A 144,179-nucleotide genomic window follows, 5' to 3' on the forward strand; every position below is an offset into this window, starting at 1 on the left:
TCTGTCTGGGTGTTATCAAACTCCAGTGAACAGGACCATATTTCTTGTCCATGTGAACATTTACCCTCTGGTCTTCTCTGAATGGGGAGGTACTGTATATCCTGAATCTCACATCTGGACAAATGTTCCCTCTGCACCCAGCACGTCTTGCCTCTAATAAATCCTTTAAATGACTCCATGCTTGCTCACAGGGAGAAACAAAACATTTCTCCTCACAGTCCTCACAATGTGTTGCAATCATGCCTCCAAAAAATGCAATGTGGATCCAAAAATCCATTCAATTTCCAAAGAAAAAAAAAATTCACACTCATGAGAATTGGAAATTCAGATCTTTTGTGCACTCAATTAAAAAAAATGTCGAGTTTAGAGTCATTGAAAGGACACAGGATTTAACATTCAGCAGCACACATTAGGCATAGGGGTTAAAACTCATGTGGTTAAAAGCTTAAAAAGGTACCTCAGGGAAAAGAAGAGCATGTTAGACACAGTGAAAAGCCAATGAATTAGAATAGGGTTTAGGAACACTTTAAGCATCGGCTGATCTGATGCTTTGGGGGCGTCTTTTCTATTACACAGTCTCAGGGCTGCTGCAGTTAAAGCTTCATCACCCATCAGGCTGAAACAGTCCGTTAACAGAGCGCAGAGGTTTGCACTTTCAACCCTAATTAACGTACACCGAGGCAGGCCAGATGTGAGCACAGAGGAGAGTCATTCCAGAGAAGGCACGTCTTAACGTTGTGTATTTCATGCTCAACACGCCTGTGTTATATAGAGGAATGGCTGTGGAAAGGAGGAGGAGGTGTTGAGGAAGATGAGCTTCAGGTCTGCCGATGAAGGCACCCAAGGGGAGACTTGAATCTGAATTTTTTCTGATGCCTGCAATAAACACTGACCCTCTTGTTTTTCTGACATCTGATGCAATGTGCGAAACTAAATCCCAGCCCAGCAGAGCAGAACAATTGTGGAAACCCGCTCTGCATGTCAGTTATTGGTAAATCAGGTGGAGAATCAGAGACAGCTGCCTCCACTATTCTTTCTGTGCATGAAAATGCACAGCACCGCTCGCAGATGATCTGTGCCTCCGTCTTTCAGAAAACACTGTCATGCCGACATTTAGACAGATTTATTCAGGAGATGTGAAATTTCTATGGCAGTTGCACCCTGATTTTCCCATTGAACTATGTAAACAGAGTAAAAAAAAGGGAATAATAAAATGTGGACTATTAGTTGATTCATTATCCTTCGTCTTATTATTATTATTATTATTACTAGTGCTTTACCATCGTTTACCAATATTTTATCTGAAAAAGAAAAATACATGAAATGACTGGGATGAAATGAAGAAAGACTAATGATGTGTCCACACAGAGGGCACAATGCATGACAGACGGGTGACCGAAAAACACATTTGATGGAAGAGATAATCCAGTTTTCTCAAAATAGCTGTCTATGCTAGCAATGCAACCAAATGCCTCATTTTTAACTTGTGCTCCACATGTGTTAAACATGCATGCTTCAAGTCTATTTTTTTCCATCTTACACGTAGCAACAGTTATTGCATATTGGGTTCTTGAATGTACCTAAAAAGCAGGTAACAGTAGCATGCAATTTTCGCAGTCCATATAAAAACTGGGTCTATTAGATGGATCGCATGGTGGCGCCACCTCCAGGGCTGAAAAGTGATGCAGAAGTTCCAAAAACTGCAGTTCCTCAAATGGCCACTCGAGGCTGGCTCCAAAAGCAAGTCAATCCCCATAGACCCCCATTTTAAAATGCCCAACGTCACAGCAGAAATAAACATGTTCACATCCTGGTACAAAAAATGGTTTTGGTCTCTCCAGCTAACTTCCCCGTTCATGACAACTGTACGTGGAGTGAATCTTTATGTAACTCACTCATTTGAATTATATTAAGGCTTAAAGTTACGCACAATTATAGGCATGGCTGCTTTGATTGACATCATGCTGCTAGTTTTCAGCAACCAGGCTTTATTCGGCCAGCCTCGGCTCCACCCACGTTGCCCATTTTCGGATTAGCGGGGACACTGCATGAAAAGCCACATTTCCGTCAATTTCCGTCACTGTAAATTGCCATGGAAGTTCTCTCTCAGCCACTGTGACCATGAGGTGTTAAAATGCAAATGTGAATGCTGCAAAGCTATACAAATGCAAATTGGGATTTTGTGTGTGTGTGTGTGTGTGTGTGTGTGTGTGTGTGTTCTGTGCCTACAGAATACAAAGATTTTTTTTTTCATGAGGATTTAAAAGTGTGTTTAGATAATTTTATAGGTTACATACAGGATAAGTGTCCTGACTCTCAAAGGTCTTTAATTTTCCACTTAAATTGCTAAATCAAAATTGTGAAAATTAAAGCATCTACAGTTCTTGGACACTGGTCACAATTTTTCGTATTTTGCCACCACAACACCAGATGAACAATGCTTGTGTGATTAGCTTGCAAAATTCCAGCAGGGTAAAAGTTATTTTTCTTTTTTTATATTTTCGATGATGTCACTTTAAAGAAGTTTACATGTTTTATAAAATATTCAGGTACAAAAATAGAAAATCAAAGTACCTAACAAAATCACAGCATGTTTTTCATTCTACGCAACAAAAATGGTCTCGCGAGAAATTCGGAGAGCGCACCATGGACGAGCGGCATGGCCCAACCGAAAGACTCTTATCAGTGAACCCCTCTGCACATTTCCTTGCTTTTTTTTCCCCAGTAGTCACTGATTTTACTTGGTTGATCCTTGTTAATATGTGTGTCACGATTTCATTAAAGACTTTTTTTCAAAATGTTTCTGTCAACTGTGTTCTTTGTGTTCTACTGTGTGGTAGTGTAGAAGATGGATCGCCAAATAAATCAATGAATCATCAATCAAATAAAATATATATATCATTTATATTTTCTATATACATAAATATACCTATATAATAATTATTTATAATATATTAATTTATTATATAGTATTTAAATTAATATGTATTTATTATTACTATTATTATTTTTATTTGTGGCGCACAGATGACCAATAGCAGCAGAGTTGTCATCCAATCACATGATCACTCACTCATGTGATTGGAGTTGCTATCCAATCACATGATGGTTTTTCTTTTAAAATGCCTGTGGAATCATCCAATGGTTGTTTGTGAAGTCAGCAGGCCAGCCTGAGTAGGTCAACGTTGGTAGCATTCATATGCTAATTAGAGCTATTTGCACCTCCGCGAAGGCGCGATTAACCACGCCCCCCGCCGACAGATGGTTCGTTTCAGACGATTTTCAGAGCCAGCGAAGTTCCCCGTAGATTTGCCGTAAATCGCCGAAAATCAACGAACTTCGCGGGGATTTACGGGTCGAAAATGTGGTTTGTCATGCAGTGGGAGGATTCAGGATGACTCTTCAGAAACCTCTGGGTGACGCCTTTGAGACTATGTTCCATGCTTTACCATCAGACTGACATTGTCATTCTCAAAGTCACACCACTACTGCAGCACAAAATATCTTTAGAGAGTTTTTAGCTTGCCAGCAGAAATGTTACACTATTTAAAACCCCACTCACATGTATTGAATGCGTTTCCTAACCAGCTGGGTGCTACACCATGGCAACAGGAGGGTGCCAGGTAGTTAAGAAAATGATTATCCTAAGGTTAAAAGTCCTCATACCAAAACCATTTTGGGAAATGTGTTTATAAAGTTATACAGTATGCTATTATGGAGGCATCTGATTGGAAGCAGCTGATTCCACCAGTCACACTGCACCTGTTCCCAGCAGAAAGCATATAACCATTGTACTTTACAAGCTGGCTGTGTGCTGAATACTGGGCTACAGGGTAGATTATATGGAGAGAGCAGAATGCACAGTGTTCATCTCTGGGAGCAACTGTATAACTGGGCAGAGGTTTTACCCCTCATTTAATTCATTTTTAATTATTGTGGACACAGTAATGTAAACCAAGCTGAGTGGATGTTTTATAAGAATGTCATTATAGGCAATGGTTTAAGCTTCTGTGAAACTATGGCTTCCCTGCTCCTCATTTAGCTGGCAGCGGTGATACCAGCCACAGCCAAACTGATCTCACTGTGTAAAGAAATTTGACTGAACAGCATCTTTCAAAAAATCTTATTTGCACATTAATAATTGCTGGGGTTATTGGCCAAGATGCCTGGCTCTACCTACAAATCATCACTATGTGAATGGGGAAAAAAAGACATTTACATATGCATGGCCAGCAGAATGCAGATGCATTTCTCTGCCAGCAGTATTAGGGGTGTTCTCCATTCACTGCACATGGCTCGTGAACACTATGGCATTCTAATTTGGTCACTTCAGAGGTATGGTGCGTACTCGATGCAGCTCAAGCTCCAGGGTCAGAGTCTACATGTCTCATCTGCTGCACCAGTTGTGGACACAAGAGCGATTTGTTTGTGTAACCATAAAAGCGACTGGAAGTAATGGGGAGGCGAAATTGGTATCTCTTGGTGGGCCGATTTATCTTTCAACTCAAAGGACTGATAGAAAGATTCGGTGTCAGTCCCCATTGCTGGAATGTCAAACTGAAAATGAAGCAAAGGTCACTTTAGTAAAGAATCACACGCAGTCACCCTGCAGCCCAAACGTCTGTGTGGCCTGTTGTAAGTGTACAGATGGTGTGCATCAACAAATAGCCGGCTAACAGGTGTAACAGTGACACAGCCATGCTGTGGTGAGGTGTGAATTTGTCCACCAGATCCATCTATTTACCTTTTAAAAATCACTCTTATTTATTAATTCAACAGAAATGCTGTTTTAATCGCAAAATTATATATCAGGTACAATCCTGCAGCATTTCTGTACATTGTTTTATTTTTCTCAGTGTGAAGCCAAGAGTGTTTAAATTTCATGTCTACCTACCGAACAATGTGGACAGATTCCACATGGCGCTCACCCATGCACCCACACAGGCACAGAAAAATAAAACACACATACACACATGCACAAAATCACACACAACCACACATAGTACCTTTTCCCAACACTGCTGCCAAATCTGATTCAATGGCTTTGTATCATATAGAGCATATCCTTGTAATTACGTATATCTTAGTCACAAAATATGCAAATGCTTCATACTGGAACATTCCTTAATACTGGAGGAAAACGTTCTGATTTGAAGCCAGTAGGGGAAAAAAAACAGTGCTCTCTTGTTCCCTTTTATAAAGTCTCTAGTCATTTTTACGGATCATTCAGATATTTTAAAAGTACAAGCTGAAAATGTTACGTTTTATAAGTATTCATGCTGTGCCAAGTTTCTGATGTGCTCTGCTGCGTATTTGTTTATGTCTTGGAGACAGAATATGTGATTTATAGTTAGACTGGTGGGGGTGGCAGCAAGGGAAGCTGTTATGTTCTTCCTTTGCTGCTTGTCGTGCGCCGCTGCTGTTCTCTCCAGCTTGCTGTACGTTCACCCCGATATGCACCCTCAGGCGGTATGCCTTTCATTATTTCTTTTGAAACTTTCATCTGAAGTCTCTGAGGGATTAGCCCTCTTGATTCCTGACACAGTCAATGAAAAACAAGCCTCATATACAGGGAGGCTTACAGCCAGAAAAGCCCTGCTCAGCCCTCCCCTCGCCTCTCAGTGTGAAACTGTATAATGGTTTAAACAACAAGTGGGAGCTCCTCTCATTTTTGGTCATTTTTGACATTTTCAAAGATCAGTTTTTGCAGAACACAATGATAATGAGAATTTTATATTTGTGATGACATCTAGCTTGGTCCCGTGGAGGTTGAATGCACTCACTGGGCACCTCTTTGGAGAAATGTGTCTGCTAAATTAATGTAATGTAATTTTAACCTTTAAACAATATAAACACAACTCTGCAGGATTGTGCAGGTTTTAGCTGCTTTCATGTTTTGGTTTCCCCGGCTGCACATAGGCAGCATAGTTGAGTCTCCAAGCTCTCATTATCCCCCAAATATAAAGCCATGGGCAGCTATTTCCAGAAAACTTATTGGCCCAGTATGATACCACAGAGATGTGAATTAAATAAACAGCCTGTGAAGAAACATGAACTTAAATATCCAGATATTTTCCTTAGCACATGAGAGAAACCAAATCAAAGCTAATGCATTCATTTGTTGGGAAGAAATATGACTCCAGTAAGATGCTCATATTGCTCTGTGTTTGCTGAATGTTGGCAATAATAACACGCCACACACCTCAGAGATGGCTTGATGCAGCTTTAAACATTATGTAATTCAATAGCTGTCATGAGAATAACACCCATTGAATGTAGGAGGAAAATTAAATGTCTTTAATTTATTAAAGTAGGCATTATCAATATTTATATAATAACAATGGATCAGATGACATGTGAAAACAATGTATGATGATGTGAAAAAGGTTGCCAGTGATAATGAAGCCTCATAGAATTATCACTCTAATCTGCAGCTTCCCTTCAGCATTATTGAGCTTTATGGTGAGCATATTTCAGCTGACTGCTGACCGGCTGCACTCTTTTGGTTCACTCTCACTGCTCCCATACCTTTGTTTTCAGCTGCAGAAGGCAGCAAAAACAAAAACAACACCGTATTGTATAAGACCTTCTGAGCACCAAATAGCAGACAAAGTTAGCAACAGCTGCATTTAGCAGCTACAGATCAAGGAGACCAAAAACAGCAAAGCTAAGAGAATGAATACTGGAATTAGATTCATCAGATGGACACAAAATGTTTTACAATGAATGATAACGTTGCTCTGTGTCTGCTTGATGTGTGAATAAGCAATTATTTGCTATCTGTCGCGACCATGGTGCTTGATCCTATGGCCCACCGATGAAAGTATTGCAATATTTATTTATTTGCAGTATTGTGAACTGGCTGTCTGTGCCAACATTCCCAGAAAAAAATGCTATTTGAAGCTACTGCTACTGCAAACCAAACATTTCCACCTGCTGCAGCTTCACATTAAAAGCATCTAACTGGCAAAACACAAGTTGACTTTTGTTTTTGTCAGTGAGCTTTGCACTTACTGCTGTTGTTAATCAAAAATGCATCGACGAAACAGGACAGTGGTCCAGTTTGAAATGTTGCAGGGAGTTATAGAACAAGTGGGAGCCCCCACAGTGAGCCATTAGATGAAGAGCTGCAGGTGACAGGCTGCACACCTCCAACTTTGCAGCAAGGTATCTAACTTCTTTCAGTTTCACTCTGCCGTGCTGCCCACAGTCACATCGTGTGCAGCTTAAAAGCAGGTCGTGGTTGCTTACAGAATGATTGAAAAGGCCAATTACTGCCTGATTTCTTTACTGAAATAACAATAGTTTGTTTTTCTTCTCCCGAGAATTATGTAACTTGCTGTTACCACCAGTAACAGAGATTGTCACTTTAAAATAATGAGTTATTAAGAAAAAGTCCAGAGGCCAAATCCTCAGTGCCTGGCTTGGTATAGTGACTTATATACAAATGGCCATTCTTTGCTGAAACTGTGTTAGTGTTTCTATTAGCATTTGGAATTGAAATTCAGATACTAAAGCAGTCCAAATGAGCTGTCGGTTAATAAACTGTAAAGAATGTTTTTGCTTTGCAATCATCAGATTAGAGTAGTATTAATGCTCTGCTATGACCACTGGAGGGTATGGAGGATGACACTCATTTCAATCTCAATGTGTCTTTTTAAAGTTGCAGCAAGTGGTTGTCAGCAGGATCAGTGTTAGCCAAACTGTGACTGAGTGGTGAAATGTTGCAATCTCGACTCCTTGCGCTGTAAAAACTGAGTCATTAAACAGTGCATCTGAGTCTCTTTGGGATTTACATGCTGTGTAATGACGCACTCCCTCCTCGTTCTCCTTTGAGCTTACTTTTGTCAGCAGTTTCATTACTTTGCACTTTGCTACTAAGCAGGTGGAGCTAATCTATCTAGTTTGCCCTTCAGTTATGGTTTACTGTCCAGGGGACTGGACACAAGTGTCTCCAATAATCCCTTAATTAGGCAATGATGGACTATTCATTTAGTATGCAAAGCTGCAAATCTCCCCATCCACTGAGCGGAGCCCTCTGCAGTCACACGGAGGCCAACGCTAATGATCTCAGCAAGTGGCAGCAATCCATTGGAGCGATGCAGCAAGTGCACATTAATCTTGCAGGTGATCCAGTTGATGAATGACCCTGGCCCAGAAGCACTGGCAGATCCCACCTTAATTATGCTGAGGGAGCCACACCTGGGAGGCACCGAGGGACATCTTGCTAACTCAGGAACAACGACTCAGGAGAAGGCCTGCGGTCCACAGGCAGCTCGCTCCATGCAGCTCCAGTCCTCGCGTCACTGTAACGCCTTGGGAAAAGTGAGCCTTCACAGCAACTCCGTGGAGGACATTATAGCTGGGACTGACTTCCACAGCACAATTTGTGGAAAGGGCAAATGGATGTCATCAATTCAAGACATTTTCCACTGATAGGTCATTAGAGGAAAGTGATTTTTAGGCCAGCTCCAAAAGAAACTCATTCAAGACGTTGCTTTTTCTGTGATGATGCTTCCAACAGAACATTTTCACCACTGCTCTAATTGCACTCCATTATTTGGCTGCGCTCTGACACATTTAAAGAAAAAAGGCACAGCAGGCCAAGTGTTGCATCAGTCTAACATCAACACCCTAAAGATATTACACTGGCACAATGGGAAGATGAGTAAAAAAGACAATGTGATTAAAACGCATCAGTAAACAATGAGGAAAAGGGAGAAAAACACTAAATCCTCTGCAAACTGTTTGATTAGACATTACAAAGAAAGACATGGATGTCATCTTCCAGAACAGGCATCCACATCTACAAAATCCCTTATCTTTCAGGGACCATTCAAGGTCACGCCAAAACACTCTGTATCTTCAGACTTAAGGAGAAAAACAACAGAGCTCATTACACATTAGAAATTAATTTTGCAAAACACTGCACAGTAATGACAGAATTGTTTTGGGATTCCATTTTTAGCTTGAGAGGAAGGTGTTTTTTCGTTGTTGTCGCCGAGCAGTTGAGAGTGTGCGGCGAGTAGTAGATGAGAAGAGGAGATTGGGGGAGACTTGAAATTAGTTTTTGCTTCTAAACAGAGTATTGGTCATTTTGTGCTGCTGGAAAAAGAAATCTAGCTTTTTGCCCGTGTGAGATATAAACTATTTTGCTTGAAGAAATCCATTTTTAACTATACTAAACATGCATTAAACATTCAAAATTTACTGCTCCTTGATGGTGAAATAGGCAACATTAAAATATTCTTCACTTACTTTAAAAGGGCATTATCGTGGCCCCTCACTGATCCTGTTGGGAATATCCCATCCATGTGAACTCAGAGCTGCCTTGATTTACACTTTCTTCATTTTCCCTCCAGTAATGGTCAGCTGGTCCTATCAGGATGCTATTGAACATATGACCCATTCATAGAGGTTATTGGATTCTCCAGCACAACAAACTCCAGTAGGAATAATTTGTCGCTTTTCTCCTTTCTCAAAGCCACTGTGACTTATCTTAGAGAAAATTTGTGAAATCTCATTATCTTGTGGGTTGAAATGAGGATCAATATTTTGTAGACTTCTTTATCTGTCTATCTAGGTACCTATTTTGTAGGTACCTATTTTGTATGTGTGTGTGTAATATATATATATATATATATATATATATATATATATATATATATAAAATACTGTTTCTGTGTGTGAATCAATGCAACACAAGTCAATTGCAGCATCACATACATTGAGCAAATTGATATAACTGCATCCAAGTTAGGATCCAAAAGGTCAGCTGGAAATGGGACAAAGCCCAAAGGAGTTCTCTTAAGGGCCAGCAGAATTTAATACACATCCATCACTTTTTATCATCTAATTAGTCCACAGTGTGGCAGGCTGGACAACATTGGAGGGAAGCAGAATTATTGATCATGTAAAGGATAGTATCTATCATTTCACCTCAGCACTGACACTGCAGCCAGCTGAAAACAGGGAAGACAATAAAACCACAGCAAAGTGCAATGAGAATCATGAATGCCATTCAACACAGAGGCCATTTGTTTGTTCTCCTCAGTTAGGCCATTGACTAAGAGACCTGCTGTACTATCACCATCAGTCTATGAATGCCTTCATGGGCCAACTCATAAATCACATGGATCATAGTTAAACATTGAAAGTCTTTCTCATATGTATAACTATATCTTTATGCAGAGAGGAAATATGTAACACATTTAAAATTGTCACTACATTTTCGATTTTTCCCTTATTCGTCACATTCATTCATACAGTAAACAGGATCTAGTAGTAGGTGTGCATGTTTCCATAACCTATGGGGAATGCTCAGAAAATGAAAACCAAGATGAAACAGGAAATGGATGATGCATGTTATCATGAATGTTTTCCTTAAGGACGTGACACACAAGCTACATCCCTATTCATAGGCCAACAATGGTGTGTCCTTTAGAGGACTGAAGGGTGGTAGCTGAACCTGCGCAAATAAGATGGTTCACCATCACAGACACCAAAACCAGTGGAACATTTTGGTGGTTCTCACATTGACACAAATACCTGGTAAATAGGACATGTCCACGTGCTTTTTCCTGACTTTAAAAGGACTGCCTTATTGCAACAGCAAACGTTTGGCTGAGGTGCAATGGACTGCTGCACTCTGAGGGCCTCAAATGACACGTCCTCGAAATTCAGCCAAACAAGGCTGCCTTCCTCTGCAACATCAGAGTAGCCTTTGAAATCGGACAGGCCTTGTCGTCACGCCATGACGTATTTGGTTTTGGAAGTGAGAATTTTTGACGCTTGCAGCTCCTGAACTGGCTCACAAATGCAAACATCCCCACTGAGATCTGTAATGTTCAAACAAACAAATCAATACTGTCAATCCCAGCATCAATTAGTCATTCTGACAGTTGACCCTGCTGACGAGTGCTAGCAAGTTCAGCAATTTAAAAACAGCTTTCTCGCAACAATAACAGGCTAAAAGCGACAGATAACTTATCTGGTTTCAAACAGCCCACTCAGGAATTTAGAGTTTTGCAGCTTTGCAAGAATTACAGCAAAAGGACAGTGTACTCTCCAGTGTGAGTGCTGAATATGAGCATGTTCTGCAAAACTGCGCAGCAAAACAGTTTTTATTTAATGCAGGACCCGAGGATTTGATGAGGACCAATGAGGACCAGTTCACACATCAGCTGGGCAAACGTGAACACACACTTTTTCTTAATTTAGAAAATTATCTCATCAGTACGAATGATTGTCGTTATTAATCACAATCATGTGAAATTGTACATTGCACAGGAAAAAGCTTAATAGCGAAGTAAATCAATAGCTGTCAGCTCCGACAATTAGCCACAATATTACTTGAAATGCCGCAGTTTGTCTCTGTTCTGCATTCAGCTTCTCTGTCACCTCATTGCTTCCTGTCAACAAAATCTGCATAATGCAGAAAAGAAATCCGAAACAGTCAAACCTTGTGGGTGAGATTTGGGTCCTCACAACAGTGCCTCAAATTTGTCAAAGCAAAGATCAAGACCAATACACATCAGTATTTTGTCTAAATCCATTTTCTTGCCAAACTCTTCCATTGTTTAAGAGAACCAATCATTACCATTACCATTATCATTATCCACAAGGCCAGTGACGTTGTGGGGATGGAGTGTGACTCTCTGATGGTGGCATCAGAGAGGAGGATGCTGACTAAGCTACGGACTTTCATGGACAACGTCTCACACCCACTTCATGATGTGCTGGCCAGGTACAGGAGTACATTCAGTGAGAGACTCATCCCACCTAAACTCAGGACTGAACGCTACAGGAAATCATTCCTGCCTGTGGCCATTAACCTACAACTCCTCCCTCGGACTTTTCACTTATGCTGTTACATATTTGACTAAACTTTGCACATCCGTTACTTTGCACATCCGTTACTTTGCACATCCGTATGTATTACTTTGCACATACTTTGCACACCCGTTTGTATATACTGTTATTTTTTCTCAGTATATATATATTGTTTTATATTCTGTTCTATATTTTGTTTTATATATATATATATTCTCAGTATAAATATTTTGTTTTTATATTTGCTTTTTATATATATAGTTCTCTCTCTTTTCTTTCTTTTCTAATTTTATTCTAATTCCATTCTTGTAAGGAGCACTGCAACTAAAACAATTTCCCCTCGGGGATTAATGAAGGATTTCTGATTCTGATTCTGATTCTGTGATAAAGCCATTATGTCACCATTTATTGCAACTTGGTGAAATACATACAGGCATGCAATACACACAAACACACACACACACACACACACACACACACACACACACACACACACACACACACACACACACACACACACACACACACACACACACACACACACACAGTGACAGTCAGGATGTCTAACGAATCACATAAACGAGTTTATTCCATTTGCTTCTATAATGAATTCTCAGTTTGAATTTAAATACAACGTCGTTGAGTCAAAAGTTAGTCATCTCCCTTGACCTTTAACAATTAATTAAAAATCAATCAAGGGGATTTTTGACCTAATTCAGCTGCATCCAAATTCCTTAAGTCTGCAAAAACAAAGAGGACCTCTACACAACGAGACCTTTACAGCGAGCCGTCATTTTTTGTTCAAACGGGGCGATGACATGCTGCTGCTGGAGTTATGAGCTCCAAACACCGAGTGTAACCGTAGTCTGCCTCCATTTCATTCCCATTCCCTCAATGTCATTAGTCACTACTCCCTGCCCAGTTACAACAATTCAGACAGTGCTGCACATTTGTTAAATAATCAATAACTGACTTGACCATCATAACCAAACTTCAACCACAAACCTGTGAATGAAGTCTATTAAGAGAAAACGCGTATATCTGCAGTCCTCTTATTTAATTTCAGTTTGTGAGTGATGTCAAATACAAGCAGCCGAGACACTATATTGTCTACTGCATATGTTACATTTTACTACGTATTTTTAAAACACTATAAATATTAACATCAAAAACTCCATTTTAGCGTGTCAGCATGCCCACTTCAAGGCACACACACATTTTATCCTTTCTTTCATTGCTGTCATCCATCACGCTGAAATTCCCATCAGAAAGTACAGTGCACACTATACCCACCTTGTACAGCTGTGAAGTGGAACACATATTTGCACATTGTGTTTGTGTTTATATATCCCCGGTTTGGTTTATGTGCACGGCCCCAGGCCACAGGTCGCTTATTTTGTCTCTCAGCTTGCCTTCACATATGCATTAACCAGATTTCTGATTATATTTGGAATGCAGACGGAAATGCTTTCCACATGGGTTTGTGTGATACTGATCCAAATGCATTTTCCAGAAATAAAGCATGGGACTCTCACATCCCTCATTGAGCCACTGAATATAAAGGTGGTTTGTTGCGAAATATGTGCCAGTCCTGTTGGGTGTTTTTTATTTTATTTTTTTCACAACTTTGAAATGATGTGCACCACAATATTGTTAATGCATTAAACTGTTACAGGATGTAGAAAGAAATCATGTAGCGTCTTTGAACGATCCTTCTACTGGCTCAATACCATATAAGACATCCTTGTTTTTTCAATCTTCCTGCAGAGGAACTCTTCAAAGAAATTCATGAGGAAAAGGCCTTCAGTATCACTGGAAGGCCTTTTCCTCATGAATTTTGTTATCTTCATTAAATGCCGACAACAAAGGTGTAGACTCTACTGAACCTGAGCAGCACGATACAGTGCGGAGTGTTTCCCAGGTTCACGTATCCAAGCCTTTCATGAGGATGTAACATACCTAGGTTACATAACTGTGACTTTGTAATTCATTAATCATTCAGAGGTGGTGCGCTAAATTAGCAGGTCATGTAAATAATGGTGCAGGATTACTGAGTTTAAGAAATGTGTTCCTTTCATTGTGTTTTATAGCGTCTTTTGTTATTGTTTGGGATCCCTCAAGCGTCGATTTGAACTGATTGAGGGATGCTCCCTTGTATCTGCTCTGTGGTCCTCTGTCTAATTGCAGCCTGATAAAAACCACCTCTGCTGTCAGCCCCGCTGGAACAACAGGGTGTGGTACTGGCCAAAGCACTCGGACTGAAATTACACTGAGCGCTGTAAGAGTGCAGACCTGCCAAAATCTCCCCACAATGGCCATTCCAGCAGACAGGCTCAGACTGTGGCAGAGTTCAGAATCAGGTCAGGTGCTGAGCTGGAGCTGCTGAGAAAGTGCCAGGAGCCTGATGTATTTTAAATTGACAGCACGGGACCTTCATGTGTGGTGCATCTTGGAAATTTGGACGGGAATTATTTTACAGTCTTTTGGGTTTCATCATAAAACAAAGTATCTAGAAGCCTTCGTGTTGCGTCTCTTGATGACGAACCAGACACTGAAGGAGCTCTGCTGGTGCATTAACTGACGACAGATGAGATGGCAGGTGTTGCATAAGATGCAGTTCAGTCTTTAGCCTCGTCTGTGCTAACTGCCTCCAGGCTGTGTCCGCAGCACACCGACACAGAGAACAATGCACTGACCACCAGTGACTGGTGCTGAGCTGTCTGGTTTAAATTTTCAAAGCTGAAAGCCCTGAAAAGATCTTATTATCTGTACCTGAAGGTATACAGCACCAGTTTCAAAGGACAGCTCTTATATCATTAAAGATGAGCTGTAATATTTTCTATTCAGATGTAGTCCCATTAAATACTGTGGACTGCGTTTCTCTTTTCTTTGTGATATGGAAATATTCAAACAGGGGAAAAACAGCATGCATGAAGACATGACGGACCATATGTGTACATAAGACATGCTGCACTATAATAAAGCAGACTCAGTGCTAGCCTCCTCTGAAGCCTGTGAGCTAATATTTATAACGAGTCAGATGAATAATTTTGCATTAACTATAAGTGGATATTGTCAGAATTGAAAACCATAATTGCAGTGGAACTGCAGACACATTGGATAGCTGCGACACACTTTTAATTCCAGGTATAAATGTAATATGGATAATTCATATCTGACTACAATCTAGACATGAGGTGAATGTTAATGCGAGCTGCAAAGAGGGGCCACTGAGGCTCACAGTCTTGTCGTGATGAGCATGAGTGTGTGCTGGGAGACTGAGACCAGAGTGGTTAGCTTATGCTGTGTTGATATGAAACAAGGAGACGGGAGTCATTTTTAACCAGGACTGAGTAAATTCTGATGCTCGACTCTGAGAAGCAAACAGATGTTTAAAGCCTTGAGCTTCACTGCTCAGACCTGTTGCCTGCATGCAGGCTAAAAAATGTTCGTTTGACGTTGGCCTTGTGACACAACCGGCAAACTCTCTTCTTAACAAAGCAGCTGCCTGGAATTACACTAAACTTCAATAAACTCCATTTTTCCTGAGTGACTGCTTGTTTGTAAATGCAAATAGAGACAATCTGAGCACTCAGCTTCCGCGGGGACAGACAATGTCTGAGCGATTTATGAACGGCTCAGATAACAGACACAACAAAGGGAAGATAAAATGGGTCAATATATTTTCTCTTGTGCTCTGATAATAATTTATCATCAGCGTGGAGTGGCGGCAGCCATCTTAATACCACTTCACTTGCGCTGTGAACACTGAAACGTTCTGCTGCAACTGCTGCACAGCCACAGAGTGCGAGCATGCTCAGAAATCTCTGACAGGGTGACTCTTAGACAGGTAGGAAGTCTGATAACAGTGAGAATTTACAAACGGGGCAGTTCGTGTTCGAGAGCTCTCTGCTTCTCCAAGTGGCAATTTACGAATACAACAATTTCAACAAACCCATTGAGCTCTCCTACGCTCTCTTGACTGCCAAACACCCAGTAACCATTGTACTCCAAACACTTGTTCATGCTTACCTCCCCCTCATCCAGTCACCTACATTGCTTATGGACAGGTCTAGTTTGTAAATAACTTGATATTTCATATTGGCTGGGACATAAAATGGAACTAAAACCAGAAGAAGAATCATGGCAACTCGTGATACCGTTTCTTTGACATCTGCATCTCACACAGATATAAGGTATCTCATATTTAGCCATAAAAATACAAATTACTGGCATCCCTACATAAAATAACCGTAACACACTATAAGTCAGAGGAGCAACATGCAATATGTGATTTTTCTGCCACTAAGGTCAATGAAAAAGAGGTTGTGAAACTGACATATCGTTAGCCTCATAGCATAATTGCCTAAGTCCTTTTTTTGGCCAAATTGAGATATCTGCCTAACTCCACTCTCTTGACACTGCTGCTTCATCCTGCCTTATCGCCCGAAAAACCTTAAAATATGACTTAGGCAATTATGCTACGAGGCTAACGATATCATCACCTTTAAGTTGTTAACTTGTTAGCAAACAGCTGTTTATTTACAATCCAGCAGTTACAGAGCAACACCGTCATTTATTTGAAATTATCTTTCTGAATGTTTCCTCTGTTTTAGCTCTGGTTTTGGTCTCCACCAACTCCAGCTCCTCTGTGTTCACCAGCTAGTCGCTAATTGTGTGTGTTTGCCATCTGGTGCTGAGCAGGTATTTGTATCGTAGGTTTTTCCATGAAAACAGCTGCCTGCTATCTCCGAAAACGACGCCTTGAGAGCGGAGAGAGTGGACAAAACAGTAAAAGTATATGTATTCCACTGGGTTCAAAAATCTTGACTATGTGTTAGGAAAGTCAGAAATGTGAAGATGTTTGCTGTCTGTATTGGAAGCTCTCATTGGTTGGGATAGATTTTTCGGTATAAATGCGCTGGCTGAATGCAAAAGAGCTCCCTTGCAATATTGCTGCCCTTTAGCAACACTGCAACACTCAATACAACACTATAATAAAATGACCGTGTCACCTCTGCATGCTGAGCCGGCTGCAGACAGCTAGAGGAGACAAATTTGCTCAAGCAACACATGCACACAGATATTTCTCACATTTCAAACTTTGCATACAACAGCGGCTTGCTGTTATGAGAGCCAGGCGTTGCAAATGATTTGTGACCCAGTACTTAGTGTGACGCTGGCTCGCCTGGTGTGTTGGAGGTGTGTGATGAATGAGTTTCACTAATACAGGGAGACATTTCAGTGGCATGCAATTTTAAATCCTCATATTGCGGCAACAAAGTGTACAAGTTAAGGTCTAGTGAATATTCTCATCAGTAATTACAGTCTGCACCCATGTATAATAAATTCAGTGTATAATACGCCTAAGCAGCATTCTCGTCCTCAGCATAATGCAGAACACAGGATTTTTTTCTGTATGTGCTCTCTTGCATTTAGAAATATGTAGAGAACTACACCCCCGATGACTCATTTCAATTCAGAACACAGTGCTGCTAATTATCCACTTTGATTCATACTACCTGCTCACATATTTCTCGGGATGAACTTCTTTTTCTCTCTTTTTCTAAACGAACTTATGCAATTCTCCACAGAAAACCAGCAGGGTGCAGACATGAGCTTTCTGTAAAATGTAATCTCAATCAAAATAATCTTTGAGAGATGGAGTTTTATAGTGAACTTTATACAGTATGAAACAATTCACAATGCAATAAGATCCCACATATTCCGGCACTGCGATTCGTTTCCCTGCTAGTGGCCACATGAAGGAGGGGAAGCAGCTTTCCACCCGACCGTCTCAGATAAGGAAATCTGACGTTTAGAGCCCTACTTGCGCACGAATAGAGGAAAAAGTGGGTGTACACACTAGTTGTGCCGTGTGGCTCCACGGTGCTTCACTTCAGATGAGCTCACCAAGCCGATGCGCACATCGGAGGAGCCCACCAATCTGAGAAGGCGCAAGGACGGCGAGCAGCAGCCTGGCAGTCAGTGGGAGGACTGGATGCCTTTGTGCTAAGGCTGCCGACTTTCTACTAGAAAAGTAAATGAGAGGGGGAAGCGGAAAGGATTGTGCGCCCAGTCGTCTCTTGTTGGACAGATTCAGTGGATTTGTGGGCTGCCTGGATGGATGTGAATCCACTCTTCTATCGCAGACTGGACTGGACTTCGGGCTGATGAGAAGAAGGCTACTTTAAACACTCCGCTGCTCATTTTCTTTATCTGTTTGCCCTTTCCTTCCCTTCCTCTTCATAAAATGCCAGGATTTCGTTCATTATACTCTGTCCAGTTCAAGCCAGGCTGCTCATTTGGAAGGACGCCAGACCTCCAGCCTCTCAAATCTGCAAGTTCAGTCCAATAAATTGTGACATTGTCTGTCAGCCTTGAAATAAGAAATCGATACACAAGAAAAGGGACGCGATATTCTTCCGGAATTTTAACGATCTATTTCCCCGCTATCCTTATAAATATGCGATTTGGTTGGATTGGGTTGGTTTGGTCCAGCTTCACGCTTTTTAGCTGGAGCAGCGCTGATAGTGACTGATTATTGCTGTTGATTTTGTCCATGCAAGACTCGGGGTGGAAACATGTCTGGCCACTTCTCTGAGAGGATCACTGCTATCAGAGATGGCATTTTGGTCCAGCACTTCGGTTTTCACCTCTAAAGTGCCCCGGAAAATCTTATTCATGTTCACCCTCTCCCTCTCTGTCACCTACTTGTTCTATAGCTTGATGAGCTGCTACAACTCGCTGCAGTTCCCCCTGCAAGAGAACTACGTGTATCAAGGGAGGCTGGTGACGGAGGAGACAACTTTTGTGACATTGAGGGAGAAACTTTATTCCGCTTCCCAGGGTTTAGCCGAATTCACCGAGGCCGAGAGAACCACCGCGGTCCCCGCCGTGAAGGATCATGCCGAGGCCGAAGAGAGGACGATGGAGTGGATTAGGACCCAGGCGTCTCCAACTAAATCTGCGGCGGCGTATCGCACCACCGCGCTGGAGAGGGAGCACCAGGAATTCAGCACCACGGACAGCGAACTCAGGGTGAACTGCACCATGGATTACGGAGAGAAGAAACTTCCCCAAGCCATCATCATCGGGGTGAAGAAAGGGGGGACCAGAGCCCTGCTGGAGGCTCTCAGGGTGCACCCGGACGTCAGAGCTGTTGGAAATGAGCCACATTTCTTTGACAGGAACTACGAGAAGGGGCTGGACTGGTACCGGTGAGTTCCCGTTTCAGTCTGATCTAGCGCCAGTGGTTTGTTTTGGCCCACTTTATTCCTAATCGCGCACACTTCAGGCCTCCTGAAAATCTTCCTTCATTTGTGGGAGGTTAAGAAAAATCAATTTGCAAGAGACTTCAAACCTGCTCGAGATCCGACTGTAAACTTTCCACTCTGCCCTTTCAGCCACTTTCCATTATCATAAGCCAACTTTTGCTCCTGATAAAAATAAACTCGGCCTTTTTTGGTCACTGTGGATTGGATTATGTGTGATGGATTATCTCACTCCAGCAAGTTTCAAGTCTCTGCACGCTGAGTTTTTATTTAGGCTATAGTGACAGAAGGAAAAGCCTCTGGAATTGATAGAAGAGAAGCCACTGCAAAGCAGTTGCATGTATGATTTTGCAGAAATTGGCAGAATGGTCCTTTAACAGAATTTACCAGTAACTGGGAGTTGTATGATCTACTGACTGAACTCCATTTAATGATAAAAGGTGTTCTTGATCAGATGCTCTTTTCTGTAAAGGGACTGACACTGTACCACAGGTCTGCCTGTCATTCATCAGGTGATCCTCAGCTGAAGTTTAGACCTTCACCAGGGTGACACACGCAGAGCGATGTCACTTCATAATTTTAGGATTTCATTATTTCATTTTACGTTTTTTAATTTCACTTTTCTGGCAAAGTGTTTTGACAGAGCCGCTGTGCGCTTCAGGCTGCTTCCTGTATCCCCTGGTGAAGATGAAATACACAACACACAGTGAGATAATAATCATGTGATGCTCATAGTGAATACTTAAGGTAATGTTTGTCATGCCTCGATGCCATTTTTGACGTTAACAAAGTGAAATTGCTTATTATTCAGTTCATTATACCTCAGTTTCATGTCCTGATATACACAGGCACACATATAGTCATGATTTAAACAGGAAACAGTTCTGCAGGAGCACATTTTGTGGAAGTATTTAAAGGAAAACTAATAAAGTCTTTCCTGTTGTTTTGGTCTCAGAGTCAGTTAGTACTCTCTCCTCCTTATTAACAGAACATTTAAGTACCAGGCCTCTTCTACTTAAACTGCATACAATCCAACATGTGATGGTGCTGTTTTTCAAACAGCTTTTGTCTCTGTTTTGCAGCTGCTTCTCAAAACAGTGTGATTGTGTGATGTGTGTGATGGCTGACATTCACTCTGAGTCCAGGTTTATTAGCCTGTTTATCACTGCCATGTTTATGGGAGAAAAAAATCAATTTGAGGGTTCATTCATGGTCAGTCGGTCATGGCTCGGTTAGATGTTTTTCACTCATGATGATGTTTGACCAGGGGAATTCAAGACTTTTTATTGGAGTCAATGAGCTGACGAGAATGACGCTGACTCAAAGTCCCTTCTGTTTCTCTGAAGAAACCTGGGTGTGTCACGCCGGTGTTCGGGTTGCAGAGCATCTGCTTTCATCTTGCTGCATAGACATGGGAGCTCTCGGCTGTTCATTTAGACTGTGTTAATGCAAGCTGTTTCATTATGCTTCGGGTGAAAGGCTCATTAGACAGGAGGATGACATGCTTACATAAATAATAACAAGTGCGCTTGTGTGTTTTAGGACCCCTGAGCCAAAAAAAAAAAATCCCAAAAGTAGCTTTAATTTTAAAGCTGTCATTGTCCTGTGCATAATGTTTACCTTAGAACGGTGCATTCAGGAAGCAAATAAACACACAGGCCACATTTTGCACTGCTGGGTGCAAAGTTAATTGTTAAATGGGTAAAAACGCTCACAAATTGAGATACTATTTCAGACACTGATACAAAAATTCATTCAGACCACGTTTGTTTGTTTGTTTCTAAATGTTGCATTATACTGCCTCTCTCCTCTCTGTCTGTGATGGTCTGGCTAATGTGCACTTAATGGAAGTGAAATTATGATCAGTTACAGATGTTTGCAACCATTTGACATTGGTGTAGTTGAACGAGACCAGTAAACTCATAAAATGTGATTCATAAATTTGGGCCTGTCTCAGTAACACCTGCTCCACGTTTTGATGGATATGATAGACAAACTAAGAGGATGTAACCCAAAGGCAGCTTGTAAGCGCTTACATGTACTCAAATGCTCATTCAGTCTGTTCTCAGCACAGTGAATCCAATGATGACTCTGTGTTACTGCACTAGAAGCTTGTACTGAAGGGTAATATTTGCCCTAAACAGTTTCTCCTACACATATTCAGGTGTAGAGATCTTTAGGAAGAATTGTGGGTGGGTGTGTTTGGGTTGTTGCTGCTGTTTGTGCGTGTGTGTTCTGGGGATTATTTTTCTGCCACTTTGTTTCTTTGTGTGACGCTCTGGAGGAAAGACAACAGGATGAAGGAAAGTTCCATTGAGTTTTGTGCTGTGAATTAAAGAACCTGCCATGAAGTCAGAATATATGGTGTGGATTCATTCAGGCTCGCCTGGAGCTTTCACCACTGCAGCGCAGTCTGGTTCACTGGAGGCAAGTTTAGTCCACTTGAATAAGACTGTAAACAGACTTTAATGTTATATGAAGAATTATGAACATTTTTCATATATGTCACCTGAATATTTAGTCGCCATCTTTCTGTTTCATTTAGATAAATGCATCTCTCTGTCAAGGAGTTATACAATGAATGCTTTTTGCTGACACTTTACGATGACATAGGCAAAGCATGATAAAGAATCAGCTCCACCGAGGATGTTATCATTATCCTGGTCAATGTTTGATATGGTCAAATGTCAACGACAGTGGTGGAAAAAAAAGGAAATATGTGCTCTTTTATGTAGGCAGCAGCGAACGCCCCCTCCTATTCCACAGCCTATGTGCTCTCTCACTGAAGTAAATACAGGCAGCAAGTTGCCAGTTTATTATGTGTAAAGGTTATGCGTGTGTGTGTTATATAGAAGACTAATCCTAATGACTACGCTGTATCAAGCTGTAAGTTAATTGAAATAAACAGATAAATAAATGTATTTATGCATTTATTTTGACAAAACTGCAACAGAAACATTCTCTGTGAGGTTCGAATCTCTGTGTTGTTGTTGGGTGTGAAGATCCACAGTATTTTGTCGACTCGCTCACAATTTTTACAGTCTGCGATTAATAAACAGGATAAGATGTTGTCAGTAGTTCAAGAAGGCTTTCTGCTCCACAGCATATTACTTATATTACTAAAATTGAACATGTACTAAAGTCTGACTTTTATATGGCTTAATTTGCATACAATCATGCTCTTTACTGCGCTGCCATTCTGTTCTAATTTGTCTACTTGGTTGTTGGAGTTTCAATTCAATCTGTAAAGTATTTCTTGCAGTGATCACTCCTGGATGTGGTACAAAGATGGTTTTAGCCTCCTGCATAAACACAGAGTTGCATATTCATAAAAATATTCTGCACATATCTAATGCTCACATCAGGATTCCAAGTTTATTGTGGGTCTGGTATGAGCCTCCATAGATGGGCCCAGATTGGTGATTGGTGCTGCTTCCCTGTTTTTAGCGCTCTTGGACAGTTTCTCCAGTGTGTTTTGGGCTTACTTGAACAAGCAATTAGCAATGTAGTGCCATCATTACCGTACACAGAGGACTTTCGACAGCCAATTGGCGCTTCTAATGTTGCCTCTATTTCTGAGTAAAGAGGATGAGCCACCACCGCAAGGATTTAACTTATCTGTTCTCTTGAGCATGCCTCAACCTGGAATAGGAAACGTTTGATGCATGATGACCAATACAGCAAATGTTGCTCCAGCTCTGTGCCAGCGCTCGCATACTTTAGTGGGAAGATAATGTGCCTCATAAATTGTGCTGGAGAATGTCATTGATTATCGATCATATACGAAGATTTATGTCTGCTGTGGGTGAGCATTCTCAGCAGGAATTTGCACAATTTGGGGACTGGCCTAATTAAGGCTTATTAGAGAGGTTGACTGCTTGGTATTCTTGCAAAATGCCAAACAAATAGCGTTTACATTAGTGTTAATGAATAGGGTTTGAAAGGAGTGACTGCCAGAGCAAGAACCTAGAAAGAGCAGAGAATAATCCTCAAAATGTTGCCGTTGACGTCTGTGGTAGAAAAACATGGTATAATCGATTACAATGGGATCTTGTTGACAGAGCAGACATTTTCTGATTTAAACATGGTTAAACTCATACACTAAAAAATAGGAAAATATAAAAATTTGAAGCTCTTCACTCTCAGCGGCAGTTCCAGACTTCTCACGTTGTTAAAAATAACACCATTCTGAAAAGTGTCAGATTGTCCATTTCAGATTAATTCCAGTTGAAAAGCATGTGTGACCAGATCAAATAATACAGCAGAAGGCATGAGGTTTCTCATCTACTGAGGCTCAATGGAAATCTGCTCTGCATTGATGTGTGAACTGGACAGTCAGCAAAGTGGGAGCAGTTATATCAGTCTCTTCACAGGAAGAATCGCTTTCTTCACACTGAAAGAACTTGGTATGGAGCAACTGTGTTGAGAAATATTTTTTGTAATAATGGGATTATGTGACAAATATGTAATTATGTAATTTTAAATGCTGGAGCGTGAATGTGTCCTCAAACAGCTCACTGATGTATGAGCTAAAGCTTAGGTTCAAGTTATTGAAAAGTATGTGTTGTATTCTGACTTAAAGCTTTGGTACGATCAGTATCTGGATGCGCTAGAGGTGCAAAGTTGAACTAATTGTTTGCAAGGGTAAAAAAAAATAAATAAAGATTCTCTTAAGTATGATATATATGTATATTGACTATTTGATTCTTGATTTGAATATACATAAGTGCGTGTGTGTGTAGCACTTAGTGCCTTAGCTCTATGCTAACACATACTGGAAATTGCGCTAAAGGAAATTAGCATTGTGACCACGATAATATTCCTTTAACCCACAATCCATTTTCCTTCACATACAGCATAAAACTACTTGTGTGCTCATACTGACAGACAGACTTTGCTCTGTGGAAACAACTTCATCTCAATCAATCGTCTTGAACAGATGGTTGGTCTTTCTGGCTGTGTGTTAATCTGGTTTAAAACATTCATCCAAGGGAGAATGTTTGACATCAGTCTCGGTGATCATGTGTCTGAGAAACATGTGTTCACATCTGTTTTGGGCGGCACAAGGGAGCTGCCTTACTCCATTACTGTTCTCACTATACATGCTGCCATTTGGTGACACCATTAGAGGGTACAATGCATGTTTCCATAATTATGCAGATGATGATGATCATTTAATAATAACAATAATAATAACAATGATAAGAGTAACACTGTCTCTATGTCCTGTGCTTCTGGTGCGTGTCTTTCTGTGTCTGTATGTAACCTAACCCCTATTTTTCCAGGATCTTGTGTAGTACATGAAGACATCCACTCCCTGAAAGACCCACATGGAAAAAAGTCAGACTCCACACACCATGTGTGTCTTGCAAAATATGCAACAATAATATAAACTATATTAGTGGCACTATTGTTTTTGTGACTAACACAGTCCTGTGGAATCAGCTTTGAATCACCATGAAGTGACCGTGTAGCTAAATACAAACTGTATTAAATCATCTGAGAGGGCGACATACACACCCTTCACATGAAATGTGGGAAGAAATGCACACTTTGTGCTTTAACACGCCTTACTGCTCTTCAGATCCACTAAAATGAGTTGAAATACAGTCCTCTAAAATGAGTTACCCATACATTTAATCTGTGTGTATGAACAACTCTGTATATAGTTTTATGCTCATGTCAAGCCCCACAATAATTGGCCAGAAGCCATAAATTATACTTCTCTCATAAAGGTTCTGAGTACAAGACTTAATAGGATATAAAATAGATTTATGTACTGTACTTCATCAAATAACTGCCCCGAAGAGTATATAGGTATGATAGGAGCCAGAAGAACAGCCAGTATAGCCATGTCTGAGGAAACATTTGCCCCTCCTGTGTACAGGAGTGTAGATCCTGCATATGAAAGCGATTCTGAATAACTTATCACTTTGTCAGCTTCTGCTCGCAAACTGTAGCTACCACCTCCTGTAACACCACAGTTTCACCACAGACTCTGTGGATTTGACCCAGTGTTAAAAGGATTTATTGCCAAGCTCACCTGTTCATGAGGTGAATACATCATCTATCAAAATCATCGCCTCGCAGTCGGGACTTGGCAGCTCTAAATTAAAAGCATACTGTATTTTAAGAAAAAAAAAAAAGACAAAGCAACAGCGGGTCGGAATCTAAACAACTTTAGTTTGAAGGAGTTTCGTGACTTTCATCAATTTGAAAGCTGCAGTAATTCAAAAAGATTATGATAGTCACCTATCATTTATCTCTGGACAACATTTGAGAAAATTACCAGCTCAGCAAAGGCCTGCATGTGCACATCCTTTATCCCCTCCTGGAACATATTTATACATAAGATAAATCAGCTAACCAGAATCAAAGATCTACTGAGGTTTGCAAGCTCTAATATCTTTGTGTTATTAAAATGACACTTTAACCCCATGTGCAATAAAAGTTGAGGGGAAGTGCCTATAAATCTTTAGAGCAGTATTTTATTCTTTCTGGGCTGCGTCCCTGCTGAGAAACGAGTTGGCGATAGCTTCCAGCTCCGTGGTGATTAGTCCCAGTAGACACCGTTTTTATTCCAGCATACCCCGAAACTATTTTACTTTCGACTTTTTTCAATCATCTTTTCTTGACGCTTCATAAGATGTGGCCTTTTAAAAGGATGTCACAGAATGAGTCTTGCCATTTCCAAGGATTTTTCTCTTTGTGTGAGTTGTAATACGCTCTAATCAATAGATCCTACACACCTACAAAACTTTTAGCTCTACCAAGGTCGAACAATACAGTGCATTCACTCCTCATTTCATCAAAGAAACGGAACCTTTCTTTGCACTGTGTTGTGAAGAATTCACTTTTTTTTATTATGAAAGTCTATTCAGGGAGGCAGTGTCATTGTATCACGTCTGATTCAATGTATCATGTCTGAAGGAACAGTGTGTACTGCAGCACAGGCTTTAGTGTACCTGCAACCTCCGGTCGTAAGACAGGACCCGGCGACAGGAGGTGTGTAATGGAGACATGGATCCACTGCCGAGCCCAGCAGCAGAAAGTCTAAATCCAGCGTTTATCCCTTGTTTAGCCCTGCTTTCCCTCTCTCAGCTGCTCCATGGGCAGCTTAGCCCCTGACTCTTGCCACCTGACTGGGAGCCTGTGACTCCACTCAGTGGGGAGATGGGAAAGAGCAAGGTGGGCCAGATCCCCGAGCAGGCAGGATGCCATCCCTTCCAGCTGGGCCTGTGTGCTGCTGCAGTGCCTCCCTGTCCCGCGCCTTCCCCACCATGGCAGAATCTGCCGACGCCTGATAAGACGGTGCCAAGACTCACAAGGACGCACCTCTGAGTGCTCTGATGCCAGTGCTGCAGTTGTGGAATTAAACTTTTTAATTAGCAGCATACCCCTGCGCTGTCAAGAGAGTGGACCGCTTCAGTACAGTCTTTCTCAGTGCCCGCCCTCTTTCCACTTGATTAAACTCCCAAGCATCATGGAGCTCTGAGGTTCCAGTTACCACAGGAGCAATCATGTTTATTTCTTGTTTGAGCATCTCTTTAGATTCAGCATAGCAAAAGAAAATTACTCATTATATACTACTCGCCAGAAAGGGCAGCCTCATTCTCCTGCTCCACCTCACACACAGTACTTTATAAATCAATGTATTGACAAGTAGGCCTACTGTTGAATCAATTTTATGATGAAGTAATCTTCGTCATGAGAAAGAAGTGACTCCTTGTTGTAAAAAAGCTCCTCAGTGATGATCAAACTCGCAGCTGATTGTCAAGTGTAATGGTGGAGGACCAGTGAGTGCCTGTGTAATCTCAAAACTATCCACATATTTTGAAGTTGATATAATTCCAGTTGCATGGTGAATGGCCCCTTGTAGGGAAAATACATCATTGTATCAAGTTAGATGAATCATTAATGTGCTGTAAGTTTGATGCATATGTATTTATGTGTTTATTTATTCAGTAGAAGTATGTTGGATATATTTTTTATGTGCTGCGGTTGTTCCTGTTGCTGCCAAACATCCATTGCAAACCTTAAGAGGATTTATTTTTTCACTCTGATACTTAATAACAATTACAATAATTTCAACATGTTTTATTTTAGATGCAACTTTATTTATCTACCCTGAGCTTCTGGTCACTGTTGTATCTTTACATGCACATGAGTCCATATCTATGAAATGGAATGTAAAAAACCTGGTTATTAATATCCCTGTATGATTCTACCATAATCCTGGCTTTTGGACGTCTGTGCATGAGTGAATATTGGCCAAACAGTCTCTTTACCATTCCAATAAAAATAAGCCTAAAACGCCTGTCCAAGGCATACCCAAAGTGAACTATGGAGTACGTGCATGGTTTTGGTCTCTTTTGAAAGGTAATATTCTGAACTTTTATCCCCAGCAGTCAGATTCACTGTAAGTGCTACTGGCACTGAGTAAAAGAAGTTTGAACATACATAACATTTTTTTTTGCAAATAGAGGCTTGCACATATACTTTATCTGGGATGACTTATTAAAACACATTGGGACCACAGCATGAAGCCTACCCTATCATTTATCACTTAAAATTGTGTGTAATATCTCTACTATCACTGAAATCCTTGATTTGAGGTGCTGAGGCTGTAAATAAGTCACTGTAGTGGCATATTGGCATCTTTAGAATTTCACTGGCTGTTCAAAGCATCAGTCATCTTCAAAACTGGCTGTGATTGGCTCGATTTTAAAATTTAAAATTTTAAAAACGGTTATTTCCCCGTTGTTAGCATTTATTGTGCCTCCTGTTGTGATTGTTTCTTGAAATGGTTTGCATCAAACGATTCACGGGAATCTAAACTTTCTAATGGTTTATAGTATGAGTGTACATGACACAAACATTTGTGTCAATAGACCAGAGAAAAATAAATAAATAAACAACAGGAAATGTTCCTAGTCTCATGGACCATGTCCACCACATTTTATGATCCAGCATTAAAAATATATGAAATCCTCCTAGTAGCACCTCAAAAGCTCTACATACATTTACAACATTACATTTGCATGTGTTAATTCATACAAAAAACAGCGTATGCACAACAAATCGTCATTTCAAAGCACCTTATGTGCCAGTTCACGCCTTGGCTTCAGTTTCATATGAATTAAACAACTGAGATATACATTGTTAGTGAGCTTTACAGATGTTGGTTGGCAGATTTTAACAGAACAGGCTAACTGTTTCACCCCGTTTATAGTATTTCTGCTAAGGTTACTAAACTAGCATCTGGCTCCAGCTAGATATTTCGTGGACAGACATGAGAGTGGTGCTAAACATCTCATCTAACTCACAGAAACAATGCACATAAGCATTTTTCTGGAAATATCAAACTATTCCTTTAAGGCTAGGGAAATGGCTAAAGATGGTCACGTCAAGTCATTTAATTCAGTGTTTGCTTTTCCAGTTGCATAGCAACAAGTGGATAATGGAGGAAAATGATTGCATTGTTTTTGCAACTCATTAAAAACATTTCCTTATTATGGACCTAAATATGTTATTCAGGCAGTATAAACATGCTTGCTCTTACAAATGAGTTGTATGAATGTACAAATTTGTAAGGGGACAGAGTTGCACAAGAATCACTTTCCCAATTAAATGCCATTGTCTGCAGATGGACCATCATATATTTTACAGAATTTATTAGCATTATTGGGCTATGAATTATTGAAATCTCAGGTGAAGTTTTCCTTTTGTAATACACTGCAGATTTGAATTTCAACAAGTACAGCCACAAAGCTGCAACTATTTCAGCACAGCTAATTAGTACAACCACTACAGCACTATTCTCCAGGTTTCATATTTTCTGCAGCGGATATCCTAATACGGCAGATCAACACATACTGTACAGAGCACAGTGCTGAATTACCTTTCAGCAGGTTTTCCCTTTCACTGGTGTTTTGTTTTGGCTGAATAGAGCCTCTTTTTTCATTCCATTCCAGGATTACAGATTGGTTTGATCTTATTCGAGCGATCTCTATTGTAACATGGGAATTATGGAAGAAGTAATACTGCTCCATCCTTTTTGCATAAGGAGGAAAAAAAAAAAAAACTCTTGAGCAGTTAATGGGTATAGCCAATTTCATCCTGCCTTTGGTCCTGTTCAGGATTCATGCACATTCCTCCTCTCTCTCACACACTCACACACACATTCATCTCTTTCTCTTGCCCTGCTGTAGCTACACTCTGATGCTTTCAAGTGGAAGTCTATTTTACTTATGGTTAGAATTTAATTCGCTGTTTTTTTCCCCCCTCCCATTGCGATGAGGTGGCCGTGGGTTATGGTTCACCATCAGGGCTCATATCCACTTTATTTTTGTGTCCATCAAACGAGGCAGATAAAGTTCAGAGCAGCCATCTCCAGCGTTGTTGCTGGGATGGAAGGGAGGACTTAGGCTTGTGTTTTTTGTTCCACAACACGGACAGATTGTCTCAAAATGAAAGACATAGCTTCGTCTGTTAAATTATTTATTTCGGACCCAAAATAAAGTATAAGCTGAAGTCATTTTATACTCAAAGGGATTCGTTTCTCCAAAAAGATGATTTGCATGCAACAGAATTGCTGTGATGTGCTTCTAGTCTGGAGGAACAATGATTCTGTTCTGCAGAATGCTGGTTTACAGACGTCTTTAAATCTCTGCAAATAAGACTACCTTGGGACAAATACGCATGTCAATCATACTTGTCAAGATTCCAATTTTCCTTCCACATCTCCTGGAGCACTTGCGCTGCTCATGCTCCTTATTGGCTGCGAGGGATGTGGTCTCATGACACAAGCTGATGCATTTGTTCAGTCAAAGGGAAAACCCTGACAGGAATGGTCATGAAGCCAAGATACAGGGACTGCTGGGAGTATGTTTCAAATGTGTGTCCATGAGCTGATGTGCTTCCGTTGTGTGTTATGCTGAGGGATGAGGGGAGGGGGGAAAGATGAAAATGTTGGCTTCTCCCACTAGTATAGGCAGCATTATCATATGACAATTATGCAGTAGACATATGCAGTGTATGGCTTTTTTTCCCATCATGGAAACCATGGATTTTTTGTGAAAGGACAGAAATTAGCATCTAACGCAGGCTGTCAAACAAAAATGCTATTTCAGCCATTTTTCACAATTCTCGTTAGCCTTTTTTTCTTTTCAAGCATTTGGTGGAAATGAAATCTTAAGGCCATTTATTGAGGTGATCTTTGGAGCCGAATGCATCTCGTGCTCTTCACAGAATCTACAGTTCAGCAACAACCTGACAGACTTAATTCAATTATGGCTGTGTGATGTGTTGAGACTCCGGAGGTGCGAGCTAATTCCTCTGTTTACACCCCTGAGTCACTGTCACAGACAAAGACAAACACATTCATTGGCTTCCAGGATCTTGTTTGCTGTGATTGTCCCATCGCCTTTGAAGTTTCTCATCGCTTTATGTTGTTTACTTATTCATGCTCTTTCTCTCTCTCTCAAATCACCATGGGGTATTCCGAATAATTTTAGCACACTGTGAAACAATGTATGAGGAGTATTAGATGTGTAAACTGCACTCAACACACTTCTTACATACAGTTGAGACGCCGGCGTGCTGGATTGACGGCCACTTTTTGAAGAGGAAATTTTTCAATCAGTAAAATCCTGATTTCATAACTCTGCGGTGAAACAAACAGTACTGCTGATGTCTCTGCCACCAGCACTCTCAGTGTGTTTGGTATGTTGGAAGTCATTAACACAAGCTGTGGCATATGCCAAACTCCACTGAGACTTGGATTAAGCCAGTGAAATTCAAAAGGACGCTTTTAGGGATTATGCTAATTGCTAATGGCTGTATCAGGAGGTGATTGTTTTCCCTGGATAATTTGGATTATTGGCATTAGAGATTTAGGAGAGAGTTGACGTGTTCTGCCTTTCTAATAAGGTTGTTACCTTCTCTCAACCATGAAGTCAACTCTTCCCTTGTGGGGCTGTTGATATGGGTGATATATTGTTTTTTATGCATAATGCAGCACACAACCACACACACTATAAAATCAGCAATGAATTATGATTGGGGCATGGGAAAAAATTGGTAACATTTTTAATTGAAATAGTGCTCATAATGCAGTGTTAGTGCTGCCCCAGGGCTAATGGGGAGAAGTTAGTGGGGGCTGGCCTGGTTCGGGCTGGGTAACATTCAAAATGTTTCGATACTGCTGGGGAGGATACGGACTGCTGTCCACGCGGGATAGAGGCGAAGACGACCCTGTGTTTGATCATGTCAAACACAGGGTGGTGACACCCTAAATCATACTGTGCTTATTGTCTACTTTACTTTAAATGAGGCCATAATTTAGAAAACAAACATCATGCTGCATTGAAGAAGATTTGAAATGAACGACTGACATCAGAAATTCGTAAGGAAAATGTTAACTGAGGTAATGAATCAGGTCAAAAGGAGGGTGAATTTCTCATAAGATTGCATATAGTCGGACTTCTTTCTGCAGCCATTCGAGTCGCCCCCTACTGGCCATTAGGAAGAGGAAGGATTAAGGCATTTCTACAGTGGCTTCACTTTTCAGACCCAGAAGCTCTGTCAACTATACTATTCATGGCGCCAACATTACCCAAACTGCAACTTGTAACATGCAGTTCTATTAAAGAAATCAGATTGCTTTGCTTGCTGCCTAAAACTGCCTTTATATGCTCTCTCGGTAAAATTAAAGACTGAAAATGTCCTTATGCCTTTTCTAACCTAAGTTGGCCTTTAACCTTTGTCTTCATCACGACTGCTATAAAAGAATGGGCCAGAATTCAGTAGTATTTTATTTAAGATGTCTGCCAGGGACAAAGCTATAAAAACATTCCAGTTTGCTTTCAGGTTGTTGCAGATTAGGATCCTTGATTTATTTCTGGGTCTTTTTTCATAAAGAAGTTCATGTGAACTGAACTCAGTTAGTCATTCCATGCATTTTAAGTACGCCCGCGGTGAATCTCCCAATAGTCGCTCTCTACTCTAATCGACCTCTAGTTTGTTTCATGTCTACGAGACAGGAGGAGGCAGAATCCTAAGTATGAATTGATTTTTGAATGAGCATACATTTACTTTTAAACACCTGCAGAACACACTGGGGCTGCGCTGTGCAGCAAACAGGCTGTCTTAATTGATTGCAGTAATGAACAAGGACATGCTCTCTGTGTTTTGACTCAAGGTCACTTTGCCATCACAGTCTGAAGCTGTGTCCTCTGGTCTGTGTAAAGGACCAACTTACCATGGAAAGTGTATCGGGGCCGAGGTGAGAAGGTAGCTGCTGTAACTAATGGGTTTATTTAATTCAATTTATTGCTTCAGCCACTGCATCATATGAGACATGCTGGTCACTGTAAGATTGAGGTTTCTTCATGAAAGAAAGAGAGATTAACCCCTTTTTCAGAAGGGCAGAATACACTCTCATGTCATGCTGGATTTTCGTGCCTAGATAGCTGGATGTATAAATCTGCAGAACTAAATGAATATAGGTTTGTGGTGAAATGAGACTCTCAAGCTTATTTCGTACAAGCCTTCTAATCACCGTCACGCTGAGGCTACGCTTGCCGCCCTGGGAATCTGTAATAAATGAGGGCTTTGTCAACATGTCCACTGTTGGATGCAGGGATGCAGTGTCTTTTGATTTCAGTGTGTCAGCCAAAATGCACTCTGGCATATTTGTCCGAGCAAATGTTTAGCATGCACTGCTATCTTTTTCATCTATTATGTATTTCTATGGATTCAGAATGGCATTCTGTTTTCACCCTCAGCATATTGTGATAATTAATTCATCCTTAATACTATTATGCTGGCTGCATGTCAGACCATATCTGCCTCTTAACACATTGTCTCCAATTAACATTTTCCAAGTTTCTGATACAATCTGTAGAATATAAATGAAGTCGTCCCAGCAGCTTCTGGCTCCGTGTTGTCTCAGCTCAAAGCGAATTGCTTTCTCTTAAATTTATTTTGTAATACACCTCATTTTTACAGGAATGAACACGTACACTTTGCACATTGGGTAAACTCAACAAAGGCTTGGGGGTTTTCGAAAATTAACGTGCCATGATAATTAGTTAAGCAACGCCAGAGGAAGGAATTTCACACCTTGAGTTTATTAATATATAGTGTAATTTGCCTTGGTTGTATTGTGCATATGTTTCTCCATGTTATTTCATGGTTCCCGCTGCTATATCGTCACATCTGAACAGATGGATCATCACACACTGGCACAGTGTCAGTGACTTATTTCAAAACATTGAATTGTGAGGATATTTCAGTCTTCGTGTAACATGTTTGTATGAATTTCTCGTGAAACGTGAAGCGTTCCACAGGGTGTTTGCACTTGTCACAGATTCTGCTTTTCTTGAATGTGGTTTGCAGAATGCAAAGTATCCTCGCATCGTTTTGCAAACTGAAGTAGGAATGCTTTGGTTTAAACATTCTCAAAGATCAGCATACCTGAGTGCATTCATGTCCTTCTGAGAATTCCTCAAAAACAACTCAAAATAGGAAAATATGGCATTGTAAACCACCATAACAGGATGTTCAACACTCCACTATTTTCATTGTGAAACCATTTCCTACTTTAGTCTTGAGGACCCAGAGCACTGCTTCCCTCTATCCTGCCAGGTAGTTGATTGCAGGTAATTGACTTCACCTGGCGTCCCAGGTGTAAACCACTTCCTGATTGCATGTTCAGAGGGAAAACCAGCAGGCATTTAGGTCCAGAGGGCTTGGATTGAGAACTATCACCCTAAACACATCTACTTCCAAACCAGTCTACTCTAATTGCTCTCCAGCAATTTACTGAATGGTTTCTTTTAAAAACGTCATTTAGTCTTAAATTTCCTCATAAATACTGCCAGAACAACATCAACAAAAATACATATTGTTTAGGTTTTCTGAGGCTTGCAATTCTTCCGCTCATAGAGGAATGTCAGCTGAGGTGCAGGGGCAAATTATTCTGACTTATAATGAGACAGTGGGTTGCACAGACACTGACATCAGAGAGGCTGTGCCCCCTGCCCTGGGTAAGTGCTAACCCACAGAGTCAGACATGGCTCTTTTTCTCCATGACTTCATTGCTTTTTGTTTCCTGGCTCATTTTTTCTGACTTGTGAAAGCTCAAAATCTGAAAAGGACAACAATGTCCACCGCGCGTTCTGTCAATTCCTGAAAGTCGCCAGAGAAATCGTGCGGTGAAAATGAATGTAATTATCCAGCCGCCCGTTGATTTGACGCAATTACAAAAAAGAATGCCAGGTCTTGAAGCTATGAACATGTAAAACAGAGAAAGATCCCTCATTGCCTGCTACTGTACAGTATATGGTAGAATATCTGTAACTGGAGGAAATTTAGGGAATAAGAAGTGAGGTTTCAACAGAAGATAAATATGGTAATGGTAAATAAAGTGATAACGGATTTATATCTGGCATGACTTAAATGCGGGAATCCTCACAGTCTTGTACGCTGCAGTTGAATGACCTGTTCTTCTGTGTTCATGTGATAGCACCACATCTGAAGACACACACATAAAGCAGCCAACTGGTGTCACTGTTACAAGTAACTTACTAATTACTTGCTGCGGAGGCCCGTAATCTCAAATATACGCAAGCCTTATAGAGCACTGGCAGAGTGTGTGGGTTAATATAAGTGTAAGGCTCGTGCAAACACTGGGAGTTGACAGACAGATCAAGAAGATGCGAGTAGGAGTCAAGAGACCGTTTGGCAATGTGGGGGCTGCATTTTGTTGTATGCATATCCGGCTCTTGGGAAGGACAGTACGATGAGCACAGTCTTGGCCATACTGACTATTAAGTCTGTGAGAAGAAAAGTTGTGGAGCAGATGGTTGCCGGGTGTGTGCGCACTACTGTTGGCATTTGACCAAACGAATGCAACATCACGGTAAAGTCTTAACAACTGAAAAGCTATTCTGGAGGCATTTTTGTGATCTTTGGGGAAATTTGCTTGTTCAGAAGTAATAATTATGTTAACTAAACACGGTTGCCAGGTTTTGTTCTGGTGCAGATCTGTGTTATCATTAGATTTCCAACATTTTTTGGATACTCTGAAGAGTTTTCTTCCTTGTTATAGCTGTAACTGTAACTAACTGTAATTGTTGTGATCTTACCTCTGAGAAATTGCTGCCTCTGCTAGCAGTTTAAAATGTTTCAACAGGCTTAACAAGCACAATGTTTCAGTGAGATTAGATGCTCTACACAGCGGCACAGTTCCATTTTCAATGCCTGAATAAGCAACAGTCTTACGTTTTGTAGCCAATAGTGAGCCTTAAGATTTCACATGGCACATTTCTGCTGCCTTAGACGTCTGTTTTTACATTACTGTGACACAATATGAGAAAACAAATAGATGGATTTGGCCCCATTGGTCTCAGTATCAGTGACCTACAGTAATGTGTGCTAATGTTGAAGCCTTTTCACGTCTCTAGTTAAGTAGCTCCAAAAGGCTTTTAGCCATGCTAGCAGCATAGCTATATGGGTTACAATGATGGTCTGTCAGTGGGCTGACTGCTTTGACATTCATGGTACGCTAAGGGTTGAGTAAGGCTTGAACTGTGACGACTCTTTAACCTTTCTTCTAGTGCCATCATCAATGCAAAAGTTTCACCTATCTTGGGCTGTCCCAAATACCATTTTCGGGGCTTCAGTGAGCATTACCCGGGGGGTCGAGGGTCGAGCGTTTGTCACAGCCCCATGCTTATGGGACTGCATTTGTGCATGCAGAGCAGAAATTCTCCCTTGTGAGGATGCTTTCCCGCTCACACATCCCGTTCTGTGCTCTCACGTACACGCGCCGGGTTTTTATGTGCATGGATTTTGAGACTAATTAAACTTCATTTCTTGCTCTTTATCTGTCTTTTGCCTTTTTTTCAGTGCAGCCAATGTCATGTCTCCTTTCTTTTCAAACAAAAAGCCTTCGAATACTGATTTGTATGACAGTTACCATTGCAACGGTAGAAGCTTCGAAGCTTCAGCGCATTCAGATCAGCCCTAAGCCTGTCTAGTGAAATATTTCAGTCTACTTGTTGGATTGGCACAAAATCCAAAACAGCCATTCATGGTTTCCAGAGGATGAATCATTGACTCATCATCAATGACTTTGGTCATCCGGTAACTCTTCCTGCAGCGCCATCATGAGGATGTCATTTGTAGTTTTGAGTGAAACTTCTTGACAACTGGATGGATTACCTTGACATTTGGTACAGGCATTCATGTTCACCACAGGATCTGTAATATAAATGTTATATATAAATGTTAGCATGACCTGGTGCGGCACGGTGAAGCAGCAGGTAGTGCAAGTGCCTCACAGCAAGAAAGTCGCCAGTTCGATCCCCGGGTCGGGCGGGGTCTTTCTGTGTGAAGTTTGCATGTTCTTCCCTTGCATGCGTGGGTTCTCTGCGTGCACTCTGGCTTCCTCCCACAGACTAAAAACATGCTCATTAGCTTAATTGGTGACTCTAAAATTGCCCTTAGGTGCGATTGTGAGCGTGAATGGTTGTCTGTCTTGTATGTCGCCCTGCGATCGACTGGCGACCGGTCCATGGTGTACCCCGCCTTTCGCCTGTTGACAGCTGGGATAGGCTCCAGCCCCCCCGCAACCCCAGAAAGGGATAGTCAGGTATAGGCAAGTTTGATGAAAGCACGGAAAACGCGATCCTGCTGCTCTAAGTGAACAAGTTGTCTTACGGAGGCAGTTTAATTTTATCTTAGAACAAGAGATAGGCTCGTACCACATAATGCTCAGCATCGCAACATTTGAGACTGAATAGCTGATGCCATTGTACTGAGACGTGATGGTAGGCTTCCATGTTGGCTTCCTCTGTTTGAGAGGAGCCTCTGGGTGTGATCTCAGCCTGCTCTATGCCACTGTTGTGGCTTGTTTGTTTTGGAGCAGGTTCAGTGCCTTAGCTGGCCTCTTTATTACTGCATTCCCTAATGCCTTGATTTAATGCACTCTCAGAGGTCAGATATTGTGCTGGCAGCCACAGACCACTTCCTTCAACACCGCCCCATTAATAACAGCAAATAAATCAGGGCACACTGAATGTCCTCACTTGCATATTGGAGCTATTTGTGAGTGCGACTGGAACATCTTTATTACATAGAGGAGGAGTATTGCCAAACATCTGTTTACACCTCATTCGCCAGTCCAAAACGTGTGGTCCATGTCCAGATTAATTAAAGGTACTATTCCCTGTGGGTTACTTACATTTGCATTGCATTAGAAATCCTCAGAGGGCTTTAAATTGATTTGTGGAAGATTCATAAGACCATGTAATGTTCACTTATTCAACAAACTCTTCAACAAATGATTTTTTTTCCGGAAAAAAAGAAAGAAAGCTTTTCTTTGCTTTAGGTGATTTCATGAAAGACTGTAAACAAAAGTTCACACAGTATCAAAGCTTTGATGTATAACGTGTAACATAAGCTTAATAGTAAAATCGCTCATATGTAACCCAGTCGTTTCAGGTTTGTAACTAACCTGTTTGAAATGAAACAAATGGTAAAATGAGCTATTCTCAGCGAGCAGTAAGGTGCCAGAGATTTGCCTTTGCAGCAGCCTGGTTTCTGCACATACATATCAGATTTCGTTTCATCATCTGATGATACGGATGTGGTCAGACAGAAGAATTATTATTGATGTCAGCATGTGTTTATCTTGATTTGGCCGTGTATAATCAACCTTACCCAGCAGGCACCTTTCGGTTTATTCAAGTGCAAATGTACCATCCAAACGCTCGTGTGTCTTTTGAGATTAAACTTTGAATTATGCCAAATATCTTCTCAGCTAAATAAATAAATAAATAAATGCATGAAGATTAAAAAAAAGCAACATACACGGGACAGCGATTCTATGCTTACACAGTCATTTATATTGTTTATGTACCATTAATCTCCCACAGCTTTTTCTCCCTTCACTTTTCACATGAAAGCATAAATTGCTCCAGGAGACTCTCATGCAACAACAGCTCAAACACTCCATACTGTAAGAAAAGCAGAGAAAAGCAGCCGTCATATTCATAGACCAGTTCCCCAAGAGTAAAAGAATACATAGGACACCACTGCTCATGGCTGGGGGGAATTTATTATTCCATAATTATGATTTTGTGCAAATACATTTTGCCGAGAGTGGAATATTAATTTCAAGCTCTTCTCCGCAGAGGTAATCAAAGACTCTGCATTAATTACATATATGAACACAGGAATCTTGTTAATGGAAATAAACACGATCAAAGTTACTGAAGGAGCTTAATGCAAATAGGATCCTTGGACAACAATTGCGTGTGTGTGTGTGTGTGTGTGTGTGTGTGTGTGTGTGTGTGTGTGTGTGTGTGTGTGTGTGCTGGCAGGAAGGCTCCTCTATATGGGAAGTCCATGTGTCTGTGATGATTCATGCATTTCTCACGAAAAACCAAACATGTTGGTCTGCCCAACTGAATAATCAACATCATTAGCCATTCTATTTTTTCTCCCCTTGCTATTAAAAATGAACAAACCCACTATAGCTGCAAAACTTGGCAGCAGGGACTTCATCTTTATTTGCAAGGCAGCCAATGAAATGTCTTGGCGGGGGCGGGCATTCTCTCAGATGTTAAGATGTATGAATTATGCAGAAAGCAGCTATTTCAATATTTATCACTTTATGTGATATTTTTTATTGCACAGGGGGAAACAGGTGTGATTGCAGGTCATAAATTTAGATTTCACAACTGCTGGTAGTTGATGTTGCAAAGACTTGAATGACCAAAAAAAAAAAGTGTCCAATTATCAGATTTCAGTCGTTCACTCACAGTAATCTCATTACAACCCTGCAGTCAGCTTAAGTGGATGCTAAGAATACGACGGAGAGCGAGAGTGAATGGATCTTATGTTTTCACTCCCATGCTCAACTAAATTATGCACTGGAGCATTGTTTATCCATCAAACCAGGCCATGTTCCAGCAATCCACTCACAAAGAAATTCAGAATTAATTGGCCACACCAAAGTGGAGACACAGCAAATAGACAACTTTCTTCCTCTGTCCACGATGCAAATAATATCCAGTATGGGAAAAAGAGGAGCTCGCTGCCTTTTATGTATCGTCCCCTCGGTTCTTATGCCAAAACTCAGTTTCTCTGTGGAGTCTTTAACCTCTTCACCCCCGGCTCCCCAAGGCTCTGGCAGGAATATCCTGACTAAAATGAATGCAGTGATTGAGAAGGTAAATGAAGGATTGTGAATGACGGTCTGATAATTGGGGTCTGCTGCAGCTCTCTGTCCTCTCTCTGATCTGGGGACAGGAAGGGAATGGGAGTCGGGAGAGGAGGAGGGCGGCAGGGCTTACTCAGCAGAAGAACCCATTTGAAGTAGGGGCACACATCGCCCTTCTACCTTCTGCTCTTATAATAGCCCTTTAGTACACTCTTAAGTGACTTGCTTAGATATATTGCGTGTGGCTTACCTATACTCTTCAGCTGTGCTATCAGCGGCCCTCGTGGAGAGTGCTGTTCATGCTCGATGGGAAGCGGCGGGGGGAGCGGCTAAGTGGTGCACCTTGGCGAGAGCCGTGTTTACCCATGAGCACTCAACACGGTGACACATGCTTTCACTTTGACTAATAAATCATTGAAGGTCTGATGTGCATCGATGGGAATGCAGTGTCAGTTTTGATACTTGATTAGCATTTCTGTCACTTCGCCTTACGTTTAACATAACTCCAGCTGTGCAACTCAATTCACACTGCCCATGGGCATGACTATGACGAACCATTGCCTAAACTGACAGCCTGTCGTAGTGACACATCGACAAATGTGCAATTTCACTGAATATTTGAAACAAATAAGATGCATCGCAGGGGGAATTTGCATACAACAGTTAGAATGAGAGTGTGCAGTTGCGTTCCTCCCCTCTCTCTTAGTAACACATGCAGCATATCCTTGCAATTTTAGCTTTAATCATTTATTTTTATTTTATTTTCCACTCTCTTTTACGTCACACATCAAAATATTACCAGCTTTTTCTCATGCCTGTAGCGACAATGCTTAGGTAAGCTGTGTTGTTCAGATGGTCAGCTGATAGGGAGCCCAAACTGTGTTAAGAAAACATTCCCTGCACCGTGTCATTCACGCTGCTCTGACTGCATGTTTGTTTTAATCTATCACGGCATTTTCAGTTAAATATAAACGCGACTGCGCCAAAATCCCTGAAGATCAGCTGTTTCCAAGAGTGTGCTGCCAGCAGCCACCAACACGTTCAAAGTTACGCTCACACATCCTGTCTGTTCTGGCCTTTTGACGAACAGCATTTGAACCTTTTAACCCTGCCTCTATTCTTTACGTTCATGCTTTATTTATATACTGTGTGACTCACTGATTAAAGCGAGCTGTGAGCATGCCCAGTAATGTGGAAATTGTGGAGTGCATGATATTAAATAGCATGCAGTATGTTGTTCACAATTCCCCTTAGAATATTATGTAAACAGCGTGCCTCTGTACAGATATGGGAATTAGCATCCTGCCTTAGCGTATGTTAACCTACGCTCTGCTCAGTCCTCCCCATCTGTCAAACTCTTCTGTTCAAACCGGCGAAGGGGACAAATCTGTCTGTGACACTGACTGAAACTTCAACTTGTTTTAATTGTTTCGTTCCTTATAATGTGACTCCCTCTCTCCGCCGACAGCATGTAGCATTTAGTCACACCTTCATCATTTTGAAGATATTGATCTGCTATTTCTCATGTTCCTGAATGTTTCAGAAGACTCTCAGTCTACGCTATCCGGCATCCGAGCAGGAGTGATCTCTGCTCTCAGCGCCGGCACAAAGCGTGAGGAAATAATTATAAAATACAACAAACGCCCTCACACTCACACAAAAACACTTACTTACTTAGCTGATAAAATAACGCCCTCACATTGTTGACCCACGTTTTTCAAAGCGAATATATATCACATACTGTGCTTTGAAAAGCTGATTTATTTAGACTTTTAGAAGGATCAGAGTTAATGTATCACTGACCTTGGAATTCAACTGTAGTATAATTGAGGTAAGTGCTAGGGCCACATTTTCATGCACACTGTTAATATGGTAATGAGAAGATATGGTAATATCCACCTTCATTCTTGTCCTCGTGCATCCTGGCTGTAGTGATACCTGTCTGGGGTAACGCCTGCTGCATCCCTCCCTGAGAGGCCGGCCTGCCCGGTCACTGTTAACAGTAACGCTGTCCGGGCAGAGCCAGAGGTGGGATGCACTAAGCCCTTTCACAGACCGAACAGCCTTCCTCTTTAGAGCAGTGCAACACCACATATCAGTGTGCAATCATTCATTCATCAGGGGCTCGAAAATATCCGATGTGAGTGATCTTGGTATAAATTAAATTATAAAGTAATGTGTATCTTCCCTTGCAAATAAAATGTGCATTACAGGTACATTATGTTCCTTCTATTGTTTTAAACCCTCATTTCTGTGATACTTACAGTGAAAAGAGCAAGCCCTGTGCTAGTTTTTGCAGCTGTTTTTTGGCTAAATGAGTGAATATATATTGTTAGACTGTTAAATCATAAACATAAAGCAACAACATTACAGGGCAAGTGTTAGCTTGTTGCTTGTTCTCTTTTTACACAGGGAATCCAAATTCTAAATGTTTGATCACTGTGATTACTTTGATTCAGCGTCGTTGGAACTTCACTCCAGCAAAGTCCTCTTTTGAAATGGTGAGATGATCAATGTGTGAAACACAGTTTTCCATGGCAACAGTAAACCGACTTTCTCACTCCGCTAGCCAGCTAATCAAAATCAGCTCTTGACACTGCACAACAGATTAGCAAAAGACCTACCCTTGAATCAAGGAAAGTAATGAGTCTCGCTCCTTGCAACATTATTCAGCTGAAGAATGTTCATGCAATTTGCCACTCTGTGATGGAGGGTAAATAGGGCTGCATATGAATGCGAAATGTGCTGAAAATCCCAGGAATCTCTTCTATTGTACTCTCTGCTGAGTAGCAACTGACAAGTTTGAATTGCTGTGTAGTTGAGTAAAATTTCCACATAATGGTGTGAAAGATGAGACATTTATCAGCATTTGGGAATCAGCATGGTGCATGGTACTTAATATTAATGCCTCAATGGATTCAATGGGTGAAAATTTCTCACAATATCTCTCACAAAAAGACAGAAACTAAACTCATTTTTAAAGATTTTGAAGTCTTTGTCGGCACAGATGAAAACCAACAACCTACGATTAATGAAAAGTACAGCATGAAGCAGATACTCAAATTATAAATGCTAAATGTGTCAACGAGAGATGTTGGTTAGCAAACTCATTGTGAAAGTCAACAGTTTCTGGAGCTAATGTCAGCGATAAAGTGATTTTTGCCTGGTCAGGTGTCTTAGACATGCCAGTCATATTTAAATGGCTTACACTACATTTACTTTTTGGTTTTACAGCAACATAAAACAACTAAATAAAAAGAAGGCTGCAAAACGCCACCTGAATGGTGCTTGAGTTTCTTTCCAGGTTATGCTCAGTTTATTTAATGGGGCTTTCACGATAATTAAGAGCCAGTTTGAAACAGTAATGTGTATACAATAAAACTGATAAAGCAGTCATGGGAAAAACAGGTGATCATAGATGAGACGACACAGTATTAAGACAATGTAACATGGTTGAAGCGTGTGGTTTGCATGTAGCTTATAAGATATGAAGCAATACCCAAAATGACTGTGTGATTGTTTGACTTTGTTCATCTGTGAGCAGTTATTAGTTTTCATATCTGCATTTAAAATTATTCTCAATGTGTTTGAAAAACTGTATATAAATCATGTTTTTTAGCATGATTACCATCTAATAATGTATTACAAAACATAATGGTGGTTTAAATGGTTTAATGAAGCTTTTTGTACATTTTGCATACTCCACACCCATAATAGCCCAAGGCCACTGGAAGGAGACAACCGCTTAAATACCACTTAAATGACTTAAAATATTATATATTTATAAGTATATTTTATTTAGGGAAATAATTAGATCATAGGAAAAGAGATTGTAGAAGATAGAGGCGCCATGAAGGAAAGTCATTGCTTACATAATAGCAGTGTTATTATTTGATGTTAATGGCTTTGTTTGTTTTACTTATGCTTATAATAAGAAAGCAGAGTATGAAAAATCCCACCGTACGAGTCTGGGTTTGGTGGTTTTCTCTGATTCCCTTCCAGAGTTGGTCAGAGAATACTCTGTGGGCCCTGACCTTTGCTTTAAGGCTTATGGCCTACATTGTATTGAACAAAGTAAATCTTCTTTGTCTTTCCCTCTGAGGGCCTCTGAATCAGAAACATAATGGATACAAAAAGAAATGCTTTTGGAGGAAAGGAATGCTCTTGGGTATGTTGTCCTCCTGCTGCAGCGTCCGTCTGCATCATAATGTTTTCTTAGTGTGTCCTTGTTTTGGACACAGAGATGGATCCATACAGTAAAACACTTCCTTTAAATCGTAGCTGCACTCGTAGACACCAGCCTGTGAAGTCAGTCAGTCTGAGATGAAAGCGTGACATAGCTATCGAATCTTCACATCTTTAGAACAAAGACACATCATGCTGCAGCACAGGAGTCTGCAGCATGTGGTAAATCTGACAGTCTTTATATTTATATTTGCACACGTGATTATGGCATCATTAATCCGAGACTCTACGAGGTTTAGAATCACTGTCGCAAAGCCAAATTCCAGGATTTATTGACATTTTTAAAGTAAACAATGGCAGATTTCAACATTTTCTGTTAACGGGCCATAATATGAAACACTCACCTGTCAACTGGTAAAATTGTCCACAATGAGAAATGGTTTAATGTTAATTGGATTCTTTTTAACACATCAGGTTTATGACATCCGTGCCTACATCGCTGTTGACTGTAGCACCAGTAATAGCATTTTAGAGCTTGCAGCTGTACATCTGCCCTGCTGCTACAGGCTCTGACAGGTTTAGTGGCACGACTGCATTAACCCAATACTGAGGGAAAGAGCTGAGTCTGCCAGTCCCCGGTCCCATTTTCACAGGCTGATCTTAAAACCGGACAAAGCCTAACACTTTGATCTGTTGGGTGAGTTCTGCCAGAACGTCTTAACTGCCTCTGACTGCTCTGCAGCTCGGCTGTGTGCTTGTTCTGAGGGGAACAAAAGAAAAGCTAAAAGATTTGCGTTGAAAGCATGTTTGACTGCCACTGTAAGAAAAACAGGAATTCCCAGCTAGTGATCATCATTGTTATAATTGGTGTAAATTCGTTTAATTCCCAGATTAACACCTGCTATCACATTCACCAGGGAATGTGGAAAAATATTTACTCAGAGTTACATTCATAACACTTGAACTTCAGTGTCACGCCTCAATTTGCATCTGATTTTAATGCATTTATATTAAGAAACTGTGCCAAGTATTGTTGTTAGTCATCTCCTCTTCAGAGAGGGCAGCTCACTCAATGAAAACTTAGCAAGCGTGGCGCATTTCTCTCCATTTTTTAACCTGCAAAGCAAAAATCTACCTCAAGGTTTGATTCAATGAAGAAAACTCGAAAGCTTCTTTGAAGTTCACCAAGATGAAGTCGTTGGTGTCACTGGAAACAAAGTCAAAAGGTGCAAAGTAAAGGGGAAAAAAATCCCTTTTCTTTCATCTTCGCACTCTCCTTCATCATTTTAAATGGAGTATAATTTCATTTTTGCATAATTAATTTCTAAGGACACCACAGCTCTAGATTCGCAATGCCAATTTGGTTACTGTTAACAGCATTGAAGGTCATATATTTTGAGTAATTGTTACTCAAAGTCTATGTAATTATATCGTTGAATAGCCAATTAAAATCCTTGTTAGAGGTTGAGATATTCCTTTATTTACCCTCCCTCTGTGGACTTTCTTTGCTCTCATCATTCCTTAAAGCTTTGCAAGAGTACACCCCTGCACACACACACACACACACACACACACACACACACACACACACACACACAGATCACTGCGTCTGCTCTTGTCATGCTGGTTTAATAAGAGATAGCATAGAATTAGAGAAAAGACAATACTGGGTGTTTGCACTCCCCCATACTGGGGTAATGGTCTGGGGAAGCTGATTAAATACCATGGGAGCTTCTGTCCAACCAGCTTAATCTGGACAATACACTGTGTGGGTGAACACTATTCCATAGTGTTCACACTCGCCTATACTAAAGAATGAAATTAGCAACACATCCCACATACTCAAGTCTTTTCTTTCTCTGCAATTTCTTTACGTTTCTTCTGTCACACACTAATTATTGCAGAGAGCTTCATGTGTTAACATTGCACCCTGTTATTTTGAGAAGCGCAGCCAATGAACTCCTAAAGCTGCAGGAAGGATCCTACAAATGCATCACCTACGGTAGTATCAGCACTGAAAATCCAGTGGCCAGGTGGAACTGTGAGAAAGTGGGAGGGGATGTGTGGAACTGAAAATAAATCCCCCGATGAGTGAAAAGACAGCCTGAACAAATGTGAGGGGCTCACTCAACGTGCATGACTTTTGTTGTGAGAGTGTGTGTGTGACGAGATGATTTTTATTTGTCTGCTGAAATTGGTCATGGTTTGATATTTAAAGCAAGAAAAAGACTGCTGTATAACCAATAAACTGCCTGATAATGGGACAAAAAGCTTTTTTTCTTCATATTATATATTTGTTTGCAACAGGATACAATAGCCTTGCAGGAAATACTCCTTTTTTAACTGCATTCCATATTATAAAACAAAACGAGTATGCTGTGAGTGCAAAATGCAGTTCAATACAATACCAGAAAATGCATTTTTTTTTAATAAAAAGTTTCATATTTGATATGATTTTTTATTTTATTTTCTTTTAATTCTAAGTTTCAAAGGGGCTGCTGTATTGGATTTCATTATATTTAAAGCTGCTGCTGTTATTGTGTCCACCCCTGTGCACTTTTAAAGCTACACTGTCCTATTTGCCTGGCTTTAATCAAGAACAACCACACCACGTATGCACTGCCACAGTGACCCCAGGGGTTCTCCAAAGATGCCACACTGCGCAGGGCCTGCGATGCTATAGAAAGAGCTAGAAAGCTGCAGCTGATCCTTTCTCATTTCGGTGCACTCAGCACTTTGGGCCCATAATGCCTTGAGTGCTTGCCTGAGCTACATGGCATCACTCAGTTCAGCCACTCTCCAATTCTAGTTTCTCCTCCGATATCCAGGGTAACAAGAGCAGGATAACTGGAAGAAAAAAAGGTGGAAAAAGGGTTTTGGCAGGGGGGCGAAGTAGGCAAAAGCTCGCCCGGGGCAAAGCACACCAGAGAAATCTCTCTGGTACACACTAATCTGGCCACCCACTGGTTGTGACCTATGTATTCTCTGTGTGAGCAGCGTACTCCGGACAAGCCCACCCTTCCATCACTGTCACATGCAGCACTAATGAGTGCCAGAGGGCGCGAGGTCAATGACTTAGCTGATTTGCCTGCTGATAAGTGATCGCCAGGAGGAACCGCAGTGGAGAAGTCTTGCCAGGCCAGCTCTCCCTTCCCTTCTCTTCAAAAATAAGAAAAGAAATAAAACGATTGCCAACATCGGCCTCATTCCACATCCTCCACAGTGAGACGTCCAGGGAACTAAACTAAGCAAATAACCAAATCACTGATACTATTACATTTTCATTACTTAGAGAACATGATGTTAGCATCGGTGTAATCACTCTCCAGACTTTTTTTTTTTTTTTTTAACCTTAAGAGGCATTTAGTGCATTAAAAAGCCAGCTCTTTATCATTCTCCGTACACGAGTCTTTGTTATTCATAATGGCAGAATAAGTGATTTGAGAGTAAAATGGTCCCTCAGTGATTTCAGCATGCCATTCACATAGGTGAGTGATAACAGCCCCCAAAACTAATTTTCATGTGATTATGCAGCTGTTACTGTATAAAGGGAAGCATAGCTGTAATTGTCTAACTTTTGCATGTGGATGCATGTAATTAGTAGCACTTTGCTCTCTGTAATCTGAGATGCTATAGAGAGCTGGGGCAGAATTAATTAAAGAAAGAGGTGTGTTGTCTCGATGCACACCCCTGTTCTTTGTTCACACCTCGCCACCGCTCACATTTGTCTTTTTTAATGAAGTGTGTTTTTCACCTTTATATAACACTCACAAAGTTGTTAAGGGAAACATGTATAGCTTCTTGCTTTTTTTTCACGATGTATTGGACTCCATATTCTGTCAGAAGCAACATCTATCGCCGCATTGGATAAAAGGAGGGGAAAAAAATAGAGTGATTATCCTATACCTTCCAGAGCTGAAAGGATTTTTTCTTGTTCCATTCTATGGATCGCACCTTATCATCGTCTGTCCAGCTTATCTTGCTCTCTTTTAACTCCACCAAAAGCAACATCAAGCTCTTGATGACTTTAATCTTCCTAAATTGAGGCGCAAAATTATTATGAAATTTCAGGCACCAGGTGGGGATGAGTCTGCAGCGTGCTTGCAGAGGGTCTTCGCTTTGTAATGGTTGATACGCACTTGATGCCTTTATTTTGGCAAGACATTGGATATTGGCAGTTCTCAGGAAGACTGGCAGTAGCTGTAATCAATCAGGTCATCCGGTGTCGGGGGAGACAGCCGAGCCCAGAGGCTGTCTGTCCATCAGGGAGCGTGACGGCTGTCCCAGGGCACGGGACTGCTGCACCTACACTACGTTCCTCCAGACACGTGCATAAATGAAAAGTTTGTTTTAATTAGTTGGTGCCTCCTTGAAGTTTATTCAATTTTCACACCGCTTAGTGTCATTAGAAGGTGGTTAAATAATGCATCAGGTACACAGAGAAGAGTAGGTTTTTGTGCTCCCACTCAGAGGATTTGCAAATATCTCTGAAAGATTTAACAGTTTGCTCTGAAGCTTTTACATCAGAGCGGTTGCAGCGTACTTCATAGGAACCTCATGCAGACATCAGTTGTAGTCGTTAACAGTTTATGAAGCGGGTTTCTTTCTGGTGGGTATTAAAGAGCATTAAAATAGAGCAAGGTCTAGTTCAAAATTTCAATGAAAAATCAAAAGGTGAACAAACAGAAAATGTCCAATCAGCTGAAGCTCCATAAAATCATGGAGCAGGTTTTGGTTGAATTATTTTGATCGTAGACATCTTTACAGTGCAGTACTCATCTTGGATTTATTTTGAGGCTGTTGCACTTGATTTATTCGAGCAGGAGGACGGAGACAACATATGCCATTGCAGGTGGTGTTTGTTAAGAACCCACCCAACAGCAAGACGATAAAACCAAACCCATTAAAATTTCATCTTGATTTTGTCGGTATTAAATAAACACACGTATGAACATCTTGTAGTTGCAGCTTAGAAAATAAACTCTGGCAATAAAAAAAAAATCTGTTTTTTTTTTTTTTTTAGTGTTTGTCAGATCCTGTATCCCTGCCATGTTAAAATAGATAGAATTTCTCCAAACCTGAAAGGGATAGATTTTGGATATATTCTGCTGTTTGTGTGTTTATTCACACACTGACAGCTGGACTTTTGAGATACATTAATAGTCAGAGTTTGCTTGTGAAATTCATATTTTGCTCTAATTAACCATCGAAGAAACGTGTCTAAATAGAATAAAAATGGACCTGTGCTTGTCACTGCGCAGTTATAGTTCAGACATTTAATGGAGGAGGACAGAAAATTCCTTTAAAACTTAGCCTGTATGAATTTCTACCACCTCTGTAGACAAAAAGAAGTTTGACTTGTGTGGGCGTTTGTGCATATTTCGTCTGAAACCTGGCACTCGGTTCCCAAAACTTTAGACAGCCAAAGTTTTCTTGGGTTTAGGAACTGTGCCTGCATTGAGGGTCTAGGACAGACTGTGACGCAAGGCGGCAGGATCAGAATAATACTTTAATCTTTTCAGAAAGCTAACATAGAGTTCCTTTAATTTTAAACGTGCAGTCGTCCTGTCACAACCTGCTGTAATGTCCCTGTTTTCCTGGCATCATTTCCAGAGTGTGTATGTTGTTGCCAGCCCATGAATGATGCATGCACATGTAGAGCTGCAGGGGCTTTCTAATAGTGATCCTGCGTCGCCTCGCTCCCAGGACTGGAAGGAGGGGAGGTGGCAGCCTGTAACCGTGTTGACATTTTGGAGCGAGTGATCCACAACAAATGTCCATTAATGGTGTGCTGTGTTTCATGCAAGTCTGTTGTATTCTTCCAGCCCAGCACAGGCCATCCCATCCATGCCAGGAGAGGTGATGCTTCACCGAGCTGCACAAATCAGCTTTCCATTTCACTCTGCATGAAAGATGCTGTTTGAAAAGTGGTTTCCGGTTGATAAGTGGCTGCTTCCCGTGATGGAAATACAACTAATACTTCCGTCTCTATGAGCTACAACCACATGGTCACAGTCTCACATCGCCATGATGGTGAATTAATGCTCTGCCGGTGCAAAGTCTACACTGTGCATCCCACCTGCAGAGTGTTTGGTAATCAGTGCTTAGGGCTGGAGGAATAGCAGCCATTAAACAGAGCTTAATAGATATGAAACAAAACGTTATTCTGCTCCCTCTGCCCCTCAAGAAAAGGACAGTCAGTGTGGATACAGCCTTACGAATTAGTGTGACAGCAATGACTGGCCCAGCTCCTCAGCCTACAGACAGTTGTTCGACTGAAACACCTCAATTGCTTTAAGGCTGCAAAAGCTCTATAAAAGTAGAAGAAATAAGAGAATTGTGGTCTTCAGTGTAAAACAGCGGTCCTGGGGCCCCTTTACTCCAAATCGACCACATGCAAGTTGTGATTTGAAAATGTGAGGTGAAATACAATGAAGAAGAATCACAATGTATGAGGGCCTTTGGACGTGTCCTGCTTTTGAGTCACAGTGGTGGTCCTGGATGTTTGGCGCTCTTGAGGAATGGATGCAGGCACAACTAGAGATGAAACAATTAGTTAATCAATTAGTCGTATGACAGAAAATTAATCAGAAAACTGCTTCCATCATGTTCCAAAGTATGTAAAGATTTCCTGCTTTTCTTTGTCATATTGAATAAGCTGAATATGTTTGAGTTTTGGACTGTTGGTCGAACAAAACAAGACATTTATAGACTGTGGGAAATTATGAAGGGGATTTCTGACATGTTATTGACAAAATGATTCATTGATAATAATGAAAATAATTAGCAGCTCAACAGCCTGGAGAAAGCGTCTCATCACGGTGATGAGGAGACAAGATCTGAAGTTATGAGAGGCGTCTTTTTTGTCTAATTTCTAAGAGGATTAATGGATGTTTATACGCGGTGGACACCGGAGAAACCACAACGCCTGTACGGTGCAGGCTGCTCCAGGATTATGTGTATCATGCCTGTGCACTCCAATCTGACTGAGTTATGACTCTGAGAGGTACTATTTTTTCACTTTATCCATGTGCCCCCCACGTACCGGTGCCCGAGGCAATTGCCTGCGTCGCTTGTACTGCGAACCACCACTGGGTCCTCAAACTGAGACACCCCATGAATATGAAAGCCTACCCTCTGGATTATGCTTAATTTGTGCCATTTATCCTCTGGGGGAAGAAGGATCTACACATTGTGCTTTCTTAAAGAGCTTCAGACAAATCATGACGAGGACAGTAATGTTGGCATGCTGGAAAAACATGTAATAATGTTCCTTTTCAGGCATTCAGGCACGATGAGGCTTAAAGGAACACCTCTCCCCCATTATCATGGGAATGTCTGATTCCTAGCAGATTATTAATCTCACTGGCTTTCATTGAAAACTTGATCTTTTTCAAAGTGTAATTGTGGACATGTTTAAGAGAGAAGATAAAGTGAAGCTCCAGGTAGCAGCTTGTGAGTCTGGCCCCAGTTATCTTGATGTGTGAAAGGAATTCTTGCATTCCTTGCTTTCATGCATACAAATAAAAGCAACACAGGACATTATCCTGCCAAAGGTCCAAAATACTAATTACCTGCTGTTTACTGGGCTTTGTATAGCCCACCTTTCTTGGGACAATCAATAATTACACACAAAGGCCGGGGGAATGAAATCGCCCTGATAACCATTAGCATGAAACTGGATGAAGTTCATTAGCGATTCTGCAGGCAGAGTGTGTAATATCCAATATCGGAGACAACTAGCTCTGTTATCCCTTTGCCTTTTGTTCTCATCCTGTGTAGAAGGCACACAAGTTGGTATTCCGTGACAATTCATTAAAGCCTTACACTACATGCAGTCTAATATATTGCCCCATGACAGCAAGATGAGCTGTTCTTGATACATTTTTATGCTCTTTGCACATGCTTTCTCTCATATTTCCCTTTTTATAATGACCATACTTACGCTGCAATTTCTGTGGCCTAGACTGACACGATGTAACATTTTAACAACTGGAATGAAACGCCAAATGCAGAGCTGATTAATGAAAGACAAGAAAATAATCATGAAGATGCGATTGCAGTGTAACATGAGACTGCTTATTTCTGTACCTCATAATTATCCCGCCGGCTTGTGTTTATCAGTATTATCTTTTCATTATGATGCGACAAGTTCCAAGAATGACCAACAATTATCATGCTTTTCCATCCATCAGACTGCTTCAGATGCATTTGCAGTCATTTGAATGGATTCTGATTTACCAACCAGGTTCATTTCTCATGTGTACACTGTGGAGGGAATAAGGCTTAACATGTGCTTTGAGCCCAATTTAACTAATAGTTTAATACTTGTGGGCGTCTGCTGTGTGCTGAAAAACTGAAAGAGGATATTATTTGCATTTGTTAAATCAGAAATCCTACGTCTCAACATGGGTGCCTGAGCGTGCCACTGTGTGTCTGTGCTAGCGCTAACATTACTCTGCATGACTGGCTCCCTATGGCAGCGCACAAGAGAGCTCCTTTCAAGCTGGGATGGACGACACAAAGCGACTGTGCATGCAGAAAATAAATAAATGATGAGACATGTTAAAAATTAACTATCTCTGGTTTTCCCACCAAATGACCAACAGCCTTAAACAGCCAGAAAAGCTTTGGGTAGGAGAAGCAGGCGGGTTTTTGGGATCATTGTTTATTTGAAATTTACTCGCTCTCAGCTGACCGTAATGACAGCAAACAATGCTGTTCATTAGCAATGTGACATTTTCTGATTCTCCCCCTCTCGTCTGGTCAAAAGTAAACTACTTCCATCAAAAGGGACCCGACGCATTCATTTTCTATTCAGCATCCTTGTTCATCATCTCTGTGTGCTCTATTTTTGCAGTCTGGGCATTGAATCCAATTTGTACCCAGTATAACCCACTGCAGTCATTTCATTAGTTTGTGGAGGCACATTTACATTTACTGAATATTTATATTGAATTGCATCCCATTAAATCTTGTAAAAATATCTAATCAATTAGCAATTCTATGCACATGCTGCTCATTAAATCAAGTCACATCGGAAAAGTGGTGGAAGACGTATTAACATCCTTAAGTAAAAGTATCAACTGCACAATGTAAAAATACTCAATCATAAGTTAAAGTCCTGCAATTAAAATCCTACTTGAAGTGTTATTAGCAAAATGTTCTTATGGTTTCCAAGGTAAGAGTACTCGTGCAGTAAAGTGTCTCCTGTGGCTAATATTTAATTATATATAACGTTATTAAATATTAATATTGATGCATGAGTGTAAGCAGCAGTCTGCAGCTGTATCTGGTCGAGGTGGAGTTAATTTATATACAGCAGCAGCAGTTTAGTCGCAATCTAGAGATGGAGCCTCCCTCCAAAGGGTCACAAGATAAATGTGAGAGGTTGTGAGATGATTAATGGCAGAGGAAAAACAAAACTGTTCTGTTCATTTTTGCGCTTTTCTCTAATCTTTTTGTGGAATATTGGATCATTTTGCTTCAAACAGTTATTTAAATGAGAGGTTTTTAGAGGGGTCGAACTTTTTGGTGGAACTCATTATGGTGTTAACTCCTAAACATGCAAAGGGCCCCAGCAAAGTGATAAGTCACAAAGGCTCAGAAACTACTGATTAATCTTTACAGTGTGTTACATTTAGACGTTTGTCATCCGGTTCTTCAATGTAAAATCTTAATCTGAAGAATATAAATATACCTGTCAATTACTTTTAATGGATTAAAAAAGTACAGCATTTCTCTGAAGTGATACTTTAAATATCATAAAACAGGAGTACTCATGTAAAGTTCCTCAAAAAAATGCAGTACTCCACCAAATGTACTCAGACCATGCAAACATATTTGTCTTTGTTAGACTTAAATGAACACAAATTGATGCATTATTAGGAAACTGTTGGTCCGCAATTGAAAAATAAGAATAATTAAGTAGATAATTAAATGTTATTTTATTAGTCGCCTTTTTAGGAAGATTTGGTGACCAGATTGATTTAGTCTGAATTAGCCTCAGACGGAATGAAACATCCTGCTTTACTCTATGTGCATATATTCACTGCTGTCGTAAGGAATCAAGACATTTGCTCTACATGCTAAATGCTCGGCTGGTTTTCCTTTTTCGCTCTCTCTTTATTTTAAATGCCTCTTCCTCCTGGTGAACCTATTGGAAACCACAGTCCGTGTAAAGTGTTAAATGTAGAGAAGCTTTGCCACATCACCACATGTCAGGAGCGGAGAGTGGAATCTTAATTTATCACAGAAAAGGCCTTTTCACCTCTTTATCAGCCACTGAAGGGATATTAAAGAACTTCTACTTTATAACAAGAAACTTAAGGAGAATATAAATCTTCTTCTTTCATGGTAAATGTTGCTTTTATGTTCAGATATTTCTTGGACAAGATAAAGTCTTCGGCATGGCTCACTGTTTGCTACATTTGTGCTGTTCAGGCCTAATTAGCAACCAGGCAGTCTAAATACTCTGCAGGAACATTATAAGCAGTAGCATTTGCACACAAATGGCACTGCTCAGTGCACAATTTAGTCACAGACCCTTTACTCAAGGGTTTCTCGCTGCATCTAATGACAGACCTGCGGAAAGCAGCAATGAGCTTTTAAAGCCGCTAAATGTCACAGCCAAAAAAGCAGCAGTGCTTGTAAAATATGCTCAGAAATATTGAAAATATATTCAAGTCACCACAGAAGGTAGTGTCGCATTGATAAAAAAGAAGTGGATGAGTGAAAAAGAGCAAGATAAACAACAGGGATGCGATGATCAGTGATCAGGGCGGCGTGCTGAAGACATTTTCTCTTGCTATGAAAAATTAAACTGTTCTAAGGAGTTTCAAAGAGAAGACAGACATCCAGCAGTTCATACGAGAACATTTCACATGTCAACACATACAATATATTTCTGCCAGAAATGTATCACTCGTAACAGATGTCCATCTTTTCCCCCAAAGGCTGTTTTCCAAGTTCTAGTTCTGCCTCTAACTTTCAAAGTGAAAAAGATAATTTAGAGTGTGTCGGGGGAAGCCTTGCTTCACTCTAGTAAACCTGTGTCTTTCAAGTTTTCTTCTTTGCAGTCTCTGCAGTAAATCAAATGAGCACACTTCTCTTTTTGTCCTCTCCTGGGACATATTTTGTTTCAGTTTTCTGAAAATCACACAGTTTAGTCAGGGTTTGAGGGTGTTGTTTACTGCAGTGGAAACACAGCTGGGGAGGAAATATGTTATGAAACAAATATACACTTTTAAACTGAGTTTTGAAACTAAATGGGTTCATACTTTTCTTTGTGTTTTTGTAAAAAAAAGGCCACCGTGTCACCCAGCTAGCGGCGCTTGAATCGTGGCACTGTGTGCAGGGTGCTGTCGTTAGCGGTGGTGCGTGATGACCACAGATAACCTTTGAGCGTGCTTGTCCATGTCTGGTTGGATACTTGATGAGAAACAAAGAGTGTCTCAAGAACAGAGGGGATGTTTAAGTGCTCAGCATACCCTTCCACTGACACTATCTCAAGTGAGACTAACTGCAAGTGGACAAGCACCGAGAGCAGAAAACATTGCCGAAAAGGGAGAGATAACATTGATCAAGGAGAAAAATAGGATCCTCCTTCAGAGTCGTTCATCATCACCTCGCTGTGCTACTTAGAGTCCAGATGGCTCTAAAGGATACGTAACACTGATTACTGTTTAGAATAACAGTATTTGAAACCTGCTTCCTTTCTGAAACCAGCATACTTTAATACTGTAATAATGATAATATCACTTTAATTTCTCCATCACCTCCTAAAGTAACACACGTGGTGTACATCCAGCATCACAGCATAGCGCATCCTTGCACCTTTGTTGCATGTCTTACATCCACCTCCGATGTTCCCTGTCTGTGTCTGCACTGTGTCATCAAATAAAAGGCAAGAAAAAAATAAAAACACCACTGTGGGCTTTGGTGTTGCCATGATGAAATCTCTCAGACAACCACAAAATACTGTTTGCTAGATTGTTGTTACAGTCCTCGGGCATTTAACAGACAAGCGATGACCTCTGGATTGAATGTTTTCCTGAAAGAAGTCGCTCTCATTGAGAGAGGAAAAGAAAACACCACAAAATAAACCTATATGATGATTTTTTTTGTTTTGTTTTGTTTTTATTTTCATGGCGTGCACCGCAGATGAAAATAAATCAAACATGAAAACTCAAAATATGTGACTTAATATCTAGTCAGGAGGTAGCTCATTAAAAGTTCATCAACAGATGAGGAAGAGGATGAGACAGGGACGCTGGAAGGCCGTGCAGTCTATATAATGACGTCATTAAATGGTGAGCCACAGTTGTGCTCATTGTATCAGTTTAAATGAGCCAGGGTCACATACATCTACTCGGTATGGACAACATATTACACTATAGCAGACAGTAAACATGCACAACAACACCCTGCAGCCGCAGCAACAACACAGAAGTAAAGCTTGAGAACTGGAGATGAAGAGGGAGAGATGGTGCCCGGCTAGAGATGCGAGCCACGACCAGTTCATCATAGTTTCTAAAAAAGCAGCGCTGGGAGGATACAGAAGTTTGGTTGAGGAGACGAGCGAAGCCTAAACTGGATCTGTCTGTCTGCTTGTCACCGTTAACAGTCTGCAGCAGAGTTCGCACACGTCGCTGGTAAACCGCAGAACAGTAGAGTAACATAAGGCGTCCTGATCAAAGAAAGCTTTTGTACCACGTCGACGCTGCTGTCTCTCCCTCTGCTGCGAGTCTTTTTAAGCAACTGATAGTTTTTATAATGCCTGATTTTAATGGGCGCTGCAGCCCTCTCGGCACCCCTGCTTCCTGCGTCCGTCATTAAAGAGAATATGTCGAGGATTATATCAAAACTTGATTTTTAGCTCATAATATATTCAATCATGAATTCATTCCGCATGAATTCTGAGGCAGCGATGTCAAACCTAAAGTTTGCTGGAAATATTTCTGTGCAGTCATCTTCTTGCAAATGTTATATATTGGGAATTATGAATAAAGCAAATATTTAATGTGGCTGCCAGGATCGGTTATTGAACGTCTTAGCACCCACCTGTAAACCATCTGAAGTCAGATGAAATGATGTAAAAACTCGCTCTTTTCCTTCATGCTGAAATCTCAAAAACTCTTCAGACAAAATAAAACCGGAAAACACAGCACTTCGATCCTGTGACCTCATTAATTACTGGAGCACATATCAGTCGACCATTACCAACACAAACATAAAGGAACACCAGCGCTGACCCTAAGTGTTTCCATGCCATTAAGCATACTGTGAATCAGACAGGAGCTTTGAGCAGACCTTAGCTTTTAGCGCCTTTCCACCCCGGGCATGTTGCTTACAATGGCAGAACACACTATTTCTGGTTTTCAGTCCCGGTCTTATTCAAAGGATATTTTCAGCCATTCTGAGAAGAAGAGTCCTCCATAAAAATGTTCCCTGAACTAAAGCAGCGCAATAAATAAATCAAACCGCATACTGGTTTGCAGTTTATCCCCCAGTCTGAAGTAAAACCCCTGTAGTACATCCTCAGTTGTGAGGTATGACAATTTAGGAACATCTCTTTTGATGGGTGTGTTTACTTTAAGACATGCTTTGAGCAGCAGTTAAAATTGTTTGCTTGCTCAGTTCCATTCAGTGTTTATCCATTCGGTCTCCCTCTCCCACTCGGATTAGCTGGAAATCTATGTGCCAGTTTAGAGAGGGGTTAGCCCTACTTGACAGTTTTTCCTATCTCTCCAGAATGACAAATGCCATCAAAGAATCGGGAGGCTATAGTAATACTGTCTGGCTTGCAATTTCTCAGGTAATTAAAATAGGAGTGCAGCTAGCTCCCTAATGTCAGAGGGATTTCGTTATCAGCCTCGCGAGGTGCTATGAAATGAGTCTGCGCGCCATAGTCTTAACCGCTCATATCTCCGTCCTCAGGCAATGGCTTGAGTTGCAGTTCTAGACGAGGTTGCCATCCCGTCCCCGTGACTCGAGCAGCAGAAGGTCAGAAGCGCACAAAAAGAGACAGATTGTGCAGCCACCTCTCAACAGGACTCATCTCATCTCGTTTACAGCACAGCGGGCTGCGCTCACAGTGCTGTGCCCCGGAAAGCGACGTGGCTAACGCTGACAACTTGAAACGTCCATAAAACGCAGCGAGAGGCGGCGTTCCGTCCTGCCCAGCAGAAAAAGATCTGTTTTGAGATGCAAATGTTTTCACTAATCGGAGTCGCACCTCACACTTCTGACAGCGTTGTCACATGGCTGAGTACTGCTCCCAGAGCTTTCAGCCTCGTGGCGCTGCTGAGGCAGAGCTTGATGACACACAATTTAACGTCCACTGAATACTCTACATGCAATCCAGACGATGCAGGCAGAGAGCTGGCATGCAAATGGAAATTTTCATGGCTAAACCTACAATAGAGCAAATGTTTCAGTTACAGATGTCAGTTCAGTTATGTCCACAAAAAGGATGAGCTCAGTATTAATGAACCAACCATGTAACTGTTATGTATAGGTCAGGCAAGCTTCATGCAAACAATTCATTCTCCATAAAAAACATTTGCCTCGCAGCGGATCCAATCATGCAGTTGCAGATAGCCAACGCAGTACAATGGAAGTGAATGGAATTTCATTTGCGGTGCTCGGAGCGGGGCTCGACATCACTGAGGGATTTCAAACGTGCAGTTGACATGCCGTTCACTGATGCGGGATGCTGTGTCAGGAGCGCGGGGGGAGTGTAGAGTCATGTCAACCCGCGGGACAAAAGTTCATCAGCTCCCAGTCTCAGTGGAGACTTTCATCTGAGGAGTGGACACCAGAGGTGAAAGGTCCTCCTGTGGACGCCGTCAAAGAAAACTTAGAGCGAGCTTCAAACACCTAAACACATGTTTCTGTGCTGCTTTACCAAATCAGAAGTGCTCATTTACACACATGCTGCTCACGACCAAGAATACCCTGGCACTCAGCAATGACTTGTAACGTCTCCAGTAATGGCTTTCTCACCCGACCGACTTCTTAGCTGACGGCTGCGGTCGTCGCGATTTACACCGCAGGTTTCTGGATCTCAGTTTTGCTAAAAGTGACTCTCTGTGTTACATGGTGACTGGGCCCGATCCCAAAGCTGAGCGTCATCCTCAAAAGTGCTACATCACCCAAAAGAGGAAAAAAAAAAAGAAAAGTGGTGTTCTCCTCATCTGCAGCTTTGGGGAGCAATTAAACCTGCTGCATATGAAGCGAGTGTTTAATGATACCAGTTGTACACTGCTCCCTCTGGCTAAACTGATGTTTAAATAAAATTATTGTCCAGTGTTTAGCGAACACTTTAGGTTATTTTTCTACTCTTTGCTTCCCATCAATTTTTCATACTAGCTTCCTAGGCTGCTTATAACTTGGGGGGGAATCAGCCAATTTGTTCGATCAGCTGGGCAACAACTGACCAGAATGAATGACCCACTTGAGGTTGTAGAGAATAAGTGGTTTTAGAGATATAGGTGGGAAAATGAACACCTCCTCTCTATCCAGTTCTTATTCCCCAAACCCTGCTCCCCCCCACCCCCATCCTTTCTCTCTAATAGTTTTTCTCTTGCTTTTAGCTTTATATGACGAGCCTCTCCTCTGCCTCTCAGTCTCTCCCCGCTTACAAAGCTTTTAAACATTGATAGTGCCTGCAGAGGGCACGGAGGCCCGCGTGGGAGGAGAGTCGGTGACCTCAGGTGATTTTGAGCACCTGGTTCTCAGAGGAGATGTACGAAGAGCGGCCCCGTAGTTTCTACTTTGCTTTTAGACCGACGTGAGCAGCAGACCCACTTTCTCTGACTGCCGGTCCCGCGTGTGCCTTTGATCACTGTGTCTATTTTTACAGTCTTTCATTGTCACCAAGAAGTAAAACTAATAGAACACATAAAGAGACCAGTATTTTGCGGTATGGAGATCTGGAGGAGAAACTGTATCTCGGGCTTATCTTGGATGTTTGACATCAGCCCTGTAAATTAGTGATAGTATTTTCATCTGAATTTCCTGCGTCTGGTTGCCTGCAGTGCATGTTTGAAGCTCAACAGACAGCACATCACAGTGTAATGAAAAAGACAGGCAAACACAGCGCACAGCTTATTTAGGATTTCCATCACAGTCACAGCAGAAATCATGGGGTTGTTCTTTGGCACACAGTTTTCTGCTGATTGCTGATTTTATGCATCTGGCACGAAACCATATGCCTCTGCATGCTGTTTGGTAAAGAATGCAATGACTCTTTGTTTTCCAAAATCTAGTGCAGCTTCGTATTTCCAAGGCTGCATTTAGTCATACCTCATTTGCTTTGAGGACACTAAACACGCTCAATTAGTTTGTCTGTTTTCTCTGCCATTCATTTTAATAATGACTATTGTCTTCCTCATTCTCAAATAAAATAATTAGGGGTTACGCTGCACAACCTTCCCGCAAACCTGATGAAGGCTATGATCTCCCCACGCAGAATGTTTCTCGAATGTGTCTCCCTGCACGTGTGCTGACAAACAGTGATTTAGATGTCAAAAAGCGGCTCTGCTCACCACACTGCTGTGCTAAAGCAGCATAGGCATATCAGAGTGGTCAAGCATGGCATTAGTTTCCCAAATTCCCTGAATTTGTTGGGTTTTAAAGGATTACCAAGGAGTACACAGCTCAGTGCTGCTCTAAAATTTCCAGATTTTGTAATGATTGATATTTACAAGCCGTTTTAAAGCTGTGGCTGCTTTTAGTGTCTGTTGATATTCAGGGTATGTTTCAGTAGCAAAAAAAAAAAAAAAAAAAAACACTTTCCAAAAACATGTTTAGCTGAAAATAAAACGTGATTCTCAAGCAAGCAAACCTTGCACTAAAGGAGACCAGCAAGTCAGTGCTTGTAATATGGCTCCTGCTTTCTGTCTGTGCAAAAATAATATAGACGAGTGGTGAGTTTGGCCAAAAAGGATAAGCCATCATTTGATGACTCAGCTGTATGACACAGTCATTTATTTTATAGAGAGACCAGATTATTTCCATAATAATTCAACTTTTGGGGGGAATGATTGTGTGTCCTTTCGGCCAATGAAATAAAACCGTTCGTTAAGGAAATGTAAATAAACTTCAAATACTACTTAATGTACATTACCCTTCACAGCCACGCTCATAAATAAACTCTTGAAGGTTTATAATTCAGCAACGATACATTAAACGCCCTCTCTGAGCTGTTGCTCATTAACGGCCGCTGAAAAATTCATAGTGTTAGCGTTTAAGCAGCGCTCAGCAATTAAGGGCAATGTAAGGACAGGCACAGCAAATTAGCTTGAGGCATGAATGCTATGATATGTGGCTGCAGCTGATCAATGAAAATCCAACATGCCTTTAAACATAACCACTTTCTCGCACTGACCACGGCTTCTTGTTAATAGAAATAACCGAGTACTCTATTGTGCTCTTGATGCATTGTGTGTGTCAAACGGGTTCAAAGGCTCTGCTGACTTCAGATAACTAAAAACCAGACTGGACAAACAAAAGAGTTCCCTGCCAGAAGAGGCCTTTTTTGCTTGCCGAATTTTATAGCCTGAACATTATTAGTGCCTGCCGTTGCTCAGGTCTGGTGGGTCATTACTGCCATCTTTATAACAGCGTATGAAACAGCCGTTCTTTTCCCAAAACAGCTGTAGTCTTTTCTTATTTCACCGAGCTCATTTGTTGTGTTTTGTATCAGTAATTAAATCCTTGTTTTCTTTCTGATTTGCATTTGTTGTGTTTGGAGCGTAAGCAGCAAGGCACTAAACTGAGAATGCCACAATTGCAAAGTGACACACGCTTCAGTAAAAGCTCTGTGCACTGCAGCTGAAATTCACGACGCTCTCACTGATGAGGTAAAACTGCGGTTTCTGCTGTTTATGGTCATGTTTTGTCACCATCTTATGATCCCTATGGAGGTTATTTTTTTTAATACTTTTTTTTAATATACTTTCTATACTCAGCTGAGAGTCTCATGAGAGTGGAGAATAGAAAAAGTTGCCATAAAGTTTCTAGCTTGCTTTATATGTAGTACTTTTTTCCAAAATATTTATTCATATTGAGATACAATACCAGATATCTATTGTTAAAGAATTAATTACTGAATATTTTAAATGCACATTTTTAGAACAGCTAATATTTATTATAATTTACACGCACGCTGTATTTTTTGCTCGTTTTGTCTCGAAGTAAACGTTGACCTGTGCTTGAACCTCACATCTGCTGAATTTTTCATAGCCATAAAAACACATTTTGTTTTTAATCTGCTTTTGTTTTCTTTCTTTCGCTGCATGTCTTTTCTTTTTCTCCAATAAACAGATGGCCCTGGTATGATCCTTTCTTATTGTTACCATGGCAACCTCAGGTGCAAACTTATCCGTCACCCAGGTCTTAGTGGATATGAGGCTTGCACAGGTTTATATGTGCACGATATGTACATATATTGCTCTTTTTTTAAAAACCTGGCAACACTTGTCAGTAGATATGTTATTATTGTGCATTCATACACCTTTCATGGGGGCTGCCTGTCACTATCATGCACATCTTCCTTTTTTTATTCAATTTCTCCTTCCCCTGAAGTTATAACAGTTTAGAAGTGCTTCTGACAGGTAGATGATGGACGAGAGGGGTAAATAAGCCCCTGGTTTTACACACTTCCGACAGGGTCTCAAAGTAATACTGAACAGAGGTTACATCCTCCCAGGAACAGTTATATACTAATAAAGAAATATTGCATTAAACCTTACTGTTGATCATGAAACTTGAAAAAAAAAAAAAAGCACAATAAAAAGGAACAGCGTTGTTTTTCAGAGATTAAATAAGGGGAAGAATAATAATCTTGATGGGTGAGACAAATGTCACACCTCATAAACAAGAAAGATGGTGGTCACAACTGATAGCAGATAAATCCATATTGGTGTCATTGACTTTTGACCTCGGTGGTCTCACATTTCGACGAGCTCATCTGCACTGCAGAAGGGGTCAGTCGAGACGCTGATGCAGGGGATAGCGTATTAATTAGGCACATGTTCAATATGTTTAAGTTTCACAGCTGAAATGCTCCTGTCTCTATTTTTCAGTTCGTGAGCAGATCTCCCACATATAATTCACACCTTTTACTGTCATCACAGTAACTGAAAAATCAATACATTCACATCTATTAGTGTCATTGGCGCAGTGGATTATTCACTTATCCCAATTAGTCGTCCGAGAGGAAAATTTAAGAGGCCTTTCAGACAAAAGCACACGTCTAAAAGAGTGCAGCTTAACAGACTGTAAAAGATGATTTTAATTAGACTTTATGAACGTTGGACGTCAGAATGCAACATTAAAGAAATCAGTTCATCACAGGTTAAAATAGTAGACGAGCCTTTCCAGATTACCAAAATCTTGACAGCGTGCGTGTGTAGTTTTCCCGAGCACTTCCACTACACTACCTTCCCCCTGCTGAGTCGTAACTGTAATGTTTAAGATAGTTTTCGCCGCGATCATATCCTCTCAAAGGGCCGTATTGTCTTGCTTGAATAGCCTATGTCTTTGTTTCTCAGTCGCTATGCGAACAATCCATTACTTGGTCAAATGCGCTGTTTTAGAAGGGAAGACAAACATCCATATTTAATGATATTGTTTGTTCCTCTTTTTCTCCAGAGTGCCATCCCGCCTGGTGTACTGTATGTATACCATCAGATCATCCAAATTCAAGTGTATTTTTTCTGGGCTTTAATGTGGATGAGTGATTAACCTGTTAAACTCCAGGCAGAGTGGGATGAGTGCCTCACAGTACTGACAAAAGGCATCAATAATTCAATATCTGGTGTGCTGAAATGCTACAGGCTGCAGATTAATGTTGCATTCTTTGTTTAGTTGTAGCTACTACAGTACATAAACTCTGATATTGCACAGGGAACATCAGGTTATATAACGAAATAGCCTCTGAAGCATCAGGGCTCCTAAAATTGTGATTTTTGCAGGAGCCAGTGCAAACACAGTCAGGTGCACAGCATTCAGGCCTTCATATCATATATAATTTTCAACAATAATGAGAGTGGAATCTAAGAAAATTAAGCAATCAAGCACAAAAACAGTGAGAAGTCCAACGTGTGCAGGTTAGTGCATTTCAGCAGAACTGTCCTTCACAATAAAGTTTAATCCTCCCATTCCTCTTATTCTTCAAACCATGCATGTGCAACTTATTATCTAATCAGTTTCAGTCTCAACAAGGCAGCATCCCCTCAGCTTAAACCATCCAGTCAGCTTAGCCTCTTTCACAACCACTGGGGAATTAATGACAAACTGGTAGATTTTTATTTCCATCGGCTGTTTGTCACTCTCACTCCAGTTGTTGCTTTCCATTCGTCTACCCAAAAGCAGTGGCTTCAAGTGCCAAAGTTTTAAATTGCTTGATTCAATAAAGCTTTTTAAATTAGTCTCTCCTGATGCAATTAGCAACGACTCTTTGCAACTAATGTAATAATGCCACAGAAGTGCAAATATGTGATCACTTCTCTGGTATTAATTATGTCAGAACAGTGCAGAACATGAACAGAGAGGTACGTGTGACACGGGCCTCGATGCAGTTTCTACAAATTTCATTCGCTGTTGCTGTGTCTACATTAGCAACGTTAGCATTGCATTTTAAACCTGAGCAGAGGTTAATCAAGAGCCCAAGGTGAAACTGAACGACCTGCCTGGCTCGCATATCTCTGATAACAAGGTTCATAGTGTATCACATCTCTGCAGAAGTCAAAGGAATAGTAGGCAAAATAATGTGGGATCAACCACTGTGCTAATGTTGTTCTTATCATGCATTAATTGACACAATATCCCCCACTCTTATGTTTAATGCCCTCAGACTGTTATTAAGCCTCAATGCCAACAACCATCATGGCCGGAGGCATTATGTTTTCAGTTTTGTTCATCCAATCATCCATCCATACTTACATACCAAACAGTTGTCTTTCTCAGAGCATCAAATTTGCTTTGTCGCGCCCCTTTGCATCTCATACCAATGCACGCGGTACCCTTCAGCATCTACACGAGGCTCACTGGCCTTCCAATCAACTCCACTGTAAACACATCCGCAGCAGTATTGAGCTCCCAGAGCAACTGCTCCGGCTGTCCGTCCAGCACGTTCTCATCCCAGCAACACACAAAGCCTTCCTGTCAGACAACACCTCCAAGGGGTGGAGACTGGAGCTGGTTGCTCTTTCTACTACGCTGGCTGGTGCATCTCATATACTTGCAGATGGTTTTATATTGGAGTTAGCTGAATGCCCCATTCACATTTGAAGCACTGTGGTCCACCACAAGCTCATTGGTTCTGCTGATATTGAGCTTCATGTGATGTTGTTGCACCATGATGAAATTCTCTATCAGTGCTCTGTAAAAGAAATACCCTCCAAGTGAAGACAGCATGTTTCTCACTGGAAATTATTCATACATGTCAACATAGCGATAACTTCCATTTCAGCCCAAAATACACTTAATATATCTACTGTATGAGTCTGGACAGACATGGATGTAAATGCACCTTGACTGGTTGGCAGAGGCAAACAACTGTGAGATGGTAATTATATTTTTTGCTGCAGTCGTCCGTGCACTGAAAGACAACGGAGGCAAATAATTGAAAGCACAGGTCAATTTTAATGGGTCAAACTAGGTATTTCTTTATTTTTCCCCATTATCAGGGCCACATGCTGCACCACATGAAGGGCATCAACAAACGAGGGGTAAAATGTGGCCCCAGAGGTCACAGGGTCTGCCCTCACTGTGATACGTACATTCTACAATCGTAGGAAGCACTGCGTAGACAACTTGACAATCTTTGAGGCAGCAAAGGTCAGAGACTTTGATTCCTGCTAACTGATGTCATGTGCCAGGTCTGCACAGCTACTCACACTGTGCTGAGCAGCTCAGCCTTCACAGGAACTTTGACTCTACAGCAGACTAATTGCTGTGAAATGGAAGTGACCTGATAACCTAACGTCTCCTGTATCAGTCTGTGGCATATTTATCTTTAATTGGCTGCGATGAAATTTTAGACCCTGATCCACGTTATATTTTAGATGACATTTAACTGCTTTGACTGACATTTTCTTCATATTTTTATTCACAAGATTTCACAAGACCACCCTATCAAGACAGCTATCGAAACACTTTTCTGCCTATGTGGGTAATAGCCTCACCATCTCCTTTGTGCAGCCTTTGAAATAGCTCTACCGTGGAGGAATGACAGCTGTTTAGACAAGATTTATTCCAGTGTTAAAGTACAACAAGTAGTTCATGCAAGTGCAGGGAAGAAGGGAAAGACAGGATAACCTTCTAGAAAGTAAAGGTATAAAAGTCACATTTCCTCTATGGCCCTTGGATATACGAGAGAGGCAGAATGACAATATGCTGAAAACATATTTATAAGACAAAAGCATAAGCATTTGTCTTTTTTTTTAACCATGTCTTGACAGATTTAAAAATACTCTTGGATTTTATTATTATGCAGAGCAAGTAGGCTATTTCATCTCTTTATGTGAAGGAGAGCTATTCCCTCTAGAAATCATGAGCTTGTTGATCAGTTTCTGCAGACTCTTGCTCTAATGACTATGAGACTCTGTTACATGTGCAGTCAATCCACTTAAATAACTAGTTGTAGGAAGGAAAGGCACTCACACAATTTTCAGCTGCGGCACAGCAAGCTTCACCTACGACGCTAGCCGGAGAAGAGCTCTTAGACTCTGTGGCGGGCAGTCGGCTGGTAAGTGCGCCAGCAACAACCTTGGTGTAGGAGGTGGTTTAAGTGACAAAATGGGCAAAAGATGCACATATGACACAGGATAAAAGCCACAGCCAGGAGCTTTGACGCTAAAATACTTGTCACCGGTAGAGTGATTGTCATCCTTTCCTGAGGTTTTATCAGTTTTCGTTCTGTGGGCCATTTCTTCCAGTTCGACTTTTAGTCCTCAATAGTTGAATAGTTTTTGAGGAAATATGCTCATTTGCTTTCTTGCTTTCTTGAGTCAGAGGAGAACATTGATATGATTGTTGTGTCTGCAAAGTAATGTCTGAGCTTATGTTAGCATAAAGACTGGACACAGGGTGAAACAGTTGTCCTGGCTCTGTCCAAAGGTAGTGAAACGTGCTTACCAGCGCCTCTAAAGCTCACAAATTAACAACTGAAGACAAAGGTTTTACGGAAATTACGTGTCAGTTCTTGGCCAGTTGCAGCGACTTCCTGTCGACTCACAGCTATGACAGCATTCCAACTTTTTTTAGTCCAAGCTAAGCTAACTGGCTGCTGGCTGTAGCTTTGTATTTACTGTACATCTGAACCCTCGACAAGAAAGCAAGTAAGCATATTTCCCAAAATGTTGAACTGTTCTTTTATCCATCTGGGTTTATTGTTTGTGACAGATGTGACAGAGGAATACATCATGTTTAAGTCAGTTCACTGCATGGCTGTTGTAAGGTTTTTTTTTTTTTCTGATAACAAGGATAAACTCTCTGAAGTCGAGTTATTAATCCTCAAACGACGTATGTCATTCCAAAATGGTTAAATGTTTCCAATTTCCTGTTTGTTCTCGGTGGAGATGACACAGCTAAATGATTTTGACACAGATAATGAAAACGGTAAAACACCACAGATTTAAGTGTCAGCACAGCTGTTAATTATTTTGTTCTCCAAGGCATTGCCCCTGGGGTGGTGTTGAAGAAGGCTAGTGCTCAGCATATTTAGGACAGCTTATGTTAATTGAAACAAAACAGTGACAACTAGCTCACTGCCATTTTCTTGCCAACAATGATGTGATGAGTGTCTTGGCAAATGATGTATTGAATCCAAATCAAAATCAGAGGTCATTAATGCATTAATGTTAACTAGCACCCGGCATAGTCCGGTTTGGTTGTTTATTGTTTATTGCACGTACAGTGAAGTCCAATAAAAGACGATGCTAATTAAAAGAAAATGTTGAATGCAAAATAATCTGAGAATATGCAGATACCCAGTGTGATATGTTGGTGTCATAGCTGCTCCTATATTAAAAAATACAACAAATTACCATCTGAAGAGCCTGTAAGCCGTGGGGCAGGGGGCTTGTGCTGGGCTGTATGAGCTTCCATTGTGTTTCTTATGCTGCTGCTTGTTAAAATTGCCAAAAGGAACAATAATGATGTATCTTGATGGATATTCAGTAACCTCAAACCTACTTCTGTCACACACAGAAACATTAGCTTTCAGGGTCTGAACACAGCTCATTCCAGCTGAGATAGAGTGTCAATGTCATAGGCAGATTTGGTGCAGAGGAATGCTTATGCAGCCCGCAGCCATGTGCTTCTCTGTCATGGTCAGGCCAGATGACAGCCAGACGGGACACTCTGTCACTCAGCTCGCAGCGGAGGTGGAGGATTGTCTGGGGCCAAGAAACACGCACATGAAAACACGGCGAGCGAGAGTGTCATATCATCAAAACATCATAAAACACTCTCGCTGTGAGTGAAAGTGATGTTTATAAAGCACAAGAAGCCGTGAGGAGAGCTCGAAACATCTAACTGTGATGGACGAAATGAGTGCTTAATGGATAGAAGTTATTAAGCTTAAAGACAATATTTTATCCAATTCATCATTTGCTAAACCCTTGTCCCCAAACAGTGATTGTCCAGTCGTAGTTTAGCAACCACAACTAGGAACAAGGGATTTTTGGGATTTGGGTTTTTTGAGCTTCTCCAAAAGCAAAAATACATGAGCAAAAGTGCAAAGAGCGGATGAATGTAATCTGCTCCAATTTAAGAGGAAAACATTTGCATGTCAAGATAACTAGCTTCCATGGTAACACTAGTAATTGAGTGTTATTTCTAAAGGCTAGGAGCACGTTGTTAATGAATAACATTATTGTGTGAGGTTACAGGTTAACCAACATTAGAAAAAAAGACGTGTTCAGGGCTGTCGTGATAGGCAATATGCTCCAGTATCACAGTTTAGAGTAACAATAGCTCTGCCTTCATTTGCCTTGTGAAAGTTCACACTCCATTGCTGTGATTCCTCTTCCTCATATCCTTTTCTGTTGTAAATGTGGAGAAAAACTGCTTTCAAATGGCCTCCAAACATTAAAGCACAAAGCAAACCACAGCGTTTCTTATCCAGGTATCCTATGCATTTCTATAGTGAGCATCCAAACCATCCAAGTCGTCCATGTCTTCTTCGTGGATCATCAGCTGGAGATGCTGACCTCGTTCCTCAGATAAGCAGCTTTTAGCCTCAGTCTTTTCACCATGAAGTGCATATTAAAGACCCCCTGACCACATAAAACAGCTTTTTTTCAGGGATATACTAAATATTGTGTTGCCTTCTACTCGTACCAGCAATGGGAAGTTTTCCAATGCCCCACCTTACCGCCCTCACCACTGTCCACATACCCCTCAGCTTCAGACAAGAGTACACATGGTGAATCCTAAAATCACCACAAGGCAAACACTTGCTTTAAAACATCAGAGCAGCAAGGATTGGGTGAACTGGTTTAACATTACATTACTACATCAAGTGGCCACAGTTAGGTGGTCAGAATCAGACACCTGGTTGAAAGTGAAATGCTGCGAACATCCCTGCATAATACACATGAAAACACAAAAGGGCAGATAAATTCAGCTCTTACTTGAAGGACATGTACACATCGCTTACACATTGTGCTTCAGCTGTGATTTTGAGAGAGGCTACTGGTAAGTGAGGCAATTTGTAGGAGAGGGTGATTATGAAAATGGATTGCAGAGATAGCATAAATGCAGCCATTGGCGGGCCATGTTTCTGTGCCTCCTGGGCGTGCTTATGCTTGGCAGACTTGTCGCTTTTCCCTCAGTGTGATACACTAAAATCTGTGTGGTATATTTTACCGTCTGACGTTGCCCTTCATTACATACGGGTGAGCCTCCTCCCTTTTGGTGAGATGGTTGCACAACATTTTGGCCTTTTGGCAGCAACTCCATCCCTCTCATGTTCATCCATCTTCTTCTTCTTCTGTGCCATTTGAGTGTATGGCTCTTTGTCAATAGACGTTGCAGCTACTGTATGCCCAACATGCCACCTGCTGTACTGGAGGGGAATGTAACTTTTTTTTTTCTCAGAAAGCTTAAAAATACAGGAAATGTATGGAAAAATATTAAAGGAGGAGAACTGTAAAATACTGGAGAATCCTGGGAAAAAAGGGGATGACTGACAGGCCTGTTTCCACTGCATTGTTTAGGATCATACTGTAATTAACACACTGTGTGTAGAATACGACTATTACAACATTATTTGATGTACTTATTTTCTAACCAAGTCATTTCCATTATACCCACTGTATATGGATGCTCAGGCTTTAATATGCAGCATATACATAATAGCCCCTACATATTTGTTTTAACAGCTTTTTTAACATGCCCATGGTGCTCCACCAGATTGCTCTGAACATCTGTTCTGAGAGTAACCAGGAAATATCACGGGTGCACTATGTTGCTAAATACTAATCAAATCAACATAATACATGTCTGCTTTGATTAGTATGTCAGGGACATCAAAAAAACACAGTCTAGGATAACAAAATTAACCTTTAAGGTATGCAAAGAGATATTTTTTAATTACCTGGGAGTATTTAGAGAGTGTCATAAAACCGAGAAGCTAACCCAGATCCACTCCTCCTCCTTTTAAAGACCTCTGCCAGCGTCTTGAGATTTGCCTCAAGACGCAGTGTTGAAATTTATAAGGAATCCAACTGTGCTGAGAAGAAAACAAGGCTGTTTCTATAGCAAGCTGTTTCTGTTAGTAAAGTAAGTCACACCCAATGCCTTTCTGCTTTGGAGCACTTAAGCAACATGAATAATTACAGGCTTTATTGGGAATGTCTGACAATGTGGTCATGAGATTGGTTGTGCTTGTCACAAACTGCGCATTAAGTCATCATGAACACAGAGCTGTCCAAATGGGACTTGTACCATATCTTTATCAATAATACAAGTCTTTGTCTCAGACTTCATCATTCTGTCCCAGAAATGTCTGAAGAGTCTATGTAAAGATCTTTGTTTCCTCTTCTTTGCTACCAGGTTAGACAAAGATCTGTTTAAGAAATGCAATGTTCAAGAAGAAATTTGCAAAACTGGCATTATTATGATGGTACCTCATCATTCTTGGTCATGTAAACAAAATATTAACAGGGGGGAAAGCTGAATGCATATGAGGCTTATCTCAACTCCCTCTGACAGGCCTGAGGCTGGTCACTTCAGGGTTTTTTGTTTGAGATGTCAGCATCCCTAGCAGTGAGAAATAATGAACATCCACAAGAAGAATAAAGCATCTTTTAATAGCCTTCTGTCTTGCTGAGGTAAAAGTCAATGTGGAGACCATTTATAATGAGGCAATCATCAGGTGGACCTCATGATAATATTGTTCCTCATAATATGCCCTGAAATTCTCTTGGCTCTCTATCCTCCCCCCCCAGACAAGCGGCAGAACTCCCCCGAGCTTGTTACAGCTGGAGAAACCCAGCAACACAATATGACATGTTTCTGCAGCGTGTGAATATTAACATGAATCATGCAAATCGCTGATGGTTTTGCACACGCCATTCAGCTGGGCTTGTAAAGATTAGTAGTGCCTGTTGACTTGAAAACGTACATTTGAAATGTGACGATGTGAACAACTAAGCAGAGGATTAACTGAGGAGAAAATTCTCTCCGACAAGCTTTTAACTGCTGTGCTCAGATATAAAAACTGTCCATTAAAGGCATTAATAACTCTATACTCATTGCAGTTCATCTGAGATTATCCCTGTTGAAACCACTTTTAATTTCATAATTTCTTCAAGACACAAGTGGTGGGAGAGGCCACCAGTTTGAAATTTCCACTTTAAGCCACGAGGCATAAATCCTTGTGTGAAAGATGACTGTGGTGTGTAATATTAATTACAACAACATCTGCTCAGAGAAAATGCAGGAAATGACAAATATGAATGCGCCGTGAATCCAGTTCTACTAAAGCGGAGCAAAACCAATCATATTATGCATAACGAAGGCGTGAAGAACATAGTGGAATATGCTTCAACACATTGCCTTTTTTTAATAAACACTGGGCCAAAAGTATGTGGACGCTTGAACACCTCACCCTTGTTCATCTTCTTCTAAATCTATGGCGTCAATCCGCTGCTCCACTCTTCTGGGAAGGCTTTCCCCAAGAGTTTGGAACCTGGCTGCAGGGATTTGCTCCCAATCAGCCGACAGAGCGTTACCGGGATCAACCGCTGATGTTGGGTGGCAAAGTCTGGCTCACAATCGGTGTTCCAGATCATCCCAAAGGTGTTCTTCCACACCAAAACAGAAAAAAAAAACATTTCTTTGTGGGCCTGCCTTGTGCACAGGGGTGTTATAATGCTTTCCTCTGGTGAAATCTGGTGAGGCTACTTCCCGTTTTTATGGCCTTAAACTGTGAAATACCCTCCCCTCTGATCTCAGAAGAGCATCCCTTGGTATCTATCTTTTTAATCTTGCTTTTAATTTGGGGTAGCAAACCATATTAATATTAATGAAATGCAATTATATGCTGTAGTATTGCAGTCTCTTTTAATTGGAACTAAGTAACCGAGCCAAAACCCTGAAAATACAACTAGACTTAAAGTACACAAAACCAAACAGTGCATAGATATTTGCCATAGGACTTTAGAAGTGGATGGAGTGTAAAGCCCATAGATAAACACATGCAGTGTGATGTAAGAGCCACTATTCTTGATCTTGAAATGATCAAAATAACAGAAACAACTGTCTTCCTGGAAACAGTTTCACCACAAAAAAAATAGGTGTAACACTTTACACTTAAATGAAACAGCAGCTGGATATTCTTGTGCTTCACTCTGGAGCCTCATTTACACTAAATTTCTGACTAGTGGTGATAATCATACATCACTACAAGAGACAAACTGTTTTCCCTCAACGCATTTCTGGCATTTGAATGAGCTGATTGGCAAAATTGTTTTGAGCTTTCCCTTCGCATTTGTCGCCTAAACAGAACCTTATTGAAGAAAACGTGGAGTCGCATTGTGTTGTAAATGATGAAATGAAATGAAATGAAATGCCACTGAAAGATTTTGAGACGCTAAAGCAGGAGCCTTTCGGAAGTCCTCCATTTTATCGCTGCTATCATGAGAATATATTGCTTGTATGTGCAAGAGCCATTAGGCAATTAATTTATTATATAACTTTACACACCCCGGAGTCCAATTCCATTCATTAGCCTGGATTGATATTAAAATTATATTCTTCAGATGGCTGGAGCATTTCTTTCATGTAAGGGGAGGGTCCACAGCCACCGCAGCGTGACATGGAGAGTTCAAGAACTGGTCAGCTTTGAAAGACAGACAGAGGATTAAAGCCACGGAAACACTGAATTTGCCATATAATGACCACATTCATAAGAAAAAAATCTTTGTAATATACCTTCAGCGCAAGAATTTCTTGCGTCACAGGAGGAAAAGCACCAGAAAGCTGCAATGCAGTTTGTCCTGCCAAATCATCTGATCACAGTGCTTAATTGAATACTGATGTGAACTGCAGACAGCTCCAGATAGCAGAGCAGGTTTCGCAGCTAATTAAAACATGCTATGCATCCCATATGGATAATTTGCTTTGACTCATTTATCCTCTGTGCTGGAAGTGTACCTACTTTAAGTGTCGGTTAAGGGATTTTCATGGTCAGCAATAGTTTGCATTTCAAAAAAATGCATATCTGTCAATATAGAGAGCAGTAGAGATTCAGCTTCATAATTTAGCAGCTTCTAATCAGGTAGACTTTTGAAATATATTCCAACAGAAAATTCAGTCAGAGCCATCCCCCTCTGGCTACATGAAATATCCATATACAGCCCAGTAGAAGTGCAGAAAGAAACAGTTAATTTACATTTTAACACAGTAAATACTGAGAAACATGATCCAAGGACAACAGGAACTTCAACAGACCATCTACACATTGCTTTGAAAATATGTATTTATCACTCAGTGAATATGTGCATGGGGATGGTGTGGTACACAGTATGTCTCTCAGTGCATTATCCAGTCAGCAAGTTTTCTTTGGCAGAGGTGTGAGCCAAATAAACAGCCAAGCTGTGGCACCGATTTGGTTGGAAATGATGTCACATTTCAAGTTGAACCATCACACCTGTTGGGAATAGCTGATGCGACTGACACCTGGGCTTTCTTCAGAATTTAATTTCATCCTTCAACTGCAGGAAACTGCGCGGAGATACGGCTTCCAGTGGCATTGTTGAGCAGCAGGTTGAGGTACGGTATGGAGGCCACATACTTGCCTCCCACAGGTGTAAGTGGTGCTGCTGCAGCAGGCTGCATGGCCTCCTAACCATCAACCATATGTTACACAAAAGCAAATAGTTCCTGTGGTGGTGCAGCCACATGCCATATACAGTATGGCCCTGAGCTGTTAGGTCTTATCTGGGCTGTTTTCTTTGATGCTGTGCGATGCCTCTGAACGGAAAGGTATGCTGAAGCATACATGCTGATGGCCCAAATGGGTTAAGCCATGTCACCTCTAAGCCAGCTGTGCCAATAAATTGTCTCATGTCAAACTCAACACTCTGAGCTATTTTTCAGACAAGACATCACACGTAACACAGTGGTTACTTCAGTTTTATTTCTGACCAGAAGTCAGAGGAAATGTGACCTCATCATGCTCAGGCTGTGGGAGCGATCAAGTGTGACTGCTCCAGCTAAGGAGTTAATCAATGGCTTTATTTTGAAATTCACCGCTCACTATGACTCTCTCCCAAATGGTCCACGCAGAATACCAAAACATCAACTCTCATACTCACAAAGCCATGATATTATGTAATCATGATGATCATGATGATGCACATCAAACTCTCAAATAATGAACATTGTTTTCCACTTAGAAAAGTAAAAACCACATCAGAGGATATTTAAAGTGGCAAATTTAATGTAGCAACATATTTTATTAAGGCTGTACGGTTAAAAATAACTGCAGTCATCTTCTACATTAATTGCAAATGGTCATGTGACACTGAGACACTCAGTCATTCCCTGAAAAGACTTGGAAAAACCATTTGGATGAAGATGACTCAACTTAATTCGCTGAATTTTGTTTTAGCACCTGGATTTTCTTTTATTGCTGACATTATTTGCAGATGTATTTTGTCTTTTGTGCTAATTTAAACTGGAATATATTCAAACCCAGAATTTGATAAAATACACTTATATCATTGCTCTTTAATTGAATTGTAATTGATGTTCCCTTTACTCCCAGAATAGAACAGAACACATGAGGACAACAATAGAAAAAAAGCCTTTTGGAGATTAAAGTTTAATATTCGGTTTTATAAACATTTGACACATTTCTCTTTAAGCTCTCCCTTTGGCAGCCTGGATTACACAAGTTATCTCTAAAACATTATCCTGCATTTGTGATGTGTGTTTATGGCAGATTCACTCACTGTGTCAAACTACCTCTGCTGGGGAGATTAAGGGTGTGTACAGGGGTTTACTGGAAGTCCTCAAACAAGCTGCTCAAAGGGCTGAGGGCTATACCAAGATCCATTCAAGGATTACATCCTCATATCTCCCATCTTGAGTATTGAAAAGGAGCGAGATGTTCAATGACTTGCAACAGTCATTTCACGGCCGAGGTGTTTGTCTGTCCATTTCCTCAACGATAAAGAATATCTCTGTGTTGGTTTGGGGGTGTAACCAGCAGAAATAATGCGGAACAGCCAGGTTAGAGGTCCTGCAGGGGCTTTCTGTGCAGTCAGTTGAGGTCTTTGGTTGGTGTTCGCCCAATATTATGGTTGCAAGAGAGTCAGCGAAAGAGGGAGCTCGCCATGCTTCGATCCTGAGAATCATTAAATGGCAGAAAGAGAGACATTTTACGCAGTGGTTGTTTAGTCGCCATTTGCTTTCTGGCAGCACAGTGAACCCACTCCTACTGCAGACTTCGGTCCTTTTCATAGTGGACTCCCTTTAATCCTCTCAGTCCTTTGCAGGTATGAAACTCCAGAAGGAGAAGCAACCCATTGAGATTAAGGTGTTAGATTAAATCTAACAGTGATTAAATAACCAACCATTATATGACTGTAGCAAATTAATTTCCCCAGTGTCATGTCAGCCTGACTTACAGAGTGTATCTGTGGAGCCCACTGTGAGCTGCTGATATTAGCTGCCATCAAACCAGCTTTGGAAATCTAATGGCTAACCTAGTGGCTGGCCTCTGGACAAAAGTCAGTAAAAATAAGAACTCCCTGAAGTCAAACAAGCGTTTAAGGATGCTAAACTCTGTGTTATCATTGTAAAAAAAAAAAAAAAAAAGCCCCCTAAAAACAGGCACACCCTGTAAGAGCTTTGTGTCAGACATAAGAGAAACTTCATGTGCTTCAAGGAGTAAACACGGTAAATCTACATAAAAGAACCTTTTCTGTCCATTCCCCTGTCTGCGCTCATAAAAATAACTGTCATTCAGCTCATCTGAGTGTAATGTGAGTAAGGTAGCTGAGGCTGCCACGAGTCAAACGAAAGCACGCTGAACTGGCCGATGCTGGAATTTATATGGTAAGCAAACAGAAAATGCACCATGAACATTAGCTTTAGAAATGAGAGAAAATAGCTCAGCTGTTCTGCACATACAGTACGTGACACTGGGAGATAAAAATCTATAAATGACAGCAGCTCACATGGCAGGTGAACTATGTCAGCCCCCTCCCCTTCCAGCAGACTGTCTGAATTGAGCAATCTCTGCCAGCTAAAGCACAATTTGGATTAGCAAAAGCTCCTCTGATAGGTCAGCTTAGCCCGTAATGGAGCAGCTTAGGCCTTGTCTGCATGATTATAACATTCTTAGCAGCCTATTCGTTGCATCCAGATGTTACAGTAGTACAAACATCTCTGCCTGCCTTTAAGCCCAACACAAATTTAGATCACAGGGACATAAAATGATGCACTTTTAAAAATATCCCTGCATATAAGATGCATTTTGACAAGAAACCTAATTGGAGCTGTACTGCTCTTTCTAATAAATGTCCAAATCATCTTTTGTGGCTGTGAAAGAGTTCAAGCAATACTTACTTCTCATGTATTTGTCACATTTAATTTATCATAAAAGTTTTAATCTCGGACATGATTTTGCTGTTTCAACCGTTCGCTGAATCAAAGCGTCACCATGTCATCTACAGAGACAGACCCGGCTTTTCAGCTGCGACACACCATCGAGAAATGCTGCCGTGAAGAATGTCTTTTACTTAATTGATATTTAGCAGCTCGGTAATTTTGTTCACACTTTGCTTTTTAATTGCCACAAATGCTCGTTCATAAACTGTATTTTTCTTTTGTCATTTATTTTCAACAGTTCAGTTTGTCGGCGCGCTGTAAATTAGCGCTCCCTCAAGACTGTTCCAGCTGTTCTGACAGGACACACTGACGCTGAAGTGAATTGTCCCTCACGTTGCGGAGAGTGTGTGTGTGTGTGTGTGTGTGTGTGTGTGTTTGTGTGTGTGTGCAAACCTCAGTGCACTCATTTACAGCGAGGATTCAAGGGTGTATTGTTAATGATAATAATGCATAATGATTCTTTCTCAACACAATCAATAAGCAGGCCAAGACAAGGTTAAAGGTTCAGCGTTCCTAAGTGGTGTTGTCAATGATAGAAATCAGTTAAAAAGGAGATTACTATAAGAATCAATTGTTTTTTTTCTTGTAAATTACAGTTCAAATGCACGTGTGAACTGATGGGGTTTAACCCTTTTCAAAGTTTCTGATCACACGTTCTCACAAAAAGTAACACAGCATTTTCATCATCTTTTTATTTATGGGTTCATTTATGGCTAAAAAGTACTTCTGAGTTTTATTTACAGGCTTCAAACTTCAAAGTTCACGAGCGGCACATGCAGGCAGGCAACACCTTTCCTTCAGTTTGCTGCAGGGCAGCCTGCAGCTTTATGAATGCGAAACATCGAGGAAGCAACAAGAGAAATTTTGTGCTTTTGGATGCACAGTTTGGTCTCAGAGGGCACAAAGTTAATCAGGATTACCTGTTTCATTCTCATGTCTTTATACTTACCTCTTTTGTGGCTGATTGATGGATGGTTTGGTTTTCCAGTTACGTTGTCAATGTACAGTAAGAGTTGTTACCATTAGACCAAATGAGGGCGAATGAGTGCCTCATTAAGGTTGCACTTCCTTTTTCCAAAGGTCTGATACTTTAACTTGTTTTAATTAATTTGGAATCAAGCTGAATAAATGCTATAAAGAATAATAATACTAATCTAATCAGTACAGCTTAGTAGATATTTTAGGTTAGACATACTTGTTTCATAGTGGGAAAATAATTGGGGAGGAGTTCATATTTTTCTTCTCACCAGTAAGTAAGTGCACTGTCTGCAGCTTAAATGCTTAAATGTTTAATGTTGTCTCCGATGAGTTTCCTGACAAGCTAATTTACCAAAACAAGGCAAAAATAAATGTAGCGTTTGATCATCTGTCCTGGTGTTTAAAAACAATAATCCTGAATTTACGAAGCTCCTGGAATTCTAAAATTAGCACCGATAACCTGTTTTCATACCAATGTCAGTTTCACCACATTTTAGCTTTTCCTCGTGTCTACTGAGAACCCATTCCCATCCTTTTCTCTCCTCTAAGACTACAGCACACATCAATATTTTACAGTGAGCACTGCGCTGGGCCAGATGACCTGCCACAGCAGCTGAAAGGAATTTAACCTATGCCACTGTGTTTGATTGCTATTTAAGGTGCCTTTGCAGCACACGACACAACATTGTGAAATTTATGTATTTTCTCACGCCAAAGCACGTAACAGAGCCGCCGATCCATGAGAGGATAGTGTGTCAGTGTCACGTTTTTTTTCCTCGCCTTGGCCTGTGGAAAGGTGCCAGCAGGGGGCGATAATCATGGACACAAAGGATGACATAAAGAACAAATGTGGAGGGACCTTCACACAGAAGACTGCCGTTCATTTCCAGTTAACAGCACTGACTGTTTGAAGGAAGCAGTTTCAACCCAAACCTTGATCCTTTCCTAAAACCTGACTAAGTAGTTTTGGTGCCTGAACCGAATCAAACGACAGCAGCCATCTGAGATGTTTCTCAGCAAGCTTTATTTGTCTTTAAGATTAAGATTGCTGACCGGAACGAGAACGTGTTCATCTGACGCTAAGGCGACATTTTAATGTGGCAGTGACGCGCTGACTGGCGGGTCTGTTACACTCTTTGGTGTGATACGGGGTTGTATGTAAGAGATCTTGGTACAAAGAAACAGAGATAGAGGGAGCTGTAAATCTCTCATACAAAAGCTAATAGATTCATTTTTCCTGTCTTTTTTCCCTCTTTCTGCCTGTTGGGAGCAAAAATCTTGGAGGTTTTCCAAATGAAAGATCAAAGTGCGACACATTCCCAAGCATGGGTACGGGGGAGACATTCCTGGAGCTATATATAAAATACCTGGAGCCCAGACAATATTTAAAAGGATTAACACATACCTGCAGTGCTCAGGGAGGATGTCATTAACAGGAATAACAGTCTGATAATTTACCAGCAGTGTCAGAGTGCTGTACAGTAACTTATCACACATGATTCACACTATGCTCAAAAAGAAATACACCGCTTACAAAGAGCGTTCCGCACGGGATCATAAATATGATGGAGGATCATCTGAAATGATGTAAAATCACACACACCAGCAGTTTTCCCACTCGAACAGACCCACTCCCCCATCGAGAGGGAAAATCATTCCAGTTTGTCACATGTAGCTGCCGACCAGTTGCAGCTGCAAACTGCTGACCAAATGCCTCACATCCATTTTTCCTCTTTTAAACTGGCTTTAAAGCCCTTTAAGTTGCCCCTCTGTTTAAATAGCAGGATAAATAGACATTCCACTGGTATGCCATGTCAGTGAGCCGCTGCACATTTGGCCATTATAACAAGGGGTCAAACGGGAGCCACGAGGTATCGGTGGTACTTCTGGTGATGGAGGTGCTGCTGCAGCGGACGTACAGAGGAATTACAAGTCAGTCACGTTTTTTTTCCAGTTATTACTCCAGTTCTGTTCTTCATTAAATCACCTGAATGATTCAATTTAGAACAAAAGTCATTAGAATAGAAAATGTGGGACATTTTGGAGTGGAAATGAGCAGGTAGCGACACTGTAGATACGGTGTTAATTATCTTAATGGATGCATAACAAGGCGGTAACACACATGTCATTACAGAATCTTGCAAGCCTTTTTTTTTTTTCCTTTCCTTCTTCCTCTTTGCCAGACCAGCACTTCACACAGTCTGGTGCATCTGATCCAGACCTGGCCTCGCCTTCACTGGCCCAGGAATAAAGAGAGTTACATGCTAGAGGCAGTTCTCGACAGTGCTGAGGTTGGACGTTTAACGCCTGTCATTAGTCGACTGGCGGCTGCATATATGCAGAGACTTTTCAATCTTAACGTATTTCATGTTAGTTGGAATTCAAAGTTATGGATTGCTAAGCTAGCTAAGCCCTCTCTGCTGATCATTATAGAAATATCTCAGGGCTGCGGAGAAAGTTTTCTTTGTTTTCTTCATTTCTTTGCTCATTTTAATTCCTGACAAAGTACAAGACTCACACCATTTATCCCTATGAAATACCCGCTGAGCTTGAAAATTGCCTGAGATTGACGGTAAAACGCAGTAAAACTATTCATTTGTGTTTTAAGTATCAAGCTCAATTTGTTCATTCGTTAAACACGTTAAATTTTCTGGGAAGAATCTTCTTCTTTGACTCTCAGATTAAAAGTCTGGCAACCAAAAGGCACGTGTGCTTTGATGGCGTTTTTCTTGCAACAGCTTATTAATGATCAAGTTTGTACTGATTTTCAACTTTAATGAGGGTTTGAGGAAGGTTACTCGCTTTGGATGGAGCCTTGGCTTTGGACTGATCCACTTTTCTGATATATTATTGGTCCAAGACGAATCAAGCAAAGCTTAGTTTGTAGAGCAGGCGTTATGACAGAATCATCACACAAACACACAAACGTGCACTGACGGCAGCATCGAGACAAACTTGAGTGAACTGAGGTAGAAATGCTGCCATGAATAGACTTGAACCCAAACAAACAACCTTCCAGAAGCATCATTTGTTACTGAGGACTGGCCCCAGCATATTTATAGTCCATTTGTTAAAGTTTTTATAGTTGTAGAAATGCTGCATTTTGTGCTTAAGTGCAAACACCTAAAGGTTGATAAAATATGTAGAGCCAGCAGTGGTGTTATTGTTCCGTCGCTGACATTTCCCAACCGTTTTATGGCACACATTAGCAACTTTTGTGATATGACAAATGGCAAAAGTAACAAGTTTGCCTGACATAATTCTGCTCTGATATTCATCCTGACATTTTGAGAGTTACCTTAAATTTCCACAAAAGGGGAAAACTGCCAAATTCTCTGCATCAAGTTCTGTCTGTGTTACAGGTTATATGCACTAATTTGTCACTCAGAGAATGGAGTTTGTGGAGCCTCCTCCTCTGTGGAGTCACACTGACCTACAGCTCCATAATGAATTGGAAAAAATGGAGAAAAACGTGTCTGGGATCGGTAAAATAACCGCTTGGATATAAAAAAAAAGACAGACAGCCTCTCTTTCCGATATGCTTTCTCCACACCAAGGTCGGCATAGCTCAGGGCAACATACAGGAAGAGGCGGCTATTGTATCAACAGATCAGATTCAGAATCAAACCTCTTTCGCTCCCTGTTGCAGCGAATGAAATCAGACACAGATGCTGTTTAATTTGCTGTCTTTAATGACCGGTTTTGTTCCATTTGTTTCTGATGATGGCTTCAGCCATATGGCTTTGCCCTGATGGAAAGCAGTTTATATCTTCTGTAGCCACTTGTTTATCCACACAGTAATTGACGCCCTTCAATCTTGTCGTCTTGTCAGATGCTGTGTCGCTGCCGGCTCGGTGTGCAGGGTGTAATTGAAAATGAAAAATGCCAAATGCTGGGAATGCTCTCATTTTGAAACTTATATTTAATGATTTATACATACTGTTGGACCTCAGATGAACCTACTTAATAGAAGTATGCTTTATCAGATCTCATGAATACGTCATGTAAGGAGTGAGCATGAATGAGCCGTACAGGAGAATTCATGTCGAGTGTTGTTTTATCTGCGGTCAACTTCAGTGAAATGATTGGATCCTGAGATCCTGGCCATTTTTCTCAGGCAAGGAAATCTATCATGTTCAAACTGTCATATTAATTGGTTCTGCTTAACTGAGCCGCGTCGGCAACATTTCCAGGATGTAAATTTTAGCCTTTGACTCTGACGTATTCAGGTGTGACTTCCAATTACAGTTGGCTGTTTTGTGCTTTTCTTTGAGCTAATGCACAGTTTGAGACTGCTTTAGCACGGTGGGAGTAGATGAAAGTCAAACTTTTAACTTCTATAGTCTTAACTGAGGGCTGCACGGTGGCGCAGCAGGTAGTGCGCGTGCCTCACAGCAAGAAGGTCGCAGGTTCGATTCCCGGGTCGGGCCTTTCTGTGTGAAGTTTGCATGTTCTTCCCGTGCATGTGTGGGTTCTCTCCGTGCACTCCGGCTTCCTCCCACAGACCAAAAACATGCTCATTAGGTTGATTGGTGACTCTAAATTGCCCCTACTGTAGGTGTGAGTGTGAGTGTGAATGGTTGTGTGTATGTGCCCTGCGGTCGGTTGGGTGTACCCCGCCTCTCGCCCGTTGACAGGCTCCGGCCCCCCCGCGACCCCGAAAGGGATAAGCGGCATAGAAAATGGATGGATAGTCTTAACTGAAACACCACAGACGGGATGTTTAGGTGAAGTGTAACTTGCCTGTTGACCGGCCTGTTAATAATGATAATAAACTTTATTTGTTTAGCACCTTTCATGCAGGACTTCAGCTCAAAGTGCTCAACAAGAAAGAAATCACATGCACCAAGCGGGTGCTTCACATAGAGAAAACAGAATGGACATAAAAACAGGACAAAGACACAAAATGAATGTAAAACAAGAAAGAAGTGAGGATGAAAATGTAAATAAAGACAACGTCTCCGCTTGTTGCAGTTCTCAGACACAACTCAAACTTTTTCCATCTCTACACATCCATCTCTTCATCACAGCGAAGCAGGCATTTCACAGCCGCCTCAGAACGTCTCCTCAGTGATGTAATCTCACTGTTGGTCTTATCTGCCTATAGGGCACAGCCCAGTATTTCCCCAGAGACCACCGTATTCACAAGTCTTTATTCATTCAGAGTAGAATTAAGGCCAAAATATAAACAAGGATAAAGCATCAAATCATAAAATTCTGTTTCTGTTCCAACCTGGTCTATAAATGACGATGGCTGTGGCGAGTGTTCGCTCTTGTTATGGGTGTGTTTGGCGCAGGGACCAGCGCATCACGGCTGCTTGTTATCGTAGCGGCAACATCAATACCAGAGTATTGAGGGCAATTGTGATCAGATTGAATGAGTGTAGCCTGAAGTGCTCTCATCAGCTTATCCAAAGGCAAATAAACAAACAAGCAAAGAACAATATCAGAAGAAAATCATCTTTCAGGCGAGTGGCAGACTGCTGCTGTTTTATTAAGAGCGCAGATGAGCCATTACATAAGTATTTTATTTTTGGGTTTAAGGTTTGTACTGTATATTTATTTCTAGGTTTGTGAGGAGAATTCAGGAGCTTTTTATAGCAAGTAATGTTAAAACTAGACACTGAAGTTGAAAAAAGCAATATCCTCCCTTGAGTCTCTGATATGAGATAAGATTGCTTGCATTTTCTCCCCAGACTTTAACACAGTTAAAAATAGACTCATTTTCCAGCTCATATGCACTGTTATGGACTAATGATGCAGGATTCCAAACATCCTCATAGTTTCCCCTGCCGCCGCGCTGTATTTCATGATGTTTTATGTCCAAAGGGCATCTGAACACAGCTTCAGATCTCGGCGCTGCAGTCTGGCGATGTGGGGAGAGAAGTACCTGGCTCGCCCACTGTTGGAAGTGGGGTGGTCTTTAGGGGATCTCCGGAAGAGAGCGGGGAATAAGGTTTTGATCAGGACCAGCTGTCACTTCTGTCCACAACTATTCTGTCGAACAGTCCTGCAGAAGTATAATGGGCTTATTGAGACACACTGTGTTGTGTTTTAATTAGTCTCCCTTCGTCTTGCTGTTCAACAAACGTGGTTTACGTGTTGCGAAAACTAAACCCACTCAGGAGAGGCCAGCATTAATAATTTAGGCTAGATTAATAACATTATTTATTTATGATGGGATAATTTGGCATGAATCCTACCTCCAGGCTGAGAAATGTTGTATTTATTAGAGAGAGAGATCTGAAGGTGAGTTTGTGCAGGTGAGATTATGGACTCAAAAACATGGCGTCTGGGACACTCACAGTAAGGATGTGACTGAGAAATTCATTGTCAGCCTTTGAGACCACATGTGTTGACGTTTGCCTGACAGGAACTTCTCGTGGAAACCTGTGACTGTTGTCTGAAGTGTGAGGATTTATAGCTCTATGATTTTAATGGGATGGACAAAATATTAGAAACACCTCTCGTCATGATGCAGTACAATTCAGCTGCACCCAAAGCTAAAACCTCCGCCCAGGGGCGGGGCTTGTAGACAGGCAAGCCAGGCAGTTGCTTGGAGCCCCCGGCCACTAGGGGGCCCCGGCCACTTTTTTACAACAACAATTATTGATAGGCCCGGGCTTTCATGGACCTCTGTTGGTCCCTGGACCTCACTTTGAGAACCATTAATCTATTCTTTCAGTATTTATCTCAAATATCCCAGAAATTTTGCAATTGTATGTGCAAAAACCAATTTTTTGCGGCATGCCGGGTGAGGGGCCCCAGGGATTACTTGCTTGGAGCCCCAAGTGACCCTAGCTACGCCACTGCCTCCACCATAACTATAACTTTGACCACTTTGAAACAGTTCCGACCTAAAATGAACATTATAGGATGTTGTATTACCCCCAGTTTCCCATCGGCCATCGGATGCATATGACAGAGACGATCGCTGCCATTCTAGTCAATCAGTGCATTTCCACCAGACATGTAGCATCTCCATTTCAGGCAAAACGCTTTGCTTCTGAAACATGAGTGATCGGGATCGGAGACGTGTGGAGGACGTAAGCAAATACTTGCATGCGTCACAGATATGCGCCCAGTGGAAACTGCAGTCGGTTTGACTACATGTGTAAACTGGTGACAGAGTGGATTTTGCTTTGGAGGACTTGAGATGAGGACTGGGTAGCGGAATCAGCAGAAACCATGAAGGTAAAGAAAATGAATTGGCTGGTTTGGGAATAAACGTGTGAAGAATATGAAGTACGCTAATTGGAGAAGAGGGTGTGAATGAGACGTGTCAGGGAGGTGGGCTTCATAGTTAAATTTCCACCAGAGCTTCATCACAGGTCCGATGTATAAAGTAAAGAATGTGCAGACAGAAATGGATCAGAGAGATATGATGAAACACTCTGCTGTAAGAGTCCACTACTACTTCTATTTTTTCCCATCATGCTTGTAGTCATATGTTTGTTTTGCAGAACGTCAGCTTCACATTACTCTGACTCACGCTAACAGAAGAAAATAATCGTGTGCAAAACTCAATTTAACCTACAGTAGGTTTACGTGTCTTACGTAATTAGATCCAGCATAGCATCAAGACAAGCCCACCTAAAGGATCCGTTCTCTAAGATCAGGGGGGAGAGGTCAGATTGAGGCTGAGGAAAACAAACACAAAGCAAACCCTCCACCGTTCCTTGAGCCTGATCTGATCACTGAGAATGGCAGCCTACTCTGTATTTGTTTTCCTCCTGAAAGTTGCACCTTAACCGTGACAAAACAATACCTCCCACTCCATAACAGACCCACTAAGACCCTTCGCTGTGGCCTGTAGGCTTGTTTTTTATGTGTGCCAAACATGTACGCATCCACTTGTTGAGAGCCGAGTGAAGAATGACTCATTTGATCAACTGTTGTTTCTCCTGCTCTCTCTCCACTTCGCAGCAAACCAGTGTCTTTGTTCTTTGCACTGCTGTAATCGCAAACATGTCACTCAGAGTGTAATAGTGGGATTATTCATTGCAAACTGACCACAGTATCTCTCACTTCAAATGCCCTGACTGAATGTGGTTGATGAATAGCGGCTTACACCTTTGGTTGATGTTTGCAATCAGACTCAGAGTTACACCTCAGCACTATTAGCTTTCCTTATATGTTCTATTGTCTGCCTGCACTGACAGCTGAGGCTGGTTTACTGAGAAACTGGCTGATATTTAAAATAAATTAAACATGTTTCTCTCCTTTCTAACAGAGGGATTAGTCTCTGTCGCTGGGTCAATATGGACAGAAGACAAAAAAAAGAGAGACATTTCTATATTTCTGCCTCAATATCATCATATCATTTTTTAGGAATTATTTTCAGGATTAGAGGAGTCTGCGCGCATCACCGGAAAACGTCTCCAAAATGTGCTCTCCGAAGACTCGGGAGCTTATTATGAGTGGACTCCTTTAGAATAATTGATTGTATTTGACTTGACATGGAGGAAGCTCTGCGGATTGATACTCTGCAGCAGAGCCGTGATCAATCCAAATGAGAGACAGGGGGAGCTTTTACTTCTCTGCCAGAGTTTATTAGAAAGAACTTATCTTCTCTGGAGAAACGCGATTCGTCCAGAAGCAGCTTGGACCTGTTAGGATGTGTGAATTAGCGCGATCCCTCACCTCATCATGCCTGCGCGCACTAATTTGACTGAATGTAATGAAACATTGAGTTAAATGCTTGGACATGTTCCAGAGCACTTTCGCGAGGGGCGTTTAGGCATGAAGAGTTGGGATTATCTGGAAAGATGCTGTGATTTGGTACACTGCACGTTCTCAATGATGAATCAACCTTCAGAGACGGCCGGGCCCGAATCTTCTGAATTTCATGTGGAGTGAGTGTGAAATAGATTTCCCTGCATAAGTTATAGTACACGGGCTCAATACGATTGGAGAAACGTGATTTTAAAAGGTTTATTTTTCCCTTGATTATTTTTTTTGTCAGACACGGACAATGTTTTAGCTACATTTAAGGGACACGCTTGCAATGGATTTCGTCAGCATTTTTACGAGTTATAGAACGATAATGTGAATGCATTCAGATGTTTTCCGGTGAAATTTAGAGGGTCTCAACTATTTTCTATTCAATGAAGTATCACAGAGTCACATTCAGCCTGAGCCGCTATGAGCTTTACTTGCATCTATTATATCTCTCATTGCAACAGAGGTAATTCTCTTGTAGGCATACTGCAGCATACCTCCCATTGCAGAGATCATTAAAAGTTACTCCATGCTCTAAGTATGAGGCAGACTTCTGTTTTCTAAGCAAATAAAGGTTTGGACGTATGCGAGAAAGTAAATGTTATATGGTATGTCCTCGGCCTGAGGAAGTAAACAGCAGATGGCTCGCAGGGCCTCTTTAGCTCTATGGATTTTATTTATCTACCCACCTGAATGACCTGTGCCGAGCTACGCAGCTGATGCGGCGAGAAAAAGAAAGCGAGAGTTAACGGTTTGCCGTTGTTTACTCCAGTTCCACTAGATTGCAAGGCCAGAGAAGTCATTTGCCATGCACGGAGAAATTAGCTTGTTTATCAGCATTTTGATTTCCGTCCCGCCTCGCCGTCCCTCTGACATTTTAGACGTACATGATCCATGACTGATTCCCAATCAAAATGGAGCCTCGGCAACGCGACGAAGTATTTAGCTCGTGCAGTTTTCATTGTTTGATAATTAAATGTATGATGATTAGCATTGAGCCCAACGAGGACAATAGCTTGTTATGTGCACGCCTTCAAAGGGGTAACCTTGAACATTGTACATCTGTCCTGCCGATTGGATATGCTCCAAAGATGCACAGCACATTACCAGTGAGACGCTGCAGCTCATGTCCATACAGTAGGAAACCGGTTGTTTCAAGGTGATTTGCTGTGGTCTATTGGATTTTTTTGTTTTATTACCATACATGATGATGCCGCACCCTCAGACCACCTACAGTACTGTATTTTGGAGTCAAGTTAAATGGCAGACAGAGATAAAGTCCTTGAAAGGTTACAAAAATCTTTAGCCATTCATTACTGTAAGGGAGAAAGTGTGGAAAAAGATGGAATATAATGAAAACTAATACTCTTTCTAGTCTCTATGCTATCTGTAGATATGTTTAATATCCCATTACAGGCCCAGAAGTAACCACAGTTCCATACTGTCAAGAGACAAACATAATCCAGAGGGAAATTACCCATCAGGAAGGCAATACTGTTACTGAGATGCAATTACCCGGCCACTTGTGAGACTTTCAGCCCAGTGTCCATGGATGCATGTGTGTGTGAGGGTGGTCGATATGTGCATAACAGCTCTTATGTTTTGCAGAGTAAATTGGATTCTTTGCTGGAGAACAGTTAATTTGGAATGTGTCCGAGATGCAAATGATTGATGTGACTATATCGTTACAACTGTAGGTTTGGGGTGCAGGGCAGCCTAATGGAAAAAATATTGCAGGGAGAAGGAAATAGCTTTTATCTCAGAATTTATGGAGACTTTTTTTTCTGCGCCATCTCTGTGAGTCTCCAGATGGAATCCTTTGGATTTCCGGTTGGCTTTTTATACATTAATTTCCAAGCAAATATTACTTAATTTGCGGAGGCGAAAACAGTGTGCATGCTCGCATTCTGCTTCACTTTACATTATATTGTGGAGCTCCTGTGCTCGTATTTGTTAGTAGTCAAATAAATGGCGTGTCTCACAGAGGATTTAATGTACCAATTTAGCACTGAATCACATAGCCTACAAACAAAGAAAACAGCACGGATTGGAATGAACATCAGTGTAAACATTTGATAAGGATTTGCTTGAGGCGAATGCTATGCTTTATTATTGATACAAAAATAGAAACAAGACTTGCTCCTGTGCGTATGATATACTTGGCTCTGCACTGTCGCATCCTACAACTCATTCTCACAGACCAAGTCGAACGTAATATTGGTGGCAGTGGCAAATGGCTTCCCATTATTCCCGGGATAAATTTCTCAAGTCGGGGACATTTCTATTGTACTACAAATTATCACCTTGAATCTAATAATTAATCACGGCTGCCTTCAATGAACGGCCCCTAACCTTAAACATACCACAGAGGAGAGAAGAAAAGAGCTGCCTGCTCTCGCTCCATTGGAAGTGCATACGGAATAAAACTGCCTGCACAGAGTGTGAGCCTTGCATGCATAATAAATGTATGACAAAACAATACCCCAGGCACCCTGGTATTAATGATATGCAGCGAACTCATTATTAAAGTTCCAAAACAGCTCCTGGAGTAACACAGATGGAGTCAATTAAGCAATGAGCATACTTGCTTGCCTGCCGTTTCATCTTCTTTCTTTTATCTCTTGCATATTACTCCATGGATGTAATTAGCTGTATGTTTCTCCTCACAACATAATGTCCAGTGATAATAACAGTTATTTTCACTTGTAACTTCAAATAATGTACTGCTTAATAAATGTACCAAATTTGCTTGCGCTGTGTCCTTGGGTATTTCATTTGCACTGCAAGAGGTGTTGCGGATAGTCCTGTGCTAAGCTGCTTTTTTCTCTTTTCCTGTTTGTGTTCCCAGAGACCTGATGCCTTCAACGCTGGAGGGGCAGATCACCATGGAGAAGACGCCCAGCTACTTTGTGACTAACCATGCCCCAAAGCGGATCCACTCCATGGCCAGGGACATCAAGCTTATTATTGTGGTGCGTAATCCTGTCACTAGAGCCATTTCAGACTACACGCAGACTTTGTCCAAGAAACCTGAGATCCCCACCTTTGAGGTTCTGGCTTTTAAGAACCGGACGCTGGGTCTTATAGACGCCTCATGGAGTGCGTTGCGTATAGGAATATATGCGCTCCACTTGGAGAGCTGGATGCAGTATTTCCCTCTTTCCCAAATGCACTTTGTGAGCGGCGAGAGGCTCATTGTGGATCCCGCGGGCGAGATGGCCAAAGTGCAGGACTTCTTGGGACTCAAACGGATCGTCACAGACAAACACTTTTACTTCAATAAAACTAAGGGATTTCCGTGTCTGAAGAAGCCCGAGGATAGCAGCACTCCCAGGTGCCTCGGCAAGTCGAAAGGGAGAACTCACCCTAAAATTGAGCCGGACGTGATTCGGCGGCTGCACAAGTTCTACAAACCCTTTAACATGATGTTCTACCAAATGACCGGCCAGAACTTTGAATGGGAGCTGGAGGAGGACAGTGAATCTCGTAGCTCTCAGGACTCGTAGACTGCGGCATGGCACGGCGCAGCCACACCACCAGCCTTCTCAATAAAACTACTATTGTCTCGCTTTATCTTCAGAGAGAGTGCTTGAGCACGCCAATCAATCATGGCTGTCTTTGCAGTGTCTGTATCCATTAGCAAGAGTTTACTGACATGCTTTTTCTCTCCCCTCAATACTAATGTTGTTGATGATGGCAAATCATTATTGTATATACCAAACATAAAATATATTTATATTTGTGAAAAGGAGATGATTTATTCATTTGGTTTTTAAAGCATAGAGCTGATAGAGAAATCATGTTGACTATGGCAATGCATGCGATGAGTTAAGTGTCCTTACCTCATGAGCCCTAAGGGTAAACTCTGCCTGTTTCTTCTCCCTTTACTTTCCTGCAGTTTGTTGCCCTCACGCCCACTCACCAGCATCCAGTACAAAAAGATATTCTATTTCAATGGCTAAGGCCATGAAGCGCTCTGTATTGTCTTTTCACACTGTCCTGCTGCTTTAGAAGAAAGAGAAAAGATAAAAATGATAGACATACTATTATACAATAATCCTATGACATGTGCTCATCCTTTTAGTTGTCCATATTCTGAGTGGAGACAATCCTTTTTTTTTGTCAGTCAAGTTTACCAAAGTGTTAATTTACTCAGTGTCAGTCTTGTGGTTCCTGTGCACTCATTAATTGCACACATATTCAATAAGAGAGCTGATGTAGTGGCCATCATTCAATAATTGGATTGTTTCACTGCATAGCTGAACATTAGCATACTGATGACCATGCACTCAGATGTGGTGCAGTATCAGTGGTTTTGGCATAATTTGACAAATGAATCCATGTACTACAAATATCAAGGGTTTGCTGTGGATCAAACAATTCTGCATCTTGACAAAAACAATTTCCTGCCGCCAAAATGTTCTCAAAACATCAGTTAACTCTTGCAGTCCTCCACTGTTTGCCTCGTGACCCTCCTCTTGTCACAGTAATACATGTCAATGAGGGTGAAGAATAACACCGGAAGGACCGAGCAGAAGTTTGTTAGCAAACATCTGCTGCGGCGCGGTCTTCTGTCGTTGGAGATTAATGGCGTGTTAAATAAACCGCTGCCGCTGGAACAATGTCAATGTCAGAGAGAATTTGCTGTCAAGGAAAGGCTACATAGATGCCCAGGTAAATTACCAAGCCATTACTGTGTGTACTTAACTTGAATGAGATGATGTGTGCCAGGGAAATGTGCTGTAAGCAGAGGTTTACTACCAAACACCTGCGATCAGCAGGACTAAGTGGGCGGACGCTTGTTGAACATAACAGGGTTTTGCTGTGAAATGCTCCTTTACTCATGCAATGAAAAAACGACATGACCCATCATCTTTTCTTTCCTTTTTTTGTTGTTTTGCATATCCCGCTGTGCGTCTGTCTGTTGTCTCTGGACTTTTCATCAATTGAGACAATCAATACAGTCAATGAGTCAATAAATACAGTCTGCTACACATCACTGGTTGCTACGGCTATGATGCATTGCTCTGTTAATCCTCCCTGTTCTCTGGCCATGGATGGCTGGATTGGTTCACTCTCTGCAGACCTCTCTGTCACCCTGGGGAGGCCGGCACCAGCAGCTACTTACACAGAGCAATTGATTCAATCAAAGTAAGCACTATACTGCCCTTTGTAGCGCCAAGCCTGAACACTTACCTCTGAGTCTCACTATCCACAAGTCACAACTTCCACTTTGAGGCTTTTCTGTGCAGCCATCCCTTGGTGTTTTCTTGACAATCTCTCTGTCTCCCTGCACTTTTACCTCCCCCCGTCCTCTCTTTCGCTCTCCGCACTCGTCATCCTCTGAGTCGATGTGCTGTGGTGGGAAGCTGTCACAAAGGTGCAAAGCTCTATATAAAGATAACTGCAAGCAAGACGTGCTAATCATACTTTTAAGAGAAGCCTTCATCATTATTTATTAATTCACATTTCTCCCTCCAAGCTTTAGAACATGTATAATCCAGCTTCCAAACCATGCAGTCCCTCCTACTCAGTGTCGAGAAGCTCAAAGAAATCCACAGAAGGCACCCTACAGTGTTATTAGGACAGATGAGGACTCCATTTTCCACCTATGAATATGCACCCGCGCTGTCATTTGCATTTCCAGGATCACACGCATGAGGGAATTCCTCTCCAAAGTTAAAACTTGGATCCAACCTCTCATTAACAGAAACACACACACCTTTTCTTTTGTACCTCTTGCTTGTTTTAGGTACAGGCGGAGTACTGTGATACATCCTCCGAGAGTTTCGACGCATGAAAGACATGCTAAGCTGTCCTCCTTGTGTTCCTCCCAGTGGGGGTCATGCCGCGTTGTGCGGTTCATCGGAGTTTCCAGCATCAAGTAAAGAAGACTGTGATGATGAACGAGTGTCGCCTGCTCATCAAACTGTCATTGCTTAAGTGCCGTCACTTCAAAATGAAGTACAAGTTCACATTTGTCAGGCATTACTGACAATTTGGCAAAGAGCTGAAAACAGTAATTCACGGCAGGATGTACCTGGAAAATGATTTGCATTTTTCTGCTTTTGTGTTTATTTTTGGTTGAAGGGCTATAATCTGTGTATGAGAGGTGCTTTAAAGTGTTGTATTCAGTTTTCTGCTATATGATCTATAATTATATACTGCTGAGGGGCATAATTAAAGGGTACAGCAAGCTCAGTTTGAACCAAACCAGTGTGAATCGTTTGGGCTGTAGAGAAATGAATGTTTGAAAAAAAGAAAAAGCATCAGTGAAGCCTCCATTACTACCAACTAATTGGTTTTTCACTTCATTTGAGTGAATGATTACTAGCTGCGTAAAGAGGCACAATGGTGTCAACTTTTACAACTAACTTTGTATTGATCCACTCTGAATTAGTCTGTGAATGGTTTTCTTTTAGTGTCCACTGACATCCAAACTCCTAAGAAAGACACAGACGTGCAGTTTTAGCAAAGGTTTTAATTTCTGTAAGAAAACAACATGTATTTGTTCACGGTTAATATACCGTAAAGCTTTTCAATGGCTTTGAATAATAGCAAAAACAAATATTCACAAAATGAAATAAGCTGGAAGTGAGATGCGACTGTACACGCTCCCAATGCGCTCACCTTTTCTTTTTTTTCAATCTCCAACAAAATCATTCATTTATCCATACTGCAGTTGTATTTGCATGGAAATGTTCTCAAGGTGGATTAAGTCACATTTCTACTGCAGGAACTTTCCCCAGAGACAAAGAACCTTTGGAGAAACTGTGCATTTCCACCCCAGGGATTAAGGTCTAAATTAAGTTTTGGGGACATTATTCCAGGGACCAAATGTCCCAGCTCTGGGGTTGATACTTTCCAAAAGAACAGGAACTTTGTGGGTGGATCTTACAGCACTGAACATTTCTGATTGTCTTGTGGTGGCTGACAAGGGCAAACGTGCTGCAATATGCTGCAGCCTGAGAAGTGATGCCAATTCAAAAACACATGCAAAACTCCAAGACAAATGCAACAACGATTCTTCGTCTTCTCTGTGTTTCAAGCTTGGTAGTGTATTTGTGTGTATTTTTGGCATTCTGCAGCACGTTTTTTCATTTGCAGCTGCTTTCATTTGTTGTAGATTTTCATATGTGTTTTTGAATTGGCATCATTTCTCAGGCTGCAGGACGTTTCGTCTCGTGGAAATGTTTTAGGCCTTCGCAGTGCGTTTGTCCTTGTCGGCCACCGTACATACCAACAACTCAAAACACTTAACGATGCAAGCCAGCATTCACCTATTCACCCACACATTCATAGAAAAACATGACAGATGCACCAATTATGACCGATTACATTGTTGTTGTATCGTCATTTGCAAAAATGGCGTGTGAAACCAGTCGTTCTTCACAGGTCTTAGACTGTGTTGGGAATACAGACGACAATGGGCTGAAGGAACCTTTTAGTTCCTTGAAAAATAGTTCCTGGGACCTAAACATCCTGGAGACCTTGGGTGGAAATGAGGCTTTGGTCACTAATTGAAGTTAGCTGCTGGCCACAAACCAGAGTCTTATTAATCACCAAATGAAGGGTTCAACACACTTCGCTCCCTACTCTCTTCTTTTTTCTCTACTTTCTATATCTGTGTCTTCAGGTGTGTGGAGGGGTGATGAGGTGTCAGAAGAATGAGGACAATGGTTGCCAAGGACAACCTGTACATCGGTGACTGAACATATTGAGATTCACAACCCAAACATAAAACGTCTGTCTCCTCTGTTTCTTCAGCGAGACTCCTCATTTCCACATTTGCTAAATTTTCCATGAATCTTAAATGTATTTAAGTGTCGCCCTGCTTTGTGTGGCTGATATTCCGCCCCATTTCAGAGCTGAAACTGATGTTGTAAGAAGGGCTGAAGTTGCTGTAATAACCGTCCATAATGACAGGACTGAAATTATTTTAAAAAATGTCCTCTATCACACATCACAAAATCCTCAGATCCACAATTCCTGCCATTTCTGCAGACCGCTGTTGGTACCAGGAGGAATTGTTTGATCTGCTGTTGCATCCTGAATCAGGAACTTCCTCTTCAGCCACCTCAGGAGAGGACAAGCATCCTCTTATAAATCTTGCCGCGGAACCTCTTCTCTCCTCTGTTGTTCGGGTGATTTTCCATCCCAACTGTACTCTCTGATTCCTGCCTACACACAAGCCCGCTAGTCTTTACAGAGACTGAAATTTGATTCAGTCTTGTGCGTTTTGTTTTGTTTTGTTTTGTTTTGCTTTGTTTTTTCAAATAGCCTAGCCATGGCCCGACAGCTCTAAAACACCTCTTTGAGCTCTCTGATCAGAATCCTTACAGTTTCCGATAATGTCAGAAGCAAAGAGTGTTAAAATATGACCAAAACTTTCATTTGATTGGCAGAAATTCAGCAGGAATACAGGTCAACTCATTAGTGCAACTGAAATACAGAAAGCACAACTTGCATTTGCTACAAAGCTATTTTTACCCGCATTGTCTTGTTTTGTTTCCTATTAATTCAGTTTTCTGTGTTCTGTTAATTAATGGCATACGGTGCGTTCAGTGCAGGTAACGTCGGATGTTTAAAGGTCCACTTGAGCAAAGATTTCAAAAGGCAAAAAAAAAAAAAAAGCCACTCGTCAGTCCTCACAGTTATCATCTAATCACCAATTAAACAGCAATCACTGAAAGATAAACCTGTTGATAGTGTAGAGCAATAAATTAGATACATAATTAATGTATGTTTAATGAAATCAGCAGAAAATCGCATTGGCTGCTCAAACTGTGCTATGATAATGTGCAGTAATCCAGTTGCATCTGAATAGTATTAACCCAGTAGTCTCCCCCCTCCCCTCCTCCTTCATTAATGCTCACAATAACAACAACAACAACAACTCTCACAAACACAGGGACTGATTCTGCTTCGCATGCATGACTGGTTAAAGCTGCCATGTTCATTCCCCGTCTTAAGGACCCAACTGGTTTCTGTTGTAATCAGAGAGAGTCAGGTGACTGCAACTAACTGGCTGGTTGGATAGAAGACTCTCAGTGCTCTAAAGCAGGATTTCAAAACACTCTTCTTCTCTAACCTTTTCCAAGACACTGATCATGTACATTTTTTCCCCACCAAATAAATGGGCATGAGGTTTTGTTCTCCCCTTTAAATAAGCAGCACTTCTCTATGTTCTGCATCCAGAATAAGACGCTGGCATTGAGTGTTTCTGCAAACCATGGCTCCTTTAAGTTTGGATGTTTCATACATGTCACATCAACATTGCTACAATAGGTATCAAAGTGATATCATTCAGATATATGACAACAATATATAAGACAACTACCAACTACCAAGCAGTAGTCAAGCCATGTCCGCAGTGTTAACAAGATGTCAGGTTGTTTTCCAGCTGTGTTTTGAACAACAGAACAATGTATTTCAGGCCAAAACATCACTTTTTCCTACACCGAAGCAAGTGGGTTTTGTGCCTAAAACTAACCAGACCTTAACCACAACGTTGTCACAACACACAAAAAAAGTAAACCATGAAGAAATGCAAAGTTTCAACATATCTGTGGGTGATTTTCACATTAAAGTCATTGGATTTTCCCTGGATAGTGTAAACTTGCTGTGTAAAAATCAGTCAGATTTTGTCATAAATGCATATTATTTTCTCCAAAGCAGTCTGAAAGAAACATTTTCCAACACATACATGCATGACTGAATAGGTCAACTGGCAATGTCTTCAAAATGACTTGTGTATCAGTGATTGAAAGTACCAAAACACGCCGATAGGATGAAGGCAGACGTTCATTTGAACTGCTCTTACACAGTAAAACATATTTATTGCATTTATTTTCACTTATTCAGTTAAAAATGTAATTTCAGCAGCTACCATGAGCCAGCACAAATCCAGGTTATCAGCTGCACAAAAGGTGTTGGGGCAATTGTTTTAATGAACACATTCCTTTTGAAGCCAATGTGCTGCAGTTTTTATTAAGACCAAAACACCTTGAAAACAATTTGGCACCTAATTTACAACTAAAAACTACGAGATAAGGCGAGAAGCAGGAGCATTTTTACTCGACATTCATAAAATATCCGTTGTGTCCGAGGCAGAAAAGGACACAATAAAACTGCAATCAAGGGCGCAGCACCCTGATATCATTTCATCGTGATATCCTGACTTACAAATCGTAAACAAGGAAATACAAGCAGTAATGATCAGTGATGTCATGACCCCAAAAAAATCAATATTTAAGCATCTGAATATGTTTATTAACTTTCTTACTTATCTGCAACATAATTTAAAAGTATGAGACTAAAATTTTTATAAAATCTTCTCCTTGACATGAGGGGAAGATGCACATATTGATTTCACTTGTAGTTAAACACAGATCAAGGTTTCACATTTTCCTTGAATGGCGTCCCAATACAACATGATGCTTTTTTAACAATTTAAGATTACCACACATCTGATTGCTGATCAGTTATTAAGGTGTTTTGGTCACCATATAGGACACTCATGAGGATGAATAAAAGGGGAGAAGAAATGGGATGAGAGGGTGCAGCGCAGAGAAGGATACAGCATGAGTGAATATATTGAATAATGCTCATTATTGTGTCCATGGATTAAGATTCAGGCTTGTTTTTGCACTGATATTAAAGGAAATGCTCGCTGTCTTTCTGTGAAAAAGTTCAGAGTCTCCTCTGAAGAAATCTGAAGGTATTTGATACCCTCACATGTTGCTGCATGTGACTTGGACATAAAAAAAAAAAAAAAAAGCAACTAGACTGGGTGAGCTGGCAAAAGACGTGTTGCACTTACTTTCTCCTGTGCTCTGCGGGAAGAAATCAAACATTTCTACAGCTCTAGCCTCTAGGATCTTAAATCTGTTCCTCCAGGGCCAGTGTCCTGCAGATGTCTGATCCACCCTGAAAGTTAATAAGCCACACCTGGATCTGTATCTACTTGGCACCAAGTGTGTCACATTAACTATCAAGGAGGATCAGAAGGAGGATCAAAAACCTGAAGGATACCAACCCTCGAGGAGCAGGCTAGGCTGCAGGCCAAAACATGGCTTGTCAAGAAGCGCAGCACTCCACTGGCAGAAAAGCTCTTCCAAGGTGGTCCTCTGTCACCTTGAATTGAGGGCCTCCGTTCAGCAGAATAGAAGCACCGGGGTAGTGGTCTACTTTTCAAGGTCTTCAAGAAAAGTCGAGCACACTGCAGAAAGTGGTGAACTTGAAGGCTTGGCAGCAGACAGCCACAGAGAATTTAATATGCACTGTCTGTTTATTTCATGTTCTTTGTGAACCTTTGAGCCCTTTTTGGACAGGATTAGTCCCCCAAAATGAATTATTATTCATGTAAGACATCCGACTGAGTGTAAAATTGTTGTAATTTCTGCAAAATATTACAGAAGTGAGAAAAGAATCATTAAGTAAATTGCAGAATTGAGCTTTGCAAAATTATTTTCTATGCATTTATTTTAATTCTGATAATGATGAGCCTTCTACAGGCAGTATGAGTAAGCCAGGGGCAACTACATCACAGTTGGATTCAGTCTTACCCAGATTCTTATCCAGAAGCCAAGCCTCAGTGTTAATGAAAATAATCTTCAGAGTTGGCTCAAGGACAGCAATATATTTATGAGCTCGGGTGTTAGAAAATCCAAGGATTTTGAAGCTACTTGTGTTAAAAAGAGCCCAAATACCACATTAACAGTGTGATGCATGTGTTCATGTGTGATTCAGGATCAGCTGTGTTGTTTGGGTGGCTCTCGAAATCACTGATGATAAAAACATCAGCAATGTGTGAAGAAATAATGGGACATTTCTCCTGCGAGATAAGGATCTCAGCAGGCATTTGCTGAATTCTGGAAAAAAGTGAGACATTTGCATGGAGTTAGATGCCAGATGTTATATTAGCGTTGGGTGTCAAATAAAGATTAAAGCTTTTATGGCACAAAACAACAGTAGCAGAAGCGTGCAGGGAGCAAAAAGTGACTAAATATATCGTAAAAATATAGTGATTGTTTATCAAATATTAAGCCAGTGCAGAAATGCAGTATTACATGAGATGGGCTAAAACAAAAGCAGTGAAAGAAGCCGTTTCTGTCTGAAAACAAAGTGAAATTTCTAGTCTTGAGACGATTAGAGTCCTGGCTAACTCTTTATAATAGAGCCACTTTTTACAGTCTAATTTCATTATATCATCACTGAATCAGCCACCAATAAAACACTTGCTGTTTCCTGTTGGTACCTGAATGTAGATAAAGTGGAAGAAAACAGAGACTATGAGACATTCTGCAGAATCTTTCCAATAATCATGATGTAACCTTTTCTTACAGTTACAATATGCTACCAGAACAATGGGGGTAGAGAAAGGTAATGAAAGGAGCTTCTGGAAAATCGCTCAAAACTTATGCCATTGAAGAAAATATAAAATATATATGACTTATGTTTCCAAAATGAGCACCAATGCTGAGGTGCACACATGTACGGATAGAGGAAGTAGACCACTACAAAGGCAATTTAGCCAGCTTATAATCTTAAAATTGACTACTGCACAATAAAACCAAATGTTTTGCCCTCTGTTCGTGGCACTTATGTATTATTTTAATACATCATTTCTGCTGAAAATCCCCAAACATCAGCTTTGTTTCCCCAACCCATCCAAATAATTGAAATCAGGTGATCCAGTCACATCCATGGCCACAGGTGTATAAGATCAAGCACCAAGGCATGCAGACTGTTGCTACAAACAGTTGTGGAAGAATGGGTCGCTCTCAGGAGCTCAGTGAATTCCACCTTTCCTCCTCTCCACACTCTTATTATCTTCCACTCTACCTACATTTAAAGGTCTTACTATGCAGGAACTGTCAGTGTGTGAACACAGCATTCAAACTTGCCCCCCCCCTCCCTGGCTCAGCGCCACCAGAAGCACATTGATTGTATGTGGAGCAGCTTGTATATACACTGCAAGACACCATTGTAGGAACATCACATGCCATTTTTGTAGCTTCCTCTCTTAGATGCATGCTGCTTACAGTCTGGTACCTGCTTGTTTCCTTTGTATAAAGTCCCATCCTCACCTGCGCTGTTATTGGCTGCAGACTACACACCCATTGCCCGAAGACTGCAGTCAAAACACAGAAAATAAGAAAATACAGGCAGGGTCTCTACAGATAAATACACCACTGCACACATACAGTACTTTTCAATTCTGCATAGTATACCAGCAGGAACTGCCAAATATTCTATTCATATCTGCTTCATATAACAGAACCACGCTGTAAATCAGAGGCTGTTTTGTAAAGTCATGCGTTCAGTCAACGTTAACATGACAAAAGCAGTACTTTTTGTGGTCCACGTTTGAAAAAGATCAGTTCAACTACATAAAAAAAGAGAAGAGCTAAATGAAAAACAGTGTCAGAAATGCCCAGCGGAACTTTAACACAACCTCTGTCCGACCTTTCTTCTGTTTTCAACTTTTGAAAGCAGAACCTTGTTTTGAACTTCGTCAGAACCTTTTGACACGTTAGCTTTTCTTCCTTTGAAAGCTTTTTATTCTGATCACGGCGCTCTTTACTCCTCTCTGTCTGCTGCCCATCTCGCAGCATCGGTCCAGCTCAGCTGCTGAGTGTCTGCACTGTGTTGCGTCATTTACATCAACGTGCACAAAGGGATAAGATGCAGCAGGCGGAGGAACTGCAGCGTAGATCTCTGCTGGCATTCATCACGACCAATCATCTTGATGTCTGATCAGTCAATCATCATTTAATCTAGCTCACTAAACGTTGGTGAAGCACAGATGTAGTCTCCATGAAGACGGCCATAGGTTACTGAGGAGTCATTGTGAAGCTCAGTGGCAGTAGCTCCAGCCAATGCTATTTTGCTAGCGCATGACTCCACCAAACTCCCGACCAATGCAAAAATGGTGAAGCCTGGTTGCTGAAACATAGGCCATGCTTATAATTATTCTTATCTTTAAGCCTCTATATAATTTAAATGAGTGAGTTATTTCACCATTTTTTGTACGAGGCTGTAAACATGCTGTAATCTTGGGCATTAACATGGAGGTCTATGGGCATTGACTCGCTTTTGAAGCCACCTCAAGTGTCCATTTGAGGAACTGCACAATTTCTGGCACTTTGGTGCTGGCTTCATTTTTCTGCTGCAGAGGTTGGCGTTTTGGTTTTTATATATTTTCAGTGGCTAAATGCAGTTATTGAGTAGAACCAAATGACATAGTTCTTTCCAGGAAACTAACAAGGATGTTGATGAGAAATCAAATACATGTACGGCATTACCATTTTAATTGCCAACATGAAGGTCTAAATATTGTTTCCAGGCCTTTGCTGTGCTGCCAGTAAAACCACTCCCAACCGCTCCCCCAGTTTGCAAATAAAATAAAGTTAAATAAAATGAAATAAAAAGGACAGACCTGGAGAAAAGCAGAAAAGTTGGATATTTGTGATTTAAGGGTTGGGTGGTTATTTGGCTGATTGTAGAAAAAGGGGAATGTAGTCAGCTGTCTCTTCTTCAAACATTTTATTTATGTTTATCATCTTGTAGAAACTGTAAAGCACACTCCAGCTACAGGCTGCTAGTAATATGAAATTTCAGTTCTGTTGCAGATTCAGTTAAACTTTGAAGTGCCGTTCAAATGAAGAATTGAAACATGAATCAACCCATCTCTAGAGCCTTCTCTAAGTACTGTCTGACTCCCTGCCAATTAATAACCCAGTACAATCTTCTGCAGAGACATATTTCATGTGTATGAATCACTCCTGAAATTACTGTGGGGACCTGCTGATAGTTTAGCTCCTCAAAACTGCAAAAGCAGGCTGGTGCAAGAAAAACCTTGAGTCTCTTCAGCAAGATGGATGCTGTAACTGTTACATTGTTGGAAGGAGGAACCATTTCTTTCAAGTTTGGGAAATTTAGACCTGAAAAACATTTTTTATTCGTTGAAGCCAACATATTAGTCAAACTAAACTACGTCAAGTACTACCAAGTACGAAGGACGTTTCTCTCCAGCTCCAACCATTCCTCCATCGGCTGCGACCTCCAGCAGTCCGGAGCGCTCAGCGCAGGCCATCTGGTCAAGGGCTTCACCAACAGATGCATTATTTTTCAAATCAATACTTGCACATCCTAGAAAGTCCTGCTTTGAAAGAAGACTAATTTCATTCTCAATCCATGCAGGTAATGATCTCATTAATTCACTGTTGATTCATTTTCAGCTGAGTGGATATTAACCTTTTGCCCGTAATCATTAATTTTCTGTGGGAGAGGTGTGGTATGTTGTTATTGGAGCTGCATAAACAAAACAATTAATAGGCTCCCGACATTAGAGGTCCTCCATGATGTCCAGCTGACTTCTTACACTCAAATGATTGATTTATTGATCCCACCTCCACCACCATCACCACCGCCAGAACTCGAATCTCTCACCTTGCACAGGGTATGTTTGGCCAGAAGTGACATGGGGGATTATTTGTGTTGTTTTGTGTAGTCATGCATGTATTTTGAGGACAATTATCATGCTCTGAATACTCATAACTTTGCAGCAGACAGTCGGGGATTACTGTACAGCACCTGGTCACTGCTTCCCAGTTTGCCACAGCTTAAATACACTATTATTGATCATTTATAAATGAATTAATTGACGTATTGTGGAAGTTGACTGTATATAGTGTATGGACATGGTTTCATGGACAAATATTGACTTTCTAGCCACATGTGGTGATTTCCTGCATTTATTTTTGATCAGAATTACCGTTAGGACCAATCGTTCAAACAGCTGTTAACCTCATGAGTAAGCATTTGGAAGAAGTTTTAAAGGGGGATCAGGCGCTTTTAGAGGCCTGACCTATCGATCGTGAACAAAGCTCCCTCCTTCGACATCAAAAGAAAAAGTTTGTGTTTCTCTGAGAAGTTGCCGCCTGCAGTTATGAAGAATCCTCTGGGCTTAAAATTGTCTTCAAGCTCTGTCAAACTGTACCATTACTGACGCTCACTGCCACAACTTCTGGATAAGTACACTGCATGGCTTACGAGTGATTTTTAAAGTGATAGTAATTACAGTTCCCAGAGTCACCAAAGTGACTCTCCTGAAATCCGCATTCTGTCCACATCATCATCCTCAGGTCTCTCCCTGACAACTCAGTTCACTCTATAATGTCCAGATGTTCGTGGACAAGTAAACACAAGCTCATACTGTGCATCGCTCCTCGTAAGCCAACCTGCATTTGAATACAGGGTAATATATTATGTACATAGTGTTGTGATTTACATTCACTGTTTTTGCTTTCAGTGCTCTTCACACAAGCCTCACTTCAGTTTATGGGCTTCCGCAGCAGAAAATCACACTCATTCATTTTTACTGACTGCTCTGAAAGACACCGACAACAGGAGTCCAGTAAATCCTCCACCAAACAGGGAGTTTTACAGAAACAAGACAACTGGAAAAAAGGGGTGCATAAAGTGTATGTGCTCAGAATGGCAAGGCCCACTGTGGTGCAGTCAAGTCAAGTCAGTGCTGGTGAATGCATCATAGTATGTGGAAGATTTGGATTGAAATTATTAATGAACAACAAAAGAAACGCCAAAAGAACAAGTGTCATCATTCATGTCACCGTGGAGCGTAAACTGCAAAGTTCTGAGGAGGTGATAAAGGCTGCATGTCTCCGTTTAAATCAAAATAAAGTTTCTAGCTTAAGGGAAACAGATGACAGTGTTCGAGTGGAGGAAGAAGACTTTGCGTAGGTAGAGGAAAGAAGCGAGTGTGTGGCTTTACAGCAGGACTAAAGGGAGGCAGAAACTTTCACACTTCTGGGAATTAACACCCAGTGGCCCATTGTCTGCCACTAATGAGGGTATTTTGTGCGGGGGAGGAGTGTCAAAAGTGTAGGCATTCATTTTCCAAATTGATTTTTTGTTATTAAAAGATGCAGGAATGAGGGAATATTTCAGAAAAGAATCAGTACATTATAAAAATAGTCTACTGCGGATTCAGGGAAACGTCAGGTGTCATTGGCCGACGTTGTAAATCAGATTTATCTTAAAATTTAGGTCATATCTGTCTTGATATCGTTACATTAGTGTATAATGTAGTCATTGCAGACATAATTATTATGTTCATAACATAACAGAGGGTGAGGGTTGTATAATATTGTGGGGTAAAATGTGAGATTAATAAGAGATAATGCACTGGCACTTAAAAATATAAATAGAGGACAATGCTGGTAAAAATAACAATTTAGATGAAATATGCCTTGTTGTTATTATTAGTTCCCTCCTATTAAATCTAAGCTCAGTCAAAGCTGGTCAAGAATGCTGTCAGCTGCATCTTTTCATCACTGTTTGATTTCTCACTCGTCCAGCTGGTCATGACAACAGTTTACATTTCCTATCAACATAAATTCCCTCCTAAACGTTACTAAATGATATAGCACCCAGCCCTGCAGCAGCACTACCTCTGTCAGCCTGCAGATAAAGTTTGAAGGAGCACACTTGACCCTACATGTGGCAGGCATAAATCTTAAGATGATGAAAAGCATCGGAGGCCTGAATGCAAATAAGACCAGAATCCTGATTTTAGACCGTGAGAGATGCAGAAACTCCTCATCTGACATGCAGTATTTTCACCACCAGGCGATTGCAGCGATGACCTTCGACTCAATTTAATCCTCCGCTTTATAGGACTTGTTACATCTTCTATAATTTAAACTGTCAGTTCCTTTGTTCAATCAAGACTTAATATTCTGCTCTCTGGTCTCAAAAATTAAGTTTGTCAGAGGTCAGCCAAAAGACTTATTTAATTTAAAAATTATTACGTTTTACCACATGCAGCCATCCTGATCATCCCTGCACTCGCTTCAACATCAAATAGACTGAGAGCATTTCTCCTGAGCTATGTGCTGTATATGGGCCCTGATGTTTTTTCATAAATAGCTTATAAACTACAGTAAAAACTTGTTCACATTAGAGAGCCTCACTGTTTTTCTTTCCTATAGTGAGAAGTTTAATGTGAGCGATTGTATTATTGGTCACTAATGCACAATTTACAAGTGAAGAAAGGCTCTTCACTTCCAGTAAAACATAGAAATATCAGGATACTCTGCTGAAGTCACTGATCCTGAAAAGCTCCTTCAGCTGCACTGACAATGTGCTGGATCCATCGTTACAAATGGCCAAGTATTGTGCAAGCAGACGAGCATTCATTATTCCTGACAAGGTTCTGAGCATTTCAAAGACACCTAATGGAGTACATGATGCTAAATTACAATTTGCATAAAATTATGCACAACATTTTTACAGTTTTCTATATGATGTAATGGTGCAGATATAAAAGACTGGATGGGTTCAAATATTTCACTCAATTTGACAATTTGACAAGCACAGGACAAACCAAATATAGATGATATAAAGTGACAGTGTGGAGAAATGTTTTCACTAACTTTCATGCTGCTTAAGGTGAAATTGAGGAGGGGGTTACAGCTCAAGCACTTACAATAGGCACTACATGCCAAATCGTAACCTTTAACTTAATCCTTTCCCAAACTCCAATTCAATCCTCAACCCTTCACCAATGTCCTCATCCTGGAAAAGCCTCTTGAAGTAAGAAGTACCTGTTAAAATAACCTTCCGTTAAAAAAAAAACGTGTAGCTGGAGTAGAAGAACACACACTGAAGAACTCCACGGTTGACAAAAGATGTTCCTCTCACGTGCACAAATGCATTCATGTGCACATTAGAGTGCAGCTCGGGCTGCATATAACCTGACCCGAGTGGAAACCGAGCCTGACCTGAACCTGACAGGCAGTTAATGTCACGCAGTTGGTGTTAGCATGGTTACAGTTTGCCTGTTTACCATGAAAGTAATAATAATAATACATGTGGGAACCTTGTAAATGACATACCTGCACATTATGCAACTTCATCAGCACTAATAGATATAACAAAATCTGAGCCTTATCATTGACGATTGCAGTGTTCAGTAGGCTCGGCCAGCCAACATGACCAAACCTGACCTGGACATCAATTTTGAGATTTTAATCTGAACCCAGCTCGACCCTTGAGGTCTGATGGGTCCAGGTCAGGTATTCACCTTCGAGTGCACATGTGCTGTACATAATGTTCCCTAAAAAAATATTTTTGCTCTTAGCATTGGCCTGTCAGTCTTTATTCTTTATTCTACCTCTATCCACTCTTTTAAAAATACTATTTTGCCCTCTTTCCTTAATTTTTTTGTTGTTGTTGTTTTCCAGTCTCTGCTGACAGACTTCAGTGTGAAATGCACTTTAAATAAACATTTGATTCGTTTTCAGTGGAACGATATGGAGCAAACAATTGCTCTGATTTAATCTTTCAGTGGGTGGCAACATGTCAATATGTTTGTTCACTGGACTGAGTCTGTTGCAGCCGTTGCATCCTGATGCTGACAATGCATAAATGATGCAGGACTCAGAGTCATGTCAGGTTTTTCGCCTCAAGCGATCAAACTCCGAAGCAAAACAGTGCAGACAAACGCTAAAGTGAAAAATATGGTGAGTGCATGAAAACATCATTAGTCTCTTAAAGATAGCCTTCACTTCTGAGCAGATGCTGGTTTGCGTTAAATGTATTGTTTTTGCTATTTAGCTTCATATGTTTAGAACAGATGTTAAGTGAATGACAATGGGAGAAACACAACAGAAAACACACACACACGCAAAAAAAAAAAATCCTATAAGCACAGGAAACGCAAAGAGAATATAACCTCAAGCATCAAGCAGTTGTGTGTGCATGCATGGACGTGTGTGTTTCTTAGATGTGTCCTCACGGGAATACGGTTCGAGCAGGTTTAGTGTAATGACCCTTCTTGGGATTACACTGCTGTATGCAGGTATTCCCAGCCGGCTGTCCATGCTGTCAAACAACAAGCGATATGTTAATGTCTTCAACAAATAAGACAATCTCCAGTCTGCTGGAAACGCCAATTTGTGCAGCAGAAACCGGCTCTCAAAGACCTAGTTTATAATCAAGAATGAAGAAGTGGATTCATATTACCAGAGGCGCATACACACTCTGCAAACATATTGATTAGACTTTTTCTTGAGAGAACAGAAATGCATAAAGCCTTTTACAGGTAAGAGCAACTGAGAAACGTCTGGGGTTTAAAGGTAAGACAAAAATCCTTAAATTGTAGTAGAATAAACTCTGTTCCTGAACACTCACTTGAATAGTGGAAAAAAAGGCTTATCATTTAATTGAATAGGAAATTGACAGCATATTGAACCACAGCAAATAGTAAGATGAGGAACGAGGCGTAGAAGATGCAAAATAACTGAATCCCATGGAGGCCTAATGGAAAGACAGAGCAGGTGTGGATTCATTGCGGAGGAACAAAGTTTTTTTGATCCATAGCTGGTAGAAACTCCAATGAGGCAGATTCATTTGGTACACAAATATGTAGACGACTGGCCCGAGTGTTTTCACAGTACTACTACTGTATGTGTACTTTCCAATTATAATTTAGATGCATAGCTTTCAGTGTCTGAGTCATGGATCTGTTTCAGGAGGAGATTTGCTGTGCGTAGGCTAGCAGGCTAAAAATCCTCATTCTGAGCATAAACAGCCCTTGTTGTTGCAGCAGCAGCGATATGCAAACCAGACGTACAGCAAGAAGAATCTGCCCCTAAATTGAGACAAAATCCATTCTGAGGAAGTCAGTCTGCAGTGAACTGAATATAGCTCACCGCTATGACCGAATGTCCAAAGGCATTCACAGTGTTGTGACTTGAGTCAAATGGAAGCCCGAGGCCATGCACAGACAAACTAAAACATTTTGAAAACCATTTCAGCTCCTAAAAAATGAAGAACCCTTCAACTTCACACTTCAAATGTGTTTTATTTTCTGACCTATTTTTGAAAATAGCAAAACAAAACAACTTGATGGCTGCAGCTACCTGTGCACAAGGACAGTGCTATGCTGTGTGTCACGCCACATGCGCATGCAGAAAAAAATCAATGAGAAAGCACATTAATACGGCTCATTTTATGCATCTATTCACCCTATAGGGCATGATAGTTATAATTAGAGCTCTCTGTGTCATGATACAGAAAACAGCCACTATCTATGTGACACCACAGGTAAGCAGACTCGACACCAGGCCAACATGCAGCCTTTCACCTTTCTATTTTAATACTGACTGCCTGGCTGCGGCTTCTAATTTTAAAAAATGTTTGATTTGGCTGAGAATCAAACCCCATGATTCCTCCTTCAGACACCCACTTCCTGCTGTTTGGTCCTACATATTTTCGTCCAAGTCATCACAGTTAATATCAACAACTGCCTATGCAGAAATGGCCTCATGCTAACCTCTGAGCATGAACCAACTGTAATGCTAAACTCACCCTCTGGTACCGTGTGAACATCCAAATATGCAGAATTGATGAGTGATAAAGAGGAGATTTTCTTGAGTCTGTGTGCTTCTTGTCAGTGCTGATTTTCTGTCAGTGCTGGCAGGAGATCTGATGCGAAACATAAGAGGTTGCCAAGTGTTTCAGGGGTTAACATGCACGCTCCCTCATCACAGCTGGAAACACTTCACTTCTCTTTAAGATTAAACAGAGAAAAGAAGATATTACGTAAAATAAAATCTGGCTGATATCAGTCAGCAAATAGAGGAAGAAGAAGAAAGCATTAGACCTGTTTACCTGGGGTGTCAATTGATGATTGCACTCAGACCAGACGATTTCTGACATAATGATCATTATCTTCACAATGTGCCTTTGTGGAGGTGGACATTTTGGACAGCTACAAGCCACTGCATCTACGTCGCAGCTCTTTCTAACATTGTCATATTTATCATTTTTTTAATGTGTGTAAATGAGTTATTTATGTGATCTGGCGCCTGCTAACTCACTTGCCTCAAATTGCTCCCTAAGAGATGAATAAAGTATTTGAACTGACTTGAAGTATTGCTTACCCATGATAATACGTGCAAACACGACCAGGAGACAAACGTTCGCAGAGTTTAAAAGGGTCAGAATGCTAATAGATGGAAAATAAATATTAACACACAAAACAGAGAGACTGAGCAGCCATTACACTCCATGGAAAGCCAAATATAAATGCATGAAAAGTCCCAACGAGGATACAAAATGCTAAACTATTTGACGACTACTTCAAATTACAATGGACTTTGATTTCAATCATCCTTTATTTAACTTCCAAATCAGTTGAAGAATGCAGAAATTGGTGCATCCCACAGTAAATTTGAGGAACAGATTACAATATATTGTGTTCAGTGATCAGATTATTAAATGCATCTTCTTCTTCTTTTTTTTTCTTGCTGTTTAAGCACATCATCCCTTTGTCTCTGATAAACACTGATGTTACCGGTGGAGGCGTGTATCAGTGTACGTGGATGTTTAAATGTTGAAATTTGTCCCAGAGCTTAAATCAAATGTTTGTGCAGGAAGCCCAAACAGTCCGTCTGTTGTTTATGAGGCTTATGCATGTAAGTGCGCAGCTTTTCAAGACTCGGAGAAATGCTCCGCGCATACGACAATGTGTTTATGCTGTTGCAAAATAATATTTGATTTCAAGGCCGAGGATTTATCTCCCGTAGAACTCAAGGTTATGCTGAGCGACTGAGGATAACTCATCCATTTTCTGTGGAAGAAGTGTTCGCTCTTTGGATGACAAAAAATCAACTCTCATTGGCCGCGGTGTGATATATATGACGAGGTCAAAAGGAGATGGCAGAGGAGTCTTAATTAAAAGTCACTGGTGATACGACCCAAATTCAACCCGTCCAGTCATTTCTGTGCTGACAAAGAATCATTACATTAGATGTCAGAGCGGATCAATATTCTGACAGGGTGAGGTACCCTCATTCCCATCTTCCCTCTCCAAACCTGTGCATTGACTGCAAACCTTAAGCAACAAGAAGGATGAGGTCAAAGATTTGTTCAAATCAGCACCTCCATCCCCGCAGCTAAGACAGGGGGAATCACTCTTCGTTTGTTGAGGCAGACTGTACCAGCGAGGCATCATTAAATTCCTTCTCACTGCTTATTGTGCATAATTCATATTCAGCCGTTGAAATATGAATGTTGCTGTGTTGCAGAAACTCTGCTAGACCGAGACACAAGATGAGGGCCAGAACCAAACCTCAAGTGGGACTAAAGGCTGAAGGAAAAAGGCATGGGTGAGGACTCCTTTTGGACAGTTCTGGATCACCTGCGGCTAAATCAATTTTAAATGTTACCCCAAGACACGCGCGGAGCAGATAAATAACTACGGCTTTTTAATTGGTCATTATGTGCAGCGTTTTCACGTTCAGATTATGCTTTGCAAACGGTTTCAAGTGAGTGACAACACCATGCATTTCTGAGATATTAGAGTCCCAGCAGTGCTTCATCAAAATGCACTGAAAAGTTCAATGTGCTGAGTGTGATCAGTGTGAGCACATGTTGTCTGGACGAACAGGCTCTGTGTCTGCTGCAACAGGCACTTCACTTTATTGTCACAGTCTTGTAAATTAAGGAAAAAGGAAAACATTACCGGTTTGGAAAATTGAAAAATGAATTTATCAGACCAAAGACATGGACAAAGTCTGTCCCTGGAAAGCAGTGCTCTAGCTAGTCTAACCATGAAGTTCATACCTTCATATCATTTACCTGCAACTAGCTATGATGTAGCGTAAGTACAAATTGTGGCTATGGCAAAAAAAAAAAAAATATTAATTACACTGATCAGGTGGACACAAACACGACCCCAAATGAACGCCAACGTTGTTCTGTGTCTGCTGGGTGTGTAAAGGGGCAAATGTTTGCCAACACATTCGGATTTCTAAGCTGATAATATATCAGCACTTTGTTTAAAGCACAAAATCAATTAATGCATGTTTAAGGCTAGCACACTTTAACACTTGGTTAAGGTTTAAAGTAGAAAATTACTAGCCTCCGTTAGCTAGGTAGCTCAGTTAGCCATGCAGCTAGTGGAGCTATTAGCTGAGTGTGCCCCGACTGAGAGCTCAGAGCACCGCGGGATAGTTGGTGTTTACACCGCGGGCAATGGAATCGAGCTCAGCAGCCTCCCAGTGAGCCTCCGACACGGACTGAGGCCAGTTTGACGACAGGGAAAACTGTGCCGAGGTGATTTATAGCAGCTCCGACCAGGACTCTGACTCTGGGGACAATGAAGACACAGCAGACCAGGACAGGAGAGTCAAGAACCGGGAGAGCAGCGAGAGGAAGGTCAGTCATCAGCAGCGTGGAAAAGCACCGTCCAAAGCTGGAATATTTTCACGTCTCACTCTGACAACCAAAGCGGAGTTTTGGTTCTCTTGGTTTTGTTGAGTTTTATTTTGTTTCTGTCAAATTTTTCTTAGTTTGATACAAGAGGGAAACGTGACTTCAGAAGGTGTACATGTGTATAACAATAGCTGTAAGGTGTATTTAAGTTAAAGCCCTGTCTACCTTATGAAAGTCAAACACGCTGCATGCCCATTCACCACCACCATCTCCACGGCTTTACTTTCCACCTGCCCCCATAAAGGGCAAATTTATTTTTATTTGCTGCATAGATACTAAATATGTTGGCACTGGTTGTAAATTGTGAGGTGCAGAATAATAAGAGCATAATTCCTGGGGTTAATGAGCTGCATTATATGCAAATACATGTTATAATGTTGCCAATTTATACAGAACATTTGTTACATATAACATGTATATCACTTTCTCTTTATGGTTTTCCACATTTTCCCATTGGACCCTTAATCTCTTCTTTCCCCTCTCCATATAATGATGTGTCACATCTCCATGAGCCGTCTCTTGGTGCTTGGTTCGCTGCAGGGATCGCTTGTGGATCAATACAGTGCGGATGTATTCTTGCCTTATTCACAGGGATCTAGCTCCCCAGCTTTGCTTGCTTTTAGGTGAGCTGCTCCTCCTGTGCAGTGATCCCTACAGAGTGATTCACCGTCCCATCTCTCTCCTACGTCCTCCCAAATCCTTATAAGTTGGTCTGCCTTCAGCGCCCTGAAACATTATCAGTCAGCGAGCATCGTGTTCGCCATCAAGCGCAAAGCATCATTTACGGAAACATTTCATTTTCCAGCTGTTGGCGCTTTCCTGCACCAAAATGAAAAACTTCCAAGAATGAAGTGCCACCTGTACCCACAATAATGGACTGAAATTTTATCTTCTCAGCGCGATGTGAACAAAAGATTTTAGAGATTTGTTTTTATCACAGACCAATATTGCTCAAGCCCTCATGCGCTTCTAGCATTAGATTGCCAAGGCTTTCCGAGGGTGTGTGTGTGTGTGTGTGCATGTGTGTGTGTGAGCGGTCAGTTAGCGGTGGCCTTGAGAGCAAGTTACTTCCTTGCTATAGCACAGTATTAATGATGGGGGTGCAGGCTGGCTTAGTTGATTCTATCTATGGCGCTCATTCATTTTACCTTTGCTGTCACGACGCTGTGTGGAGAACGTATGTAATGAATAATATACCAGAAGACTAACAGCAGGGTAATTACAGGATAATGAATGCACCTGCATTTTGCCCACAATGTCAGGAAAAAAAAAAAAAAAAAAAGACTTGCGGTATGCTGGAGGGAGGCTTGTGCTTTATGGAGCACCGACCAGTTTGTGTTTTAATACATTCAAGTCAGAACAGTGTTTTCAGTGTGCCGCTACACCACTGTTATTTGCAATGATGCATTGGTCTAGTAAACATTTTTCAGCTTAAAAAAAAATCCATTTCTATATTGTAGCATTTAAGTATTGATGAATAGATTGAGAAAAGGTTGACCGAAAGTCGCACAGCAGGGACCCAGAGCGATGTAAGCAGGAACGATACAGTAAAAGCATATTGACAAAGATATTCAGTTTTATAGCACCGTGTCCTCTGGGTGTCTAGGTCATTGGACTTAATATACATCCTAAATCCATACATCACTGCCCTTATGTCTGACACAAATACACTCCAGCTTTTTACTAATAATGATTAAAAAAGCCCATTAAATCCAACCCTTGTTAAGACATAACCTGAAAACATGCACCTGGGTTTGTTTAATTATACAACATTACATCGCATACCATTTGTAATAAAGGCTTATACTTGCATGCAAAGAAAACCATGATGTTTGTTCGTACTTACTAGATTGTCCTAACTATATTTTTCTTTCCAAATGATGTTTCTAAATGTTCTGTTCTTCATATACTGTAACTGCTTTAAAAAGTCAAATAAATAAATAAATAAGGATGACTCTACGAGCCCAGGATGAATATTAAAGATTACTAGAAGCATATTACTTTACAGCCCGTGCTTGGGTGTCTTTCCAAGTCTTTTCCAATAATATATCAAATAACTGTGTCTAATATCACAGGCCTGTCATTCTTTATCACAACAATAAGGTTCAGTGGCAGTTTATATAGAAGGATGTCGAGAGGACGTGTGTATTTGTGTCTCTTTCTGGTGAATTTTAGAAATCACTTTTTATGATTTCTAATGTTATACTCCAACAGAAACCTACCGTCTGTACACTATATTGTCGTTAATGATCCAATAGCAATGATTCCTCTACCGCCATACACACTAAAGAGAAACAAATCAGTGTGGGTTTACAAATCGATGCACATTTCGCCGTCATCGTGGGAAGGTGAGCCGATTTGTAGCCTACTGCGAAGATTTAGCAGAGTGATTTGCAGCAAATGTACAGAACATGCAGAAGAAAACACTCTATGTAACCTTTGTTCTGCGTCTTAGAGTGAAGGCGGCATCATTACAGTCACTGCTGCACACCGGCCACATCAAGCCACTGCTGACATATTGAGTGTTTTTGTACTGGAGCCATAGAGTGCTATTCATGTTTAAAATCCCAATGATTTAATCTCAGTCAATGAAAAGGTTTTTTTTTTTCTGTTTTTTAATCTAAGCAGTTTCTCCTTTGCCCTCTCTTATTTCCTGATATACTGTCGCTAAACCCATGTTTGAAAATCAGAGTGGACTGACAGGCCTGTTTTTGTATTTTGCTGTAGGATTAAAATAAATTCCCCTGGTAATGGACGACAATAGCTCATACATTGTCCTTGCCTTTCTTTCATGCTGTTCCCTTTTATGTCTGCTCTTCCACGTCACAATGATCTTTCAAAACATAGAGGATTTTAATACTGTTGGTCTGCAAAACAAACAAACGAAACAAACAAACGAAAAAGCAGAAAATGAGAGCCAAACCTGTGTTGACAAGGGCATGTATATGAGGTGTTTGTGGCTCAGTGGTGGAGATTGTTTTTCAGTGTGAAGGGCATTTTTTACCATCTGTTATCGTGGCAATTCAAACCAAAATTAAAAACATATCAGTGGGACTTTCAAGAACATGATTTTTGAAAACAGAAACGAAAAAATTACGAGAGATGCAAGAATAAATAACTGCCCCATTTCGCCATGCTCAGCCCGGTCCGAGGGACGGCAGTGTCTCTTCAGTCCAGAGTGAAATGTACAGACATTCATGGTCCCCAGATAATTATCTGAAAAACACAGAAAATGTTTATGTAACACATAGAAAGATCTGGCACAGCATGGTTGAGATTTCCAGTCTCTTGAGTTTTGTTGTACTGTACTGTGTGCTTCACTATTACACTTCAGTGACCTCAGCTGCACTGAGCACATGCAGTAAAAGACAGCACTGAAGTTAGCTAATGTTTGCTGGAGCCACTGGATTTCTTGTCTTTTGACACATCTGACAATAAGCGTCTGAGACTCGCGGTTGTGGGAGTCTGAACAGAAACTCAGAGGGGTTTCCTGCATGTAAACCCGGCACGAATCGCTCTTTTCGGTTGGAATTTATCAGGTCATTTATTCCAGGCCACATCCCATTTCAGGTGCTTTGCTGACAGTTTCCTGTCAGAGCTTTCACAAGATAACAATGTTTTTAGGGAGAGGGGAAATGAAATAAAGCATCTGCGCATCATCAGAGTAGTCATATTTTTCCACAAACATCATTTGTCACATCAGAATACATCATACGAGCACGCCCATGTCCTTAATGTGGGCTTTCAAAACAAACTGATGTAGCAGAAGTCCTGCACTGTATTCTGCTTATTTTCCCCCCATGAATGTTTTGACTTTGTCACTCCACATGCTGCAGAGAACTGCTCTGTTTATCCAGATAAAGCTTGCTTGCTTGCTATAACAATATGCTGAGCATGTGTTAGATCGCTTGAGCCTCCTTAGCTCCTTCCGGCTCCCTGTGATTGCGGTAAGATCGGCTGGAAACTACTGGGACACGGTGACTGAGGACTGACCTTGTCCAGGACAATCTTTCAAAGTTATTGAGCCGGGCGGTGATGACAGTTGAGAAATGCTGGGCTACACCACTGAGGATATATCATTGGCTAAAATTGTCTTCATATTGACCTCCTTGAAAAGAATGAACTCATTCTGGCAGTGGCCAGGGTGGAGCACCCAGAAACAGCTGGTGTGTGTGTGTGTGTGTGGGTGTGTGTGTTACATTGCAGTATGCAACTGATCATGTATGTTTTTTGAGTCACCCCTGGCAACATTACAATGTAGGAAAACTTAATAGGCTACATCAAACATTTCAGCCTTTGATCAAGCTTTTAATCCTCACCAGACAGAAATCTTTTAATCAAGCCATGAAAGAGACCAAGTAGTTCTATCGGAGTATTGAAAGAATCTCAACCAAAGACCCTGACATTATTGGTGATCGCTGAATTTATGCAAGGACGTACAGCTTGTCATCAGTGTCGTCCTTTGAAGCTCATCGTTTTTAGCACTGACGTGGTTTCCCTTTTTTAAGCAGTTGTGATGTCAACAGTGCAGTGGTGCGTCCAGACCTTTGAGAGTGTTCCGGTTCATGCGGGGCACTGACCTGTGCTGAGGTAGCATGACTCAAGTACTCACACACACACACACACACACACTCACACACACACACACACACACACACACACACACACACACACACAAATCTGGTACCTTGGGTGTGACCTTGTGAGGACTCTCATTGATATACTGCATTCCCAAATGAACTATCACAATTAACACCCCATTTACACCTGCTATTAAATGGGATCTGTATCCAGATACATTATCTGGATAATAAATGATCCGATCTCGCCTTTGCGCTCAGACCTGGTATTTTTAATGTGTTCTCGTTGAGATCTGTCCTCCAGAGCAAAACCAGCAAGTGAGTAATCTGAGGTGGCAGCAAATCAGCCCCTTAAAACTCCCTTAAAAGATGATAGAGGTTTGTGAGTTTCTGGGTTAGAGAAAACTTGATAAACTTTGTGAAATGATGTCTTTGAAAAATTCTTAATCTTTTATCCCCTCTTGTAAATTCTGCAAATGTAATACATTAAGTTATTCCTTCCCTTGTAGAAAAAAGATGTTGTGTCCCTTTGCCCCGGCTACTCTGTGACCAGATAAATTATATGCCTTGTTAACAGCACAGATGAGTGCAATGTGTTGCACGCACAGTCATTTCTCATTGTATATCATTCATTTCCCACCTGTACTGCTTTCATTTTTCATGCAGTTCTGTTGAATAAGGCATCTTTTTCAATCAGGACACGCCCCTGCACCAGGGTGGCATTTATTTTCTCTCCCCACACCAGGCTGAGAGAGGATCTGCATGACCCTCGCTGAATGCAGCCGAAGCAGATGAACTCTCACGACTGAATATTTCTACTCATATTTTGTTGACGGTGATGATCTGCCGAGTACATCTGAATGATAAAATCAATGCAGTTTGTGAAGGAACTGCAACATCTTGCTTGTGAAAACTCAGCATCACTTTTGAAAAGTGATCAAAAGTAAGTTGGAGGGAGGACACTTGCTTTCTTTCTTTTTGTCCCTTCTTAAGCAGCAAAATCATCAAGTGACAGGATCCTATAGGATGCGGAGCAAAGCAGTCACACTGAGGAGAAGACAGGCTTTGATACTATGGAAGGAACTGTATCAGAAATTAATAAGATCTTTCTCCACAGCTGGCAGCAAATGCTCAAACTACGAGTCCCAGCCCAGCAACATACGTGCATGTACAGTGTAAACAGAATATTATTTTGATAGTACTGTAAGTGTTTAATTTGAAGATGAATAGTAGAGGAACAGCAGCCTTTTTATGGATATAAATTTCCCCATTTAGGAGAGAAGTGAACCTAAATAAACTCCTCATATCATACTTGATTGCAAATCCTCTGTGGAGTGAATAATCAGCAGACACTTGCCATGTCCTCAGAACTGACATCTTCACTTCTTGCTTGTTTTGAAAGCTTCACTAAATGGAACATGCCCAGTTTCAGTTTTATTTTTATGTATTCATTAGTCCACCTTGTTCCTGTTATTTTTTTCAGTCGTTAACCCAAGCTTAGGCTAACAAGACAAGCTTTGTGTGCTAATTGGATCTAATTAAATTTGCGTGTAATTTCACAGCATAAGGCACTTTGACAGGTCTTGCAGGTTTTCCTTGTATGCACTGTTATAGAAAGCAACAAAATAGCAGAACGATAAGTCCAACATGCTCCTCAAGAATCACTACAGTGCTCCTTTAAGCGCTAAGAAATGTAGAATTTTGCCTTGAACTGAAGGAAATCAGGCCTTTTTAGCCTGTTTGCTATTATTTTCTTAAATCTCACTGTAATCAAACCTAAACAAATCAAAGCTAAACAATCAACTTGATGATGAAGTTGGGAATCCAGTTATCACCTTCTGTTTTATTTGTGTTTTGTTATTCTTGAATGTTTCATGGAATAAAACCTAAAAATAATATACTTATCTGCAGTAGCGTAACATCATGGTCATAGACCCCGGTGCAAATAATCTTTTTTGGGCCCCCCGACCCCGCCCGAAACACAAGGTGGCGGGGAAGTCTCCCTCTGGCTGCCTGGAGAAGCGGGGTTGATGCGCGTCATTTGTGGAACTAGCTGGCAAGCTACAGCTAGCCTCCGGCGGGAGCGGGACGTTAGCTTTTGCCTAGGTTTGAGTAAAAAACTAATTTTATCTTTTTAGCTTTACCTTCTTCTTGCTCCTTTTTTTTTCCTCTTTTGTGCGCCACTTTTCTGTTTCGGCTTGCTTAACATGATGATTAAACTGTCAACTTTCGTCTAATTTCGTCACTTAAAAAAAAAAAAATTCTAAAAGGAGAAACAACTGAAGTCACGTCGTCAAGACTCATCATGACTGACAGGTGATTGGATTGGACAAATTATCATTTCTTCCTCCCATACCAGCCACTCAGCGTTACCTTACCGACCCGCCCCCAGCTGTTCCATTCACAAAAACAGGGGCCCCTGTGGCAATGCTGGACAGCGGCTTTTTTTTTTTGGGGGGGGGGGGGGGGGGGTGTTGTCTTCCTTCATGGGCACCCCCTCGGTGCAGCTGCACAGGTTGCACCATCGATATTTACGGCACTGCTTATCTGTAAGTTAAAGCATGATTTTTCAGTATTATTTGGATGCTTAAGTGACGATGGATGAAATATGTTCACCAGAAACGGAAACAGCAAATACAGAACAGAATTGTTTGTTCTCCAATCAGTCTGCCTGCAGAGAGCTGCTAAAGAAAGGGGACAAAGTGTTCTTGCTCCTGTGCTTCATGTTGAATATTTTCCTATTTTGATCACTAATTTAGCATTACTGAGGCCAGTTTTCCCTTCTCTCCTGCCCTGTGGGTCTGCTCCACTGCCCCGCTGATGGGAGTGGGTGAATACTTTCTGTCCTCGCTCCCTGCAGTCCGGGGAGGATGTTGTTCCTCCACATTGCTCCGCGCTACTGATCTTTATTAAATAAAACTAGATGACATTGGTCAGAGGCACAGTAGACGGGAATAAAACCAATTCCTTCCAGGGAGGTTAAAAAGATTTCAATTTTACTTATTTAAACTGGAGTATGCTAATACACAAAAACTAGAGGTTAAATGGAAAAACGATTTATACAAGGGCATCAAAATAATGCAAAACGGGATGGGCACTTTCACCTCTGGGATTATTATAGCCTGACAGAAGGCTGAGGTAGTCCATAATGAGGGTAAGTGGTTTAGTGCAGGATTTGTGCAAATACATGGTGTCAATATGTGTTTTTCTGTGGACAGTAACTTTACTTCTCAAGTGACACTGATACATACAGTATATGTCCACCATTACCCTGTAATTAAGAGAAATTATGCACGAAGAAGGTTCTCTCTTCAGCCATGGATGTCAAATACAAGTGTGACGCCATTTGAAAGTTGGTAAATGTCAACAAATGAAGAAGAACAGGGACTGTAATGAGTCGTTTTTCTAATGGATAATCATTATTTTTCAAGGAACAGCATAAAGTACATTATAACGCTATATTAGTCACCACATTGCTATTAGTGGCAGTGGAAAAACAACAACATAAAGTGAATCATACATATTCTATGATACTGACATGTGATGACTAAGATGGCACAAAGTTCAACTCTGGTTTGCACTGCATCTAAACAAAGTACTTCTACTTCTACTACTACTTCAAAACAGTCGGGAGAAAAGAAGATTCATGCAGAGGGATGCCTAAGGTGGGAAAATAAATGAAAAGGATAGTGAGGAGGATGAAGAAGCAAGAAAATAGCTGTTCCAGTCATCCTAAATGTAGGGAGGCTTTTAAAAGATTTAAATTTCACTCGGGCAAATATAGGTTGCCCCATTAATTTCAGGATATTTATTCAATATCTTGTAACTTTTATGCCAACTGTAAGTTATTTTTTATGATGCCAGGCACACTCACAGCTTAAGTCAATGAAACATCAAGCATACAGTACAGCCAGACAGTGCCTGTAGGTGCTGACCTCATCTTTTCCCGTATGCACTGTAATGGTTCTTACTATAAATTCAGGGCAGAGAATATGTTGCTTGTGTCGATACTGAGACTAAAGTCCGTTCAGCAGAGGCCGTAATGCAAAACCCACCGTAAATCCACAAGTTCAATTACAATGCACCAAAGAGACCTCTTGTCAGGGTTTGTTTGTGATAAGACAGAATTTGAAAAGAAAACACAGAGAAAAGGTCTGATTCCTAATCGAAAGATAAAGCTGAGTCGCTATTGTTGAACACATTTTGTTGCATTTGTCTGAAATAAATAAGGCTTAAGGTTTATTTTATTTGCTTCAGGAAAAAGTAAAAAAAAGGTTTCTGTCCAAAAATGGAGATTTACAGTGATGTCCAATCCCAGGCCAGGCTTGCTGAATGAAAAGAGAAAATTCTGCATGAGGAAGAAACACACTTTTGGATTGGCAAAACAAAGGGTGAGGGGTGTTACACTGGCCTGACTCAAGGCCGTGGCCCTGTGTTGCGACATGTTACAGCAGAGGCTGTGAGAAATAAAATGCTGGTTATTTATTACAACTTTAGTTCTCTGACAACAGCTGGAGCACTAACCAAATAGTCTGCAGGGTCTGCCTTGACTGGCCAAAAACAATATTATGCTAAATTGAACGTGCAATAAAAACCATGAGAGAGGATGGAACTACTGTTTTTAAAAGGACAAATCTGACTCTTTTGCCTTACCAAAAAACTGAAAGTGCCTCAGTAACAGATGAAGTGCAAAAAATGCAATAAAATAAGAAATACAGGTTAATAATTAGAATTAGCTGTAATATGAATAAAGAAAATAAACTGCTAATATACTGTACACATTCTGAAAACCTGCTCCTTGATTTTTGTATTTTACAGTTTCTTTAATAATGTCTATTTCATTATGACACTTCTCATGAACATGGCAGCCTATCAATCAGAATAAAGGCTGAGGCTGAGGCTGGCCTTGGTTGCTGATTGCAAAAGACTAAGTCCTTTGCAATAAGTCACTTTGCCTGTCTTGAAGAGCAGGATTTCATGTGTATGCCGTGGCAAATTAACACTAGCCACCAGGCAAATCAAACGCAGCTGAATCTTTGGCAGTGGTGGCTGAAAGGTTGAAAGCCTGTCAACTGCCAGACGCACTGGCAGGAAGTCAGCCATCGTTTTCCTGTTATTTTCACCTTTTGAAGGAAGTCTGGAAGGTGGAATATTGTTTTTCCATGCCAATGACAGCATAGCATACAGTTCATGGATATTTATATAACTGAGAGCGTTGAGCCAAGCAGAGTCACAGCAAGTTAGATTATAACAAGAGGGCCTCTGGTCAGAAGCTTGAAAATACCATCAGGTTAGACAGCAGCAATCCTGTGCTTTCTGCACATTAGGGGAACAATGACACCTGAAGTCTTTCCCTTTTGTGCCACATTCAAGCGTGTTGCTACGCACTTTGAACAATCTCAAGAACATCATTCAGTTATTTACCTTCTTGTTGAGTCAGGAGCAATGGCTTCCATCTGATTTTGATTTATGCAACCTGTGCCAGCTTCCCACACACAAAGCTGTGTGGCCATGATGCCTCCATGTACATTTTTTCATTCACAGATCTGATCCTCATTCTGTGCAACCGACAAGGGAACTGCAACGACTGTGAGGTTTGAAGCAGCACCAAGGAAGCAGAGGGAAAATGATCTCTTCCATTGAGGACCTTTGCAAAATCCCCTGCAGACAGAACTCATCACATCATTGTCATAAAATCAACAGGTATGGCTGCACGGATGGGATGTTTATGTGTTAATTACTACACCTGCACTGCTCCTGAGGTAAATGGTTAAACTTTGCATGAGCAGTTGTTATGCTAAAAACTCCTTCGTATATAGTGTTTCTCCTTTGTGTTTGCCATTTTTATTCATCTGCTTTTGGCAGTATGTTGTTTTATTATGTCCAACTGCACCGCAATTACAGTATGCTTGCCCTTTTCCACTAAGGATAACCTTTATGGAACCTCCTATTACAAATAAATGGTTACTACATGCTCCACCAAAGCAGGAACAGTAAAAGACAAACATGTACAAAGCTTGTCTAAACTGTTCAATACCAAGGGAGAGTCAAGTCAATTTTATTTATATAGCCCAATTTCACAAATCACAATTTGCCCCAAGGGCTTTTAAAGAGGCTGAGAGGCTGGAGAGGCTGTTCCACAGTTTTAGAGCACAGATGGCGAATGCACAATCCCCTTTGAATTATAACCTTGTCCTCAGGACAACCTGACCCTGGTGAGAAGACCTAAGAGATTTCATACTTTTATAGAAGGACAGGAATTCAGAAATGCATGCAGGTGTTTCACCGTGTCGGTCCTTGCATTTAAACTCTGCATTTAGTTTGAGTCAGAAACCATCTCTGAATATCTGGACTGGCACATTTGATTTTAGTGTTATATATTCAGTGAGAGAAGCAGGATTGAACAAGTTATTTGATGCTCATGGTCAAATTCAGACACTGAAACAGCCAAGTACACAGCTTTTTTAAATAACGATTTTTGTGAATCTAAAAAGTTTGCTGGCAACAGTGTTGATTTAATGCCAGGAACCAAGCACTGTGTTTTGCTTCTGTCAGGTAGCCAAATGATTAACAAATAATTAAGGCGTTACTGGCAGTAAACAATAAATTATCAGTATGCAAGAAGGCATGTTGGGGAGGTTCTGCATCCTTCTCTGTTACAATTCTTTCTCTCCTTTTTGGCTCTCTCCAAATAAATGGTATCAGCTGTCCCGTTTGTTGCATTGACAGCTACTCTAATTGCCTAAGGGCAGCTGATTCTCTGGGAGAGGGATGGAGAAATCTGGCTGTGTAGTATTAGTTCCTTGTCTTTCCAGGCTTTCCAGAATTTTAGGGAACTAAATCACAATGTACTGTAGGTTTCACCTAATTTAAGAGTTTGAAAGCTGTTTCACTATTCGTGGCGAGGTTGACACGGAGCCAACACTCTCGTGGCTCTTGATATAAAATGGAGAAATTGAAATATTCAGTCAGTGTGACGTCATTTCAGTGCTCACGTCAGGTGCCGTAAGATCCTTTCTGATGGCTGGAAAGTGAAACAGACCAAATATTTGTTCTCTTTACAGAATCTCATTATGTATCTCACTATTAAAAGAGTCTTTTTTTTTTTGTGGATCAGAAGTGATTTAGCTGACAATTTCTGACAAGTAAAATACAGCAGCTGCATGGAGTCACTGACTGCTGTATCCAATGATCTCTCAGATTGAATTTCCATAACAATTTAAAACTGCTAGTTGTCAAGATTAATTGATTATGGTGTTCAATCCTCAGTGACAGGCAGGCAGGTTATTTAGTCAGTTTCTTTGGATTTTAAAGATCCCCTTTCACTGACAACTCCAAACGTGACAATCCTTTTGACTCTTTTGAATGTTACCATATCCGCCTATATAAATACAGTAAATATATTACACTAAATGACTTTTATGAACAATTATAGCACATAAGGAAAGTTAAAATATCCCCTTTTTTATTCTATTGCTGTAACACCTCAGGAACAAAGTGTCCTGTCATGTAGTAATATCCTTCATGCAATCATGTGCTCACACAGTGGTGAAGTTGATGAGGTGAAACATAGACAAATATATTGTCTTTGTGTTGTTCTCAGTTGAGTACACAGCATCTTTTTTTGGAACCAGGGTCGTTTATATACACGGATATGTAACCCTCACATGTGTCATGAGCTTTGGGCGGCGACTGAAAGAATGAGATCGCAGATACAAGCGTCCAGAATGAGTTCCTCTGCAGGATGGCTCGGCTCACCCTTAGAGATAGACTAAGGAGCTGAGACATCTGGAGCGAGCTCGGAGGAGAACAGCTGCTCCTCTGCATCAAAAGGAGCCAGTTGAGGTGGTTTGGGCATGTGATCAGGATGCCTCCTGGGTGCCTTTTTGTTGGAGGTTTTCCGGGCCTGTCCAACTGGTAGGAGACCCCAGGGTAGACCCAGAACATTCTGGAGAGATTATATACCTCATCTGGCTTATGAACGCCTTGGGATCCCCCAGCAGGAGCTGCACATCGTTGCTGGGGAAAGGGACGTTTGGACTCTCTTACTCATGTGCCACGATGACCCAGCCTGCGATTAGTGGCCAAAAACGGATGGATGAAATAATATTCACTCACTTGCCAACTAATACAACAAATACCGTTTGACTCCTCCTTTCTGTTTTGAATGTCAGCTGCTGTCCTCAAATTCTTGCTGTTTGTAACATTAAGCTAAACAGGAAATGATTCACAAGGCTGGACGAGGAGTTTTACAGTCTCGCTGCACCAATAATCATTTTGAGGTTCAGAACAATGCACAAGGGCAGTGAGTAATGTAGGAACTAAAGAGGGAATCCAATTATTAAAGCTTCAACAAACTATTAAAAAAAATGGTCAATGTCATGATTAAAGCTCTTACAAATGAAAGCCTTACACACTCAGGTAATGGGAGATTTTGGATATTGCTTGTTTGTCTTATTTAATAGAAGTTCAATTGAAAACTCTGATGTGCCGCATTAGCATTCTGACACTGTTATCATGAAAATTAATTTGCAATAGCCAAGCGCAGCAGTGTTGTGCTTAGAGTAGCTGAAATTCCCCGTGGTCCTGAGGCAAATATCTTATTCCCCTTTTATTACACATAAAAGTCTGAATGAGCCTAAAAGAGGCAGCTCTTAAATCCCAGGTCTCGTGAGGTGTCAGATTGTTCTGTGTGGCAAGAAGGGCACGATCAAGTTAAATTTGATTTGTTGCTGTGATCAGTGAAGCAGGAGGATGTGTTCAATTAAATATTTTACTTTGACTTGTTACCGCAGAATGTAGTCCCAGGGCTGTAGGCCGTCATCCACCATATTCCTCTGCAGGAGAAGATCTGACAACGAGAAGAAAGAATTATTGGTTTTCTTATTGCCATTATGCTTCATATGACAGCTAAATGTACTGTCTTACTTCTTGTTTTATCACAGAAGTGAGTTATTTAGTGTGACCTCAGAATACAAGATGCTGGGAGTGATTAACGACCGTGAACATGGAGAGAATTTCATACTAAAGCTGAGCAATATGTCATATAAACCTAAATGCGTACAAATACATCAAAACGTTACAAGATTACAACCACTTCCTCATCAAATGTATCAAAATACAAAGGTATTTAATTATATTTTCACATTTTAGACTTTTAGTAACCTCCGTATGATACCAACCTTCACCCTCCTGCATTGAAAAGGTGAGATTTCTCAAGACAGTAGTGTTTTTATACCCCTTTAAATAATAGTTGATTTTATTCTGTGTCCTTCTTTATTGCCTTTTTTGTTCTTTTTCTATGTCTTTCTTTTATTCTTGCTGTCTGTAACAACTCAATTTCCCCAGCATGGGATCAATAAAGCTTTATCTTATCTTATTTTATTTCCTACATCATAGATCTGAACTGGTCAATCAGGGTGTCTTGGAGGTGGGATGTTGTGAATTCAGTGGTGCATGCTGGGTGGTTTCTGTCATTCAAAGCGGCGTCTGACTGACTGAGTGAAGAGCCAGTTGAGATGCAGCGGGGGGAACTGAACACTTTGATAGAGCTTTCAGACGACAGTGAGACTGGCCGTGTAGAAGGTGCCTTTTCGAGAGCGATGATCGTGACTCAGTTTGCCCTGTGACGCACAGCTCATGTCACCAGGATTTGCAGTTAATGTGTAATTTATTCGTTTTGCATAAATAGTTGAATAGAAAATAAATGCAGTTTTTTTCCCTGTCATGTGACTCACTGCCTCCAAATCAATGCCCAGCTGTATGACTGCGTACACTGGAAAAATGGGACACATCTGTTTTCTGGATTTGCCAGCTTTTTTTTTCAATGGCTTGCACGTCCTGTGACCCACCGGTTGGTGCCTGCTCACTGGTCACACTGAAAAGCTCTCACTTTCACTTTTCCCATCAGGCTTTGTGCCTTTTGGTGTTTTTCTGTCCCTTTTCTGTCCAGCACAAATTACTCAAAAGTAATTAAATCCGTATTTTAAGTATTAAAATACTGCTCACTTCTGCATGTCAGTGCACAGCGGCCATGCGTTTCTGGCTAAAGATGTCAAAAGATTTAGATGGACCTTCATTAAAAAAGTCGGCCTTTAGCTGCGAGCTCCACATTGTTTCTGGATCAGATGCAAAAATCCTCCACACTGCTTGCAATCACTATACCACTCGAGTACCATGTAGAATAACACTTTGTTGTGCAAATACGTGGCCAGATGGCTTAAGATCTTTTAACGTTTGAGCTTGACATGACAGTAATATTAAAACCTCTCGAACAGTGTCTGAATGGATGATCATTCAGAAGGCATTTCTCTGTTCATGAGCACTGGCAGAAGAATTGATTTACTCCCTGCATATTCTACACATATTTTGTCACAAACATAATGCTAATACAGTTCCAACATTTTTGCATCCACAAATGCAGCTTGCTTGGATGCAGTTTGGACTCTAATAAATAAATAAACTTTAGTTGGTACAGTGACGTGCTTTCCTTGAGAAAGAGAAGGTGGAGGCCATTCTGTGATCGTACTTAAACAAAGTGCCAGCTGTGCCTGGCTGAGGCTTTTTGAAGCACTGTTGAGGCTGGAGAAGATAAGAGAAAACAGAATAGATACTCAAGTCAGTGCGAGAGTCCCTTCTTGCTTAAAAGCATTGCATTTTTGCTATCGCTTGTCTTGTGAAATATGGTATGTGAGAATTGAGTTGAAATCCCTTCATATTGCTCAGCAGAGGATGATGTGGGTGAAAAAAGGAACCGACTGTATGTATGTATGTATGTATGTATGACAAAACATTTTGAACTTCCCATGACGCCAGTAATACAGTGGAAATATTTGTGTGAAAGGGATGTGTGTGTAAAACTGCAGTTGTGATTACACCTCTAAAGCCAACACCCAATATTACTAGAGAGTTGGCAGTCTCAATAGAAAAGAGCCCGATAAAACAAGGGGAAAATATGCTACAAAAGCAATTCAGCCCAGAACTCTCATAATACTAAAACATGAGTATTCATCGCTGCTGCGACAATCACCAGCATGAAAGCATCATAATGCACATTCCAAACAACAATCAAAAGGGAAATAAGCACGGTTTTTACAATAAAGTCATTGAGAAGTAATGCCAGTGCAAAGAGTGCACGCAGGGGACAGCAGTAGCACAGGAGCAGAAATTAGCAGCCGGCAGAAACCAACGTTTTGCCTGCAAGCAGATCTGCAGGCAGGAAACAAAGCTGCCAGCTTTGTAGTTTAATGCTAGCCCATTGCTAAGCAAACAAAGACACGCTGAACACAGTCAAAACATGGACATGGTAGCTCCAGCAGCAACGGCTACATTGGCTGAAATGAAGCAGGCGTCTCAGGCGTCTCAGCCTCCAATCAGCAGTTCATTAGATATGACTTGCGGAGAGCAGAGGTTGTCATGTGAAAGTGTGGCTCTCCGCTCCTTTAATAATGCACCGTCAATAATGCATGGCCTATCAAGCTGTTGAGAGAAAGCTTTTTGCATATTGCATTTCCAAATATACGTACTTAGACACACAGTTCCTACTGCAGCTGTCAAATGATCATCACTTCTTGTAATGGACACAAGAGGCTTCCTGCATCTTACGCCCTCCACAGTGTGACCCAACCACAGCTTGGTCCAGTGCTTGGTAAAAGCACCTCTATGGGCTGCTGTAGGATTTTGTGCTCTCAGCTATAACAAGCTGTCCCTCTTGACTCAGGTAGGCAGCACACGGTCCATTTTGGTCCATTTCGTGCTGGAGAAGAACCAAATGATGCGCGAAACAGCCCTTTTTATACGAACGCGCACACATCAGGCTGATGAAGAACACCTGGGTTAACAAAGAACGTTGATAATCGCCATCATGACACCCATCATGTCTGACTGGGGTTTTAGGTTTTTTCCAGCCAGCTCACGGGAAGAAAGGCTGGCTGTATCGAACTTGCTTCATAATACACCCACAGATGTCGGCACTGGTAAATTCTCAATCAGCTATAGCAAGAAAATTAGTGATTTCTGACACCTACTTTACTAATTATGCTTATTTTGTATTAGTACTCACAGGTGTGGTGTCACACATCTGTGATTTAAACATCAGAAACAGAGGTGGAGCATAAAGAGTGTACATTTTATGGGTTCTACAGTATTTCCACTGAGTTTACATGTATGATATTTCATGTGTTTTTATTCCAAGGCTTTCAATAACACGTCTTCACCAATTTGAGATTCAACAGGCAGCCTCATGTCCATGATGCAGCTTGCCAATCGTCTCCACAGACTGCTCACAAATCCTAGTACATACTGTGCTACATTCACTACAGCTGTGAGTTTATCCTGTTTGTCGTTTCATGGAAACTTCACGTTATTTTTGCAATATTTTTATTTATTTTTTTATCAATCTGCAGACATTCAGGGAATAATATGTCAATTCAAGTCATTTTGTTTATAAAGCACCTATCATGTGATGATCATCCGATGTGCAACATGCATCTTTGTGCTCAAGAAAAAAGGGGAAAATTCCCCCCGCATAAAGCAGAATATGCTCCCATTTCTCATGTGAGATGTCCCAGTGTCAGCTGAGAGAGTAATGACTGCAATATAACGAGAGCAAATCATTGTGGTGCAATACAGCTTTTGAATAGTTTAACTTTAATGTGCTTTTCAGGGGAGAGAAAAGCAACAGATTTGGAGGGACTGGCAGATTTTATTGTTTTGATTATGTTTATTGGGGGTCAGTAGAAATTAAAATTACACTGGCAAATAAATTAGACTATACAACACTTGGCATCAGCATCCGCTACTGCTGCAAAGACTGCTGCACTAAATTCATTTTGTTTCTCTTTGTCTATGACTGTTGATGAAATTCAACCTGACTAAAAACTGGATGTTTTTAAGAGGATGACAAATTCTCTGTGGTGCAGCACCACATTTTCAGCTTCTGTGCTAGAAAACAATGTATGTGTCAGAATGCTGAATCTATTGTTAAATACTGTAATTAAGTGACTTTCATGACTGCCTGCCTTCACCTCAGCTAACGGTTTAAAGGAAAAGCTACACAGAATTGGCCAGAGCAACTGAATGGTGGAGGGAGAAAATAACATGAAGCAGCACATATCTTCGCTTTAAATAGTCCAGAACCAACTGAAATAACCTCTAAAGATGAGGGTGAAGCTACATGTTATCTGTGCATCCACAGGTGCGTTGATGCAGAATTTACACTGGTTGGTGGCTTTTATCCTGTAAATCCAGTGATGTCTTTTCTTTTCTCTCAAGGCTCCGTTTTGGTGTCGGCACAGAATGCAATAAACCACTATTTTGAGGTTGTCTCCTCAAACAGGTTACGTCTCATTCACCCCAGTGGGGAGGGAAGTGGTGCAGAGGGTGTGGTGATGCCAATCAGGCTCATTAGAGTTAGAAATCCATACTGAAGGCCCTTTCTTTACCTCAGTGACTCTCTTTACAGCCATGTGGCTTTTTATTTTGGTGATCCCACAAACAGAATAATGTTATTTTAGAAACCTTTATTTCTTAGTGCATCATTGGCAGGTTTATGAAGATGTTCCCGTGCACATGTTGGGCAGTTTCTTGATAAAATATGCAGGAGTGCAGTGAATGCTCCACTTCACTTTCAGCACTGGTCTTTCTGTCCTTGATATCATAAAAGAACTGCACTTGAATGCTTCTTTTTGTTTCATTCTTTCTCTCATGTAAAAGGCTTTCAATGAGTCTGTTCATTAGCATTTCATACCGCAACCAATGCTGCCCCTTGAGGCTCTTAAGGTGGCGCAGTACACAGACTCATTATTTGCTCTTTGTCAACTGAGACTTCATTAAAAAACCTAATTACAGATTTTAATTAGAATCGTTGGATTATAGTTTTATATTATCAATATAATAATCACATCCACTTATAACCTTCTGTATTAACGCAACAGAGTAGCAACATTTAAAATCTGATAGGCACAAAAATAATCCTTTACATTAAGAAATAAGCAGTAAAAAATCAATCACCTCTTTAGTCAGCAATCAGTGTATTTCATTGTTTGCTTATGTTTTATTATTTGGTTGTGTACATTTAGCATGCAGCCTTTGAATTTTAATATGACTGACCACAGCACCAGCCACTAAAACACAATTAGCAGCATTTTCAGTTAATTGGCAATAATCCCAACAACCCTCTTAAAAAAATCTACAAATTCTATTTAATTCTTGCACAAATGTTTCAAATTGTGGTGCTGAAAAGTGTATTTTTGCTTTTCATTCTGCACATTTTCGATTCTTTGCCTAATCAGGTAACTGTGGGTTGAATCAATGGGCTTTCATTTTAAAGGATTTAACAAATAACAATATTACAGTACTAAACCCAATTTAAAGAATTCAAGTAGACTAGAAACACAATGCATTGACTCTAATGCCTAATTAAGAGGTTGCAGGTGAAAACTTGTGCATGAATCCTGTTCAACGGAGTCAAACCATATTTCAGTGCAATAACACTTTGCTTTGTCGCAAACATCCCATTCAGTGAAAAGTATTTCAACAGTTCAACCTTTTCCTTTTTTAACCAGGTGCCAGAATGAACTATTGTAATCCTTGTATGTATGCAGAGGCATAATAGTCACCATGGATAAGTATTGAGGCATATCAGCGAGGTCAGCGTGTTCAGGGCAACAAGTACTCTTACCAGATTGCTGATTGGTTCACTGCATTGCTTTATTGAAGGGAATAAACTAATCCAAGGACTTCAGTGGCACAATTCGCAGAAGTTTACCAAAGTTCACGCTGATCAGCACTGCGTCCACTGCTAACGTGAGTGTAGTCTCCTGTGAGACAGTCAGCGGCTGGCTGTAACCACTAATTTCCCCTATCGTGCCACGCGTGTGTCGGCCTCTAATGTGATGAAACCAGCCGAGTGCAGAACACTGTATCACGCTGGCAGTGTGCCAGAGATAACGCTGTGAGGCCAGCTGAGACGCTTACCCCTGTTGCAGAATCTCTTAAGAAAAGTCAAACACACCCTGCATTTCTGCACAGAGACAGCCAGCCTCGCTGATAAGAGCTGAGAGTTTAACCCCGCTGCATATTTTAAAGCAAAATTAGAGAATAAAGCAGCTGAGGATGTGGACGCCTGGGGTGTCAGGGCAGGACTTGCCTGTGGCATGTCAGGGTCCAGGTAGCTTCGCCCTGAGGGCTACAGATGATCCAACTAGGTGCATGAATTGTTGCTTTGTGCCAACATGGATCCCACGGATGAGGTCAGAAAAGCATAAACATAAAGGGAGGTGAAGGGAAAGATGTCACCTGTTTGCTGAGTGTTCTGGGTTGTTCGCCTGCACCGAGGAGCTCCAGACAATGTCGTCTAAGGTGAAATTAAACCACCTCCTCACATGTTCGTCAGTCACCGTAGAGCACACATTAACATTTGGATGTCTCTAACTAGACTGGAAGGGTCACAGCGAAAGTGTACGATAGTGTTTGGTGGCCACACGAAAACATATTGTGTTTTTCATGTTTAAGATTTAACAATATAGAGTCCAAATAACAGCACGTCAGAAAACAGGCTGAATCTACAGTATAGATGTCAGATGAATCTCATCTCATCCTGTAGAAGGCACATGTCTCACGTTTCCTACCCATCGCCCATCCAGCAGGGTTTTTCTTGTCAAGTAGAACTGTATATTCTCCTTATTTTCCACCTCCTCAAGACTAGCATAATGTTTTGCAATACAAACATGACCTTTAGTTTTGCTGTAAACATCATCCTGCATCCCCAATAAAAAGAAAAACAAATGGTTTTTAGATACATATCCATACATCTGAATATATAACTTTGATTGAAATGCAAGCTACGGACCTATTAGCATGATTATTGAATTTCACCAGCACACATTGCCTGACATGATATTGCTTTACAAATGTAAACAGAGCATTGCTTGTTGTTCTCTTTAACTTACATCACAATAATGTGTGATTATAGCTATCGGACACAGGGGTTTCTACTCACGTACTACAGAGGGTGAATCAGAGAACGGCTGCGCTGCAGAGCATCGCATCGTTTAATGCATGCCTTGTTGAAGACCTATCTAAGCCAAAAAGTCAACTTTTCATGAGTTTTTAGGATAATAGTCATTTTCAACTTTGTGTTGATGGATTTTTAATGTACAGCCGACCTGATTGTTGATACCAACCTGACTGCCTAATTCAATCATTTGCAAACAAATTGTGTTTACAGGTTTACAAAGTGTCCCTGAGCTCATGTAGTCATATCCTTTATACAATCATGTGTTCACAAAGTGGTGAACGTCGCTCCATCCTCACTTGTGAACGACTGAGCCTTTCCAGGATGCCTCTTTCATACCCAATCATGACACTATCACTTGTTACCAATGAACCTGTTTACCTGTGGAATGATCCAAAGAGGTGTTTTTGGAGCATCCCACCACTTTCCCAGTCTTTTGTTGCTCCTGTCCCAACTTATTTGAATTGTGTTGATTCAGTTGATTTAAGATTAAGAAGCTCATGAGGTAAAACATTAAATATATTGTCTTTGTATTGTTTTTAATTGAGAATATGTCAAAAAGGATTAGCAAGTTAGCACACTCTTACATTTTTTTGAGATTCAGGGTTGTAACATAAGAAGGAGTATTTTCTCCAAGTTTATCTGAAAAATTCAAAATCCCCAAATTTGGAGGCATATGATTCTCAGCTATGATATGATTTATTTAATCTTTGCACATGATAAAATATATGTGCATAGCAAACATATTGCAGTCACGGATACACCTGCACTCCTCTTAGGTAAGCAATCAATTCTCTCTACAACTACTCTGTAATAAATGACTTGCTATTTTTTAGCTGAAAGCATGATTATGCAAGTGTGGTTTCAATCACTCTGTGCTCCCTTTGCTTTGCTGATACTTAATTTGTATGCAGCCACTTTCATTGCTTGCCCCTAGGAGAGCAGAGGTCCATATAATAGTTATTCCAAGAGCTCTGCTTTGAATATTTCAAAGGGATGCAACACATCTCAGAGAAAATTCAGATCAGTACAGATGGATTAATCAATGCTTTGGTATTTCACAAAGGAAGCCTGCATTAAGTTCAAAGGGGGGAACTTGTTAGCCAAACACACATGGGGGATGCTGTGTTATCTCCAGCCTCTCTGGAGCTGCAGTCTATGCTTCAGGTATTGACATTTTTATAGACTCGTCTGTATCGATCTGTGTAAAATGCAGGGAGTTTAATTGAAGAGCAGAGTCATAATAAAAAAGAAAAGCATCTCACACTGTGGGTTGTCTCTGTCCACGTCGGCCCACAGTGCCAAACACGTAGGAAACAGAGCTAAGTGCTAAAAATATGAAATAAGGACGTGTGTCTCTTCCTGTATGTATCATCCTCAGAGACTTACCTCTCAGCGCTTAAGTGAGATCGTGCTTAATTATGCATGTAATATGTTGTCAGAGGAATTGTCCCTAAAGTGTGTGATCCCACTTTCCCCCTGTCGTCAGGGCTGGGGATAAGATCTATTAATTGCTCTAATAAGAACGATTTCTAGCGTCTCTCTGACATATGTGGAGGGCAGTTTCAGCGAACACAAAGCACTGCTGAACTGAAACATCCCCTGGACTGAATACAAAACACAGCGAGGTGTGAAGTGTCTGGTGCAGGGGTTGATGCAGATATTAATATTCATGAGGAACATGCCTTGTGTCCAGGCCCATACACCTCGAATGTCAACACATGCCAGTTGTTATATAATTATTCATTAGAACAGATAATACAGAACGCAAAGTTGGAGTAAATCGGCTCGAACAGGAGAGGGGTTAAAAATGAATCTGTTTTGCTGTTGATTGATGCCAAATGATTCAAGTCTGGCAAGTTTTGAGAAGGGAAATATGATGTGAGATGTGTTTGAGAGGATCGTCTCATTTCATTGATCTGCATCCGTCCGCTGACATCTCTGTCCGATCAAACTGAATTCTGAGGCTCGGTGTGAACGAGTGGCTACTCTGACAGTTTATTTGTTCCACGGTTAATTTAATTGAGTTTCATACCAGGTTGCTTTTAATCTAAGCGATAGAAATAGAGCTGGCAGGGTGAGAAATGTCAGTCAGTGTCAGAGCAGCGGAGGAATATGAAGATGTAACAAATCTTTGTTTAATATTTTATTTTTGCCCTCTGATAGAGTTTCAACTGTGCACAAATAAAGTAACATTCAAACAGAGAAGAGTGGTGACTGATTAATCTGACCTTTATATTGTGACTATAAAATCGAGAAAAAGTGATGTTCCTCTCATTTTCTTATTGTGTGACAGACCTGTGCCTCCAATTTGTAAACAATCCCAAGCAATCAACCCCACAACAATCTTTCCATTTAAAGACAGGAATTTCTATCTACATCAAGTGCAAATCATGTGTATTGAAGTCATTTCAAAGGATATGACAGCCTTAGAACTTATGAAGCCCCCAAACAAGATTGCGGTGTACCTCGGGCGCAGAGTCAGATTAGTACTCCAAACACGTCATACTGGAGCACAACAAGGCTGCCGAGCCTGAATGCTTAATTTGCGGCCAGTGGGATGCTTTATCCAGAGATATAAACAAGTGGAGGCCCTATTGCATGCACCGTCACGTGGGGTGGGCATGGGCTGAATTGTTAAACGGTATATGGAGCCTTCTTGTTAACCCCCAGAGCCAGATTCCGAGCATTCATTCAAGAAAGACTCCAGACCTTGAACATCAAGTTGTGCATAGCAATTGAAATCATAACTCCAAGGCAGAGCTACACAGCAAGTTTTTCATTATTTTTGACTCTTAGCATCACAGCAATGATACCATGTGAATTCAAATGGCTGAGACCAAAATGAAAAGCCACAGTAAATCGGATGTGACGCAACAAGCCCTTTGTATCTTAGCATCTCTAGCTAACACAGCACTTCAGGAGAAAGGTATAATGAAAATAAGGTAGAAACTGAGAGGCATTTACCGGATATGTTGTTAGCCTCCTGTAAACACTTCCACCTGTCTGAGTCATAACTGGGAAAGCAGTATTTTTCCTGAGACTGTGAACATTATTTAGAGCCTACGTAAATGGCTTAACCTTGTCTTGAATTCACACATTGTTGTACACCACGCGATCTGCAATACAGCACTGAATGGCAGTGTAACACTGAGCCAGTGGTGGATAGAAAGCAGAAAAGCATCACTGCTGCAGACAAAGAGGCACAGTGGTGGAAGGTGAGTAAGTACATTTACTCAAGTGCTGTACTTTAATACCAGTTTAAAGAAGCTGCAGTATTTTCTTTTCATGCCACCTTCCACTTCTACTCCACTACAATTCAGTGGGAGGTTTTTGCATAAAGGAAAAACATGTGGGTGGCACGGTGGGCAGCAGGTAGTGCACATGCCTCACAGCAAGAAGGTCTCCGGTTTGATCCCCCGGTGAAGTTTGCATGTTCTTCCGTGCATGCATGGGTTCTCTCCGGGCACTCCGGCTTCCTCCCACAGACCAAAAACATGCTCATTGGGTTAATTGGTGACTCTAAAATTGTCCTTAGGTGTGAGTGTGAATGGTTGTTTGTCTTGTGTGTTGCCCTGCGATCGACTGGCGACCGGTTCAGGGTGTACCCCGCCTCTCGCCCGTTGACAGCTGGGATAGGCTCCAGCCCCCCTGCAACCTCGAAAGGGATAGTCGGTATAGAAAATGGATGGGTGGATGGAAAAACATGTGAAAATATTCAACTGAGACGATGAGCCGATGAATCAGTTGAGAGAAAATCAGCTGGCAACTATTTTGATAATCATTTCAGTCATTTTTAATGCAACATTTCATGGTTTCAGCACCACAAATGTGAAGACTTGCTGCTTCTCCTTTTAATTATTGTAATTATTTTTAATTTATTTGCCATAATTTTGAGTTTTGGATTCACTGTCACTTTGGGACAGCATTTCTCACTATTTTCAGAATTTTTAGCAACCAAAAAAAATCAATCCATTAATGGAGAAAACCAACAGCAGATTAATCCATAATGAAAATTATTTTTAGTTGCAGTGCTGTATAAAAGAGTACAAAAGTACAACTGCAGCGGTAAAATCCTGCTTTTACACAAATGCATGAGAGCAGTTTAAGATTCATGTTTCACACGTTCAGATGCTCAAATAGCTTTTGTTTTAGTTCCTTAATCAAATCTTAAATCCATATGTGAACCATTAAAATACAGGTGTTAAACTTACGTTATAATGTGTATTATTGCCTCAGCATCAGCATTTTTCCACAAAGCACAGGTGCCTGAAAGGGAACTTGCTGAAAAATGTTGGAAAAGACAAACTCACCCAGATTCACTTTGAAAGAAACGTCCTTTAAAGAAGTTTTCTGAGATTAAAGCAGGCAGATTGAAGAGAAAGCAGTTGTCATTTCTGGGTCATTCTGTTGAGCCAACGAGGACGCCGAGAAAATCTCAATTAATGATAGCATCCATCGTTTCTGTCAGTCCTTAAATGCTATTACATTATCCCAGGCTCAGACAGATTCTGAGTGAAAAAGGTCTTCAGTCCAAATAACACTAAATTATTCAGCCTGCAGTTCACATGGAGTGAGTTCTGTGCGGTTTTAGCATGTGCCTGCCTACTGTTATTTTAAAGCGTCTTCACTGAGTTGGATTCAAGAACTGTAACATTTCCAAAAAATAAAACTTCTGACATGTTTTCTGTTGCATCTGCTCATTGTGCTGGAGAATAGTGGACGCGAGTATAATGTTGCAGCACTCTTGGGCACCTGGGAGGGCGTCTGCTGTGCAATCTGCCTCTGCGGGACATCACTCACCCGAATGTGTGTGCAGGTTTTCAATCCAATCAAACTTACCCACTAATTTTGCTAATCAGCATGCCTTCGACCAGACAGAGAGGAAAAAATCAGCTGGTGTTGAATTTGGCTGGAATTTAAACCTTCATATCTTCCAGGGCACAGGGCTGGACACCGCCGGCTTAGAGGAATCATGGCAGCACACCCCACTGATCCGAGCCCTATCCATGTACAGTGGATGCGCTGAATGTTAAATGCGGCACATTAAAATAATTTCTTGGCTGCCTTCATGCGCCCTGATAGTGCTGTTTCTTTTGATGCCGAGTTAAAATTCAACCAGTCTCTGCGTGTGACAAAGACGTGTGGATCCACATTCAGGGTGCTTTACTCTCTGCCACAATGTGCATGCAAGAGCGGAAATGAAAGGCATGAACAGTTTAAGTCCAAACTATAGGCATCCAATGAAGTTTTTTTGAACAATTATTTCATTCTAATCATGAGTTTTTCATCATTATTCTACTTATTGTGCACCGCCGCATTTATCAGCATGCAGATTTCAGTGTAACATCCAGAAACAACATCTGGGAAAATCAGATGCTGCAGAGATTTTGTGCATAAATAAGTTTTGTAAAGTGGCATCGCTGTAAAGTTTAGATCTGGATCCACATATTAAAACTTGAAGCTGGCCTTGATTTCCAGATTCATGACTTCGAGCGTGTATCTTGGAGGAGGCAGCATATTCCCGTGTGTGACTCTAAGGTTAGAACCAGCTCAGTGGGGTGTGTACTCAAAGTGGCTCTTAAGTGTAGCTCCGAAGGTGGTGAAAGTGTTGAGAGTGTTGTTATAGTTACCATTGGCTGTAAAAGCTTTATATCTCCTGCTTGTTCAGGATTGTGGAATTGATATCTGCTGACCCTTAAGTGTTTGAAACTGTAAAGTTTAAAAGGAAAGTGTTTTCAAAAACAAAGACAGAAGCGTTTTAAGTCACTTTGGAGCAGCAGGAAATAATGCCTAAAAAATGAGCACATGATCTCTTAAACATGTCTGACCTGAGGCTGTATTACCTTTCGTATTTCGTATAAAGCTCTGATGATCAATATTCTTGTATTAACAACGGATTACATTACAATGTGTAATGAGAATTATCACCCAACTCTGCAAATCCCACTTCAGCTCGTTGTTTCGGTTTTCAGATCCCCAGTGTTGCTGTGTTAACTCACTCTCGCTGCCGTCATGCTACCTGCCCTGCACAGTTCGCAACTTGCATGGTGCAGCATTTAGCAGACAAAGAGACAGATATTCCCTTCCTGAGTCGGTGGAGACCAAAACGGAGTTAAGAGGAGACAGAGAAGCAAACACATTGAATGCTGCCTTAAAAAGAAGGCTTTCCCAAGAATGACGTTAGACGTTTGGTGAAGTTGTCCACAAACAAAGTGACCTCTAGTGGCTGCAGGAATTCAGACAAGAGAAAAAGAGGAAGTAAGGTGACGTTATAAAGCAGCAAAGCCCAGTCAGTCGGCGTGGATGGAATAATATGTGAGTCATTCCAGAGGGCAATGGACCAATGATGTATTTTATTGTTTAATATGGAGGACTTCTTGGCTTTTGGCACATTTATCCACACTATATTTGATAAAGTTAGTATCCTGACATCCTCTGTCACATTAAAAGGTGGATAAAAAATGCACCAGTCACTCTCAAAATCCAGCGTTTCACCAGAAAGAACATTTAACCAATAATTATGTGAAGTTACGATCGCAGAGGTCTCAGTTGTAACCGATGGCCATTTGTTAATCAGCAGGAGATTGTTGGTGCCACAGTGATGTGAAAGTGCACATCTTAAAACAGAATAATTTGTAGGGAAAGACATCACTTATCTGGGTGCCCTGCTGTCCATAAAGAGCAAGTAATTCATTACTGTCACCTTTAAAGTACACAGCCCTGATTGCTAATGTGAGGACACAATCACCATGCAAGCACACAGAGCCCAGCAATATTCTGCAACACCCAGCCGACAGCAGAGAAGGGAACAGATAGGGTACTGTTCATGTAATTTATGACTCAACATTTTGTCTTAAACCCTGCAATTGACTGCATTTATTCTCCTAGGCTGCTGCATTTAGTGGAAATAATATTTTCTCTGTGTTCTTTAAGGTGTTTCCAAGTGTATAAAACACTGATGTATTTGCTGTAAATCTAATATCAGAGATGTGTTCCTGAGGCTCTGCTCTCTCACAGTCTCCTGACGTCAGCCCCGGCCCGACAGCCATGTAAAATATCTGTTTACATTATAGCTCGACAACAATGTGCTGACATCTCTATTTCCCATGTGACCACATGAAATAACCCTGTCAAACATATATTATGCTCCACACTTTCGACATTTTGCCCTCCTCAGTCACACAAGGTCACCGGGAGTGGAGACGCAAACCGTCCGCTGGCGCGATTTTACCATAATAATTGACAGCGAGCGCCGTTTCCAGGCTTCGTTTCATCGTGCTCAACATGGAATATTCAGAATATAGAAATCCGTTCTTTCGCTAGAGTCTGTGCAAAGCACTTATTCAAATGATGAAAAAAAAAAAGGAGAAAAAGAATTACCTTAACAGCATCTGACTCTGTGAGCTTTCAGTCAGCGTGTATTAGATTTATCACTTTCTTGTCCCTACACCTTGTTGATGCCTCCAGAGTACGACTACATTGGTATGGGTGGGGAGGCCTAAGCTGTGACTATGACATCTTTCTTGGTGCATTATCTTCACACTCAATCTCCTTGGGGTAGATGGAGTGCACAGAGGAAGTGCTTCCACCGGTTAAGTCCTAACATGTAACCACACATTGCTTTTAGGGGTCGGCTGTTAACAGGGTTGACAATGCTCTTTTACAGCCTTCAGATTGAATATTCCCCGAGTCTCCCGCTGCAGAGGCCATGTCATTACAGCTGATAGCTCCATTATTTTTTGAAAGACTTGGCAGGACTTTTTATGTTTTGTATTTTCCCTGCACTTAATGGCTGTCACTGTTTCTTACCTTGGGTGTACGTACTTTCACAAGGACACTTTCGGTTATGGCAGCGTGGCTTCTGTTCTGTGTGGTCGCTTTTGTATTCAGATTCAGGTTTTCAGATTACCGAGGACATAAAATCCCTGACTTTGTGAAGATAAGGAGCTTTAGACTCTAATTATACATAGACAAAAGACCTTAAGGAGGCTCAGAAAGGTGTTGTGAAGTGCAACGTGGGCCTTTTTTTAACAATATGTGAATATCGGCTTCACATGAAGTGATTTGGTTTTATCAGGTGACTAAATTAAACCCATGGTGCTCAGTCTGAAGCGGTATAATCAGTGGTATAATTATCCATGAAATAAAAATGTGTGCAATGTTTTTCAGGTGATTATGAAGTATTATTTCATCATTCTCGTTTTTCTAATGATGTTTTTTGGTGTGAACTTCAAAACGCCTTTTTTTTAAAAGTCTGTTTTCATGCCTCCGTGCCGGCGACAGGACTGACCGAAGACATCATGTTTTCAGGTTGTCCGTCTGTTCGTCCGGATCATTCTCATGAAGGCAATATCTCCGGAACGCCTTCAGGGAATTTCTTCAAATTCAGCAGAAACGTCCACTCGGAGTCAATCATGAACTGATTAGATTTTAGTGGTCAAAGGTCAAAGGTCATTGTGACCTGAACACATTATTAGCCACAACCCAAGAATCCAAAATGACTAAATTTCACATAAATGTCTCACAGGATAAAATGCTGAAGTGATGACATTTTCTATGCATAAGGTCAAAGGTCAGCTTCACTGTGACATCATAATATTAACATAACACTTTCTGGCCATTATTCAACACCTTAACTCGGGAACAGGAGGGGAGATTGTGTCCATATTTCACATTTGGTCAGATACTGAATTGGTGAGACTGATCTTGGCTTTCCACCTTGAAACTGTGCTGATTGTATGGATTTTCTGTGCCGACGGGTTGAAGACGTGTGTGAAGCTTCCACGTCTCGCAATTTGTAGCTTCTGTGCCGTAAAATCTATATTTTAAGCACTGCAGTCCACCTGAGGCTCATCGGTTCTGCTGATACTGGGCTTCAGGTGTTGGCTGTTGCACCATGTGATGAGGTAAAAGTAAAAGTCTGTAAAAGTGAAGACAGCATGATTCTCACTGGAAATTATTGACCGCAATCATACATGTCAATATTGTGATAATTTCCATTTTGCCTAAAAATGCACTTTTATTAGAGTCCTTCATAGACTTCACTACAATTATTATGTGTGTCTGGACAGACATGGAAGCAAACTTGCCCGGCCGACGAGGTGGTAAATTTAGTCTTTTCATAGTGTCGCTTTTCAAGATAGTGATGTCACCGCCCTCTCTCCTTTCAGCCAATCACATGCCTCCTACCTCTCTTCAGCAAGCTCCACAGCTGCTACAGATTTAGCCAGTTAGCTCCTGCTAGCAGGAGCAAAAGCAATGTAATGCTGTGTAAACCAAGGTCAGGCTGCTGCTGTAAACATACACATATTCAACTTCTCCTCTTATATGGCTTAACAAGGCTGTACATGCTAGCCAACCTGCCTAGCCGTTTAGCCGTTAGCTTGTATAATGGCTCAGCAGCAAAGTGAAGAGCTGGAGTTAGCAGAGTTAATTAGCTCCTGTTGCCTCGTATGACCACAGAGGAAGACAGTGTGTACTAGGCAAACTCCATAGACCATTCAAGCAAAAATCATGAGTAAGACATTCATATTGTATGTGTGCATAATTTCAATGGGCTATGAGGCATATTGCGGGTTTGGGCTACATCCGTCACAGTGGGGCCGCTTCATAAATAACTGACGTCCATGTTTAATGATGGAGCAGAAAATACACTGTGCCAAATTGCCTTGACTTTCTCTTGTTCCACTCCTCTCTGCCTCTTCATTCCTCCATTTTTCTGCTCCAAATCACTTCCTGAGGGAGGAGTGGAAAAACTGTAGGATCCATTCCTGGTCATCAGGACTCCATGTTATCAGGGGCTTCAGCAGCGTAGTTATAGGACTGAAAACAAAAGGTACTCTGGGCACTGGAATAGATGGAAATAAACGCAATTTCATCAAGCACCAGAACCAACAGGTCAGCTCATCAATCAGCTGAGAATGATTTTTGCATTTATTTGATTTTGTGAGGAGAAAAAAATAATGGAATTAATAATGCAAGCAGCAAGTGGGGTTAGGAGTGTGCATATGAGAGAAATATATAGGGACATATTGGAAATGAAGAAAAAAAAAAAAAGCAATTTACATGTTTGCCTGGCCAACATTGTTTAATCCACAGAATACAAATTACTTAGAGATATTTATTGCTGAAATTAAAATGTGGCGACATAGAGAAGTGAAGTGAGACTATTTTATCGGATTATTTGACTTTTAAAGAGTGAAGGAAATGCAAACACTACAAATATCAATAACCACGGCTATATTCAAGATAATGGGAATGAAAATTATTGTTTCACAGCTAGACGATTGAGGTTTTCTTCCCCCTTTTTTGGTCTACCTTATGAGTTTCCCTGAGAATAAACAAGGATGTATTTATTGGAGAGTTTCTCCTCGAAACCACCCTGTAAACTGAAGAAACAGAACTATAATTACAGCTGATATGAAGAGCTCTCTTACACACTTCACAGAAGGACGCCGTTTAAAAGCTTTTTAATGGGAAGCTTTACAAGTACAATTACATGTATTAATTGGTTCCCTGTAAGAATAAATGAAAACGACAGGGTAATTAAAACTTGTGGTGTTAATTTCCCTAAAGATAATATACCATACAGTAAATTCAAAGTCATTCATTAAACTGCTGAAATTATCTTGAGGCAATTTTAGCGCTCTCACCTTTAAAGAGGCTACATGGGTGTAGTAGACCTTGAGCAGCGTAGGTGGTTTGACCAACCACCTCCCAGCGTAGATGTTAGACATAATAAGAATAATAAAATCACAAAGAGGGAATATATGTGTTCCCATTTAAATCGAATGTGTCGTATGCAAACAGGGAAAAACTGATCATGAAGAAATGTGCAGGAATTACACATTTGGAAGTCTGTCCGACCACCAGAAATGTGCTCGGATTCAGATACTGAATAAAAATTCCCTCTCTTTCCCTGCTTCAAATACTCAATATTAGATGCTAGAGTAGCTGCTGAATTGTTAAGACTGGGCATTAAAAAATGATCACCGACCTCAGACTGCTTCATTGACGGGCGCTCCAACACTGCTTGCATCTGTGTGTGAGTCACAGCACTTTGTAAACATAATGCTAATGACGGTTTCTTTATATTTAGACATTCATCAAGTCTTCTGTTTGTGCATCTGCTGACAAATATTGTCCACACATTTCAGAGAATCACTTCCTGTAGAATAACCCTACAGGAATGCAAAAGTAATGGATATCATAGATTTGTGCAAGAGAGAGAAGTAAAGGAAGTTTGATAGACACAGAACAAAACGCAGGTCTGTTTCCTTATTCAACAGACAGCCTGATTTAAAGGAGCAGAGGACGTTTGGTTAGAATACAGATGGACAACTTCCACAGACTGACTCCGGGCAGAGTTGGCACTCAGTGGAAAACAGTGAATAATTTGATAATTAAGGCAACTCACGTGATCTGCAGCTGCACCAGCTGAAGGAAAGTTCATCAAGCTGAATTCCAAAAATCTTACTGTTGTGCAGTTGTGCCCAGAAACTGTCACTGTTATCATCGCTAATGATTTTTATCATTATCCACTGTTTAATCTTACATGCACCACAGTGTTTTCTTTTTACCGAAACTGTTAACTCCCGCTGAGAAGCTCAGGATCGCTTCATACTCCTGATTTCCTAATGGCTTGTTTTGTCTTGGCTGTAAATATACAGTGCCACATGCATCTCTGTGCATTATTGACTTGACTTACTTCAGTGTGTTTTGCTGAATGCCTGTTAAAGCTTCACTTCAACTCACCACAGCTCACCTCACTTCAAAATGGGCCAGGATCATTCAGTATTTGTGACACTGGTGTATTTTAATGATTGCTATCTGGGTATAATTCATTCTCCAAAAGGATTCAGAGGTCAGCACTTGCATTGAATTGCTGTAAAATAACAAGCACAAATACTTCATCATTAAATTGCATCATAACAATAACAGTTTTAATTTAGATCTGTCATTGAAAGGCTGCATGTTGTTTGCTGTTGTCACATTTTTTCTTTTGTACCGTCTCAGTGCTTTCAAACAGGCGAGAGGCCTGGACCTCTTTTCATACATGCAGATGCACTTACCTCTTGCATTCACTGAAATTGAACACACCTTCAGTGAAATGAATGAGGGCTGGCTGCATAATATGTACACTAAATAATAGATTCTTGTTCTCTGCATGAGAAAACACTTTCATTCTTGAATTACTCATTTGAAAAATGATATTTATTCATGCTAAAACTAAGAATAATTCATCTGGGACCTGTGGCTGACTTCTATCTATGGTGCCCAATGTCTTTTAATGGTTATAATATGGAAATATGACAGTGTTTACTGGTTGTAAATGGTTCCTGTTAACCTGCTGCCTATACATGCAGTTATTGCTTTATTGGTTACTGAATGAATCGTAGTTTGTTCTGTACTGCTCATTCAGGTATGACAATAGAATCCACTGCAATCGTAATTTTAAGAGTGTCAATAAATGACATTAAAGCATTATCCTATTCTTCCTCTAATTTTTATAATTATGACGATGTAAATCTTTAAAAATGGGTTAAATGAAAGATGCTAAGAAACCTCCTAAAACAGCTGGGCACTGCACTTTTTTTGACTCAAGAGTAAATGCAAAGTGCATGTAAAGTGCATGTATTGGGAATTAATAGGTCAAAATTTGTAGGTTTATTCCACTAGCCTCAGCTGTTGCATGATTTTAGCACAAATGTCAGCTAACATGGTGAATATTGTAAAACATTAAACCTGCTAAATTGTATTTTAGCATTGCGCTATGGCCACTTCTATCCTTTAATACACAGTGTTGTCTGTGTGTTGCTACTGTCTCTTATAGGGTGGCAGAACACAGTATGTTTTTTAACACTAGGCGAGCTCAGCCAGCAGAAACCATATGTGAGAGAAATGGA

The 144,179-nt window shown here is 40.9% G+C and overlaps 1 protein-coding gene across 1 annotated transcript; it reads left to right on the top strand.

Moving 5' to 3' along the window:
* Nucleotides 1–17,733: 17,733 nt before the first annotated feature.
* On the top strand, nt 17,734–91,362 carry hs3st4 (heparan sulfate (glucosamine) 3-O-sulfotransferase 4). The gene is made up of 2 exons (XM_070982065.1): nt 17,734–19,052; nt 89,213–91,362. Exons 1-2 carry the CDS (start codon nt 18,457–18,459, stop codon nt 89,868–89,870), a joined length of 1,254 nt encoding a protein of 417 aa, XP_070838166.1. The 5' UTR covers nt 17,734–18,456; the 3' UTR covers nt 89,871–91,362.
* The last annotated feature ends 52,817 nt before the right edge of the window (nt 91,363–144,179 follow it).

Source organism: Chaetodon trifascialis, chromosome 15, assembly GCF_039877785.1.
Source record: "Chaetodon trifascialis isolate fChaTrf1 chromosome 15, fChaTrf1.hap1, whole genome shotgun sequence".
Taxonomy (NCBI): Eukaryota; Metazoa; Chordata; class Actinopteri; order Chaetodontiformes; family Chaetodontidae; genus Chaetodon; species Chaetodon trifascialis.

Excerpts from the sequence above, each read along its gene's own strand:
- hs3st4 (XM_070982065.1), top strand. The coding sequence starts at position 18,457 with ATGGCATTTTGGTCCAGCACTTCGGTTTTCACCTCTAAAGTGCCCCGG. Across the intron at positions 19,053-89,212 it reads AAGGGGCTGGACTGGTACCG|AGACCTGATGCCTTCAACGC; the intron begins GTGAGTTCCCGT and ends TTGTGTTCCCAG.